The following is a 144179-nucleotide window of genomic DNA, read 5'->3' as shown; positions in this document are numbered from 1 at the left end:
GGCATGATTAAGGACAGGAGGGGTAAACATCAATACTGCATTAGGCAGCATTTCCCAGTCCTCCACCTAACCAGCCATTAACACTGAGAGATGGAGAAGAGAGAGACAGGGTCTGGGTTCAACATGGGTCACCAGCTCTCTCTTTTTCTCTTTCTCTTTCTCTCACACTCCCTCTTTCTCTCATTTATTACAACATCTGTCTCTCTCTCTCGATCACTGTATCACTATATCAGCAGCAAAAAAAAAAAATTGTGCACCTCCTCATGGGTCTCCCGGTCACGGCCGGGGCTGTGACACAGCCTGGGATCCAACCCGGGTCTGTAGTGACGCTAGTAGTGTTTTAACATGCTCGTTTTTCCTTTCATTGTTTTTCTATTGGCCTACCAGTATCATTGTTTTTCCATTGGCCTACCAGTATCATTGTTTTTCTATTGGCCTACCAGTATCATTGGCCTACCAGTATCATTGGCCTACCAGTATCATTGGCCTACCAGTATCATTGTTTTTCTTTTGGCCTACCAGTATCATTGTTTTTCTATTGGCCTACCAGTATCATTGTTTTTCTATTGGCCTACCAGTATCATTGTTTTTCCATTGGCCTACCAGTATCATTGGCCTACCAGTATCATTGTTTTTCTTTTGGCCTACCAGTATCATTGTTTTTCTATTGGCCTACCAGTATCATTGTTTTTCTATTGGCCTACCAGTATCATTGCTTTTCCATTGGCCTACCAGTATCATTGTTTTTCTATTGGCCTACCAGTATCATTGCTTTTCCATTGGCCTACCAGTATCATTGCTTTTCCATTGGCCTACCAGTATCATTGTTTTTCTTTTGGCCTACCAGTATCATTGTTTTTCTATTGGCCTACCAGTATCATTGTTTTTCCATTGGCCTACCAGTATCATTGGCCTACCAGTATCATTGTTTTTCTATTGGCCTACCAGTATCATTGTTTTTCTATTGGCCTACCAGTATCATTGTTTTTCTATTGGCCTACCAGTATCATTGCTTTTCCATTGGCCTACCAGTATCATTGTTTTTCTTTTGGCCTACCAGTATCATTGTTTTTCTATTGGCCTACCAGTATCATTGGCCTACCAGTATCATTGACCTACCAGTATCATTGTTTTTCCATTGGTCCTACCAGTATCATTGTTTTTCCATTGGTCCTACCAGTATCATTGTTTTTCCATTGGTCCTACCAGTATCATTGTTTTTCCATTGGCCTACCAGTATCATTGTTTTTCCATTGGTCCTACCAGTATCATTGTTTTTCCATTGGTCCTACCAGTATCATTGTTTTTCCATTGGTCCTACCAGTATCATTGTTTTTCCATTGGTCCTACCAGTATCATTGTTTTTCCATTGGTCCTACCAGTATCATTGTTTTTCCATTGGTCCTACCAGTATCATTGTTTTTCCATTGGTCCTACCAGTATCATTGTTTTTCCATTGGTCCTACCAGTATCATTGTTTTTCCATTGGTCCTACCAGTATCATTGTTTTTCCATTGGTCCTACCAGTATCATTGTTTTTCCATTGGCCTACCAGTATCATTGTTTTTCCATTGGCCTACCAGTATCATTGTTTTTCCATTGGCCTACCAGTATCATTGTTTTTCCATTGGTCTACCAGTATCATTGGCCTACCAGTATCATTGTTTTTCCATTGGCCTACCAGTATCATTGGTCTACCAGTATCATTGTTTTTCTATTGGCCTACCAGTATCTCTCTGTACCTCTACACCCCCCCCCCCCCCCTTTATTTTCCCCTACCATTCCCTTACCTTTCTACCCTTCCACAACTCCAACACCTATCTTCTCTCTCTCCATTGTTTTCCTCCTTTTCTCTTTAACTAACCTCCTCTCTTCTGTTCCAGGTTGGGTCTGGACCCGAAACTGCTGGCCCAGATCCTGAACATGTCATCAGGCAGGTGCTGGTCCAGTGACTCGTATAACCCAGTACCAGGTGTCATGGAGGGAGTCCCCTCTGGCAACAACTACCAGGGTGGCTTTGGAACCACGCTCATGGCCAAGGTCTGTTCTAGCTGGCTGTGTCTGACTGGATGTGTTTGTACATCTGTGTTTATTCCTCCCTTTTCATCTCTCCTTCTTCTTTCTCTATCAAGTTTGGTTTGCTTATTTCTCTTTATTTTATTTTATTCCTCTTCATCTCTCTCTTGATCTCATTCCTCCCTTCTGTGCTCTCTTGTCTACTCTGCTTCACATAAACTCACATCTAACATCCCCATCTCTCTCTCCTGTAAGGACCTGGGTCTGGCCCAGCACACAGCCACCAACACAAAGACTCCTGTCCCCCTGGGCTCGCTGGCCCATCAGATCTACCGTGTCATGTGTGCCCGCGGCTACGCCAACAAGGACTTCTCCTCTGTGTTCCAGTTTCTACGTGAACAGGAGGAGGAGCCAGAAAAGAAGGGGGACTAGAACCCCTTACCTTATCCCCCAGCACACCCCTACGTCCCACCCGTACACCACACCCCTGCCTTTACCTGAGGAGAGAATTGGTTTCAGAGAGGTATGAGAACTTGAGATGGAAGTTGTTCTTTACTGCTGAGCGAGGGTCAGGTATGATTTCATCCCCCTAATGGTTAAGGTTAGGACTGGGGGTTAGGTTAGGGCAGCCTCTACTTCCCCTGGGCAGGGGGGTACTCATGGTCTAACACAACGTGTCGAGGGGATGACGTACGTAGGTTTAAAAGAGGACGTTTGACAGATCAGATAATGTGCATAACGTTGTACTTCCTGTTCTTTGTTTTGGGTTGTTTTTGTTTGTTTTTCTTGCCGGGAGTTTCTGTTACATGTGTTACAACCCATGATCCTGCCTCTTTGTCAGAGAAGAGAAGAAAACCCTGAAACAAGCAGAAAATAGCAACGCAGCAGCTCCTCCTCCGGGGCTCTGAGGTTTAGACTGGGTGATCAGAGATGTAGACTGACCACGTCGCACCTGTTCAGCAGTAGCCTGAAATAATGAGAATAATAAGGATGATGATGCTATAGAGCTCAAGACAATTAGGGAAGGGCATACCACTGTCCCCTGTCTGAAGACTCACATACACACTTGAGCATTCTACACATGATAACCTATATTACATTACTTCATACCATATGGGATCCGACGTTTACTCATTTTGTTACCCGTCTTGTTTTGGGGGTGGGGAGGAGGTAGTTGGTGGGTGCGATTTGGGAGAAGGGGTGTGGTAGGTAGTAGTGGTTCACTGATGTAAACCTCTCATTATTTGTTCCTTCATTATCCATCCATTTATTCATTGTTTTATTCAGTCACGTGTTTTCAACTTGAGCACAGTAGTGTTTGTTCCGTTTTGGGGGGGGGGGGGGCACGTCCCACCATGCTCGCTTCTCTTTATACAGACCCACCACTGTCTGGTACTGTGAGACGCCATTGGCGGCAGCTCCCAGGTCACTATGCACTCTGACCAATCCGTGCGGAGTCGGGCCAGTGAATCCTTTGATATACTTCCTGATTTGATATACCTCTACTGGAATTACAGCTTCTGTTTAACATCTGGAATTTCATTATAACCTATACAACTATTCTATCTGTAGCTTTTTTTACTGTCGGACAGAATATCTATCTTCTGTTCAGTACCTCTTTGTCGTTTTCCTTCTTCTCTTTTCATGTCATTCTCTCTCCTCTTCACTTGCTCCCTCTTCTTTCTGTCTGTGGCTCAGAACAGGCAGCATGTCTGTTTAAAGCGCCACCGAGGGTAGACTCCATCCCAACCTGCGCTGTGTGCATGTACATAATGTATATTTCTTTTGTTGACTGTATTAAAGGAGAACCAGAGAATCCTCGCTGTCACGTTTTTCTTCTCGCTGTATACTAGTACATTAAGAGTGTCCGTCTCTGTCTCGCAATTTCAATGTAAGGGGCTTTATTGGCATGGGAAACATGAAATAGATAATAAAAGTGAAATAATGTGTGTCTGTCCTGTGAAGACATCCTCCATCACACTCCTGTCAGAAATAAGGAGGTGCTCTCTAATCTCACGTCTCTCTGTTTTGCTCTTTATAAAAATATAAAATGTTTAAAGTAAGGCTCATGTTGGCTACATGTCGTAATTGTACTGTAATTGTCTTTTTCATAAAAATAATTCCTGCTCTGTCTGACTGGCACAGATGACACCAGCTCAATAAAACACAACTGAAAAAAGGAATAACCAAGCCATGATTTTTTTTCCCTCCCATTTCATTGTAATGATGGAAATAAGGGCATCATTCTGAGATTAGTGCTTCTATTTCTCCCTGCGTGACACTGGGTGTTATATACTCCTCTGGTAGAAAGCTTGAGAGAACACTGGAACAACAGGGAGGCAGTCGACCACAGGGCTGAGGCCTGGCACAACAGAGCTGTCGTCTCAGGGCCATGGTGAACACAGACGAGGCAGAGACATGCACAGGTCTGACGCTAAACTGGAACTAGAACCATGAGTAACATAACATTTGCGTCATTTAGAAGACTCTCTTCTCCAGAGCAACTTACGGGAGCAATTAGGGTTAAGTGCCTTGCTCAAGGGCAAATCTGCAGATTTTTCACCTTGTCGGCTCGGGGATTCGAACCGGGATAATGTTGCGCACACACGACCCTAACCCCAATTAACCCAAACCCAAGTCTACGGCAACACCTAACAAACACACATCAGCATAACCGTCCGTAACTCCTGTGACTGAAGAGGATGCCCCTAATAACTCTGAGAACTTCAGTGTCAGCAATCACAGCTGTCGTCTCGTTGCCATGGGGAGCACCGACAGGGCAGGGACCTGAACTTGAACTAACATGAATCCAAGCCTACAACAAGGGTGTGGGTACAGAGAATGCCATTCATAACTCAGAAGGAAACACTTCAGTGTCCGGCTGTCAGCAGTCTCCCAGTGCAGTAGACTTGATCACTTCATTGTCCCGCTGTCAGCAGTCTCCCAGTGCAGTAGACTTGAGCACTTCATTGTCTCGCTGTCAGCAGTCTCCCAGTGTAGTAGACTTGATCACTTCATTGTCTCGCTGTCAGCAGTCTCCCAGTGTAGTAGACTTGATCACTTCATTGTCTCGCTGTCAGCAGTCTCCCAGTGTAGTAGACTTGATCACTTCAGTGTCTCGCTGTCAGCAGTCTCCCAGTGTAGTAGACTTGATCACTTCAGTGTCCGGCTGTCAGCAGTCTCCCAGTGTAGTAGACTTGATCACTTCATTGTCTCGCTGTCAGCAGTCTCCCAGTGTAGTAGACTTGAGCACTTCATTGTCTCGCTGTCAGCAGTCTCCCAGTGCAGTAGACTTGATCACTTCATTGTCTCGCTGTCAGCAGTCTCCCAGTGTAGTAGACTTGATCACTTCAGTGTCTCGCTGTCAGCAGTCTCCCAGTGCAGTAGACTTGATCACTTCATTGTCTCGCTGTCAGCAGTCTCCCAGTGCAGTAGACTTGATCACTTCATTGTCCGGCTGTCAGCAGTCTCCCAGTGCAGTAGACTTGATCACTTCAGTGTCTCGCTGTCAGCAGTCTCCCAGTGCAGTAGACTTGATCACTTCATTGTCCGGCTGTCAGCAGTCTCCCAGTGTTGTAGACTTGATCACTTCATTGTCTCGCTGTCAGCAGTCTCCCAGTGCAGTAGACTTGATCACTTCATTGTCTCTCTGTCAGCAGTCTCCCAGTGTAGTAGACTTGATCACTTCAGTGTCCGGCTGTCAGCAGTCTCCCAGTGCAGTAGACTTGATCACTTCATTGTCTCGCTGTCAGCAGTCTCCCAGTGTTGTAGACTTGATCACTTCAGTGTCCGGCTGTCAGCAGTCTCCCAGTGTAGTAGACTTGATCACTTCAGTGTCCGGCTGTCAGCAGTCTCCCAGTGTAGTAGACTTGATCACTTCAGTGTCCGGCTGTCAGCAGTCTCCCAGTGTAGTAGACTTGATCACTTCAGTGTCCGGCTGTCAGCAGTCTCCCAGTGTAGTAGACTTGATCACTTCAGTGTCCGGCTGTCAGCAGTCTCCCAGTGTAGTAGACTTGATCACTTCAGTGTCCGGCTGTCAGCAGTCTCCCAGTGTAGTAGACTTGATCACTTCAGTGTCCGGCTGTCAGCAGTCTCCCAGTGTAGTAGACTTGATCACTTCAGTGTCCGGCTGTCAGCAGTCTCCCAGTGTAGTAGACTTGATCACTTCATTGTCTCGCTGTCAGCAGTCTCCCAGTGCAGTAGACTTGATCACTTCAGTGTCTCGCTGTCAGCAGTCTCCCAGTGTAGTAGACTTGATCACTTCATTGTCCCGCTGTCAGCAGTCTCCCAGTGTAGTAGACTTGATCACTTCAGTGTTTAAAGGTGGATTTGGACACACCGGAGAGTCATGGCTAAATCCTACTAGGTCGAAGGAGTTGTACATACAAACATTGCACTCCAGTTCAGTAAAATATGACTGTCCTGGCCAGGGGCCAGTCTGTCTGAGTTCTGTCTACACACCAGTCTAGTCCAGTAGCATATGAGTGTCCTGGCCAGGGGCCAGTCTATCTGTGGTCAGTCTATACCAGTCCAGTCTACATCCTGGTCTAGCAGCACTACTAACCCCCACCTATCTGATTCATATTTGGGTGTTTTAATTCGTCTGTGTTTATGAGCAGGCAGCTGAGTCGGCGGTTTCCTCATTAAGAGAACATGAAAGGGCTCTATAAAGGAGCCGTGGTGAGACCGGCCCGCATTCTGACGTCTGTAGGCTCGGGGACGACGTGACAACGGGACCGGCCTACCACAGTCCCAGATGGCACCCTATTCCCCTATGGGCCCTGGTCAAACGTGCACCATGTAGGGAATAGGGTGCTGTTTGGGACGCCGACTTGTCTGCTCAGCCTGACAGGCACACACACTGTAGTGGGATATTCACCAAGCAGCCAGGCACCACTCCTTTTCAAGGTTTGGATATGTATTTGTCTCTCTAGTTATCATTGAGCTGTCTGAGCAGTGGCCTGTATTTGTTTGTTTGGTCTAAAAACAAGCCCTTGGTTCCATCCCACCACTTAGCTCTGGCCATTCAATAATAGATATGCCAAGGTATGATAATGTTTCCACCTGGCCCTCCACTGAGTGATTCACAAACTATTGTTTTGTAAGGAAAGCTGTAAAAACGCAACCCTGTAGCTCAAGAATGGTTTTCCTTTTGGCTCATAGCCTTTCCTGAAAACCTGAATACCCGGTGTGACTCAAATGATCCCTACTAAGTTGCCTCATTGCATGCCCACCATGTCAGGGGTATCCAGGGCTTGTTGCCCACCATGTCAGGGGTATCCAGGGCTTGTTGCCCACCATGTCAAGGGTATCCAGGGCTTGTTGCCCACCATGTCAGGGGTATCCAGGGCTTGTTGCCCACCATGTCAGGGGTATCCAGGGCTTGTTGCCCACCATGTCAGGGGTATCCAGGGCTTGTTGCCCACCATGTCAGGGGTATCCAGGGCTTGTTGCCCACCATGTCAGGGGTATCCAGGGCTTGTTGCCCTCCATGTCAGGGGTATCCAGGGCTTGTTGCCCACCATGTCAGGGGTATCCAGGGCTTGTTGCCCACCATGTCAGGGGTATCCAGGGCTTGTTGCCCACCATGTCAGGGGTATCCAGGGCTTGTTGCCCACCATGTCAGGGGTATCCAGGGCTTGTTGCCCACCATGTCAGGGGTATCCAGGGCTTGTTGCCCACCATGTCAGGGGTATCCAGGGCTTGTTGCCCACCATGTCAGGGGTATCCAGGGCTTGTTGCCCACCATGTCAGGGGTATCCAGGGCTTGTTGCCCACCATGTCAGGAATAATGGTGTGTATTAGCAGGAATGATGTCTCACTGCGTATTAGCAGGAATAATGTCTCACTGCGTATTAGCAGGAATAATGTCTCACTGCGTATTAGCAGGAATGATAGCTCACTGTGTATTAGCAGGAATGATGTCTCACTGCGTATTAGCAGGAATGATGTCTCACTGCGTATTAGCAGGAATAATGTCTCACTGCGTATTAGCAGGAATGATAGCTCACTGTGTATTAGCAGGAATGATGGCTCACTGTGTATTAGCAGGAATGATAGCTCACTGTATTAGCAGGAATGATAGCTCACTGTATTAGCAGGAATAATGTCTCACTGCGTATTAGCAGGAATGATGGCTCACTGTATTAGCAGGAATGATAGCTCACTGTATTAGCAGGAATGATAGCTCACTGTATTAGCAGGAATGATAGCTCACTGTATTAGCAGGAATGATAGCTCACTGTATTAGCAGGAATAATGTCTCACTGCGTATTAGCAGGAATGATGGCTCACTGTGTATTAGCAGGAATGATAGCTCACTGTATTAGCAGGAATGATAGCTCACTGTATTAGCAGGAATAATGTCTCACTGCGTATTAGCAGGAATGATGGCTCACTGTGTATTAGCAGGAATGATGGCTCACTGTGTATTAGCAGGAATGATAGCTCACTGTATTAGCAGGAATGATAGCTCACTGTATTAGCAGGAATGATAGCTCACTGCGTATTAGCAGGAATGATGGCTCACTGTGTATTAGCAGGAATGATAGCTCACTGTATTAGCAGGAATGATGGCTCACTGCGTATTAGCAGGAATGATAGCTCACTGCATATTAGCAGGAATGATAGCTCACTGTATTAGCAGGAATGATAGCTCACTGTATTAGCAGGAATAATGTCTCACTGCGTATTAGCAGGAATGATGGCTCACTGTGTATTAGCAGGAATGATGGCTCACTGTGTATTAGCAGGAATGATAGCTCACTGTATTAGCAGGAATGATAGCTCACTGTATTAGCAGGAATGATAGCTCACTGCGTATTAGCAGGAATGATGGCTCACTGTGTATTAGCAGGAATGATAGCTCACTGTATTAGCAGGAATGATGGCTCACTGCGTATTAGCAGGAATGATGGCTCACTGCATATTAGCAGGAATGATGGCTCACTGTATTAGCAGGAATGATGGCTCACTGTGTATTAGCAGGAATGATGGCTCACTGTGTATTAGCAGGAATGATGGCTCACTGCGTATTTGCAGGAATGATGGCTCACTGCATATTAGCAGGAATGATAGCTCACTGTATTAGCAGGAATGATGGCTCACTGCGTATTAGCAGGAATGATGGCTCACTGTGTATTAGCAGGAATAATGGTTCACTGTATTAGCAAGAATGATGGCTCACTGCGTATTAGCAGGAATGATGGCTCACTGTGTATTAGCAGGAATGATGGCTCACTGTATTAGCAGGAATGATGGCTCACTGTGTATTAGCAGGAATAATGGTTCACTGTATTAGCAGGAATGATGGCTCACTGTGTATTAGCAGGAATGATGGCTCACTCGGTGATGTGTAGCGAGAGTCTGTCTCTCACACAAACACAAGAGAAACCTAGAAGTATAATGGCTGTGTGACTGGAATGGAGTGACTGTACCCAATGTGTGACTGGAATGGAGTGACTGCACCCAATGTGTGACTGGAATGGAGTGGCTCCACCCTTTCCTGTCTGTCCTTCTCTTTCACTAATCAGTGGTTTTGATGGACCTAATTTGGAGAGTATGGAGCGATTTCACCATGGCAGGTAAAACAAAAGACCACAAATGAACACACCGCCAATCATTCCCTTTCTATCCTGACACACAAACAAGCAGCACACATACACCATGCACAGCCAAGTGGAACACATCAAATCTGCTACTTTGCATATGGGCCACTTATACAGATAGCCTACTACCACCACACTCAGTCATTGACACCGCTTAGGTTGGTTAGTAAAGAGTACTTCACCACTAACAGGGAAGCACACTGCATTTCACTGGTGACAGGAAGGCACACAACTCTGCTGAATTCTATTCCTATGGAAACGTCATTATGACACACTATGCCATCGGGAAGTCCTCAGAACCTTGACTTCTCCCACATGTTGTTACATTACAGCCTTACTCTAAAATGGATTAAATAACAAAATCCTTATCAATCTACACACAATACCCCATAAAGGTAAAGTGACGACAGGCTTGTAGAAATTTTAGCAAATGTATTTTTAAAAACAAATACCTTATTTAGGTTTCAGACCCTTTGCTATGAGACTCGAAATTGAGCTCAGGTGCATCCTGTTTCCATTGATCATCCTTGAAATGTTTCTACAACTTGATTGGAGTCCACCTGTGGTAAATTCAATTGATTGAACATGATTTGGAAAGGCACACACCTGTCTATATAAGGTCCCACAGCTCACAGGGCATGTCAGAGCAAAAACCAAGCCATGAGGTCGAAGGAATTGGCTGTAGAGCGCCGAGACAGGATTCTGTCGAGCCACAGATCTGGGGAAGGGTACCAAAAACTTTCTGCGGCATTGAAGGTCCCCAAGAATACAGTGGCCCCCATCATTATTAAATGGAAGAAGTTTGGAACCACCAAGACTCTTCCCTGAGCTGGCTGCCCGGCCAAACTAAGCAATCCGAGGAGAAGGGTTTTGGTCAGGGAGGTAACCAAGAACCCAATGGTCACTCTGACAGAGCTCCAGAGTTCATTTGTGAAGATGGATGAATCTTCAAGAAGGACAACCATCTCTGCAGAACTCCACCAATCAGGCCTTTATGGTAGGGTGGCCAGACAGAAGCCACTCTTCAGTAAAAGGCACATGACAGCCCGCTTGGAGTTTGCCAAAAGGCACCTAAAGACTTTTAGACCATGAGAAACCAGATTCTCTGATCTGATGAAACCAAGTTTCAACTCTTTGGCCTGAATGCCAAGCATCACATCTGGAGGGAACCTGGCACCATCCCTACGGTGAAGCATGGTGGTGGCAGCACCATGTTGTGGGGATGTTTTTCAGTGGCATGGACTGGTAGACGAGACAGGATTGAGGCAAAGGTAAACAGAGCAAAGTACAGAGAGATCCTTGATGAAAACCTACTCCAGTGCGCACAGGATCTCAGCCTGGGGTGAAGGTTCTCCTTCCAACAGGAGAACGACCTGAAGCACACAGCCAAGACAAGCAGGAGTAGCTTTGGGACAAGTCTCTGAATGTCCTTGAGTAGCCCAGCCAGAGCCCGGACTTGAACCCGATCGAACATCTCTGGAGAGACCTGAAAATAGCTGTGCAGCGACTCTCCCCATCCAACCTGAAAGAGCTTGATAGGATCTGCAGAGAAGAATGGGAGAAACTCCCCAAATACATGTGTGCCAAGAAGACTCATGGCTGTAATCACTGCCAAAGGTGCTTCAACAAAGTACTGAGTAATGCCAAGCGCTGCCATTGGACTCTGGACAGTGGAAATGTGTTCTCTGGAGTGATGAATCACACTTCACCAACTGGCTGTCCAACCCCGAATCTGGGTTCATATGTACCTGTCCCCTCCTCACCTCACATTATGCATTGTGGTACCGTCGCTCTCTCTCACCCTCTCTATTTCTCCTTCTCTCTTATCCTCTGTTAGTCTCTCAATCATTTCTCTCTGTGATGAGGATCTCTTTCCTCTCACCCTTTATTTCTCCTCCCTCTGTGTTGCTCTGTATTTCTCTCTCTCTCTCTCTGTATTTCTCTCTCTCTCTCTCTCTCTCTGTATTTCTCTCTCTCTCTCTCTCGCTCTCTCTGTATTTCTCTCTCTCTCTCGCTCTCTCTCTCTGTATTTCTCTCTCCCTCTCGCTCTCTCTCTCTGTATTTCTCTCTCTCTCGCTCTCTCTCTGTATTTCTCTCTCTCGCTCTCTCTCTCTCTCTCTCGCTCTTCTCTCTCTCTCTCTCTCTCTCTCTCTCTCTCTCTCGGCTTGTATGTTGTTATTGTACAGTCTTTCTCTCCCCATCTACTTCTCTATCCTGACCAGTAGATTGTTAGTAGTTTCTCTCGTCCTCACTTTCACCCTCATCTGTTGTTGCTTGTCTCCCTCTCCCCCTATCCTCCTCTGTGTCACCTGTGAGTAACGACGGACCGTGGACTCTATTCATCACCCTCTCCTGCACATGCTCAGTAGCTCTTCATTATATTAATTACTCTCATTGGAAGAGGGATCATCAGTACTGTCAGAATCCATCACGCCCAGGTTCCCACGACATTGAGGACCCTGCTGTGGTCCGCATGGTAAACAATCACCGGTGGGTGCCTGCCGGTAACGGGACTGATGACTGGCGGCCCCGCCGGAACCCGCGGGGGTTGGGCTCTAAATACCCAGGAGGCACCACTCCTGCAGAGCCCCCACCCTTCTCTTCCACACTGTCCTGAGCACTGTTACAATATCTTATGTTTTCATCCCCATCATAAATGAGGTGAGGATTGGCTTTCGGGTAAACGGATTCTGTATCTGTGATTAGAGGCGACAAAGAACTAACTGTTTCTTATGCTTTAAAATAGTGACGTGGTGGTTCCTTCTTAGTGTGGAGGAGCTTTGGGTGATTCACATCATGTGTAACCTTGCTTGAGACCTGAAGACTTGTGTTTGCTAGCATAGCTTAATGCCTAGGCTTCAAATCAAATCAAAGTTTATTGGTCACATAAACATGTTTAGCAGATGTTATTGTGGGTGTCGTAAAATGCTTGTATTTCTAGCTCCAACAGTGCAGTAATATCTCAGCTCAGTGGTATAATGCGATCTTAAGGATTCTGCTAATATAGAACCTGTCCAGCAGCAGAAATCTGCAGCTATTAAGAGCCAATCAGGCCCAGTGATATAACAGCTCTCTCTATGGCCTTTTCACTCCCTGTTTAAGACTGTCTTCATGGTCAATTGACCTAATGCCTCATCCCTGTCTCTGTTAATTGGAACAGTTAGAGAGAGAGCACATTTGGGGTGTTCTTTCCATCCCTCTGTTCCACATCCATCTTCCCATAATGCATCCTGACGGGGTGGAACTGCCCTTCCCCCCGTGTACCGTGTCACCCGCAGAACGGGCCGCCTGCTGAACATGGAATGATGGGATACGGCGTTCTCTGCTGTCATCACTAATCCTGCGCTCTCATCCACACAGCTGGATCTTCTTCTCACCCTAAAGTGTTTACACACACACACACGCAGGTGGCAGTCGCCCCAGGGCACTGGGCTGTAGTAAGCAGGTAAATATAGAGAGGACTCTGCTGCTGTCTGTCAGAGGTAAACGTGAGGGATTGGAGCTATGCTGCCTCTTCCAAAGCTCTTCCTGGTTATTCCCAATAATAGCCCCCCCCCTCTATGGGCCAAAGCTCTTCCTGGTTATTCCCAATAATAACCCCCCCTCACGGGGCCAAAGCACTTCCTGCTTATTCCCAATAATACCCCCCCCCCCCCCTTCACAAAAGGGTTTTCCAATGATCAATTTGCCTTTTAAAATGATAAACTTGGATTAGCTAACCCAACATGCCATTGGAACACAGGAGTGATGGTTGCTGATAATGGCCTCTTTACGCCTATGTAGATATTCCATTAAAAATCAGCCATTTCCAGCTACAATAGTAATTTACAACATTAACAATGTCTACACTGTATTTCTGATCAATTTGATGTTGTTTTAATGGACACATTTTGTCAATTTGATTTCAAAACAAGGACATTTCTAAGTGACCCCAAACTTATGAACGGAAAGTATTCAGACCCCTTGACATTCTCCACATTTTGTTAGGCTACAGCCTTATTCTAAAATTCAATCTACACACAATAACCCATAGCGACAAAGTAAAAACAGGTTTTTAGATATTTTTGCTAATTTCTTCAATATAAAACCAGAAATATCATATTTACATAATTATTCAGACCCTTTACTCAGTACTTTGTTGAAGCACCTTTGGCAGTGATTACAACCTTGAGTCTTCTTGGGTATGACACTACAAGTGGCAGGGTAGTCTAGTGGTTAGAGCGTTGGACTAGTAACCGGAAGGTTGCAAGTTGAGGACTGAGGAGTAGCATCTGTCTCGCCACTCTACTGTAAAGGCCTAATCAGTGGAATGCTGCAGAGATGGTTGTCCTTCTGGAAGATTCCTCCATCTCCACAAATGAACTATAGAGCTCTGTCAGAGTGACCATTGGGTTCTTGGTTACCTCCCTGACCAAGACCCTTCTCCTCGGATTGCTTAGTTTGGCCGGGCAGCCAGCTCAGGGAAGAGTCTTGGTGGTTCCAAACTTCTTCCATTTAAGAATGATGGGGGCCACTGTGTTCTGGGGACCTTCGGTGCTGCAGACATATTTGGTACACTTCCCCAGACCTTTATGTTAAAGCAATAAAACTGGCCTTCTTTTGACGAGTTGAGTATCAGGAGCATCAGCATTTGTGAGTTCGATTACAGGCTCAAAATGGCCAGAAACAAATACATTTCTTCTGAAACTCATCAGTCTATTCTTGTTTTGAGAAATTAAGGCTATTCCATGCGAGAAATTGCCAAGAAACTGAAGATCTCGTACAATGATGTGTACTACTCCTTTCACAGAACAGCGCAAACTGGCTCTAACCAGAATAGAATGAGTGGGAGGCCCCGGTGCACAACTGAGCAAGAGGACAAGTACATTATAGTGTCTAGTTTGAGAAACAGACAAAAAAGAGCTTTTCTTTCAAAAACAAGGACATTTCTAAGTGACCCCAAACCTTTGAACGGTAGTGTATATAGCGAGAGAGAGGCAGAAATAGAGACAGATGGGGGGAGAAAGAGAGAGGTGGAGAGTGTGTGGGCCATGGCTGTGTCACTCCTGGGGTGTAATCTCTTTAGCAGTGTCACTGACTAGGAAGCAGTCAGAGGCTCCATCCATCCTCTATCCTCTAAAGCTCATTGATCGTGTCAGAGACCAGACAGAGTGAGGGCCGGTCACTCCCTCCCTCGCACCCTTCTTCCTTATTCCCTCTTTCTTTCCTTCTCTCTTTCATTCTCTCTCTCTCTCTGGATCAATATTGATTATTATCTTTAAACTGCCTGTCTGTGGAGTGCCTGTGAAGGGGTCCTGCCTATAGGTGTGGGGAGGAGAGGAGGACCGATAGAGACAGGGAGAGAGAAAGAGAGTGTGAAGAGACATAAAAAGGATGAGAAGAGAAGATATTGATCTCTTTTTGGGGGGATTATCACCGTCTCCTTTGTATGAGGGAGATGTGCCTGGATGGAGAGCGAGGAAGGTGGAGAAAGAAACAGAATATGGGCTTGAATAACAGGAGGAGTAAGAGGAAGGAGAGAAAAATAATGAAAAGGAGAAGGGCAAGGTAAACCAGTGATGGTTTTCAGGAATAAAGTGTGTGGCTATTGATCTACCCCACAGTGAGATTTCTTCAGTCCTAAATGTCATGTCATTATCAACACGTTTGGACTGAAGTGATCCCAAATCTGTCAAACAATCAGCTTTCCACTCTTACTTAGGAATGACCAGTGTTCCATCCTTCCAACTAGCTTTCCACTCTTACTCGGGAATTAACAGTATTCCAGCCTTCCAACTAGCTTTCCAATCTTACTTAAGGTTTCTTTTCAATGGTCTGGTCATTTTGTGGTCACTGCAATGTGACCATCCTTAACTCCTTGTTTGTAGCGGTCAACTGCAGGTCGCCTTGTAGTCATAGGAGATGTGTATCTATGTGCCCCCCCCTCCCTCTCTCCTCCTTCAATCATTTTCTCTGCCCGGCCCATGATCGTCATTGACACTCAAATGATGGAAGTGAATAAAACTCATTATGGACAGTCAGTGTGAATCATGGGGAACATTAAAAGTTGCGTCTGGCCACCTCCTGCCTCTCATCCTTTAGCCTGTTTTATGATTCTACTGTCCGGTCCCAGACCCGCTTACCCATGCCAAAGTCCATCAATCCACACCTACAATACGCCCCCCTCCTCCAGCCTAGCCCTCCCCCTCCAGACTCCCCCTCTGGCTAAAAGACATGGACAAAGGAGGAGTGAGGGAGATGGGGGGGGGGGGGAGTGAGGAAGCGAGAAAGCTGAGGTGGAGGACTGGACAGGAGAGAGGAGAGGGGGGGAGGAGTGAGGGAGATGGGGGGGTAGGAGGGCTGGACAGGAGAGGAGAGGGGAGGGGAGGAGTGAGGAAGCTGAGGTGGAGGACTGGACAGGAGAGGGGAGAGGGGAGGGGAGGGGAGGGAGATGTTGGGGGTAGGAGGGCTGGACAGGAGAGAGGAGAGGGGGAGGGGAGGGGAGGAGTGAGGGAGATGGGGGGGGAGTAGGAGGGCTGGACAGGAGAGGGGAGGGGGGGGAGGAGTGAGGAAGCTGAGGTGGAGGATAGAAGGGCTGGACAGGAGAGGGGAGAGATGATGGTCAATTCTCTGACTGCTCTTCTGCATAGGTCATGGCACTGTTAGCTGACCAATCCTATGTCTCTAACATCACTCTATGCTGATGAGATCTAGTTTGCAGATGATCTGGTGATTCTGTCCCCAACCAAGTAGGGCCTACAGCAGCACCATGATCTTCTGCAAAAACATCCTCCCTGTACAACGTAAAACACCCAATAATGCTTGCAGAGCAGAATTAAGATGATTCCCCCTAATTATCAAAATCAATGTAGACCAGTTAAATTCTACAACCACCTAAAAAAAAATGATTCTCAAACCTTCCATAACAAATTCCTCACCAGCTGATACAGGGTCTCTGTTGTTCACAAACAAAAAAGACCCCACAGAGCCCCAGGACAGAAACACAATTAGACCCAACATTGTAAAGAATCAAAGAAACTGAGCAAACTGGAATCTCATTTGGCTCTAAACAGAGAGTACACAGTGGCAGAATACCTGACCACTGCGACTGACCCAAATTGAAGGAAAGCTTTGACTATGTACAGACTCAGTGAGCATATCTTTGCTATTGAGAGAGGCCGCCATAGGCAGACTATGCCCACTGCCCACAAAATGAGATGGAAACCGATCTGCACTTCCTAACCAAATGTATGACCATATTAAAGACATATTTCCCTCAGATTACACAGACCCACAAAGAATTTGAAAACACATTCAATCTTAATAAACTCCCATTTCTACTAGGTGAAATACAAGTGTGCCATCACAACAGCAACACAACAGCAGCATGACCAGGTGTCACAAGGAGAGGACAACCAGTGAAGAACAAACACCATTATAAATACAACCAATAGTTCTGTTTATTTGTACTTAGCCAATAATGTAACATTTTAAACGTCTATAGTATTTTAAAACTTTGAGTAATATTTACTGTTAATTTCATTTTTTTCCTGTTTATTTACATTGTTTATTTCCCTTTTTGTTTGTCTATTTCACTTGCTTTGGCAATGTGAACACGTTTCCCATGCCAATAAAGCCCTTTGAATTGAAATTACTTCCATTTAATTGAGAGAGAGATCCCTTTGAATTTAATTGAAATTGAGAGCGAGAGAGAGGGAGAGAGAAGGGGGAGAGAGGTAGAGAGAAGAGGGAAAGAGAAGGGAGAGAGGAAGAGAGGGAGAGAGAAGGGGAGAGAGAAGGGGGAGAGAGGGAGATAGAAGGGGAAAGATGCCAGGGGTCACATGATTGTACGAAAAACCCATAAAAGTTCCATTAACCCCCCTTACCCCACCTTCGTCCCAACCCCACCACCCTCATCTCTCCCTGGCCCCCACCACCCTCGTCTCTCCCTGGCCCCCACCACCCTCGTCTCTCCCTGACTCTGAGTTCCTGGTCTATGAGTCAGGTCCTGGAGACGCCACAGGTCTGTGTCACAATGTCTATCCTCTAAAGCCCAGGGCCTTGATTCCCTTGGTTTGCATCCCAAAGGGCACCGTATTCCCCATAGGGCTCTGGTCAAAAGTAGTGCACTGTGCAGGCTATTTGGTGCCATTTGGGACGCAACTTAGTTTCTGTCATGGTCAACACCCTTGTTCATATCTGCCTACCTATATACACTCTCAATCTGTACACTTATATTCACTCCGGTGTACATACAAACCAAATACACTCCCTACCTCCCAAAACACACGTAAAGACACAAACACCCTCCTGAACAACTAGCCTGTCTATCACGTTCGTTATAAGGATTGGACCAAGGCGCAGCGTGGTATGTGTACATTCTTATTTATTAAAAGAATGAACACTGAACAAACTAACAAAATTACAAAACAAACCGTGAAGCTATACAAACGAGTGCTGACAGGCAACTACACATAGACAAGATCCCACAAACACCAAAGGGAATTGGCTACCTAAATATGATCCCCAATCAGAAACAACGATAAACAGCTGTCTCTGATTGGGAACCATATCAGGCCAACATAGAATTACAAAAAACCCTAGACCTACAAAATTGTAGACATACAAAGTCCCTAGACAATACAAAAACCCTAGACAATACAAAACTAGCATACCCACCCAAGTCACACCCTGACCTAACGAAAATATAAAGAAAACAGAGATATCTCAGGTCAGGGTGTGACCCTGTCATCATACTAACATCAACACACAAACACCCTCCTGAACAACTAACCTGTCATCATACTAACATCAACACACACATCATCACTTACATAGCACAGACCCTCCTGGAGCGACTCACAAACCATTACACACACATACACACACCCCTCCCTTTCAGTCCTTCCCTCCCTCTTTCTCTCTATAAGTTTATATGTTTGGGGATGTCTGCTCAAAGACTGACAGTGTGAGTGGCCTTTCAAAGCATTTCCTTTAAAGACACTAAGTACTGGCTCTTAGAAAGGGCATCAGTGAACAGCTATCTCGCTACTATCTCCCCTGGTCTCTTTCCCACGGTTTAACCTTACCTTGCTCACTTACAGAGCCTTCAGAAAGTATTCAAACCCCTTGACGTATTCCACATTTTGTTGGGTTACAGGCTGAGTTCAAAATGGATTAAATATACAGTACCAGTCAAAGGTTTGCACACACCTATTTTTTTTATTATTTTTTTTATTTCACCTTTATTTAACCAGGTAGGCTAGTTGAGAACAAGTTCTCATTTGCAACTGCGACCTGGCCAAGATAAATCATAGCAGTGTGAACAGACAACACAGAGTTACACATGGAGTAAAGAATTAACAAGTCAATAACACAGTAGAAAAAAAGGGGAGTCTATATACATTGTGTGCAAAAGGCATGAGGAGGTAGGCGAATAATTACAATTTTGCAGATTAACACTGGAGTGATAAATGATCAGATGGTCATGTACAGGTAGAGATACTGGTGTGCAATAGAGCAGAAGAGTAAATAAATAAAAACAGTATGGGGATGAGGTAGGTGAAAATGGGTGGGCTATTTACCGATAAGACTATGTACAGCTGCAGCGATCGGTTAGCTGCTCAGATAGCACATGTTTGAAGTTGGTGAGGGAGATAAAAGTCTCCAACTTCAGGGATTTTTGCAATTCGTTCCAGTCACAGGCAGCAGAGTACTGGAACGAAAGGCGGCCAAATGAGGTGTTGGCTTTAGGGATGATCAGTGAGATACACCTGCTGGAGCGCGTGCTACGGATGGGTGTTGCCATCGTGACCAGTGAACTGAGATAAGGCGGAGCTTTACCTAGCATGGACTTGTAGATGACCTGGAGCCAGTGGGTCTGGCGACGAATATGTAGCGAGCCGACTAGAGCATACAAGTCGCAGTGGTGGGTGGTATAAGGTGCTTTAGTGACAAAACGGATGGCACTGTGATAAACTGCATCCAGTTTGCTGAGTAGAGTGTTGGAAGCAATTTTGTAGTTGACATCGCCAAAGTCGAGGATCGGTAGGATAGTCAGTTTTACTAGGGTAAGTTTGGCGGCGTGAGTGAAGGAGGCTTTGTTGCGGAATAGAAAGCCAACTCTTGATTTGATTTTCGATTGGAGATGTTTGATATGAGTCTGGAAGGAGAGTTTACAGTCTAGCCAGACACCTAGGTACTTATAGATGTCCACATATTCAAGGTCGGAACCATCCAGGGTGGTGATGCTCGTCGTGCATGCGGGTGCAGGCAGCGATCGGTTGAAAAGCATGCATTTGGTTTTACTAGCGTTTAAGAGCAGTTGGAGGCCACGGAAGGAGTGTTGTATGGCATTGAAGCTCGTTTGGAGGTTAGATAGCACAGTGTCCAAGGACGGGCCGGAAGTATATAGAATGGTGTCGTCTGTGTAGAGGTGGATCAGGGAATCGCCCGCAGCAAGATTAACATCATTGATATATACAGAGAAAAGAGTCGGCCCGAGAATTGAACCCTGTGGCACCCCCATAGAGACTGCCAGAGGACCGGACAGCATGCCCTCCGATTTGACACACTGAACTCTGTCTGCAAAGTAATTGGTGAACCAGGCAAGGCAGTCATCCGAAAAACCGAGGCTACTGAGTCTGCCGATAAGAATATGGTGATTGACAGAGTCGAAAGCCTTGGCAAGGTCGATGAAGACGGCTGCACAGAACTGTTTTTTATCGATGGCGGTTATGATATCGTTTAGTACCTTGAGTGTGGCTGAGGTGCACCCGTGACCGGCTCGGAAACCAGATTGCACAGCGGAGAAGGTACGGTGGGATTCGAGATGGTCAGTGACCTGTTTGACTTGGCTTTCGAAGACCTTAGATAGGCAGGGCAGGATGGATATAGGTCTGTAACAGTTTGGGTCCAGGGTGTCTCCCCCTTTGAAGAGGGGGATGACTGCGGCAGCTTTCCAATCCTTGGGGATCTCAGACGATATGAAAGAGAGGTTGAACAGGCTGGTAATAGGGGTTGCGACAATGGCGGCGGATAGTTTCAGAAATAGAGGGTCCAGATTGTCAAGCCCAGCTGATTTGTACGGGTCCAGGTTTTGCAGCTCTTTCAAAACATCTGCTATCTGGATTTGGGTAAAGGAGAACCTGGAAGGGCTTGGGCGAGGAGCTGCGGGGGGGGCGGAGCTGTTGGCCGAGGTTGGAGTAGCCAGGCGGAAGGCATGGCCAGCCGTTGAGAAATGCTTGTTGAAGTTTTCGATAATCATGGATTTATCGGTGGTGACCGTGTTACCTAGCCTCAGTGCAGTGGGCAGCTGGGAGGAGGTGCTCTTGTTCTCCATGGACTTCACAGTATCCCAGAACTTTTTGGAGTTGGAGCTACAGGATGCAAACTTCTGCCTGAAGAAGCTGGCCTTAGCTTTCCTGACTGACTGCGATTATTGGTTCCTGACTTCCCTGAACAGTTGCATATCGCGGGGACTATTCGATGCTATTGCAGTCCGCCACAGGATGTTTTTATGCTGGTCGAGGGCAGTCAGGTCTGGAGTGAACCAAGGGCTGTATCTGCTCTTAGTTCTGCATTTTTTGAACGGAGCATGCTTATCTAAAATGGTGAGGAAGTTACTTTTAAAGAATGACCAGGCATCCTCAACTGACGGGATGAGGTCAATGTCCTTCCAGGATACCCGGGCCAGGTTGATTAGAATGGCCTGCTCACAGAAGTGTTTTAGGGAGCGTTTGACAGTGATGAGGGGTGGTCGTTTGACTGCGGCTCCGTAGCGGATACAGGCAATGAGGCAGTGATCGCTGAGATCCTGGTTGAAGACAGCGAAGGTGTATTTGGAGGGCCAGTTGGTCAGGATGACTTCTATGAGGGTGCCCTTGTTTACAGAGTTAGGGTTGTACCTGGTGGGTTCCTTGATGATTTGTGTGAGATTGAGGGCATCTAGCTTAGATTGTAGGACTGCCGGGGTGTTAAGCATATCCCAGTTTAGGTCACCTAAAAGAACAAACTCTGAAGCTAGATGGGGGGCGATCAATTCAAAAATGGTGTCCAGGGCACAGCTGGGAGCTGAGGGGGGTCGGTAGCAGGCGGCAACAGTGAGAGACTTATTTCTGGAGAGAGTAATTTTCAAAATTAGTAGTTCGAACTGTTTGGGTATGGACCTGGAAAGTATGACATTACTTTGCAGGCTATCTCTGCAGTAGACTGCAACTCCTCCCCCTTTGGCAGTTCTATCTTGACGGAAGATGTTATAGTTGGGTATGGAAATCTCAGAATTTTTGGAGGCCTTCCTGAGCCCGGACTCAGACACGGCAAGGACATCAGGGTTAGCAGAGTGTGCTAAAGCAGTGAGTAAAACAAACTTAGGGAGGAGGCTTCTGATGTTGACATGCATGAAACCAAGGCTTTTTCGATCACATAAGTCAACAAATGAGGGTGCCTGGGGACATGCAGGGCCTGGGTTTACCTCCACATCACCCGCGGAACAGAGAAGGAGTAGTATGAGGGTGCGGCTAAAGGCTATCAAAACTGGTCGCCTAGAGCATTGGGGACAGAGAATAAGAGGAGCAGGTTTCTGGGCATGGTAGAATATATTCAGGGCATAATGCGCAGACAGGGGTATGGCGGGGTGCGGGTACAGCGGAGGTAAGCCCAGGCACTGGGTGATGATGAGAGAGGTTGTATCTCTGGACATGCTGGTTGTAATGGGTGAGGTCACCACATGTGTGGGAGGTGGGACAAAGGAGGTATCAGGGGTATGAAGAGTGGAACTAGGGGCTCCATTGTGAACTAAAACAATGATAACTAACCTGAACAACAGTATACAAGGCATATTGACATTTGAGAGAGACATACAGCGAGGCATACAGTAATCACAGGTGTTGAATTGGGAAAGCTAGCTAAAACAGTAGGTGAGACAACAACAGCTAATCAGCTAGCACAACAACAGATAAAAACATAAACAAGCAGAATGGAGTACCGTGATTAATGGACAGTCCAGCGTGCATCAGCTATGTAGCCAAGTGATCAGTGTCCAGGGGGCAGGGAAGCTGGATTAGTGAGTGTTAGTGAGACTAAATAGCTTGTAGCTAGTTAGCTGGTTAGCTTCTGGAGGTTCTTGAGTGTGTTCTAAAAATTAAAAAATAATAGCGATTCCGTATCACATTGGGTGAGGCAGGTTACCGGAAGGTATAAACAAATTAAAAATCGAAAAGAGATAAGAGAGTAAATATGGGTCCAGTGAGTGTTTGGGACGCGGCGATTCAGACGGTTAGCAGGCCTGTGCTAACAGGCTAACAGTTAGTAGGCCGGGGCTAAACAAGGTAGCAGTTAGCGGACCGGGGCTAAACAAGCTGGCAGTTAGCAGGCCGAAATCGCAAGCAAGGAGATAGCAAGGGCTAGAGAGTTAGCCTTTGGGGGACGACGCGATGGGGTGAGTCTGTTTATTCCTCTTCATGCGGTGACATCGATAGACCGGTCGTGGGTCCGGGTAATTGTAGCCCAGGAGTATGCTACGGTGGTAGGTATTGTAGCCCAGGAGTATGCTACGGTGGTAGCACAGGGGCTCTGGCCGGGATAGCTTCAAGCTAAGTGGGTGGAAACGCTAGCCAGGAGTAATCATCCGGGGTTGCGGTTTAGCTAGATAGCTAGTTGTGAAGATCCAGCTGAAAGATGTTCCGTTTGCGGTGGGAATCCGGGGATAAAAAATAAATAGGTCCGTTATGCACTGGTTAGAGTCGCGTTGTTCGAACTGGCAAGAGCTCTCCGAGCTAAAGGTTAGCTGATGACCGGTTAGCTGAAGACCGCTAGCATAGCTGGTAGTTAGCTGGCTAGCTTCAGTTGAGGGGTACCGGTTCCGAAGTAAATATATATACTTTAGGAAAAAAAAGCTACATTGGGTGGGGCGGGTTGCAGGAGAGTATTTGGAAGCTGAGGTTTAGCAAAATGTTTTAAAAGATATGCGAAGAAAAAATATGTAAAAACGAAAAAATACGATATATACAAGGGACACAAGGGACACGACAGGTCTTACTGCTACGCCATCTTGGAAGGGGTCATTCAAGGGGTTTTATTAATTTTCTTCACTATTTTCTACATTGTAGAATAATATTGAAGACATGAAAACTATGAAATAACACATGGAATTATGTAATAACCAAAAAATAGTTAAACAAATCAAAATATATTTTATAATTGAGATTCTTCAAAGTAGCCAACCTTTGCCTCATGAGGTAGTTACCTGGAATGCATTTCAATTAACAGGTGTGTCTTGTTAAAAGTTCATTTGTGGAATTTATTTAGTTCTTAATGCATTTTAGTCAATAAGTTGTGTTGTGACAAGGTAGGGGAGGTATACAGAAGATAGCCCTATTTGGTAAAAGACAAAGTCCAAATTATGGCAACAACAGCTCAAATAAGCAAAGAGAAACGACAGTCCATCATTACTTTAAGACATAAAAATCAGTCAATCCGGAAAATTTCAAGAACTTTGAACGTTTTTTTCAAGTGCAATCACAAAAACCCTCATGTGCTATGATGAAACTGGCTCTCATGAGGACCGCCACAGACTTACCAGCCTCAGAAATTGCAACCCAAATAAATGCTTCACAGAGTTCAAGTAACAGACACATCTCAACATCAACTGTTCAGAGGAGACTGCGTGAATCAGGCCTTCATGGTCCAATTGCTGCTAAGAAACCACTACTAAAGGGCACCAATAAGAAGAAGAGTCTTGCTTGTCCAAGAAACAGGAGCATTGGACATTAGACCGGTGGAAATCTGTCCTTTGGTCTGATGACTCCATATTTGAGACCGCTGTGTCTTTGTGAGACGCAGAGTAGGTGAACGGATGATCTCTGCATGTGTGGTTCCCACCTTGAAGCATGGAGGAGGAGGTGTGATGGTGTGGGGGTGCTTTGCTGTTTACACTGTCTGTAAGTTATTTGGAATTCAAGGCACGCTTAACCAGCATGGCTACCACAGCATTCCGTAGTGATACTCCATCCCATCTGGTTTGCGCTTGGTGGGACTATCATTTGTTTTCCAACAAGACAATGACACAACACACCTCCAGGCTGTGTAAGGGCTATTTGACCAAGAAGGAGAGTGATGGAGTGCTGCATCAGATGACCTGGCCTCCACAATCGCCCGACCTCAAACCAATTGAGATGGTTTGGGATGAGTTGGACCGCAGAGTGAAGGAAAAGCAGCCAACAAGTGCTCAGCATATGTGTGAACTCCTTCAAGACTGTTGGAAAAGCATTCCAGGTGAAGCTGGTTGAGAGAATGCCAAGAGTGTGCAAAGCTGTCATCAAGGCAAAGGGTGGCTACTACATGATTTCATATGCGTTATTTCATAGTTCTGATGTCTTCTCTATTATTCTACAATGTAGAAAATAGTCAAAAATAAAGTTAATATCCCTTGAATGAGTAGGTGTGTCCAAACTTTTGACTGGTACTGTATGTATTTTTCTCATCCGTCTACACACAGTACTCCATCATGACAAAGTGAAAACAAGTTTTTAGACATTTTTGCAAATTTATTGAAAATGAAACACAGAAATATCTCATTAACATAAGTGTTCACACCCGTGAGCCAATACTTTCTTTAAGCGTCTTTGGTAGCGATTACAGCTGTTAGTCTTTCTGGGTAAATCTATAAGGCCGGGTCTAGACTTGACAGTACATGCAGCTTTAGAGTTCTGATCATGGAATTCTGTCATGTACTGTATCTACATTTAAATGTGTCCACAATGTGTCCGGATTCCCTATTCCCATACTATATTCAAATGCCAGAAGGCATTCTACAAATGGTGGAATAGACAAAATATTATAACACAACAAATAATGGCAGTAGCTAACTACTGTAGCTAACAAGCCAGCTAACCTCTGTAGGTTAGCATAACTCTAGCTAAACAAAAAATATATTTTATAAATATTAGCTAGCTGGCTAGCATTTCATGAGACCAGCAAACACATTCCTCACACTCTAGGAATGTATTTCTTACAACATCATAATGAAGTGGTGCCTCTCGGTCCAAAACACAAGTTTTCTGAAGACTTGTGGGAGGAGTTCTGATGACGTCACCAACTGTATGCACTTTCTGTAGCCTGATTGCATTCAGACTGAGGAGAAATCCACACATAATGCATCCCTGACCACCTCGTGAAGTGGTCAGACAGATCTGAACACAATCACACCACAAAGACACTTTTGTGCGTCTAGACCCGTCTTTTCAATGCAATCTTCGTATTCTGATAGCAGAAGTCGCATGTAGGTGTCAGGTGTAGACACGACCTAAGAGCTTTCCACACCTGGATTGTGCAACATTTGCCCATTATTCTTTTCAAAATTCTTCAAACTCTGTCAAAATGGTTGTTGATTATTGCTAGATGACCATTTTCAGGTCTTGCCTTTAGATTTTCAGGTAGATTTGAGTCAAAAAATTTACTCTGCCACTCAGCAACATTCACTGTCTTCTAAGTAAACAACTCCCGTGTAGATTTGGACTTGAGTTTTAGGTTATTGTCCTGCTGAAAGGTGAATTCATCTTCCAGGGTCTGGTGGAAAGCAGACTAAACCAGGTTTTCCTCTAGTATTTTGCTTGTGCTTAGCTCTATTCTGTTTCTTTTTTATCCTGAAAAACTCCCCAAGCATACGCATAACATGATGCAGCCACCACTATGCTTGAAAATATGGAGAGTGGTATTCAGTAATGTGTTGTATTGGATTTGCCCCAAACATAATACTTTGTATTCATGACAAAAAGTTAATTGCTTTGCCACATGTTTTGCAGGATAACTTTAGTGCCTTGTTGTAAACAGGCATTGGAAAACCTCCCTGGTCTTTGTGGTTGAATTTGTGTTTGAAATTCACTGCTCAACTGAGGGACCTTACAGATATCTGTATGTGTGGGGTACAGAGATGAGGTAGTCATTCAAAAATAATGTTAAACACTGTTATTCCACATCGAATGAGTCCATGCAACTTACTATGTGACTTGTTAATCACGTTTTTATTCCTGAACTTATTTAGTCTTGCCATAACAAAGGGGTTGAATACTTATTGACTCAAGACGTTAAATTTTTTATGAATTTGTAAACATTTCGAAGAACATAATTCCACTTTGACATTAGGGGCTATTGTGTGTTGGCCAGTGACAAAACAAAATCCCTATTTAATCCATTTTAAATTTAGGCTGTAACTTAACAAAATGGTGAAAAAGTGAAGGGGTGTGAACACACTTGTAACCCCCTGAACACACACCACACACACACACACTAGAATGTCTTAACTGTTAATTTTCTTTTACTTTGAAAATGTGGAGCAGAATGCAAAGATTTGGGAGGGTGGACTTTCACTAGTGTCTTTAAGGGTGAAAATAAAATATCTGACCCTGTTCTACTGGTGGGCAGGGTCAACTCCTTTCTTCATTCTGTTGAAATTCTCTTACAGGATGGTCAATTAGGACCATTGATGTCACAAAACTCTGCTCATTGGTCAGCAGTCAGTGGTCAGAGCGACTCAGCAGTTTGGGCTGACCGTGGGTCGAAGGGACGAGCAGGTAGAGGGGGAAGCCCAGACATCCCAATACTTCTGGAGGGGAGCAGCAGGCCGAGTGTGACGCTCACAGGACGGAAAATAATGACAATACATTACGCACCCATACACACACACACACACACACACACACACAAAGAAACACACACACACACAAAGCAGTACACAAACACACACACATAGAAACACACACACACACACACATACACAAAGCGGTACACACACAAACACACACACACATACACAAAGCGGTACACACACAAACACACACACACACATACACAAAGCGGTACACACACAAACACACACACACATACACAAAGCGGTACACACACAAACACACACACACACATACACAAAGCGGTACTCCCACACACACACAGGTAGCAAAGAGCAAAAGGTTGTCTATACCACCTGCCACAGAAGAGCACATTGTCAGTGTATTTTTTCATCCATTTACAATATTGACCAAATACCCACCAGACAATACTGATCGATACTCAAACACAGAAAACCACCCAAACACATTCACTGTAAACTCTTTCTACTCAAAAACAACATGACGTGGTCTCCATAAGATTTGATTGACATATTTAATGGTTGATATTCACTGTCATATGGCACATTCTCACTGAGGATATCAATGTAACCCAAAGCTGTTGAGGCTTACAGAAACCAGAGTGTCAAAGACCTAGGACTCCTTCTATGGTCCACAACAACATTACTGCTCGACTGTGTGGCTGTGCACAATATAACTGTGTGGCTGTGCACAATATAACTGTGTAGCTGTGCACAATATAACTGTGTGGCTGTGCACAATATAACTGTGTGGCTGTGCACAATATAACTGTGTAGCTGTGCACAATATAACTGTGTAGCTGTGCACAATATAACTGTGTGGCTGTGCACAATATAACTGTGTGGCTGTGCACAATATAACTGTGTGGCTGTGCACAATATAACTGTGTGGCTGTGCACAATATAACTGTGTGGCTGTGCACAATATAACTGTGTGAATATATTACTGCTTTTGAACGTTTTCCCTCTGTGTGTGTGTTTACGTTCTCTCTCCTTATGATGATTCTCTGGGAACGAGCGGGAAAACTTTCCCTGTCGCCATCAGTGAAGCCGTTGCCGAGCAGTAAAGCGGCCAACATGCAGTAAAATAAAATGATGTGTGGAGAGCTGGACCGATCTGCAAAGCCATTGGCTGCCCAGAGGGTCGTAAAACAATAACACTCCCCCATAAAACAAAGTGCTTATTAAATGATTTTAAACAATGTTGCATGACATGGGTGAGTTCCATAAGCTGTGTTGAAAAAACAGAATATGTGATGTATGAATTCCACAGGCTGTGTTCCACAAACAGACGATGTGATGTATGAATTCCACAGGCTGTGTTCCACAAACAGACGATGTGATGTATGAATTCCACAGGCTGTGTTCCACAAACAAACGATGTGATGTATGAATTCCACAGGCTGTGTTCCACAAACAGACGATGTGATGTATGAATTCCACAGGCTGTGTTCCACAAACAAACGATGTGATGTATGAATTCCACAGGCTGTGTTCCACAAACAGATGTTGTGATGGAGCAAGCTGGGGAACAACAAGATAAGGATAACTATAACAACTCTATCACATCACTATCAGCATGCTGAATAGGAAATGTTCAGACCCTGATGGAGCCAGCAGAAGGATCGGTATGGTCACTCCTACCTACACTACTACCTACACTACTACCTGTACTACAACCTATACCCCTACCTATACTACTACCTGTACTACAACCTATACCCCTACCTATACTACTACTTATACTCCTACCTACACTACTACCTGTACTACTACCTACACTACTAACTGTACTACTACTTATACTCCTACCTGTACTACTGCCTGTACTACAACCTATACCCCTACCTATACTACTACTTATACTCCTACCTACACTACTACCTGTACTACTGCCTGTACTACAACCTATACCCCTACCTATACTACTACTTATACTCCTACCTACACTACTACCTGTACTACAACCTATACCCCTACCTATACTACTACTTATACTCCTACCTACACTACTACCTGTACTACTACCTACACTACTACCTGTACTACTACCTACACTACTAACTGTACTACTACTTATACTCCTACCTACACTACTACCTGTACTACTGCCTGTACTACAACCTATTCCCCTACCTATACTACTACTTATACTCCTACCTACACTACTGCCTGTACTACAACCTATACCCCTACCTATACTACTACTTATACTCCTACCTACACTACTACCTGTACTACAACCTATACCCCTACCTATACTACTACTTATACTCCTACCTACACTACTACCTGTACTACTACCTACACTACTACCTACACTACTACCTGTACTACTACTTATACTCCTACCTACACTACTACCTGTACTACTGCCTGTACTACAACCTATTCCCCTACCTATACTACTACTTATACTCCTACCTACACTACTGCCTGTACTACAACCTATACCCCTACCTATACTACTACTTATACTCCTACCTACACTACTACCTGTACTACAACCTATACCCCTACCTATACTACTACTTATACTCCTACCTACACTACTACCTGTACTACTACCTACACTACTACCTACACTACTACCTGTACTACTACTTATACTCCTACCTACACTACTACCTGTACTACTACCTGTACTACAACCTATACCCCTACCTATACTACTACTTATACTCCTACCTACACTACTACCTGTACTACAACCTATACCCCTACCTATACTACTACTTATACTCCTACCTACACTACTACCTGTACTACAACCTATACCCCTACCTATACTACTACTTATACTCCTACCTACACTACTACCTGTACTACTACCTACATTACTACCTACACTACTACCTGTACTACTACTTATACTCCTACCTACACTACTACCTGTACTACTGCCTGTACTACAACCTATACCCCTACCTATACTACTACTTATACTCCTACCTACACTACTACCTGTACTACTACCTACACTACTACCTACACTACTACCTGTACTACTGCCTGTACTACAACCTATTCCCCTACCTATACTACTACTTATACTCCTACCTACACTACTACCTGTACTACAACCTATTCCCCTACCTATACTACTACTTATACTCCTACCTACACTACTACCTGTACTACAACCTATACCCCTACCTATACTACTACTTATACTCCTACCTACACTACTACCTGTACTACAACCTATACCCCTACCTACACTACTACCTGTACTACAACCTATACCCCTACCTACACTACTACCTATACTACTACCTATACTCCTAAATATACTCCTATCTGTACTCCTACCTATAATCCTACCTATACTACCTATTCTACTACCTATACTCCTTCCTATACTCCTACCTATACTCCTGGATCCCCAAATGGTGGTGGGGGGGAGTAACAGGAGAGGATGGATGGTCAGGGTAGTGAGGGGTAACAGTCAGGACCAGACACAGGGAGTGGAGGGGGAAGGGTAATGCACAGGGGAGAATTGTTCAAATGTAGACCAATGTCGAGGCCATAGGCCCATAAACATACAGGGAAAACCATAGTTCTATAGCACGTTTGGGGATGGAGCAGAGAGGTAGCCCATCTACATGTAGTAAAGGCAATCTGCCAGAAAGAATGTATTTATACAGCAGTGTAAGCTACATCATGTGAAATACCAAAGCCAAAAGCTTTTGCTGTTTCACTCACGCCATTCTGGAAGAATCCTGGTAAGTATCGTGATGATGATCATTGTAAAGGTGGTCATGTGATGTCAGCGGAACAATCAGCAACGTGTGGAACTTCCACATCAGGTTTTGCAACCGTTTTTTTGTCGAGATTTCCACTTCGATACAGCTACAAATGGAAGGGATTTTTCCTACTCTCACACACAGTGCTTTTAACGTGTGTTTTAGGCCTATTTGACACATATTGTGCATTTTAATTTATACAGAAATTACTATTCAACAGTCCTCACCTGGAATTTGAACTTGGTATGTTGAGTTTCCTGCTATGCCATTTTGGCCTTGACGACTACTGGTTAATCTGACTATTGTCGTCATGTACTTATTTCAGCTAGTGCTTTCACTATAGTTGTTTAATGTTGGTGGGGCATGTTAACCTGTTTTAGTAATACTCCTGAATCACTGTGATCAATAAAAGTCTTTATTGAGTGTAATTGTAACAGAGCTAAGATTTATTTTGGGGGAATGTTGATGGAATAGTCTCCTAACCCTCAGAAAACTGGACACAGGAGAGATCTTGCAACGTTCTCATGAAACATGTCTAGAACGTTAGTATCTTCCATTCTGAGAACAACCAAACTTAACCACATTCTGGGTAAGTTTTATTTGACACAAAGGGATCTCTTGGAAACATTCCTTTCACATCACGGGAACATTTCTATGAAAATGTTTATTAATGACCTAAATGAGAATCCTAAGGGAACATTATCTACAGATGTGGGAACGTTTGTTGTTAGCTGGCGTGGGCCTAGGTACCGACCTTGTCATGCCAAATTGGTGGTGCATCCCTGAAGTGCTTGTGAAGAACAGTTTGAGTGAGTAAAGGCCTATTTGTTAAGGAACCATTAAGTCAGCGAATTACTCAATCATCCAATGGCGTGTCTCTGGGGCTACATTGTGCATACACATATGGTGTAAACATGCATAAATAAAATATTGGTCCGTTAAACTCTAGCTTAATATCCATATAGCTCTATTAGGTGAGGGAAATCGTTATGTGCCAGTCTGAGTTGACTCACATCAACAAACGCTATAGCTAGGCTACAACCTGTTTAGATCCACCTGAATAAAATAACCGGTGACAATTGAAGAGACTCCCCCATGTCACCAGCTCTGAGCAGCCGGGCCCTTCTCCCTCCTCCCCCCTCCCTCTCCCGTAGGCCCGGTATAAAAGCCCTCTCCCGTGCACCGTAAATAATGTTGATAAAGACGCCACCGAAAACGACTTTCACACATCGCCCGATTGATTTAACGTGACCTCCGTTTCCAAATGATATTGGAAGCCTATTTAAACAGATGAAGGCTTAAATTGTCTTGCTTGTATGGAGTTTAATTCCCCATTCATCATCATTACTCAGTGATTGGTCCATCCACGCCTCCCCAAGCCAGCCCCGCGCGCTATGACAAGGGCCTGTAAATTAGAATGTAATACAATTTAAACAGCAGCCGCAGCAGCCTCCGATAGAATGACTGTTTTTTTTCTCTCCAGTGGACAGCTGCTCCGCACCTCCCCTATCAAGAAGCTTTGTGCTAGTCAGGGATCCGACGAGCCCGGAGCCAATTCTCACTAATAACATCTTATAAGACCGATGTAATTGCTGTTATGTCCGCAATATAGCAGCCGTTCGGTCGTAGTCTATACTGTCTTCCAGCGATTAAATTGCGTGTTGATGGTGGATTAGTCCATTGAGTATTCAACTGTAGTGAGGGAGAGATGGGGATCCATATGAGTTGTTGGTTAAATGTGGTTGTAATTTGTATCACTTGTATGTGTCTTTCCGGTAATGTGACGCGCGTTTGAAAATATGATCATATGGTGGGGGTGGCTGCTACTGTATGGGATAACCAAAATAAGATCCTGGCTGCTGCCCATAACTCACACTGTCACTGTCCAATGGGACACCATTTTGAAATGGCCGATGCATTTGAATATGTATTTCGTTTACATTTTATTTTACATTATTATTTTATTATGCAAACCAAAACTATTTTCCTTTCCGTCCTGCAACCTTCATATCAGGCTAAAATAGGGCGTGATAGCTTACATAAATCTGCCTTGTGGTTTCGCCCGACCCGGGCTGTTTAAACGGTGTATTATTCCAAACATATGCATTTTAATCAGCTCGGTCACACTTACAAGAACTCCACTTAATAAGGCGATCAATCACACCTTCGCGCGTGGGGTGGAGGGTATATCAGGGGGGAGGGGGCTCGCGGGCGCCGTCTGATTAGGACGAACCTTTTACCTCGTGACACACGGATATGACCGCGGAATGGGAGAATCTAACGAATAATTAGCCTACACATAATTTTTCTACAGATACAAATATAGATATGTGCTAATATATTTTAGAAGAGTGTGGTTATTGGAAAGGGAAAGGTAGTGTTTGGGCCGCAGGTATCCGAGCTGTTAAGCGCGGTTGGCCAGTAACCGAAAGGTCGCTGGTTCGAATCCCCATGCAGACTAGGTAGAACATCTGTCAATGTGCCCTTGAGCAGGGCGCTTAATCCTAATTGTTCTGGATAAGAGCATCTGCTAAATGACCTAAACTGTATCTCTCTAACAAGGCCACAGACTATTTCTTCCTAAAATGGTAGGCTAAGTAAAACCAACCGTAGTGTAATCTTGTCTGGTTTATTCGTTAGATAACGATTGGAAATGAGTTAATTGGAGAATGATCATGACTTAATTAGTCTTATTTTAGCCTCATTGCATAGTTATCGGGAACATGTATTGTTCCTGCGTTTTACACACGGCATAATCTATTGGAATGCTTTATCCCCCTTCCACTTAACTGTCACATTTTCAATTTTAATTTGCTGAAATAATTTATAATCTACCCTTTCGACGATGTAAACGCCTATTAGAACCCTATTTGAGCTTGTGGTACTAGTCTTTTCCAAATGTGTCCCATTATATCCAGGAAGCTCTCATACATTGAGCGCGCGCCCCAATTTACAAGTCAAATGCAGCCAATTAAGCTCGGGCTGATTGGTGGGGCCGGTTAGATCATCGATCTTTTGCATTCCAATATCTTTTCGAGACAACTAATTCTGCTGTTGTCTATTAACCGGTGGAGAAAATATGACGGGCGTTAACGGAGCCCGGGGACCACTTAGCTGCCACACAATCTCGCGCGCACATCACAAGACGAGTCCCAGCATCTCTGTTTTGACACCGGCCACTTCAGTTAGTTATATTACTTTAGGCCTTACAATGAGCTATGAATTCGTTCCATATCAATAGATTAGGAATAACCTTTTGGGAGAATATTTTCATTTGATTTAGAGTAGGATTCTACATGCAGGTCTTCCTTTGATTCAAAATAGTAGGCCTATAATGAGTCATAAAATAAAACATTCGATAGGTGCTGTTGTTTGAAATGCTGTTTATTGCAAATTTGAAGTCCAGAACAATCCAACAATTTATTCAGCAAAAATTACCAGAGTTCAGCACCTATATGAATTCGCTCTCTTGAGCCTTTTTACAGTACTACCCATAAAACATGACAGGGTTATTTCGATGAAATACTATGTCAGTAACAGTGCAAAGCGAGAAATTGACATAAAGAAATAATAGGAATTTCCCCAAAATATTTTAGAATGAGTAGGCTAATAAATATAAGGCTTATCTTTCAGAATCAGTCGTTTATAAATGCATTAATCCAAGCATTCGGTATTATGAACATTGGCTGAGGGTGAAGTAGGATGCAGAAGAATTGGGGAGGCAGGGGGAGAGAGGTGGCAAGTGTTCAGTCGAGGCTATATGGGTGAGATCAGCGGCTCGAGCAAACGAACTCGGCCTAATTTGCCTGGAGTGATTGTCCAATGGCTTCTCTCTTCCCTTTCCCTTCTATATCCTCCTCTCCGTTTCTCCCTCGTCCTCTTCTCAGACTCCCGTCACCTCTCCTCCTCTTCCCCGTCAAGCCAGCGCGAGCTAATCCGTTCCCCTGACGCCTTGTTACGGTTTGGCAGCAACGAACCCTCCACGGCCTCCGCGCGCGCCGGTATTATCATTTATTCAACACTCAAAACCCATCCACCACGTACGTATAGGCCTACATCACTTACTAATTTTACCAGCATCTGCACATTTCGGCCCCAACACGTCAAAAAGGGAGACTCGGGTAGGGAGATAGAGAGCCATAATGAGACGGCGCAGTCTGTTAACACATTCCCTTGTTAGAAAGGAAGTTGGAATAGCCCATTCTAGTGAAATGTACAAAACAGGTCAATTTGGAAATCTGAAGAGACTATAGATAGGCCTAAAGATAAATCGTTAACGCCATCCATCACGGAGATAAACGGTTGTCTGTAATTCCCAGTCCACCCGGGCTCTCTCTTTCCTCGCACCAAATTCATCTTCAATAAATCAAATGTGTTTTTTGTCGGATCTCATAATGTTTCATAGTCTGCATGGGGTCTTACAATTTAAATTATTATTTTTCAGTGGATAGACTGTCATGATGTGTGAGATCGTCGCGTTGGTGCTAGAAAACATATAGCTTAAAAACGCGCCTGAGCGCGTTCATCTCTCCTTTTTGTAGTAGCAGGTGTATGTAACAGCGCGCACTGCGGTATCTGTCGTTTATGCTGCTGCTTGTATGGAGTATGCTCCACGTGATCGTTGTATTCATGCTGTTTGGGTCATGTTCACGTTTTTTTCTCTAAGTTTGATAAAATATTATGGCCCTCTTCTGCGCTTGTTTGACCCAGTCCAATGAACACATGTGGATGTGCTCTCTTCGTTTTATCTGTTCAATGGCACCTCCTCTCTCTGGTCCAAAGTCCCCGGCGAGGACTTGCTCAGCACCGACGGAGTAAACGTCAAAAACGCGTCAGTCCTGCTCGTTGGGGAGCACGGGAAATCTGACCCGGTAGGCCTCTGTTGAAGGCCGTTTGATTGAGCGGAGTGACAGGCGAGGCAGGAGCAGGGGCTCCCCCCGGGACCGAGGCCGTGGGCCGGGCTTTGGTACATGGGCGGGTGCCTGAACGAACACAGAAGCTCCGGCCTCTGGTAGGGGTGAGACAACATCCGGAAACTGTCAAGGGACCTGAGGGGGTTGGAGAATGGGGTGGCGGAGGAGGCCGAGCCGGCTCCGACCCCAAGGTGGGAGTAATACGGTAATGGTAGGTGGGACGGGAAGGGGTAACCCAGGTTCCCGGTGGCGGCCGCGTGACTCATCATGTAGGTGTAGAATGCGGGGTCGGCGGGGTGAGGCCACGTCATGGCCAGACGCTGCCGCTTGTCCTTCATCCGGCGGTTCTGGAACCACACCTATGGAACACAGACATACAGACAGACAGGAGTGGTAAAATATTAACCTACATCAGTCTGTGACGAGACAGACAAGGGATTTACAGTTGTTTTTGCACTTTACGCAGGGTTCCAAATGGCCTTACAGTTGGCGAGTAGTGGCCAGACCAATAGGCATATGCAAATTCCAATTAATGAGTCAATACTTAAGCTCGACCCTTAAATGTTTTCGGTTTAATCATTAACAAAATGAATCACCGTTTCATTTGGGTAAATGTTGCCTGCACCTACCTGCATTTACTGCATTGTTTTGAGAACACACATAAATAAAGTCTGAGTAGCCTAGGCCTCGATTTGTCTGATATGATTTCAAGCGAACTTACAAAGTTTAATTGCGAATCTAAAAAGAAAACAATGTCCTTTATATGGCCATGTGTTCTATGGACAATAATATAGGTTTAGATGTAGTCGATAAATTGTATTATGTTGTTGTAATATTGTTGTTGTTATTATAGACCCTAATCTCACCTTGATAGTGGTTTCTGGTAAATTTAGTGAAGCCGCCAGTTCGCATCTCCTCGGCCTGGACACGTAATTCTCCCGGTAGAATTCCTTCTCCAACCGGCCGATTTGCTCCCGAGTAAAGGCTGTCCGGTACCTTCGCATCGCGTCAGCCCCGTAGGACAGCGAAACCTGGCCCAAACCCATCTTACCAGGATCCATACCGCTGTCACTCGGGTGGATGGGGGAATCACCGTTTCGACCTGGAATGGGTTCAAAACATGAATCTGATTCTTTGTTATCGAAAAGCCTAAAGTACATTTAATTATACAATAGTATCCTACAATTGTACAGCGGTTTATTTTGTTCGTTTTGTTTTTGTATAATTGACACTGCAGCCTGTATTTTTCGTTTGATTGGGGTTGACAAAAATCGAAAGCAGAGCAACATAACGAGCCAAAATGCATCTGATGCCAAATTAGGCCTATATACAGTAAACTAAACCATCCATATCGATGAATATCATACCTGCAGAAGGGACACTTTTATTAATTCATAATTGTGATAATTGTTTACTTGATATCAGTACAATGTTTTCATGAAATACATGTGAAGAGAACAGCATAGGCCTATGATTGACTTGCCTAATTAAATGCAGGTTAAATAAATACAAATACATGTATAATAATCCGTCCAACATGTACTCTACTTTTTCCCATTAATTTGAAAACACATCCTCAAAATACATATGTTAATAAGCATTAGACAATTATTTTGGGGCCTATTTTTCATAAAGACATGACCAGTTTGATGTCAGTTCTCCAGGGGTTTGGTCCCCAGACAAATCCAATCAGTCTACCAACCAATTCATATAAACGTTTTTTTTTGGTCTACCATTTTTATTTGTGGTTTGTTTAGTACTTAAAATCTCTACTAGTAGCCTAGTTCGTGCAAATTGGTTAATTTGTCTGGCGCCGGGTGTACTCGTTTTAAAAAAGTGACACTGTGATTAAACCCCTAGCTAAGGGGGTGTAACACTAAGAGAGATCTCTCATGGGTGTGGATGTAACAATCCATGAGTTCAGCTATAGTGAAATTCATTCATGTGACATTCATTCCAAATGAACGTTGTTATAAAAACATAACAATTACGTTCCGTAAGTCGTTGTCACTCCCTTTCCATAATACAATCATATAGAATTTATTGCATATGTTACCCGATAATTTACTTATTCGTTCTGGATGCTGCATGCACATAAATGGGCTACTGGCGATGTTTACAGCGTGACATCTATTGCATTCATTCATTTACGTTGTCCAAAATCCCATCCATGCAATGTGTTGAAGAAAACGAAAAGAAGAGTTCCACGCCGTTCCATGCATTACCTTTCCCGTTGGGGTAGTCCATGCTTTCTGGCGTGCAGCTCACATCAATTTCTTCATAGAAGTCAGACTCTGTGTCCGAGCTGCTAGCTTCTTTGTTGGTGTGATCTAATCGATGTCTCTCGGTTGAAGAGGACATGCCAACCGACCTTATATCGGCGCACACGCGTCCGCGTGCGCTCTTCACCTCCTCGTCCGCTCTGTCTCGCGAGTAGGGCGCAGAACCGGGGCTGGTGTAGTTCCTGTGGACCGTTTTGCCTTGTGATTCTCGCGCGGGGCTTCCAACTGCTTCCGACAAATTAGAGCCAGTCTTGCCAACTGCCGTGCCAAGTTGACCTCCTTCCGGGAGCATCACCATCTCTTTTCTGTTTTCCATTACCGACGAACGAACAAACGAAAGCGCGTGGAATAAACCAGCGCCAAATCGCTACTATGGAAATAGCACAATCTGGCTTGGACACTACGGGTGGCGAAGGGATTCAGTCGTGAGAGTGGAGAAAAGAGAAGAGGAATGGATTGAAATGAGAGAAGAGAAGAGAGGGAGATGTACGTTCTGACCCTGCGAGGCGAGCGCTCCAGAGTGCAGCACGAGCTCTGGGAGGGATCACCATTGCCCTCGCTTTCCCTCGAGCTGTCATTCTTAATAGGGCAGTCGTCATGATGGCACCCCTGATGACGCCCCGCATCGATTGGATGTGGATAAACAGAGAACGTGCCATAGAATTAGGAATTAGAAATAGGATTTCTCTATGGAACGAGCAATCACGACAGTAGGTTGGGGGGGGGGGGGGGTCGAGGGCTAATAGGGAAGACAAGCAGCTTTGGAACCGGAGTGTAGAAGCACATCACCACACGGCATGAGCTAACGAGCAAAATGATTTTGTGCCGGAATCATGAGTATATAGCAGGCCCACTGAACATCTATGTTCTCAAATCCTCAATTTCCACAAGGAAACAAAATCATTATGATGCATTCTGGCAAATCTGCATGCATGCTTTCAAAAAATTGATTTGAAAGGTTCTACATGTAATTCTTAGGTGGTACACAATTATTAAGATGATGAACAAGATTGATATGTAAATTATGAAGATCAATAATTGACTAATAACTTGGACACCAGGTTATGTAGCCTAATCTGTAATGTAGTAATCCATATTATTAAACCAACTATTTCCATTTTTAACAAGGGACAAATTATCTGTGTTGTTAGTTGTGACGTAGTCAGCAAATAGCCTACAGATATATATATATATATATATATATATATATATATATATATATATATATATATATATATATATATATATATATATATATATATATATATATATATATATATATATGTTTTGTTTTAGACAAAACATACATCATATTTCCTCAAGAATATTGATATTTCCCCCCCCCCAAAAAAATATATATATATATATATATATATTTTTTTTTTTTTTTTTTTTTGTTTGTTGGAAAAATCAATATTTTTGAGGAAATATGATGTATGTTTTGTCTAAAACAAAACACAGTTATTTAAAAAGGTCTAATGTGAAGAAGAATGCATGATAATATTACATTATTCAATGCAAGCGTATCAATCAAAAGCATCATGGCCTCCAATGCATATCTGACATCAAAATAATAATGTTGTTATAGTACAACGACCATGAGACCGCAATTCTAAACGGAAGTGAAAGCAGGTTCCATTACCAGTGGGGAGTAATAGAGCCGTTTAAAACATGTTCCATTTGGAACAACATGCTTCATGAGCGCCACGAAGCGCCTAATGAAATGAAATTGAGATGTTCGCTCAATAGTGCCCTGTCCAAGTGTCAATAGAACGCTGCGTAATTGGAACAGAACACGCAATCTTCGTCACATTTCAATGCCCCTATCCCTCTCCCTCCCCCTTCCCAATCCCCCCCCCCCCCCCCTCTCTAAAGCGGTGTCAAGTAAAGTGCTCAGAGGTCAAGTCCTGGTGGCCAGAGAGAGTTACGATTACTGACCATTTTACTTGTGATTACATTTAGGCTATATTAGTTTAGAAAACCAAGAACATGGGCTACAGGACAATGTGACAAGGTTTTTATCACAACTAAGGCCTATAATTTATAAAGCATTGTTTTACTGTAATTGTTTCTTCATTAAGGCTATGGCATATTTGAACAGGGAAAAACTTAAGCATAATATGTTTGTCACAAAAATGTATATTAGAAGGCTACACATTACTGGAAAACTCAACCATTTGATTATTGTGAAATTTAAACATAACTATTTCTGACATTCTCTGTGCACAGGCGCCTGTGTTCTATGGGTGATTACGCACGCGCAGATAAAGGCGAGCCGTGCATGTGTGGTGAATGTTTTCAGGGTGGGGGCCGTCTGTCTCCTAAACTCCCTTTGATGTATGTACTCTAGCGCAGTAAAAAGTCACTAAACACAGCGATAAAGGGCAAGGCTTTTAAGGCTATGGCCTTTGGGGGAGGTTGAACTTGATATTACCACTTTAAAGATTTCACGGTGTTTTAAGTTGAGCCCTGGAATCGTATTGGGGTCTGTTACAACTCTCTTTCTGTTTGTTTTCTGCTTACCCATTACGCATAGCATCCTCAGTAGAATATTCTGTCTATGAAGGATAGGCTATATAAGCATCCAGACCAAGCCGTTATTAGCTAATTGATGGAGATTAAGTACACAAGGTTGTGTGTGTCCCGATTTTCCACCCTTCTCCCAATGTGTACTTGCACAAAGGTTCTATCGGTTGCTTCATAAATGGAACCTTTAAAAGTTCTATATAAAACCCTCTGATCAGAACCCTGGGGGTTCTTCACTGAATCGAAATTGGCTCCATACAGAGCCCTGCATTTATTAATTATGGCTACTAATAAATATGTATATCTAAGAATGTAATGTACTGAACAAAAATATAAACGCAACATGCAACAATTTCATTGATTTACTGAGTTACAGTTCATATGAGGAAATCAGTCAAATGTAAATAAATTCATTCTGAAATCTATGGATTTCACATGACTGGGAATACAGATATGCATCTGTTGGTCACAGATACCTTGAAAAAAATGGGCCTCACAATGTGCCTCAGGATCTCACCAAGGTATTTTTGTGCATTAAAATTGCCATTGATAAAATGCAATTGTGTTCGATGTCCGTAGCTAATGCCTGCCAATACCATAACCCCCCCCCGCCATTATGGTGCACTCTGTCAACAGCGTTGACATCAGCTCACCCACACGTGGCCTGCGGCTGTGAGGCCGGTGGGACACATTGCCAAATTCACTAAAATACTTTGGAGGCAGCTTCTGGTAGAGAAATTAACATTACATTCTCTGGCAGCAGCTCTGGCGGATATTCCTGCAGTCAGCATGCCGATTGCATGCTCCCTCAAAATTTGAGACATCTATGGCATTGTGTTGTGTGACAAAACTGCACATTTTAGAGTGGCCTTTCATTGTACCCAGCACAAGGTGCACCTGTGTAATGATCCTGCTGTTTAATCAGCTTCTTGATATGCCACACCTGTCAGGCGAATGGATTATCTTGGCAAAGGAGAAATGCTCACTAACATGAATGTAAACAAATATTTGCACAAAATGTGAGAGAAATAAGCTTTTTGCACGTATGGAAAATTCCTGGGATCTTTTATTTCAGCCCACGAAACATACGACCAACATTTTTCATGTTGTGTTTATTTTTGTTCAGTATAGGAGCATGCAGACAGCTGAATAGGTAGCCTACGCTTAGATAAGCAGAAAAATAATATATATATATATTTTACATAGAATTAAGCAAAATGATTATGGCTCTAGATTGCAGGAAAAAGCTATTTCAGGTGTTTGAAAAACATATAGTCAGGGGCCCTAGCCCCCCTCCAGACCACTCCTCAGCCATCCTCAGGTTTTTGGGGTGCATACCACCCCTAACCAGGAGTACTTGCTACTGTGATTCCTGAAATGCAGGTTACTGGCCCAAAGCTCTAACCGCTATGCTACCTAATAAATAGTTTATAATAAGTCTTGGTGATTCAATAGCCTAGTTAATCATTAAATGACTTTTAAAACACTATCTACATTTTGCTCAGAGTCTGGCAGTAACTCAGCTATCAGAGGCAGAGGATCTCTCTTTCGGCTGCTGCTGACAACAACTTCATGTCAGTTGTTATTCTACATCATAATAATTATGTGTGCATAGCATTTTGTCTTCATTTTGGCAGATGAACTCATATTGATTTTGAATGATTAACTCATGTTTTTGCTCATTTTTTCTTGTCCTCAGGAACCAGCCAGGCAATATCAACACAACATGTAAAGTGTTGGTCCCATGTTTCATGGACTGAAATAAAAGATCCCAGAAATGTTCCATATGCACAAAAGCTTATTTCTATAAATTCTGTACACACATTTGTTTACATCCCTGTTAGTGAGCATTTTTACTTTACCAAGATAATCCATCTGTCTGACAGGTGTGACATGTCAAGAAGCAGATTAAACAGCATGATCATTACACAGGTGCACCTTGTGCTGGAGACAATACAAGGCCACTCTAAAATGTGCAGTTTGAATGTTCATTTCTCTATTGTAAGCTCGTTGGAGGCCAACGTCATTTAGGGAATTTGGCAGTACATCCATCTAGCCTTACACCTGCAGACCACATGTAACTACGTCAGCCCAGGACCTGTACATCCGCTTCCTCACCTGCAGGATCGTCTAAGGAGGGGAGGGGGGGGCTGAGGAGTGTTTCTGTCTGTAATGAAGCCCTTTTGTGGGGAAAAAAATCATCCTGATTGGCTGTTGGCTGGACCTGGCTAACCAGTGAGTGGACCTATGCCCTACCAGGCCCACCCATAGCTTCACCCCTGCCAAGTCATGTGAAATCCATAGATGAAGGCCTTGTTTATTTATTTGTAACTGTAACTCAGTAAAATCTTTGAAAATGTTGCATATTGCGTTTATATTTTTGTTCAGTATATACATGCTTCTCATCTTTAAGATAACAGTGCTCACTGTTTCCCATAGTGGCCTTTTCCACGTCATCTCCTATAGTCCTCAGACATTGATGGACATCAAATGCTGACTTGTATCACGGGTGACCTGCCTGGGCATGTCAGCTAAAGTAGTTAGACCCTCTAGCTACTCTAACTGATTGGTAGCCTGAAATGACTTATTGGTAGTTAGTTATGAGGTTGGCAGATTGGGAACCTATCTGGGCTAGCTAAAGGGAACTTCATAAAATTGCTCGGTGGCTAGTCTATTACAGAAAAACAACAACAAAAAATATAAATATTTGTTTTAATTTTTAACAGGGCTAATCTGAGGGGGCATGTATGTGGCCCTGTGGGCATTACTCCACTACTCCTGGTGCACTCTTCAATTATTTAACTGTTGAAGCATTTCCTTCTTAAAGAAAACTCTCAGTTTTTGTCATAACCCTCGGTAGCTTTCATGCAATCGAAACATGAGATTGTCCAAGGTGACTTGAAGACAGTTGCTATCCATTGGAGCACTGCGATTGGTTGCCCAAAATTCTAGGTCTTAGCTGGGCTAAGATGACTGTCAAATTGATGGCTGGTGGCACCTTCAAAAAATGTATCTAAGAGTGTTAGCTATGATTTTATTAAACACACCATTTCTTCTTGCTTCTAGCTAGCATTTAGTTTGCAACAGCAGAGGTGTGTATGAATCTTGCTGCTTGCCACTGACATCGGCAACAATGTTGCGAAATATGAATTTGATCTCCCTCTTCTCGTGTCGGGAGAGACAGCTAGACATTTTTCTGAGCAGGGAAAATCATGCAGCAGCACCATTAATATGAATATAAATGTCATTGCAAAGTTTGACATGACTGTGTTATCTTTTATTAGCTGTCGTCTAAAATCCGCATTATGCTCTGGGGTAGGGATAGAACCCTTTTGGTTATTTGCCTTCAGTAGGTAGTATTATAGTATAATATAACCTTTTTATATCTTCTAAATAACCAAAAGGCTCTATATAGAACGCCAAATAACCATTGTTTTTAAGAGTGTACCCATCATGGATTAAACAATGTAAACACCAATTAAATGCGTTTGAATCCATGATGGGGGTGTGCAAGTGCACACTTTAGGAGAAGGTTGGAGAATCGGGATGCAGCCATTGTGACAGTCTTCTTTTCCCACTCTTTATTGGGCTATCCAGTTGTTGGGTCCTCTGATTTCCACTGCTAGATTGAGCAGGTTTGGGATGTCGCATCGCATCAGACATGTCCACAGTTCAGATACATTACTGGGGACTAAGATGACATCAGGGGTCGTCGTGAGAAGGTGTGACGCCGGGGATGCCGCCAAGCAATCTCGCGCAGCCATCGCTGTCCTCGTGCGCCCTCGCCTGTTGAAAAAGAGGACGACACACACGAGCCCTCCCGGATCGTCACAGCGACTCTGACTGAGTGAAATTCCTGCGCACACACTCTCTTGCAGTGCACACAGGTCCACCTTCCCCTTATCCTTCCGTTTCTTTTTATTCTCTAGCTTTCCCTCGCTCTACTCTCCCCTTACAATGACAGTTCACAGTAAATGTGATGTTTCGGCCTGTTCTCTAAGGATATTAGATGCCGTTTTCAAGGTCTGCATCTTGTATCCCCTGATTCTCTGTATCGCTCTGAAACACACTACAGTATACTGTTAAAACTATACACGTTTTGGATGGATTGTGCTTTGATTCTATAGTATAAATAGACTACCTATATTACTCAATAGGCCCTATTTGTATTAGAGTTGGTTAGAAATGGTTGTATTCTTTATCTCCCATCTGACGATACTCTGTCCGTCACAAGAGGTAGGCTTAACTTTTTGCACAATAGTTTCGACTCTTTTACTACCAGCCTAGTGTACAAAACGCGATTATATATTTTAGATTTCTTATTCTGTCTGTCTTTTAAGTTTTTAAGAAATGTAGGCATACATCACTTAATCACTTTCAAGCCCTATTAGGCTACCGTACAATTCTTCCACTTGTGTTATAAAATTGAACCCTAACCCTCCATGGGAACGTTGATGCTGTTAATTGATATAGTCCAGGTCAAGACAAGCTCGGGAGACATTTATGATGTGTCCAAACCACCGAGTCACAATCGGAACCATAGTAATAGAATGTATCATTAGAACCTAACTAATATTTCACAGCAGACACAATTCCAAAGAGAGGGAAATGATTTCGGTAAGACATGACCATTTCATTAAGCCTATGTCCAGAAGACCTGCAACACAACAAGCTCTCTGGATCAGCCAACACTCCTGACAGAGTACGTTCCTCGATATTTTTAAGTTTGAGTTACCAACAAGACCTAGCATACTATATTTTCAAACTATCATGGGTGGTTTGACAAACTTTTTGCAATTCTGGATTTTTGGTAACACTTTACAGTGTTGCGGTTTACTGTGTAACGTTCTACGTAACATGTAAGCCAATGAAATGACTTCACTGACAACATCCATGTTTGAGTGAACAATAGTTGGAGTCGATGGGAAGAAAAAAATCAATAATAGGTTCAAAATCAAATCAAATGTATTAATTTAACCCTTCTTACATCAGCTGATGTCACAAAGTGCTGTACAGAAACCCAGCCTAAAACCCCAAACAGCAAGCAATGCAGATGTAGAAGCACGATTGCGAGTGTAGGCATACTGTAAACCCTACAATGTTTCCCAATATGATGTTATTGATAATCGATAGCCTATATTATTGCGTGTTACTGTTTTCTGTTGTCCTAATGTTGCATTATTGACAGCAAAATGGCCTTGGTATTTATTCATACTATCTTGTGTGGTTTGAGAAACTTTGCATATTGTGGATTTAGGTACCACTTTGCAACGATGCCAGTTCTTATTTGTGTTCTTCTTAACATGTTGGGTCATCACAATACTTGTTACGCATGACTTAAACCATCCATGTTGGGTCAGCACAATACTTGTTACGCATGACTTAAACCATCCATGTTGGGTCATCACAATACTTGTTACGCATGACTTAAACCATCCATGTTGAGTCAGCACAATACTTGTTTACGCATGACTTAAACCATCCATGTTGGGTCATCACAATACTTGTACGCATGACTTAAACCATCCATGTTAGGTCATCACAATACTTGTTACGCATGACTTAAACCATCCATGTTAGGTCATCACAATACTTGTTACGCATGACTTAAACCATCCATGTTAGGTCATCACAATACTTGTTACGCATGACTTAAACCATCCATGTTGGGTCATCACAATACTTGTACGCATGACTTAAACCATCCATGTTAGGTCATCACAATACTTGTTACGCATGACTTAAACCATCCATCTTAGGTCTTCACAATACTTGTTACGCATGACTTAAACCATCCATGTTGGGATGAAGGTTAGGATTCGTCTGCCGTAAGTATGCAGTGTAACAATGAGTAATTAATTACAATACTACGGCTGTCATCTAAACTACGGGAGGATTTGTCTAATTTAAAGGCCGTAGGCCTACCATGTTTTTCCCAAAATATTATTGAGTATGTATTCATTGGGTGTTTATAACTAGTGATTAACTGTTGTGTTCATAATATTGGACGAATTGATCTTTTGAAACGAATTGCATTTGATACTGTGTAAACCGAGCGTTCCATATTTCCCTTCCAAAAACCTCTCCTACTATGTTCCATTCTCTCTCAACTGTTTTTCTTCCATTCATATGGGTTCATGGAAATATATCGACTGGTCTGAGGACTCTGAAACTGATTTATAGCCCAAGGCTAAATATTTGTACAGTAGTATAATACCCACAATCACAGCCAAATGTACACACTCTGTTTTGGCAGAAAATGGAAGGATACTTTCCTCCATAGGCCTAGCTATATACAGCATGTCTTAGTTATCAATTGCGCTATTCTGTCTCTCTGATCGGCTGAAACTTTGTGGTATAAGCAGTACTTTGTACACAATAGCTGGCTCTTTACCAACTAAGTTTGAAAACAGCTATTATATCTTTTACATGTCTATTTCTGCCCGTCTACACTGTACAAATAACTATGGATCAGTAGAATACATATTTTGTCAATCCTTTGTGATGGATGAAATAAATAGAAAATAAGGAAACTGTAACGCCTATTTGAAGGCAATTTACAATTTCCTTGGTCTATAATAGTTTCTTAATTAACGCTATACCAAGTAAACAGACATTTCGTGATATTCATGTTTGTTTGCAATATTTCGTGTACATCACACCCTTCCATTTCGTGTACATTTGGCTGCAAATGTTTAAGTTAATTTTCTCCAATTTGTAAGTCGCTCTGGATAAGAGCGTCTGCTAAATGACTTAAATGTAAATGTTAAATGTCCATAGAATCGGGTATAAAAAAATTCGAAGGTAGGGAATCCTTGAAAATAATATTTAAGTTGATGTCACACGCGCTTAAATGAATAGTTGTATGTTTTTTGTTCAATCAGTCCCTATAGGCTATGCTATTTTTCATATAGGCCCAATCTCATGACCTCTTGAGAGGTTTCACTCTATCCTTGTGCTACAGGATACACATAAGGATGGACTATAGAAGCTCTGGTGTGTCACTTGTGAGGAGTTATGCAGCGTATCAGTCATGACACATAGGCCTACTATCTTGTGATCTGTCAGCAGATAAGCCAACACTTACAATGCTCTTTTGCGCAATTCAAGGATGACGGTGTTCGTTTACAGTAGTGGCACTTTATTGTGTGTGTTTTAGATATGGTACTCGGAGGACACCAGATGGGGTAGGGTGGCTCGCTCATTGTTGATAGTACTTTCACTCAAAGTAGATTTCTAGTTGTGTTTTAACGGTTTGACCCACAAACGTCTGTTCTCCGTAGGCTATGTGTGGGCATAAGTGCAAGAACCGAAAGGCAGACGGACCGCAGTGTGTTATGATTTTTGCTCTAGTCTTTGCAAGTGTCTAGCACACCGGTCGAACAAAGAGGGAAGCGGCCTCCTCAGCAGACCTTGCAGATTGTGCCGTTTTGGGTTTTACTAGTGGGCACAACTTGAACTTGACCATGGAGTCTGCGCAGGGCTCGATGCAACCCCCAACTATAGGCTAGGCTATATGTCTCAGTATTTTAGTTTTGAACAAGAGTGGGCTAATCCATTAATGCCCACCATGGCAAACAAATTAAACCACGTTCAATTTCACATGGAATGGTTTTGCTTATAGAATTGTCAGTAAGAAGGATACGCCAATGGAATAATATATTTTATGCTATACTAGTCCCTCCCCTCTTCCCTGCCACAACTTGGCCTCGAAACTGGATGACGCAGTCACCAGAGCTTTAATTGCGTTGACCTTGGAACGCGCCCGTAAATATGTCTAGAGAATGCGAGGTGACTTGGGCTGCCTGCAGATATCTTCTGTTGTTAAGTTCCCCTTTATCGCTCCTTGCGTCTCTCTATATGTTACTGCTAACCGCTCTTCTCACTAACGGAGGTCTTACCTAGGCACTGGCACCTACATCACCCCATTAAACCAAAAACACCATTTGGTAGCCGTATCGGTTTTACCACAATGTCAACAATAGCGTAGCACAAACCAAGACACCCAGCACTCATTTGGCGCGAACCTTTGAAACGCTGTTTAAATTTGGAGCATTATAACTTGGCTGGCATTTTAATTTTAAAAGGACAGTATAAACGCAATCTCCATTGGAAGATGGACAGTTCGTTTCGAGTGTATCTTTCACTTTCTACCGCTATTCCTGTGTATAGTACATATCATGGTTTAACAGTACATTCGTTCAAGGCCATATTTCTAAATCTTGGCAAATCTGGTATTTCATGTTTTTTTATTTTTCCTTTGTTTAACTAAGTAAGTTAAGAACAAAGTCTTACTTGACGGCCTGGGTGGGTTAACGGCCTTATTCAGGGGCAGAACGACAGATATCCTCCCTTGTCAGCTCCGGGCTTGGATCTTGCAACCTTTCGGTTACTAGTCCAACGCTATAACCACGAGGCCACCTGCCGCACCTCATATGGAGGTGTACATGTGATATTGAGAGTGATGTTGTGTCGACAACATGTTTTTTGTCATTAAGCGGACGCTCTTTTCCAGAGCAACTTACAGGAGCAATTAAGGTCATCAGTGATTCGAACCAGCGACTTTTCCGTGAATGGCTCGATGCTCTTAACTGCTAGGCTACCTGCCGCCCCATTGTAACCTCTTGACAGGATAAAATCTCTTGAACGTTTTGAATGACCAACTGAATGTGACATTGTGCAACGCTTGTTTTTTTTTAAGTAAAAATTATTTGGTTTATGTGAAATCGAAGCTTGTTGTATAGGCTAATGTGACTTCTATGAAAATGCAGAATTTTCGTAAGCATATTAAACAAATGTGTTTGGTAATTTCAGAGTAAAATGTTATATTATATTATATCTAGGATACATGCAAATCGAGCATTGCGTGTAACCAGTGCATCATTGATGGCAGGAATTTCCTTTATATAAAAACATATATTTTCCTTTCGAATGATGAAATATGTAACTAAATCACGAAGGGTTATTTCATAACCGAGGACAACACAGGCTATAAGTCCCTAATAAAATGGAATTTCAAGTTCACTGGAAACAAATGTCTATGTAGTATAATCATGTTTTATATTAACATTAATAACGTCAATATAATATGGATTTTAAGTGGTTTTGCGCAAATTATGTTTATCGTTTTAAACCATGAGTTGTAAAGTCTAAAAATGTTGGCTCTATGTTTAGGCGAATTGGCGTTATTGTTGAACTCTTATAGGTTATAGGCTATTTTGTTGGTGTTTAGCCTAATTGTAAACACTTTGACGTTCATTTCTGTATGTTGCTATACAGAGCTTTTTAGGAACCTTATTTTATGTTAATGCTAGTTTGAAATTATGCTTTTACTCTCGAGATGTTTTGTTTATTGTTAATGACAAATCGTTTTGGCCTTACAAAAACGCAAGTGGCTATAGTGAAACATTTGTCCATAAGTGATAGTCATCAGGAAGTCGGTGGGCGAACATGTTGCCGAGTTTCCTGATGATTCGATCTGAGTCAACTTGATGGTTAGTGAGTGACTGGATATTCCCTATATAGCCTACTGCCGACGTCTTGATAACATTTGTGTTATCCTACGGGAGCTGGCTGGCTAGCCTAATCCGTCCACTCATTGAAGACTGGTAACATTCGAACATACAACAGATGTGGACATGGATCGTGGCTGAAGTTGAACTGCAATTATCTGTAGGCCCATATATTTACTGAGATTCCATTGTGCCAATAAATGATTTAACATGTAGCTTACATAGCTATAGTTTTATCAGCCCGTTAACAAAATGTTTAAGACTTCTACTTTGTGACACTTAGACTCAAAGCGAGTGTATAAGAGAGCTGTCAGTCAGGGGCGATTCAAGAGACACCCTGTTGACTCATTTTCCAATTTCCTTTTTATTTTATTCTTTAGTGCCACATCACGTTGCAGTCCGGAGAACATGGAAAAGTCATGTGCCAGGCCGCCCTTGTGGTTCACTGGCTCGACCGCATAAACATATTTGTATTCCTCTGGCTATAGTTTTTCTGCTACAGTTTAGTTTCACATCACACCATAACAAATGGATAAGGCACATATTGGTTTCACGTTAGGGCTTGAATAAAATATACGGATTGGAAATTGTCCCCCATCTTTGCAACGTATTGTAATAGTCATTGTTATTTGAAAATAGTAATATGATGATAGTTCATAGCTTAACAAATGGTTTTGATTTTTCTTTAATGGGTTTAGACTTCTTTTTGTAGACCCATTGTTACGTCGTATACAATTAAAATTGTATTATTTGCCGCGCAATGACAATGCCAGTCGAAGGAAGCTAAGCATTTCCATGCTCTTGGTAATGACCTCACAGACGGGTCTCCCTAGCCAGTAGAATGTCTGGGCCAGGTTAATACGGGGCATGGCGGTGGTCTGTTCCTCGCTAGGATGTCGTCTGGTCTGGTCAGACCACTGGCTCAAAGCAGACCGCATATGCGCGCGCCGCTGTCTCGGTGACAGCTCCTCATTTGTTTTGATTACAGGCCCGGCGCTGGAAAACCAGGGTTTGAGAATGAACCTCGCTTTAGATGGCAATTTATTTGACTAGTTCATGTACATATTGAATCTACTATACTACAATTTCGAAAAGTTTGATTTTGGAACATCTTGGTGGGTCTTTAACCCATACCAATGTGAGCAAAAAAAGAGAAAGTAATAGCGTTGGAGCGTGATGACTCACACCTGATTCACAAAGCCGTTATATTTGTATCATAGCTTCTTTGTTATCGGTTAATTAGTCCTCGTACACATGATGGCTATTGAACGTATTAAAACAATCTCTTATGTAAAATATATTTGATAACACTGAGTCGTGTCGTTTCACGATATGAATCGAGTAGCACTTTCAAATCTGGTTATGGCTTATATAAAGATAAGTTAAACACCCAATGTGGGAATCAAATGGTGAAATACCAACTTATTTGATCACATAGATTCTCGGAATATGAATTTGATCAAACATATAGAATAATCTTAAAATACCTCGCCAAATGGGAGGATAATTAATAGTTCCTTATCGTTTTAGAACAAAGCCTGTGGGATAGCTTTATGCTGTCGCAAATATAAGCCTCACATATAATTGTTAGTCAACGGGTTGATTAAAAAAAAACACACTCATTTCAATATCGCAATAATAGATTGACGTTTCACAACAAACCGGTAGGCTACAACGCCATCAATCTGTATCTATGTCTGACGAATTAAGGCTGGGGATGTCTTTTTAGTTTAATCAGGAAGATATAAGTGGCCTACTTTTTAAAGTAGGGACCGTTAGACAAACCTAACATTTTGATTATTTTGGAACTGTTAAACTGCTGAGACAGACTATCCGAACTGCCTGAGGGAGCCTATTAATGCGTTTCAAGATTAATTTTGAGTCCCGTTACCGCATCGCAAAGTAAACACAATCTGAGTGGGCGACCAATTGCGTAACATAAAGCTACAAATAATATCTGATGTCTCTCGTTTTAGCTGACGTCTGATAGTGTACGACAGTTTATTTAACTATTCTCAAAGTCCCTCATCAATCCAGAATATTCAAATAATAGGCATACAAAGAAAGAACTGGTCTGACTTGATAATTAATATGTCTACGTTTGTTATTAGGCCTACTGTTTAATGGATAATGTGGATTCTGCACGCGATCTCGCTTTAATATCGAATAGGCCTACTCAATGGTAGTATTTTAGCTGTGGCTGAGGGCTGAGGCATTGTTTGCTTTTATTAATATTATTATGACGTGATAATAGGTAAGAATACCTACAGAAAATGTTTTCCTGAATTCTATATGAGTGCATCACAATAACAGTATTATGACGCGATAATCGGCAAGAATGCCTATGGAAAAATTATTGAATTCTATATGAATTAATCATTGCGCACTTTATTTTTGGTCCATTTGTAGTCTGAAACTAACTTTGACATTTGACTACTTGCATAATTTAATTTAGGATTATCTGTGATACACCGCTGAAGTTCACAAACTACAACCAATTGACCATATTGTTTCTTGCGTTATACTGCAGCGGAGAAAATATGCTGTAGGCTTGTGTATTTTCTCCCGACGCAATATAATTGGAAAGAGAGCCCCTGGCCGTAAACACCACCAAGCAGACAAGCCAACGACACGTCTATCCTTCTTCTGAGAGATCACATCATTTTTCACAAGTCTTCGCTAAAACTCTCCAAAACACGAGATTGGCTTGCAAATGCCACATTCCGGTTACTTTTCCAAAGCGAGACACATGATGCCTAAAACGGTTTCCTTAGACACAAAGAGAATACAACGTTTGCGAAAACAAAATGATAGTAAAAGTTTATACCCTCCAAAGCTTTCATTCGGCCAGGAATTCTCACCCCTCTTCTGCCCTTTTCAAGAACAGACCGGTCCTTCAAAGACTGAATAACCCAACAGACTCGTCCGCTAGACATCAACTTTCAACTTGACCTTGGCCTCTAGCCGCGTCTACCCAGTAGGCCATGTAAAAACCAACTGCGCCAAACTTGATAGCTGTTTTCTGTCTTTGCATATTGTAAAGCGAGGGTTATGGTATTTGCAGTGCAAACTGACGTTATATCCGAATTCGAACCTGTATCCATCCCTCTCACTTGAGTGATAAATAAACGGGGCGTTTTGATTGAATCACCCATGGATTTGAGCCAATATATCTTTAGTTGCAAAATGAGATGGACGTTTTCCAAGTCTTTATTTTGTTGTTGTTCTAAATAAAGCCTTGTTCATTTTAATTCTCATCTGATTATTCTCTATCACATGCGTGTCTTTTGGATGAGTCATCAGTTTTCCCCACAGTGGTTCGGTCTGTTCAAACACTGTTAGCATTGGTAGTTCATCTCCATCGTCTTTTAAGGGATACTCGGAAACGTGTCCTTGGCGAACCATTCCTTATGCTATGTACTACTAGTCGAATTATGTGAGCTGTATTAGGGTTTGAATGGATTATACTTTGTGGAATTAATACAGGCCCACAATCTTCAAAATAATCAGCAATGACATTGTGTCATAGACATGATTACACGTACTTCCTTTATGTGCGTAAAAGCAACGTGTTTGGATGATTTTAAGTAGGTGAATCACCGCAGTCGTTTGAAGCAGTCTGGACAACTAAGTTCTTTTTATTTGGTTTTCCAATTATAAAAGAGGAACATTTTCAAACAAATGTGTCCGTCGCACAGTTAGGTTTGAAGTGTAACCTTTATATAGGAGTCATAGGAGAGGATATTTGTTGTTTGTTTTAGATTTACTCACGAAACCCTCTCGTTTTTGAGCGGCAAAAAGACAAGCCAAATCCCTTGATAGGTACGGTCATCTGACAACACCGCATTTTTCTACATTTAATTATCTGCACTGGGAGATGTTTATCGTGCTCTTTGCATATCACGTGGGCCCTTCTTGGCCAATGAAGGCGCGACCTTGGTTGCACCAGGGCACGTCAGAGTGGTTCACTCTCTCGGAATCAGTATCTCCTTTTTTCAGTCTCTGTGCTTTTTTAAAAAGAGCCAGAAGCCTCAATGTTGGATGTCGTGCTATGACAACGTCACTGCTCCTCCGTCCTCGCTGGGTCGACCCGTCGGTGATGTTCCTCTACGACAACGTTTCCGATGAAGTGAGCAAGAACATGGATGCTAGCGGTGGTGGTTTTGCGGGAGGCAACTTTGCGGCGAACCAATGCAGAAACCTGATGGCGCACCCCGCGTCCCTCGCTCCGAGCACCGCGTACTCGTCAAGTGAGGTCCCCATCTCCGGTATGGGTGAGCCAGCCAAGCAGTGCAGCCCTTGCTCGGCTGCGCAAAGCTCCTCCAGCGCGTCCCTGCCCTATGGATACTTCGGTAGCGGCTACTACCCGTGCAGAATGTCGCACCACAGTAGCATAAAGTCGTGCGGCACGCAGCCCCCCACTGCATACGGGGAGAAGTACATGGACACGTCCGCCTCGGGCGATGACTTCACCTCGCGGGCCAAGGAGTTCGCCTTCTATCCGAGCTATGCGTCGGGGCCATACCAGCCCGTTCCCAGTTACCTGGACGTCCCCGTGGTACCAACTATGAGCGGGCCAGCAGAACCCAGACACGAGCCCCTGCTGCCCATGGAGAGCTATCAGCCGTGGGCGCTGACTACAAACGGGTGGAACGGACAAGTCTACTGCACCAAGGAGCAGCCTCAGCCCGGACACATGTGGAAATCCTCCATACCAGGTACAACACAAGGAGTTGCCCTCAGGTTTTTACGCAATAAACCAGACAGTCTTTTCAGTGTGTTTTTATAGTTATATGTACGAAATATTTTGGCCTTTATGTAATGCCTAATGTAACAACATTTTCGAAACGATGCATTTTTTTTGTAAAGTTGTCTTGTATGATAGCATTATGGCTAGGCTACTATTGTAACCTTCTTATACCATATCTATTTTGTTTTCCTTTTTTCTCCACCAGACGCAATGTCTCACATAGGAGGGGACGTGAGCTCCTTCAGACGTGGAAGAAAGAAGCGCGTGCCATACACCAAGGTGCAACTGAAGGAACTTGAGCGCGAGTACGCGGCCAATAAATTCATAACGAAGGACAAACGAAGGAGGATATCGGCCCAGACGAATCTATCTGAGCGACAGGTCACTATCTGGTTTCAGAACAGACGCGTAAAGGAGAAGAAGGTGGTCGTCAAAGTGAAGAGCATCAGCTAGTTCTGAACGATGGGAATTGAGTACACACACACACACACGCACACACAAACACACACACACTCAAAATGCTCTTCACGGTTTTTGGTTGGAACAGTTGACTCATTATATCCCACCGATCATGATTCACAAATGTAGGCCTATTTTGCCAAATGCGTTCCGGGACCTTTTTGGAACGAATATGCATAAAAACTCTGGACCTTCCACCTTTACTCCATGATGTAAAATATTGTTCGCGGTGAATGGATCCCAAAGCAGAAAGGGGCGTGTAATATTTGCGACTGACATGCAGTACAGGAAAACAGACACCCTTCAGAGGTGTGTGTTTTAGTTTCTCATTTTATCTGCAACTTCACCGTGTGGAGGAAAAAACATTTGGAAATCCACAGGAAGTGACGGCATTTAGGATTATAGCTTCCACGGTTAAATATTAATCCGTTCCATTTCCCCTTCAACACACCACTTATCATGTGCATCTTAATTTAAAGTTAAGCTTTTTCAAATGGTTCTCATGCTCTCACTCATAACGAATCCATGGTGCATTCCCTCTAGTAATGCATAGATAATGGTTTGTGTGCCCATATGAACCATAGGTTTTATATTGTGTGTGTATTCATGTGGTTGTATAAGTATACTATGCAGACAAAACTATAAAATTTCAAGGCATCTGTGTGCGTCTGTAAAACATGTCGGTGTAGAAGGATTGACATGAAAATCCAGCCCAATAAAATATGGACATTGTTGAATCAATTATACATATCCACGACTTCTGTTTTGAACATCCATCCAGTATATTACAGAGAAATGGTTCAGTTTTTGGTGACATTTTGATGTCAATTGTGTCATTTTGTCATAGCTATTCAAATGTGAAAGGATCAGTCATAGGTTGGTTGAAGTTATGCTTAGATTCAGAGGCAGTGTGAGAGGCTCGAGTAGGTCTGTTTACGGTGTGTAAGGAACTTGTCTGACCGAGGTGATTTATGCGTCACTGCGGAAGGTCCTCGTTTAGCCATACTGGGTTACTCTGGGCTGTCGTTTTTTGTACGTTAATTCCATGTGTCGCTTGGTTGTGATGGTATTACGAAGAGTCTGAATCTATCTATTGAGTGCATCAAAAATGTCTATTTCTGGAGAAAGATCAAATAATGGAAGTTGGTTTTGAGTGTATGTGCAGGACTATAATGCCAACATCGCCATCTACTGATGAAATCGTCTCAAGCACTACAGTCGACTGTAGCCAGACTGGCATATGAATAGATTCTACCCTACTTAGCCACATCAACTAGGCTATAATAATAATAATAATATAGTTACATTTATATGAGATCAATATGGAAATATTTAGCAACAATACCTGGAAAAACAGCCTGTTCGAAGCGATACTTGCTCCAAATGTTCTCTATTTGTTTGTCCTGTTGTGTTTACTGTTACATGTGTAGATCTCAGTTGTGAATGTTCCGTTATTTCAATTATTCTCATTATTTAACATGCTTTCACAGGCATTTTTATCAATTTTCGAGTCATAACACTATTATTGTGATGCAATCATATAGAGAACGCAGGAAGCATTTCTTCGATAGGAATTCCTACTTATTAGTACGTCATAATAATATCAGTTAAAACGTCAATTCGATGCACTCGATGTCTCAGCCACAGTTAAAATATCAGAATTTCAAAGGTGTATATAACCGCTTCTGCGTCACAGATGTGAGCATTTTGGATTTTAAACATTAGTAGGCCCCCCCATGTGCCGCAGAAAACATCCACCCGCGGTTTAGGCTATTGTTGTTTTCGATTTCCTTGAGGCCTTGCACTAACCTGCAATAATATTTTCAATTATGTATTCAATGATCTCGTCATCCCAACGACAAAGTCTGTATGAAAATGTTTAGCATTTGACATGTCTTAATCCCCTATATGACTGATCATATTTTGTTGTAACAGGTGAGCGTCTCGCGTTCATGTCTGCTGATAATATCCATATCACACCAAATCACAAAATGAGAAGCGATTTCAAATGCGGGATATTATTGCTGCAGGTCTAGATTGTGATGCAGGCCTACATGTTTAATTCCAAGATAGTTTGGTTTGAAAAGGTGCCTGGGTGGCACATTATATTAACCGCAGTACTAGTCTAATCCGTGAAGTAACTTTATAATGAACTAGAAACCTATACAATACCATTTTAGCTCAAATGTTTTTAGATTTTCTTGGAAAATAGACTTATGCACATCTGTATGCAGGCTAATATGAAGTGCTAACCCGTGAATTTAACATCGAGAGAAAAGGCCGCAGCCTTTTGATTCGCTGATGCTGCATTATCACGCCACCAGCCGTAGCCTACAACTATTCTATTTTTCCCATTCAGAAGTGGTTCAAAATGTAGAATTTATAATAGAGCGCTTTCTTAAATAATATTCTGATTTGCACCATGTACTACTCTGGTGACTCAAGATAAAAACGTATGTTTCTTGTTGACAGGCCTACCACTTTGGTTCTATTACCGTATTAGTGGAATCATATCCGTTAAGTCTCAGTGTACTAGGCTTAGGACTGTATCATACATTTTTTACTGTGGCACAGGCCACTCTTCAAATAAGAGAAGAACGCGGACATGAAACTAGCAAAGCAAACAAACATGGTGATTATATAGGGGAAAGGTTTTGCACTTACAGAACCCGTAGCAATGACTTGTGTTTTTATTGTTGGAGGAAGTTCAAAAGCTCAGTGTCATTATCAACGTGAATGCCAGGCTATGAACATTTACCACAAGCATTCCACGATCAAATAGAAACTTATTATAATTGTCAAATAATTACCTAAATGTATCCTGCGGTAACCGAATTCTGCAAGAAAATAGAAATACATACTGCTCCGACGAATCAGAATGCAGAGGCCTTGGCATGTTTGGCTTCATATTTGTGTTTGTTTTCTGAATAAATATGCTGAGTGTAGGCTATGTTGCATTGCAAAATCAGTCTTCAACGCAGGAAGCAGCAAAGCAAACCCATATCTATACAGGTAAACATACCAGAACGTTCAATGTTTTCACCCTCTACTACTTTAAGTTATCCATATATCGTAAATATATTAATTCAGTTGCTGCAGGAAAATATATATAATTTAAGAAAAGCAAACGTCTGGCCTTCTCCGTGGCACAGGGAAATAACAAGACACATTATGCTTCTCGGCTGTGCCATTGCCTTTTGCTATTTTTAATCAGTCATCTCGCACACCTGTGGTGCATGGTATTTTTCTAGCAACAACCGGAATCACACATTAATACATTTGAAATAGAAACGGTCGCGTCCTAATGTTTTTGCTGTTTCAAAAAGTTGCTTCTATAATGCTAACGATTAAACACCGTTGTAGATGTTACGTTCATAGTCTATAGGCTGTCATGAAGGCAGTATAAATGTGCTATCACATCAAAATATAACATTATAACATATCTAACCTAAATAAGGCTAGAATGTCTCTTGATTATAAACAAGTTATCGAAATAAATTGTTTTACTATAGTACTTTTGTATTCATTTTATATTAGTAATACATGCATGGTTTATGATGTATAATAAATTTGCAGTTTAAAACAGTTTTTTAATTAGTAACAAAACATGTAGACCTAATCATGTAATAACTATTTAAGCAGCATAAAGAGCTGAATTTCAAATTAAGTGTTGTCAGTAATTCGTAAAGAATTATCATGTAAAATTATGCAAATTATATATAATTACTTTTAACTTCTTAGTTTCTCAAAACGATTATTTATTAGCCATTACACTAAATTCTCTGTCAGACAAATTGAATTCAGGGTCAAGTATGTATTAACCGAGAGCACCGTCTGCGTGCAAAGTCTCCGTCCTTGCGTACACGGTTCCGACGCAAACACACGCGAACGCGCACGCCACCCATGGAGAGAGATATTCAAACTGTGGCTGGCGAATAGAGCATGGCAGGCTGGACTGGATTCTAAATCTGGCACACGCCCAGCGCTCACTGCAGCATTGCTGGAGTCTTGCTGCCACCCAAAGGCAAAGCCAGACATGACAGCTCCTAAGTAATCCAGGCAGAAATTCAATTTGGCATTCCCTGTTGCATAAAATGAATGATATACATACAGGTTCAGAGAGCTCAACATAATTCACTGTCTTACTGATTCGCGCTTAATGGCAAACGGGCTAAGTGAAGTAAGAAGTACATGATCGTCTGTAAATCTTTTTTGCTGCGCTATCAAATAGTCCAGACGTTTTAAGGGCTATAGAATTTCACTATTCCATTTCCATTTCATATCTGCACTAAAATATCTGCTTTTATTGAAACGTCCACAAAAGGTCATATCTTGTTTTTTGCCTTTCTCTATGGAGAATACATTTTTGCATGAGTTTTAATGGCTGTTGGCGGTCAATCCTAACAGAAAAAAACACATACAAAAAAGCTTTCAAACTTAACAAAGAAAAAAAAGTAGGCCTATTGTATTAACCGTATTGTCGTTTGGCGGAGGAGCAGCCTATGCTATGGGACCTATATCTGAATAACACAATTAAAGAAATATTGCATGTGTATGATTTAGGCCTGTTTGTTGCACTGTGTTCTGCGTGATAGTTATTTAGGCTAGAATATTAACGGAAAATATAGCTCATATACAACTCAATGTGGACAACTAGGGATCTTAACATGAACCTGCGCCCCGTTCACACACCGCTCTCACAACTCTGTCATGCGGGGAGGAGATGAGTAAAGGCCGGGGCTAGTGTTGTGCTCTTTACTTTGACCTTCGCTGTCTACCCGGGTAATGGAGAGAGACTATGAAGAAGGCTGTAATCTTCAACTGGCTGGCCGAGATATACTGATGGTGTTTTCCAGAGGCCTACCCCGCTAGCCAGGATAGCGCATACCAATGTGTATTAAGCTCACGCAGTATAGCCTGCTAAAATACCTTAGCCCGGTAGACACGGTGGGATACGGTCGTTTTAACAGCGGTCAAGCAGAGGCACTTGACCGAGGATATGTGCGTCACACCTCCGTAGGCTGCGCTCTCGTGCCCTGGCCTATGCGTTTAGTAGTTCAAGTAAGTTGGTGGTATTTTTTCTTCGGCCCATACAATTCAGTAGGTCTATTCTCAATTTCTACGAGGAAGGTGTATTGACACCAATGATTTTTTAGCCCAATCCAAAATGAACCTTGTGTGCGGGCAAAGGAGTCCGGCTGCAGTGCAGTATGCTATCTTTTTCTTCTTCAGTAGGCCTAATTATGTCTTAGTCGCACACTTTGTTCGTTGTTTGTCTGTTTTTATACGATGCTATTGTGCTCTGATTTGCGTTTGCAGAAAAGGGATAGGCCTATAGACGGCGTGCCTTGTTATTTTGAACGGCGTGACATAGGTCCTTATAACGGAAAGATTCATGAGATTTCCATCTGAAAATAAATGGAAAAAGATTCAAATATTGTACAGTGTTATTTCGTTTTTATCGATTCACATTCTATTTGTTCTAATATAGACTATTGTCTCATCATACAAAACTTCAGTAAACCTACCATTATAAGGCCACGTGGTGCATTTTGGTTTCATAACGTTCCTTATATATTTCATTTGTACTCTGAAGTTCAAAACATTACAGTAAAACAAAGTATCACTTATGCATTTGAGATTCAGGATTTTAGTTTAGTCTAAAGCCTACTATATGTTAGGTTCATGTTTAGTTCCCTAGGCGTCCACATTGAGTTGTATATGAGCTATATTTTCCGTTAATATTCTAGCCTAAATAACTATCACACAGAGCACAGTGCAACAAACAGGCCTAAATCATACACATGCAATTTTCCTTTAATTGTGTTATTCAGATATAGGTCCCATACCTAGAACCGGAGAAAAATATCCTGTCATCGTCGACAAATCAAAATCCTCCCTCACCTGACTCATAAACAAACAAAAAATATGTTATAGCCTGTATTTAAATATTCTTCTTGGGGAAAATACTATGAGATTACTTTTTATTGAGTTATGAGTACATTTCTATGATGAGTCCTTTAGGGGACGTATTCATTTTACAAGGTAGAAATAATGTAACTTCTGACTGAGCTAAATGTAGAATTGATCCAAGTAACACAGTGTACTCGTAGTCTATACACTGTTATCACAGCTTTATATGGTTAACTCATTTTTGTATTTAAGCGAGCGACGTCCATAAGAAAATCAAGTTCAAAAGCACGAGATGCGTCAAGAAAAAGTAGGCCTGTTTTCGTTGCTGTGTTTCCGTCGTCCTACGGTATATAGGAAAATTATTTGGATAAGCATAGGGTGCTGATATTGGTGGGTCTACTTCACACTAAATTACATGCCCAACACTTCCGTGACTCCTATAGAAGGCTATAAAATGGAGAGAGAAAAACGCAGTTTTGTTACACAATTTATTAAGCTATAGCCATTGCAACATTATGTACACAAGTCAAAGGTCCTGGTGAAATTTTTGAAATGTGTCTTTTGCATTATGAAGTTATTTTCTCGCCAATGTTTAGCTATAATCCATATTCCACGCAACACACGGTTTGTTGTTATGTTGTTGCGGTTGTCCACTCCGTCGCTGAGGTCATTTTACTCGTTTTGTGTCACTCTGTCCTTGGGAGTTCAATGCGAGACTGATGTCAGTCGTTTCCCTTGAATTGATGCAATAGATAGTAAGGCTAAAGACACGTCCTCCCATTGACCAGGGAGTTGAATAGGGTTCCCACTATGGGCTCTGTTTTTCCTTGTGGTCCCTCCTCGTTTCCTCTGTCGTCCGCCGTCGCCCTCTCCTCACATTTCTGTCACCTGTGGATAAATAAACAGTTCTTCAGTAAAATAATCGCAAGATAAATGTTTTAGTTCTAGTCTACTTTTGACGAATCAAAATATGGAAATGAAGCACATGTTTTGTGTGGAAATGCAGAGCAGTCTCGTCAATCGTAAAAGCGATGCGTTTCGTGTTGGGTCTTTGCGTAATTGAGTATAAGTCTATGCAATTTAGCATCACTTTTCGTGGAATACTCACGCGTTAGCAAGATTACATTAATGTTTATTGAACATGAATCGAAATGTATTTATTTTGTATTTTTGAGGTTTTACAGCAGACCTAATGCTTTTTTTCTGGCTTGGGGTTAGAATGAATTGTAACGTGAGAATAGGTTGCTATGCAATAGGCCTATATAGCCCCATTGGTAACTTATTCGATGTTTATGTTGAACATGTATATACCAATTCAGTTGACATTGTTGAAGATGTGTAAGACATCACCCACGTTTTTTTTTTTTAAACAATAGACTTTATGCCAAAGTGCAAGGTTCATTTAAGTAGCCTAGGCCTACGCCATTTTGTTTCCCATTCATTGGCTTTAGGCTGAACAAATAAACGGTACACAAAACATGGTGCACACCAATAATAAATTGTACAGATCACTTTCTGAATGGTAAAATCGTACTGTAGTCAACAACAACAGTTTAATCGATTTTTGTATATCAATAATCCTTGCGCTTTAGTAGTAAGTCTAACGGTAATTGAAGAACAAAGAAATAATCAATGGAAAAATGAAGGACATTTTAAAGACATATCCTCAGACAGCAAAGTTGAATTGTTTCGTTTTGTAAAAATACTGCCATATGTGCCTATTTGTCACCGACCAATATTCCATAACAAGTTATTGACTTGGATAAGCCTAAAGAGTTCGTGTTAGACTTTTACCTTCCTTCGTCCTTACTGTGGCAGCCCTATCGCCCGTATTACCATCAGTGGGACTAAATCAATGCCTATTTGCGTCCCTTTGTTGAGATCTAATGAAGTGAACATTTTTCTGGGCGTAAAGTTAATTATTTTTTTATTCTGTTTTTTTATTTCACCTTTATTTAACCAGGTATGCTAGAAAAACATTACCGTTCTATTATGTAATATCAGTGTACGTTTACTGGTGTCTAGTTCTCAAATTAAAACTACACCAACAAATCTGCTATTCCAAAGTCTAGAAAGCAATACACGAAGGTGAAGTTCAGTTTTAGACGTCACTTCTTACCTGCAGAAATCGATCTGTCTTGTAACCTAAAGCCACCTTTTCTTTTCCTTAACTCGCAGTGTTGTTGCCAGAAGCTGAAAATGAATTCGTAATCAGGGAAACTTCATCCGGGGCATACTGTGCCCTTAAATGGCGTCTGCACTCCTTACTGTAAGGGCCTACCCCGCGGGCGGTGACCCTCTCCCTCCGCCGAACTTGAAGTCGACCGCACAGACAACGCTATGGCGTGGGGGGCTTTTACGCAGAGATGCCGTCTTATTTTCTGACCAGCGAAGAAAATTCACAAGACCTTAATTAAGAGAGATGTCGTAGGGTCGATATGAATCAAGTGTGTTATGAAGCGTCTTCCTCGAACATAACTGTTTACATGTTGAAACTTAAATGTCTCTCTTAGCTTGTTTCTAACTTTAGTGAATGATTTAAAACATTTGGATCAGTATAGACAAATAGTTTACGTAGAAAAAACGTTTTTGGAGCTAATGCATTTTTATAAGAGTAAGTATGAATCTTACCTGTCTTTGTTAAGTTTTAGAATGTCTGGTTTTCTTTTGTCGCTGGACTGCTTCGGCTCCTGACTTTGTCCGTGTAGGTGGCGACTTCCTATCACGCCTGGTCGGTTTGATGGTGTCTGGCCGAGAGAAAAAACCGCAGTATAATACTATGGGAGCTATAAAAACTCAGGTCTGTGCCTTTGGTATTCCTGGGCACCCTGTGCTCAATTACGGCTTAAAAGCTCTAGCTCAAGTCGTAGAATTTGTCTGGATTGACGAAGAGGCGGAGCGTGTGGTTTCGAAGGCACAGGGTTTGTTTGTGTCCCCACAATCATTTGAATAGGAGGCAATGCATGAACGGATGACCCGAGATATTCTAATGCTTCTATTTGTTTCTATTTTGGAACAGGGGTTTAAGCTCATAGCCTACTTACCGTTTCTTAAGACATGTTATGTTTTCGTCGGTCATGTTACAGTACGTGTCACGTTGGCGCATTCTGAAGCTCGGTGTGTGTGGAGTTTAGGCCGGGCAGATTCGGGTAAAGCGAGTCCCCGCGGTCCTAATCCGTTCTCAGGTCGCTCGTTTACAGAACAGTAGAGTTAGGTTCCACCAGCTCACAACACGCAAAACCCACCACTGTGGTCTATCTATACGCAAAGAGACGGATATTTTCATTGTCTTATTGATAGTAAAAATGATAATAGCCTACTATCCTACATAATCTAGTAGTTTATTCAAAATGTATCATCCAAAAACAAACTCGAAAACGATTAATCTAAATATGTTATTTTGTATTTAATTACAACAAGTAAATTGTATAACCTAATACTTTATTGTGCTGTTAATAATTTATAGGCCTATGTGTTTGTAATTCTATTCAATAGATGCGAAATGGGTACAATACTCGTGAGGAAAATGCAATCTATAGTATTTAGCCTAATTATGAGATATAACTATATATACTTTTAAAATGTTTAAATATGAACCTTTTTTGACTAGTGTTCCACCTTTGGTTAGATTGTCTATACATCATGTGCTAATAAGGAAATAAATGTTTACCCAACATAATTTTTAGAATGAATAATGGTTTCGAACATAATTATTGTCCATGGAGCCCATAAAAGTTGCTTAAACGTTTCTCGTGGAGTTGAGTTTAAACAAGGACAACGTCTGGAGAAATCTTTCAAAACAAATCGTCTATTGATTCAACATCAATGTATTCCACAACGCTGATAGTTGTAGTGTGTTGACGCTATTTCAAATATTGTCTGGGCCGCTCAGTCTGTTAAACGGAATTGGACTGTAAAACTGAATTGCATTGTAGTTCACAATGTCTTGCAGGTCATAGAAAAATATGTATATTTCCTCATTCCATCTAGAAATAGGCCTATCTGTGCTTAAAACGGCACTTTACGCATTGTACAATCTGGATAATATTGCTATTTACAGGCGGTGAGACCGATATTCGTATATTATTCATAGCTCACGGAGTTCAAGTTGAAAACAAAACTAATTTTGCAGTTGAGGCCTAATTATGCAACCTAACTAGCAACGAACTACAATTAGTTTAACATAGGCCTATTATGATTTAACAAACGTCCATTTTTAACTAGCCTATTGTTGGTCTAGCGCTGGATGTTTATAATATCCAGACAGACACCCACAATCAATTCATGGGCATTTATCTCTATCTCTACCTACTGCGCTCAAATATGAAGTATTGATCCGGGGCCTCCTCAGTTATCGCTGTCGTAAACAACATTGTGCAATATTGGCAACTTTTTTAAAACCGCTTACAAAACGTCCGTCCTTTTTTATGTGGCGATATGCAGGTGATGTACGGGTTTGGAGTATTTTAACAGCCAAGCGTCGATATGAGCTGTCTGTTGGTGTTGTCTAAGTGTTGCATGGCCTAAAATGTCTGTTTGGTCGTCGCGTCGCTGACACCTGACCGGAGGCAGGGCCAAACATCAAGGCTTACTTGAACATGACCCTGATTGACAAATGTTGCCGTGAAGCCAAACGGTCATGATATAATGTTGTAAATTATGAGCACACACCTCAGTCACAAACATCAAACATAGCATGGAAATATGTTATTTTTCTGTCTTTGTTTTTGCAAAAGCATAATCAATAGTCTTGGATTTTACTATTGAATAAAATGTACTTACACGTTTAGAGGTTACAGATATTGTTGGCAAGCCTCAAATGTGTAATATTTCCAAAGACATCTTCAAACCCTCAGGGATATCATAAAGCTTACAAGACGTATGAATTCAACCAGTACCCCCCCCCCCCAGATTAGATGTCGAAAGGCGCATAGCATATGTGAAATTGATATTGAATCAGGTTAGTTATTCGATAGAAATATGTCACTTCCCTACATTTTAACAACCAATGCAATTATAGTTTTCCCTCTGACTTGCTGCATGTAAGGGAATTCATTCTAGACCGACATGGCGATAAACCACCAATGTCAAGCTTCAGGACAACTAGCAGTATGTCTCTCTCACTCACTCACTAATTCAAGTCCTCACTCTCCATGATGCTCGCGCATGCGCGTGCGTGCACACACCCGCAGATACACCCTCTCTCATAGCACACACACCCTCGAACCTCTCTCCCTCACTCTCTCAATTCAATGTTTACATTGCCAAAGCAAGTGAAATAGACAATATACAAAAGCTAAATAAAAAATAAACCTCTATCTCTCTCTCTCTCTCTCTCTCTCTCTCTCTCTCTCTCTCTCTCTCTCTCTCAGGAAATCTGTCCATTTCTGCTGTTGGTCACGTGACCCACGCCTCCCCAGAATGGATGGAGTTGGCTCTCCACGTCAGCTTACGTCTCAAAATTTCTGCCTAGCGAACCAGCTTCAAAGAGGCACGAGCCAGGGCGCTCCAGAGCCATGTTAAGGGCGGCTATAGAGGCATGACCCAGATTGTGGTAGAGTGAAGGAATTATGGATTTTGACGAGCTGGTCCCTGTCGGTTCGAACATGTATTTGCCCAGTTGCACCTACTACGTCTCGGCGGGGGCAGACTTCTCCGGTCTACCCTCATTTCTGTCCCAGACCCCGTCTACTCGCCCCATAACATATTCGTACTCCTCTAACCTGCCGCAAGTCCAGCCTGTGAGAGAGGTGACGTTCAGGGACTATGCTGCCATTGACGCGTCTGGTAAATGGACACATCGGGGGAACCTGCCCCAGTGCTACCCCACTACGGAGGACATGGTTCACCGGGACTGTTTGTCGTCGCAGCCCACCATGGGGGAAATGTTTGCCAAAAACAACCCTGCCGCGTACCACCACCACTCCGGCGCGGGCTCTGCAGCGTCCAATTTCTACGGAAACGTTGGCAGGAATGGGGTGCTGCCCCAAGCCTTCGACCAGTTTTTCGAGACAGCATATGGCAACGCCTCGGAAACGCCGTCGTCTAACGACTATTCAGGGAACACAACGGCCACGAAACAAACAAACTCCGTGGCAGAGCACGCTCCACGGTGCCGGGATACTGAGGGGAAGGAGCCACGCGAGGAGACCAGCAGTCCAGAGTCCTCTTCCGGCAACAATGAGGAGAAATCGAGCAGCAGCAGCAGCAGTACGTATTAAGTCAGCACCCTGGTTATGAGAGAAAGTTTGCAATCTAGCGCGCTGCTGTTAAATTCTTTATATGGTGTTTTATAAGCTTATAAGGTTTATAGAGGGCCTGTAGATTTCCCCAACAAAACTTTGTTATAAACTTCAGGATCACGTGCTTGGAATTGAAATTGGCCGTGAAAGAAATCAGAACTGGTGATTTTTCTTAACACTCCCTAAAGTTTTTAAAAAGCACGTAGTTATCACTGTGAATTGTGACGTAGACCTAATATTCCCGGTCATACATTAATCATAAATGTAGCCTAGTTTCACGGTTTCTTAGCATTAAAAGAGCATTTACTTGCGTGTAATGAGGGGATGCCTCTGGTTTAGGGGTTAGCACATAGGAGATCGTGCGTTAACGCAGTCTGGCAGTGTATGTGTTGCACTAGTATGCTATTTGTCATGTTTCTGATGTGAGAAATCAAATGATGTGGTATTACTGTTGATATTATTTTATGATTAATTGCATTTCGTCTATTGTCTTACATGCACGCTGAAAACTGTCAGTTATCATGTATAGAATATGCAGTGTTCGTATCCAGAACACTGCATATGCTATTTAATGGCTTCAAATTGTAATAGAAATGACTGCATAAATAATATATAGAAATTAAGAGGCAATAACAATATTTTTCGTCGTATTGATTTGGACCACATGCGTAATTGTAGACTACCCAAAAGCCTATAACAATGCCTATAAATCCTAGACCATAGTCATGGATAATATGAGCTATTTGTATATTTTGGTGACCGCCATTCTCTTCTCTCCTCTCTAGGTGGACAGAGGACTCGTAAAAAAAGATGTCCTTATACAAAATATCAGATCCGAGAACTGGAGAGGGAGTTCTTTTTCAGTGTATATATCAACAAAGAGAAGAGACTGCAGCTCTCTCGTATGCTGAACCTCACCGACCGCCAAGTGAAAATCTGGTTTCAGAACCGAAGAATGAAGGAAAAGAAATTAAGCAGGGACAGGTTACATTATTACACCACGAACCCGCTGCTTTAGGAGTGACTTGCCATATGCGTTTACAGACTTATTGACTCGCAGTGGTTTCTTATCCCTGACGTTTGTGGCAGCAGTAGCAACAACACAACAACACAACAACAACAATGTCTGCAGCTGCAACACGATGCTCAACTGTTAATTTCAAGTTCGAGGACAGGTAGCAGAATCTCTCCTGATTTCCAACAGTTTGAGAACCAGCATGATTTAAGTTGACACACTGACGGCATTTTGGCCATCAGACTTTGTTTTAAATATATTTCTGCGGATTTTGTCCTCACCAAGACTGTGTTTCTTGTGTATCCTAATAATATTGTGCCACAATAGGTATATTGCCTTCATTTTCGCCTCACAGCGCGGAAAGCCTTACCAGTCAAACAATGACTGAGTCGGGTTAATTTTGTAATCGAAAAGCCTCTGGTAAATGAAGTTTTCTGTTAGTATAATCGTACGGGTGGTGACGTGGTATAGGTTTTTTGTTGGCAGACAATATGTGCTGTTGTGCTTTTCATAAATGAGGCTATGACTTTAATTCATTAATTGGTGTGACCAAATAATGAGACTTGGAAGAGCGCGATTGTACATTGTCTCTGTTCGTAAGGTTGTTTATTTTGCAGCCACTGATTTTCTATCACTTTTAAATACCAGCTGCGAAGCTCTATCAACAAAATAATAAGGACCCGGTGTTAAATGGTGTTGACCCCAAACCGTGACTAGGCCATTGTAATAGTTACAACACAACACATGTAGTAACATCTGTTTATATTTTGTATACTTGATTACCACACCTAATTTGGCTTTGAATTTGATGTTAATGCACGGACAAACCCAATGAGGAGAATATTAACCCTATACAGACAGAACCTGATATAAGCTTGTTCAGCCTCATTGTAGACTACGAATTGTTGCATTACGACACGCCTGTTGTTAATATAGGTAGTGTACGCAACAAGGCCGCAGTCTTTCGATACCCAGATTCAGCCAATATGCATCCAGGTTTTGTTCAAATAGGACGAAATATTTGTTTCTATTATTCACATGTCTTCTTGTTTTCTGTTGCAGTAACATGAACGTGAAAAGCGTTTTGAAATATATTGTCAGGGACATAATCTTGGATCAACTGCTTGGTATGCCCCAAATATTCTGTATTATCCTATATTTCGAAATTAAAAATGAAAAGATTTTTGAAGGAATGTACAAATGTGACTGGTTATTTTACTGAGACTGGAAACTATTTTGAAAGCTGTTTTACCTTCACACAGGCCTTTTACGCACAACTCTTAACATTTTAAGCACAAAGAAATAACTAAATACTATTTAAATATTTCAAACTGAGAGTTACTTACTCGAATGTGAAACCTTATTCGTGGAAACGATATTTGTGTGAGCGATTGATTGATTAACACCAATATTTCATCAAGCTACCAATCGTAAATATTGATATGCACCTAAACATTAGGCTACTATTTCTTATGTGTGTCCGGTTGTATTTTCTAATGACCTTTGCTCATTGCAATTGTGTAGGGTGACATGCACATCTAGGCACTAATCGTTTTGAACTCACTGACGTATAGGCTACCATCATTCAGGCTTATCATTCAATGGAGTTCATTTATTGGCTTTGAACTTTGAATATGTTTGTCTCAATTACTCACAACACTGTGGTAAACAATCCGAATGCAGTCACCTTGTGCATCTCCTTTTCATTCACCTACATGTGTCTCTCATGGATTGGATTTAAATCATCCCTTCTTCCACAACATCCTCCTAAGCGAGCATCGCGATATTTGCTGTTAATATCACTCTGTTTATGAGCGCCAGCCGCAGCGCAATGGCGTTCATATATGACAGTCAAAAGGGCCATAAACGCAGGGAGAGAGAGGCTGAAGTTTATGGTTGCCTCTCTCCGGCCTTACCTCGCCTGGCGCATCCTTTACTGCGCGCTGGAATTCCGTCCCTAATTACTGGACATCCTCCCCGTTGCCGCAGCAACGCGGCCATAAAATCTGTCTCAGAGTCTGGAGCATTTGTACAGTTGGAGTGCAGTGCAATAAACCGTCTGAGACCCAAGGTTATCAACTCTTTTACAAAGGAGGCGAGAGCGAAGACAGGGGAGAGGACGGATAGGAAAAGCCTCTGCTCACTGGCCGTTTCGACTTCATTTGAGAAGGTTTTTCCCCCTTCGCAGGTTGTCCTCCTTGGATCAAAGTAGCGGCCATGGGGCTTGTGTTCATTTGGAGACGCTTCTTCCTGCCACAGTGCGGCGCTGTTGAGATCAATGTCATTGTCGTAGATATTTTTGTTTGCAAGAACTCGAACCCAGCACAAGAAACCTTCAAGATTCTCGAGGGATACAATACCTTACAATGCAGGTACATTTTCTCGAACAAAGCCTCATACTATGTGAGAGAGCTGGCTGTTCCTGTTTTCAGAAGTAGATTATTTTAACAGTTTATTTAAGTACAACTGTATTGTAACGTTTCTTTCCTTTAGCTGTTTTGATCATTAGGTTGCACATTCAATATGGTGGTCAGCAGTAGAGCATGATTGGCAGTATAATTGTAGAGGTAAGATATTACATGTAGTAGCCTAGCAACACGTGCTCTGCTACATTTGTTAGGCTTGTATATTTTACATGTATAAGCATGGCCCAATAGAACAGGCCTACTTGAAGATATCAAGGTTATTACAGGCTGAAAGTATTTGTTCACAATCATGGAAAGAGGGGAGTGAATGTCTTATCTAAAGTAGTTCATCATTATCTACTCATTTCAGTGTTTTATATAAAACATTTTTTTTAATGATCTGGATTAGTTGGCCCTTCTAAATCACAACAATCACTTGTGAAATCACCACTCTCACTGGGCTTTTTGGAACCAATCTGCATTTGGTGTCCTTCCAGAAGGCATTACTCTCTGGGTCGTGCCAAAAGTATAAATGATGTGATTGAAAAAGTAGGTTTGATTGTGATACGCCAGAAACGTGTGTTCCTTTCCTTCCTGTTCTAGACGCTAGAGAGGGGGATATTCGGTATCATTCCAAGGCGCAGATGCGGTTCGCCACGGCTCTTGAATGCGCGTGGACACCCCTCTACTACTCCTTTGTCTCTCGTGAAAAATAAATGCTTCCGCTGGATGTAATAAAACTCTGCATTATTGTTCATAACTGCACTCGCGACGAACATGATCCGTCCGAAACGGCCTCCACGGCCACCATCATATGAGGTTGATCAAAGCGTTGTTCAGAGTAAACTGTTTTGGGGGAAATGATAGCTGGACAGCTGTGAAATGAAGATTTAATAGCAGCAATTAGGCTAATAACTGTAACACGGAGATATAACTGAGAGGTCTAGGTTACACGTCGATGCAGCAGCATGGGGTGTGTGTGCTGACGACAACTGTTTCAAAGCTGCATGTGCACAGAATTAATTAACGGCAACATTATTAAGTATTGAATTTCGAATGGCTGATATTTTATAAGATCATATATATATATATATATATATATATATATATATATATATATATATATATATATTTGCTGATGGTGTTTTTGCTGATTTGTCTGGTAGTTAAGTTCACTCGTAATGGAATGCACAATTCACTGTTCAGTTTATAGAACAGGAAAATAATGTTAGCTGCACGGATCCCCCCTCCTCATATGTACAGTATATATAGTCAACCCCAGTTATGCACCATATAAACCTTTTCGTTCCTTATACTTTAGAATTGATAGAACTATTACCAGTCTCACTTCTATGTTTAATTGGGAGACATAATGAATAAGATGTCATTTTTCGTGACAGTGCAATGTCGTTGTTTTTTACCATCGAACTATTATCCCACGAGACCTAAACCACAACTATAAGCCTATAGTAACGATGCAGAAATTGCTTTTAAGTCTACACTTAAGGCCACGTTTGTGTTTTGGGGGGTTAAATCACCATGTTTACTTACTTGCTCAGGTTATTCCCATTGTCTCGTTGGGGTATTATAGGGCCTCAACTGGTCTCCCTCCATTTGGATGCGTCCATTCCTCTTTCTCTCTCCAGGTTGAAGTTAATCTGGGCCGGTTTTGACCATTACCCGTGCCAGGTGGCTTGTAGACCTCCTGCTCTGTTTTCACTCTGCGGTGTCCATCTCAATGCAAAATTGAGAAAAATGTATTGTTATTGTTGAAACAGCATGTCAATTAGATGTCCACAAAGGTATGTTATACGTGTGGTGAATTGTGTGAATAAAAAAAGCGTAGGTTTATATATAGGACATGGCACACCTTTATATTTGATGAACGCATAATGATTATCTGCATCCATAGTTTGCTTTTACAATGCCTTTGTAACACGCTATTAGGCATCGAGGCTACACTTAGGCCTATTTGTAACCAAAAACATCAGTTGGCGTTACTGCATCATCCTTCGACGCTAAATTGACAATGATTTAGCTTTAACCAGACTCCCCAAAATCATCTAGTGCTGCTATTTGGTCGGATATGCAGTCTGTTTTGATGTCCCTATATGTATATCTTATATAATAAATAGATCTAGAAGAAACGAATCATTTGAACACGGAGAAAATAGCTGTTTGTAAAACGTATAATGTTCCTGCCAATTAGGCCTAATGCCTTCATCGGTGTTTTATCTCTCTACAATCCATTTACTTGTCAATTAATTAGACCTACGCAGTGATCTATTTTATAGTAAATTACTGTAAAAAATGTGTAGCCGTCTTGTTACGCCCTGTTTACGGTACCTGTTTAAACCTGAAGGGAACCTTAATGTTGGCTTACAGTTGTCACTTACAGTTCGGGAGGATTGTCGACACTGTGTGCGCATGAAAAGGTGTAGGCTATAGGCGCGAATGACTTGCGAAGTGGTTGTTTATTTGATTTGGTTTAATATGAACTAATGTGCTGGTTTTATTTTCCAACGTTCATTTTCAATTAGCTATATAAGGGGTACATGTAACCTAGTTGTATCTAGTCTAGTATCGACTAAACAGCATCTGAGGGCTGTTAAACCTTGTAAACCTCTCATTTTAGTACAGGAAGAACGCATAGCCTTATCTGCAGTTGATGGATGTAACACTTGAAGTCTCTAAACTTTTGCAAAGTCATCTTTAAAGGTCACTAACCTACAGTGTAAAATAGGGTTTCAAGTACTTTTTGTCATTTTTATTTCATATTAATTGTGTTATAATGATGAGGTGAACACGTCATTATTTAGTAGCTTATATAGTCTTTCCTTTATTGGTCCTGTTGTTGCGTCTGTTTTTAAAACGAATATGGTTTCCATTTAGTCTTCTTGTGTGATATATACGCATATAAAGTATCAACTGCAGGGAGCCATAGGGCTTAAGACAAATTAATAATTTGATTAAATAAACCTTATGCTTATTTTATTTTACGCACAGTTCAAAATAATAAGGGATAAGACGTACTTCTCTTAATGCTGAAAACAGAATTGGTAGTTGATATGGAACATATGCTGCCGAACTCCCCTTTGCGCATGCATGGGTGCGCATAGACTACTTTTTATTTTCGAATGTTTGCATTCTGCACATATGGCCTCGCCCCGTCGGCGCTATGGTGGTGCATTAAAGCGAGATGAGAGAAACGCACTGATTGCTGTGCTTTCTCCTTTCTATTCCTCAGACCTTCGATGGCCCCGGCTGCTACGTGGTCGTGGATGGGGAGGGGCCCTGCGTATCCGAGCATTCCTATTGGCTCCAGAGTCTGCACAGCGGAGAGGGGGGTACATCTAATCATATCCAGCATGTTTTGCACAAGAAATGTCAGCCAGAAAGGGCTATCTTCTCCCCTCGCCAAAATACACTACAATAATGTCATGCTCGGACAGCCCCGCAGGAAACGCGTTTTTTGTGGATTCTCTGATCAGCGGTCGGACCGAGGGTGCAGGGGGACACTACTACCCGGGCAGCGGTGTGTGTCTGCCCCATAACACCACCTCAGAGGTTCCTTACGGACTACAGAACTGTGGATACTTCCCTGGCATAGGCAAGCGGAGCAACGCAGGTCCCCAAAACATGATGTCTACCGCGTCAGGCGCGTATATGTCAGGCATGGAGATGTGGATGGACGCGCAGAGGTCGTGCAGAATGGACCGAATGGACCAGCAACAAACTGTGGGTCCCCAGGTCGCGCCCTGCTCGTTCCCGCAGAGCATTAAGGAGGAGAGCGCGTACTGTCTCTATGAACCGCAGAAGTGCCCTAAAGCCTCCACAGCTGAAGACCTGACATACTCGAGGCTAACCACAACAGGCTCCGGTTCAGGCTCCTGTACAGTCACCGATGGCGGCGGTGGTACTGTACCCGTGCCTGGCTACTTCCGCTTGTCTCAGACGCACGCACGCTCTCATAAAGTTTACCACGGTGCCCAATCGAACCCCTCTCATTCTCACTTTGGCCTACACCCCCCTGCACCAACTCGTTTCCACACCTCGACACCCCAGCTGTCCTCAGCTTTAGCCTGCTCAGCCACGGCGGAGCACAGAAGGAGAGACACCGAGGAGGCTCTGTCCTCCGGTAACGCGCCCAAGCCCCAGCAGACGAACGCCCTACTGGGGGACGAGGAGACGCGAGCGTCCTCCGACGGGGAACCTTCCTCTCCCGAGGAAGCTGTGGTGGAGCTCGAGAAGGAAAAGTCAGTGAAAACGACTAAAGGTGAGCTGAGATCATTAAAAGGTGTTGTCACTCACTCTGCCACGGTTGGTTTTATTTCATACTGTATAGTGAAGCAGGTATGGCGACAAATAAAAAGATTATAACACTTGCCGAGAGACGGATTTCTGCTTTAGCATTCAGAGGTCATTTAGGAGTTTGTTTTTATTCAGGGATAATATATGGTCTATATGAGGCGACACCATGCTTTAGTTGAGAATATTTGAATGCCTTAATATCAAGCGGACCTGACAGGTTTGGAAAAATAATAGAAGCAATTTAGTAAAAATGCTGTGGGGGAAAAAGCAATGTTATTATAAAAAAATACATGTAATTATTTGTTTCGGTTTAGGCTATAGGTTTATCATAGAGTTTCCATTATAGACCCTTGTTTCTTTGGACAAAAAATTACTTCACTGTCGCTCAAAATAGGACTAACATTCGTAGGCTATGTCTATTCACTATCTACTAAAAGCCTGTTTTTATTTTTGTCTGTTGAAATTTGTTATAGTAGGTCTAAAATGATAGAAAATGTTACATCTCATAAAATATCTTTGAATTATTACCTGCACGTTTTAAGTTCAAGCAAAGTACACAAGGCCGTTGAACCTTCCTTATGGAGAGGCCTATATCAACCCATTGACCTGCACAACACACACACACACACAGAGAGAGAGAGAAGCTTGCGCGCGGCCTATCTTACATCCCAAGCTGTCAGCCTAAAAGCATGTATCTACCATTTCCTTTAGGAGACTCAAAAAGTGAGAACACCGCCAACTGGCTAACAGCAAAAAGCGGCCGGAAGAAACGTTGCCCATACACCAAGCACCAGACACTGGAGCTCGAGAAGGAGTTCCTCTTCAACATGTACCTGACTCGCGAGCGTCGCCTAGAGATCAGTAGGAGCGTGCACCTGACCGACAGGCAGGTCAAAATATGGTTCCAGAATCGCAGAATGAAACTGAAGAAAATGACCCGGGAAAACAGGATTCGGGAGCTCACGTCAAATTTCGGTTTTTCGTGATAACACTGAATGTTTTTAATAAGCTTTGTATTAAACGAGCTTTAGTTATAATGCAAGTTGAAAAGGGCACATATTTCTTAGGCCTACAGGCAAGCCTTTGCATCGTCCTGTATAGCTACTGGTAAAACGTGAATGTTATCGGTTGTTTCTTATTTCTTCATATTCTGTCACATCTTAGAATAGGTGTCTTGGGTAAAATAATGGTTGACATTTTATCTAAATTGGAGCTACACATATAAATCACAATTGAGTTTTACAAATATATTGCATATATTGTGCAGTTTCTTTAAAATGTAGATTGCATGAAACAACATGATTCAGACCCCGCTTTTCCTGCATTTTGCAATGTGGATCACACAAGGCCTATCTATCAACAGTGAGGGAATAAGATGAGTCGACCTATAAATGTATTGTTCCGATATATTATGATGATTTGAGGATCATTTTGTTGTGTAGACTCGAACTAAGGGAAATGTACATGAGCAGTCTACATTGTGAAATTTTTTTTATTGTGTATAACATTATGTACATATGAGATTGTGTTTTGTGTATTGCGTAATAAATTATAAATTCACATATACTGGATTAGTCTGTTTTTTGAAGTCAATGTTTATACCTCTGTATTTTTCGCCATTTTCTTCTGTAAAATAGTATAAGCATTTTGGACAGGTTATTGAATCCCATTTGAAGTTGTATATTGCTTGGCTTTTGCCTGTCCGTTCAGAAATGTTTTTAGGATCCGTGGAATAGCTCTCGGAAACTATTTACATATGACACCAGTCATAATATGTCTAGGCGGTATAGGCATAGGCCTATAACACTGCAAGGCGGCATTTGTAGAGTTTTATGACTTGCTCGTATATGACGATTCTCGCTCTCCCCAAAGACTGATTTCAGTCGAGAGAGAGACGTTTAGCCGGAGAGGAAGCAACAGACAGTGGTAGAAAGTAATATTGCGTTTTGGCATTTTTGGACAAAGTCTTCCATTCATTTTGTGATTGGAATAGTGGAATAACTTCGATGAATGGGTAAGTCAATGTGTTGTTTGCAATTTGTGTTTTCTGGACTCAACATGTAAAAAGAAGTACAGTTTCCAGTGCAAGGATTTGATAATGAACATTAAAGGACATGGTACTTTCAATACAGGCTCGTTATGAACAGCATTGGTGTTTGAAATCGATATGAAAACCGAAGAAGACGTGGCGTTATGCATTGGCTGCTGTGCGTCTTGAGGCCTGGAGCGGACTGTGGAGTGGTTTAGGTAGTTTCATGTTGTTGGGATCTATTTTCTACCTCTACAACACGAAACTGTCTGAATTGGCCCAGTTTAATACATCGAAACGTAGTCTGGGACACGTGCAATCTGATTGAATTGTATGTAATAGGATGGAGTGTTATTTGTTTTTACATAAATATATGAATAAACAATAGGACATTTCTTATTTCCTTTAGCTGTTGAGAAATACTTACTGTCGTGTATTTATCTTAACATATCGTCAGTAATATTTATACAAACTCCACTTGTTATTTTCGTCGTCAAATTAAGCCCCTGAATTGCCTGCGTCCTATATTTATCTTGGTAAAAGCTCAGCCATAGGCGAGTTGGACTTGGATTTAGCGTATAGATAAGTATGTTTTCTCTCACTCGTGACGCAATGACGCCAGACAAGGCCTCGGTGACGACCACTGCATTGGAGTGGAAGGGGAAGATGAGTGGGCAACAGCGACCTCAGCGGCGCGCCGGTGGGCAGTTGAACCGGATGCTTCCGCTACGCAATACAGCCCGGACACAAAAGAGGGGAAGGGCTTTATGGCGATATTTAGATCCGCCAGACAAGCTGTTATCTGCGGGAAAAATAAGTGAATAACCCCTGCGGTATACTGGGTCCGTGTTAAACACACCCTGATTTAGTTTACAGCCTTAAAGTGCCATTTCATTCACTTGTGTGTCCTTTTTTTCTTTTGAAGGTTGCTGTCTGTGCTGTGTTTAAGTGCGCATAGCCTTTATTTATCCACTAGCCTCTTTATTTTGTTCTAATGTCTCTAATATATTTTCACCAAGCATTATCTGATTATACACAGTGGTAGGCCCAATGCTTTCCAGGTAGATGAACGCCTATCTTTTCAGTTATTGGTGTGAGTTATACCGTTTTTTTTTCTTCAGTATGGGAAAACAGGCTGGAGTGGATTATTTAGCAGTAGTCAATCGCCTGTGGCCTGTAAGGTGTTGGCCTAGCTTTCAGTTTTATTCCACGGTAATAAATAGAACACGTCATTCTGTGGGCTATCCTATCACGCTTCTCTAAAGCTATGGTAGGGCAAGGTTAGAGAACATGTCTGTGAAGTGTTACAACGTGTTACGCCGACATTTCCTCTCTTCATACTAGTTCAGACTTTATCATCTTGTATCCAGACTTAGGTTTGCTGTTGGTTTTGTATTGTATTTGTTTGTCCATTGTTGTTCGGTTTTTGAAAATGAGTTTTATTTCTGCTTTCAAATTTGATTAGAACGTGATCTATGTGTCTGAATGATGAAATAAACAACCCCATGTTTAAACTATCTATTAAATGATCTATTAATTGGATGTTTTTCTCTCGAGGTATCTCACACTTTTATGAGGAAACTCAACGGCTTCTGTACATTATGCTGTATTTGTTAGCGTATTATTTTCTACTTAATTGTGTATAATTTTTTCATTAGCCATAGTGGCTTCCATAATTGGCACTGCTGTGCTGGTAGCCTATTTGTAATAGTGCTAATGGTAATTATGGTTAGGGGCCTGTGTTTTGGTTGATTATGTCATATGGCCTGGATTTTAACAGAAGTGAGAAATGAGAAATGAGAATTAGAACAAAAATAAAAACAATTGTCTGAGGATGATGCTGGACCATCTGACATAAAAATAAAAGGGTCAAATTTGATAATATATTTTAAATAAAGGTTAAAATCCAGGTAAACCAAAACACAGGGTCTTAATTATGATAGTGGCCTCATAATAGGCTTATAGAACTCCTAGTAATATTCGGATGCAAACAATATGTGTAGGCTAATTCTTTTTAATAGTGGTAAAGTATTTGTATTTGAAAAAGAAGCCAGCTCGACGTGCACTACTATGTGCATACTATTTTCTATGACGAATATCCATAATTGTCGCTTATTTTGTTGAATCTTAATTGTTTAAATATGCCACAATTAGGCCTATTTCCATGTAGGTTATTGATTGAATTAATATATTTTCTGTAATAGAACATTGCTGTTTAATTCCTCGGTTTTGTTTAATAACCAGAATGTAGGCTATCCTGGATATTCATGGACATAGAATACAATATTAGACTAGAACAGTAAAATTATTCTTTAATTTTTGTTTTGTTTTTTTTTGTTTTAAGGCAGCAGTAAATACATTAACTTAACCGGGTAGACCTACTACTATGCCAACACACATTTCTATTCTATTTAGACATTTGTTTTCTATAAAAAAGAACTATACGAACTAAAACTTTTCAATATTTTGCTGTTGAAAATAATATTACTTTTACTGAGAAATCGTATATATTTTTTTTCCAAATAGGCAATATAATAACAACGTCATAGGATGTTGATGAAATAACACATTAGTCAGATATTATTCTCAGCAGGCTTGTGGTTCTATTAATCTTATATTATATTAGGTTATTATTGTATAATACCAAACTAAGGCTTCACAAAATAGCATGATATAGCACACCTTTGAAAGCTTATGTTTAATGGGGCGTGAACGTAAAAGCTTTTCATTTTGGAACGTTTCCTGACAATGAAAATATGAAAGGTTTGAACATTTTGACAGAAGATGAAAGAGGTTACATGCTACGATGGAAAGCTACCCAGAGCATTAGTTGTAAGAAAGAATATCTGAATAATTGACGTTCCTTGGCGCCGTAGAAAGAATGCATTTTATGACATTTGGTAATCGTTAATAAGCCCCAATATGGCGGCGTTATCCTGGTTATGTTCAGCTCCTGTATGTTTTGTGTTTTGTTGTGAGTATCATTGGTAATGCTTCTTACCCTATAACATATGTGTAAATATACTCGTTAAATGTGTGTTTTGGGAGAATTATTTATTGGATTTGCTGAACAATACTAAGTGGACAGATACTTCCAATGGTATTTCAGTTTAGTCTACTCTCCCTTTCCACAGCCCTACATTTATATCAGCAGTAGTTGTATAAAATAATAATAATTTGCTTTTAAAACTAGACATTGTTACGTTTTAAGACAGAGACCCGCGAGCATTTAATAGCCAAAGGGATTGATTTATCCTTTATTGTTCAGCCTTTATGATCACGTGCGCTCGTCACCCAATCGAATGGCAGTCCTGCTTCCCAACTATTAGTCGACTGTAGATCTTTGTGGTGCCAAGTTGCTATACTTGATTTCTTCAGATTGTTATTTTGTAAAAGTCGGGTTTAGTGCGTGTGTATGTGTGTGTGGTGTGTGTGGCACGCGTGTTTTTGTATGTATCTGTGTATGTGTGGGTACATGTGAAAGTATCTTTTGTCATGTCGACATCTGGAACGTTGACTAGCTACTACGTCGACTCCCTCATCTTGCCGGAGAGCGAGGAGCTGTCCGCGCCCAGATACACCTCCGGTCCGGGGGGGCTCCAGCATGCGAGGCAGCTCACCTCGCTCACCGATCACACCGAGCTTGGGCCCTGCACCTTCCCGACGAAAGCTCCGGTCTTCAGCCCGTCCTGGGGCCATGTATCGACCCAGTTTCCAGGTGCCGTGTCATCCGTGTACCACCACCCGTACGGGCATCACCAAGGCCCGGCTCCAGGCGACTTGGAGGGTCGCTACATGCAGTCCTGGCTGCTTGAGCCCATGTCAGGGTCCTTGCCCTTGACCGGATTACCAACGAGTCATCATTACGGGATCAAACCGGAGAGCCTGGGTGCACGAGTGGACAGCGCGCTGCCTGGATCCCATACCGCACTGCTCCTGTCCGACTTCACCAACGGGACAGTTGCGACGGCGTCCCCGGTGGACAAGAACACACTACCTGGCCAGACCGCAAACCTGAACGGGGAGATAGAGGAGAAACCGGCCCTCGATCCAAGTAAGTGCTGCTTCATCCTTTGACATTTGGTAATGCTATGTTCTGTAAAGCTGCGGGGATGCAGGTAGAAATGTGTGAGTAGCAGAGGGGGCGCGTGGTTGAAAATATGCCATTCGAGGCGTGCCATTTATCGGGACTTGATAATAGGCTATCTTTCTCTCACCCGTTTCTATGTTTTGATACTATGTGTTTCAGATTTTAAACAGCAGCAACAGTCAGGTATAGGAGTGCATTGCTACTTTGGATTGCATTTAGATTTTTATATCCATAATTGATTTCCAGGGCTTTTGTTATCAGCCTCGTCCCTTGTGGGTCATGTGTTTTTATTACATCTGGGCCAGCAGCACCGGGCTCACACCAGTCTCGTTTCGCACCCCCTCTCTCCAGATAACCCGGTATCTAACTGGCTCCACGCAAGCGCCACGAGAAAAAAGCGCTGTCCATACTCCAAGCACCAGATCCTTGAGCTGGAGAAAGAGTTCCTCTTTAACACGTACCTCACGCGGGACCGTAGGTTCGAGGTCGCGAGGCAGCTCAACCTTACCGAGAGACAGGTCAAAATCTGGTTTCAGAACCGCAGAATGAAGATGAAGAAATGTAATAAAGATTGTGGACCAAAAAATGATTTATAGGCACCTATGACTCATTGAACGTGAACGTAAAAAATATCACAAAAAAGGGATATCTGTGAAAATACTGTCATTTTTAGAAGTCGTTGTCTCATTGTTTTATTCCAAACAGAAGCTGTTATGTGTCTTGTAAAAAAGCATGTCCGGCTCTACTCGTCGGTTTGATGCAACTACCTTTATATTGCACAATTTAACAGTGCGCATAATTTGTTGTTATTGTTATTATGATGTTAATTAATTAAGGCCTCGGCTGCAAGTGTCATTGTGTAACACGAGTATTAGTAGGCCTGTTCTCTGTGCTCATTTGTGTATGGATGTTTGTAGCTATGTGTGTGTTCTCTGGTTTGTAGATATTTGTATTTCCGGTTCAACTGAATTTAGTTTTAAATGTGATTAAGTTTTTGTTGTTGTTGTCATTATTTCAGTTACTGGTAACGTTGATTCATGATCAAACGTTGGAGTGATAGGCTAACGTCTGGCTGCTAACGTCTGGCTGCTAAGCTGCTAACGTCTGGCTGCTAACGTGATGGTAGCATTTTGAAGGGGGTGCATGAGTATCAAAAGCCTTTTAAAAATGCATATAGGCCTATTGATACTATTCATAGAAGGTACATAACAATCATTTTGTGTTGACTACCTAGACGTCTCTCAACTACCTATAATTGCAAGACCTATAATTGCAAGAGCCTATTTGATTTTTACCTGACTCCGTTGTGAAGAAACATAACGCTTGTATAGGAAACTATGTCTGAATTTCAGGGAGTAACATTTAGAGGACATATTGGTTAGGAAGAGAGAGAGAGGACATTTTAAAAACACTGTAGGCTACGTAATGAATACCTCATGGTCTGGAGACGTTCGGATGTTCGGTTCTCAAATGTAATTTGTACTTTATTTATTGAATAAAACAAATTATATCTGCGAATGCAGCCACATTGAATTATTATCATTTGTTGTGCTTTTACATTTCACTGTAATCTAAGAATTAATTAAATAAATTATAAAATTCTTAAATATATTGACAGTCAAATGTATTGCATCCTACCAAATGTATTGTGTAGCCTATATGCCAACACAGATTCATTTGCACTTATATTTTCTCTCCAACAAAATATTGGAATAATACTCTAATACAAAACTATTCATGGAGTAATGTAAACCAGGTAGTAAGTGACAGTCGACCATTTATTTCATTTTCCGTGAGGAAATTCGAGCCTTTGACTTTGAAATGTCAACGGTTTATCAAGTAATGTGAGCGCGCACTCAGCATTCTTTCTTCAACACCACGCGCGTGTGTGTGTGTGGAGTTAATGGGGGGGGGGCTCTGCCTGAGGTCTCTGTATCAGGGTAAACAGGCAAGCCCCGAGCGTCGCTCGGTGCATGCAGCTCTGCTCTGTTCCGCGCGCCTTGGCAGAGGACATTGTTAGTTGTATACAGCCATAAAATACAATTACCACTATAACCGTTTATGGGGTGCAAAGCGCTGCAAGGCGAGAGGACACAACACAAGAAAGATGTCGAAATCTTCGACAGCTGGGGCCTGTAGGATATCTGTTCTTCAGCTTTGATATGACACCACCGCTCAGTTAAGACCCTGTGCTTCTGGACACATCATGGCCGCCATGTTTTAAAACCTGCAATATGTGCAGGGAGAGAGGTCAAAGGTATTGAGCGTTCAACGAGGGGACTGTACTATATGGAATTTAGCTGTGGTAATCAAATTACAAGGGTAGCCTAGTGGTTAGAGCGTTGGACTAGTAACCGAAAGGTTGCAAGTTCAAATCCTTGAGCTGACAAGGTACAAATCTGTCGTTCTGCCCCTGAACAGGCAGTTAACCCACTGTTCCTAGGCCGTCATTGAAAATAAGAATTTGTTCTTAACTGACTTGCCTAGTAAAATAAAGGTAAAATAAATAAAAAACAATCTATTTCATATGAACTTCTAGTTAGAATGAGTGGTTGAGGTGGACCTGCTTCCACAAGCCTTTGGCCTATAGGCCGAGACGAGTTCTCTTAAATCTGCGGTGTACCAAATAATAACAACAGTTGAAATTATAGAGACATGTGGAATAGGCTACAACTGGACCTTGGCAAAACTAAATAATTACAGAAACACCCTTCGTTTTTCAGACAACATCATTCACATAATGCATGCACATATATTTGAATATACACAGGCCTGTAGTAATTGTATGGAGCCATATAGCGGTGTTGTGACGCGCTCGGCCTCGAGGACGCAGATGGACCCCAAACATCAAAGGCTGGGTCAGAGAAAGAGCAATAAAACGCCTGGCCTGCTATACTGTCTGGCATTCCACATTTAATGGCTTTATGGCCGTCCAGACACAATTAGGCCGTTTTCAGAAATCGGCACCCATTTGTTTTCTCTCTTTCTGTAGGACTGCAGCATGGACAAAAGGCCTAACGGAAATGATCAGCTTTATTGGCGTTTCCCCGAATGTTGCTCGCCGGATTCATGGTCATCTCGAGCGCCCCTTTGTTTCTACCTGGCCTGGGAAACGTTCTCGCTCGGTTTCTCTGGTGGTAGCTAGTGTTCTGTTGACGTGCTGGAGGAACAGGAAGGGCAATAAAGCAACAGCATTATATGAGGCAAGACCTAGTCTCAGTGTATATGAGGCCAACATGGGCATTTTAGATATGCTATTCTCGATGCTAATCACTGGACCTCTAAATCTGCATTCCGTCTGGAAATAGTACCGCACGCAATGAATGCCACAGTTCCTACATTAATCACATTCCTTTATGTGATTTTTTTCTCTCTATTTGGCCACTAAGCGGGTGGCTGTGATTGCAGTTCTGTGCGCATTGCACCTTTTCCACCCTGCAAGTTTGTGTAGTGACCAGAGGATGGCGCTGATGTTCCATAACAAGCCTCAGAATTGCCTCTTTTGAAATCTTTCCCTTTGTGATTACTCTCGCAGAAACATAACAGTTTAAGAGTGCAACAAAGTGATTTCACACCCTGCCTACGGTTTTACAATGCAAGTCTAATACCACGTTCAGGAATGTTTACGAATAAAGTGCGCTAATTAGGAATACAACATTTAGACATGTTTAGGCCTAATATGTTGATGCATCCTTTTCCTGCATAACTTGCGTTCTATAGCAGTGTACGTCTAATTGTTATTATGCAGATTATTTTACCTTTATTTAACTTGGCACGTCAGTTAAGAACAAATTCTTATTTTCAATGACGGCCTAGGAACAGTGGGTTAACTGCCTTGTTCAGGGGCAGAACGACCGATTTTTACGTTTTCAGTTCGGGGATTCAATCTTATCCTTTAGGCTACCTGCCGCCCCAATATTATTAGCTATTGTGGTCGTAAGCACATACAGGGCAGTATTTAATAATATAAAGATTTATAAAAATAGACGAAATAGTAGGCCTTAGTCTAGTTATACGCAGCATGTTGTACATCGGTATCTTTACATTTTCTACACAAAGAAACCTAAAACTTCGATTTTCTACATGTCAAATTAATTGACAATCTAGATAATTAAGTACATTTTACTGGGCAAAGTGTTTGATTGTCTTCAAAGAAAACAGGCTTTTAGTAGGCCTAATTATTATAGTTAGAATGCGTTTATTTTTTATTTTTAGGTTAGGCCTATAGGAAAACATAACATAGGTAGTGTTTAATAAACATAATTATCATGCAATATCAACATATGATTCAGAGTACAAGATGCAATTACATTTTGTATTTTTTTCTGAAGTATTATTCATATTCAACATTTGCAATATGGTCCAACACAAGTAGCTTTTGGTCTGATTTGCGTTCAATTTGCTTTGTTGAATCCTTTTAGGAGTACTATAATATGGCATATTGTAAAATGTGATCGGCTTTGCGTTTAGAGTATGTTTGGTGATATTTAAATTTAGCCTAAGTGTCTATATGATCACTAACTCCACACACAGAATTGCATTTTTTAGTTTTGATCCCTTCTGTGTTTATTTCCAGATAACATTAGAATATAAGAAAGAATATACATAAACTTGACCAAATTAGGCCATAGCATATTGCAGATAAAACATAATAAATTCAGAGTTAAAGAAAGAAAGCTAGATAACACAAACGTAGTAGATGTCTAAATGTAGGCCTACAAATAAATGCGGCTCGCTTTGAGTATTCAAATTGACATACTTAATTTGCTTACCTAACTTTTATGTTTTTAATTAATTACTTGCTTCATCTAGCATTGGGTTAGCACTCAAAATCATTTCATCTAATATTTCAATAACACTTGCTTCTTGTACTCATTACAACAAGTCATTTTATATATAAGCAATAAGGCCCGAGGGGGTGTGGTATATGGCCAACATACCACGGCTCAGGGCTGTTCTTCACCACGACGCAACACAGAGTGCCTGGACACAGCCCTTAGCCTTGGTATATTGGCGATATTCCACAAACCCCCGAGGTGCCTTATTGCTATTAAAAACTGTCTACCAACTTAATTAGAGCAGTACAAAGAAATTGTATTTCAGCCAATCAGCATTAAGGGCTCGAACCAACCAGTTTATAATAGATTTTTGGAAACACGAGTTACACAACAACAGTAACTCAAATAGGAAACAATGTATAATGGTTACAATTGTAAATGGTAATATTTTAATCACAGTAATATACAATAAATTGTTGTAAAGTTGATTATGACAAGCAATCAAATGTAGCCCACCTATATTCTGACTATATGTTAAATGTATAAAAACAATTAACTATGTATATGCAGTGCTCTTCCCTTTGTGTACTATAATAAGAATGTTTTGATGTTTGTTGTAGACTCTCACATATAGTTCCGTTTTAGCACCTAGACATGCAGCTATTTGATGGAATTGAAGAAAAACTTTTAAAGAAATACACAATGCAGTTTTATATTCTTAGTTGTGTATAAATTACAGATGTTATGAGGGGGTGGGAGCGATGGTATTATGCTGTATTATGAAAAGTAAGGTATAACTGCAACAGGACAGCGGTTTTCTTTTGAACCGATGACATTGTATTTTGTGTCATTTCATATACGGGCGGCAGGGTAGCCTAGTGGTTAGAGCGTTGGACTAGTAACGAAGGTTGCGAGTTCAAACCCCCGAGCTGACAAGGTACAAATCTGTCGTTCTGCCCCTGAACAGGCAGTTAACCCACTGTTCCCAGGCCGTCATTGAAAATAAGAATGTGTTCTTAACTGACTTGCCTGGTTAAGTAAAGGTCAAATTTAAAAAAATTAAATATGTTCCCACAGTCTGTGTGTTAATTCTACTCTGTAGTCTGTGTTAATACTACTCTGTAGTCTGTGTGTGTTAATCCTACTCTGCAGTCTGTGTGTGTGTTAATTCTACTCTGTAGTCTGTGTGTGTTAATCCTACTCTGTAGTCTGTGTGTGATAATACTACTCTGTAGTCTGTGTGTGTTAATCCTACTCTGTAGTCTGTGTGTGTTAATCCTACTCTGCAGTCTGTGTGTGTTAATTCTACTCTGTAGTCTGTGTGTGTTAATCCTACTCTGTAGTCTGTGTGTGTGTTAATCCTACTCTGCAGTCTGTGTGTGTTAATTCTACTCTGTAGTCTGTGTGTGTTAATTCTACTCTGTAGTCTGTGTGTGTTAATCCTACTCTGCAGTCTGTGTGTGTTAATTATACTCTGCAGTCTGTGCACCATAATGATATTTCTGGCCCTGCTGGAGATTGGCTACAGCGGTCACAGGGCTGGATCACGTGGTTTGGTGTAAATCTAGGGTGTATTGCTGTCATTTATCACACTACCTCGTAAAAACGACACTGAAGATTCTGACCCAACAAATCACAAGGAAAAACTATGAGCTCTTATTATGTGGATGGTCTTTTTAGCAAATATACGGCGACCGGTTCTTTCTTCCCAAATGCCGACCGGGGTTCATGCGCTCTTCGACCCAGTGGAGAAGGACCCGCATCTGTTCACAGTGCCGCAGCCCCTGCCTTCCCAACGTCCTTGTCCGGACTTTACAACGTCAACAATGCTATTTACCAGAGCCCCCCGATGTTTACTCCTGCTTATGACCAGGGGCCGGACGTGCACAGTCTGCACTGCAGCTCTTTCGACCAGAGCCGTCTGTTCGGGGACAGCTGCATCCAGCCGGTGCCGGGTCCACTCACCTCGCCAGAGGACAAACACTACCGGATGTACCCCTGGATGAGAACATCAGGTATGATCTTACATGGGACAACTTACTGTTGTCTTAATTAATGGTGCAATTAATTCCGTGAAGCCATTGTTATTGCATGGAAATAATCAGATTTTTTTTTTAATTAATTAGTTGTGTGACCACAAATGCATTATCCCTCCGCTTCTGTGGTGTTCATCGCGCAGGGACATTGCCGCTGTTTGTGTTGTTGTTGCTCTTCTACGGTATGTGGCAGTAAAATACCAGGCTATAAGTTGTAGTGTAAATCATTGCTCGTGCGCTCTGCAGTTCGCTCTTTTGATTGGCCTCCGAATGGCAGTTGTGATGAACATAATCAGTTTCAGGAGCCTATTTGTACACAAGAATATAACTAAACTATAGTGGTGGCTGCAAACAATATCAGTAGACCAGTCGGAGCAGTGGTATTGATACTAGTGTCTGATTAGTACGGAATTGGTAGGCAGGACAGTGTCTAATAAAGACCATTGAAATAGCAGTAGTAATTGCTTATGGGCTGTGGGTATGACCTAGTAACGGTGGACGAACACATGCTTCTAATTGGAGAGGCATGCAGTGCATTAGCAATAGGCTACAGGCTAGAATCCCAGCTGGAATATTTGTAACGGACGGAAGTCTGAGCCAAAACAGCACTGACAGTCCGAAAACATTTTGAGAAGAAATCTTAGCAAAAATGGCACTGAATGACAAACTGTGGCACGTTTTTTTAAATTATTTTATTTTCTATAGAAAAAAAAACAAGAATCCAAGATCACATAATTGTTATGTGTGTCATTATCAGTATCAAGTTATTATCGGAGTTATTACATATGGCATGCTTGTGTAGAACATGGTTTTAGAACAATTTGCAGAATTTTTTATTTGTGGGCCTAGTGGGAAAATGCTATGTACAAATGTAGGATCTTAATTTGAGCCAGTTTCCAACAACATGAAAATAATCCTGCAGCAACAGGAAATGTGAATTATTATGTGGATTATAGTAAATGAACATTTCTTGGTGGGCTTTATGCATTTTTCGTTAGGGCAAATCAAGCCTGGCATTTTAAAGTGGAAATGACCAACTTTAGAAGCCTTTTAAAATCTCAAATACTCTAGGAGTTTCAATTTCCTGCTGCGTGATCAAATTTAGATCCTCTATCTGTACATCGATTAAAACCATTATTTCTTTCAGATCCAAACAGAAAGCGTGGACGTCAGACGTACTCCCGGTACCAGACACTGGAGCTGGAGAAAGAATTCCACTTTAACCGGTACCTGAACCGCCGGAGGCGCGTGGAGATAGCACACGCGCTCTGCCTGACTGAGCGCCAGATCAAAATCTGGTTCCAGAACCGGAGGATGAAGTGGAAGAAAGATCACAAGGACGAGTCTTCTAGCTCAAACCTCAGTACCAACTCAGAGAACGTAAACAAGGATGGTGATGGTAATCCGGTAAACAACGGACAGTCCAAGACCCAGGAGGCAGAGCAAGGAGACTCCCCGTCTGCGGGTGTGGCATCAGAAACCCCTACAAGAGAAGGAGATGGCGACGTAGAGGCTATTAATGAAAGAAACACTCCATAAATGTTTGTATTTGTCAAATGTTAAAGATGTATACTCTCATATAATCGACACACTCTGTTCATCATGTTTGTTTATCAATTTAGAGATTAGTAAGGATTGGTGAAACGACTTGCAGGCTGAAGTTGAGAAGCACTTATTTATTGTACTGTATACAAGCTAGTGAAACACTGTCTCTAGCAACAAAAGGCATACGTCTATGTGCACATGAAAAGGAACGGATACTACCTATTTACACTATAGTATTATTATGAAAACTCAATTTGATCTTTGAATGTAGAAAAGGCATACTGTAAATGTTATTCAATAATACAAATTATTGGTTGGGAACTATTAGATATTTTACTACTGAAATAACATTCCTGAACAGAGAACTACCTAATGCGACAGTTAAATCCAAGCAATTTCCGAATTTAGCCTACCTCCAATTTGAATTGACTTAGACAAAGGGGCCTTTTTCGCATTCTATTTGTTTCTATTTCAAATGGAAATAAATGCAAATGTTGCGTAAAAGTGCCTTTGTTGAATCAACTAGCGAATATGGCTTTAACTTTTTACTGTCCCTTACTCTCGTTGTATTGCACTGCTGTAGCTGTTACGGTTTGGCGTATTCCTATAGCTTATATTTGTGATAACTTATCTTTTGGGTCCATGTAGAGATTGTAATACATATTCGCATGATTCCAATACCCTACCTCAGAGGCTACAGACCTATTCGGCTACTACTGTATCACTGAATTTCAATACTGTATAACTTCTTGTATATGTGTGAAATTGAAGTCTTTGTAAATACTGTGACGTCGTGTTGTTAGTGTATTTTGGCATCCTCTTATACGTCAATCACATTTTTGGTGGACGTGAGTGTGTCTGCTTGCATGTGTTTGTAGGCTATTTGTAAATTAGGGAAATAGTGTGTTTGTTTTATCTGATCAAATGAATACAAGAGAACTGCTCCAATGTTCAGAAATAACCTCTATGCTCCCTCCACATCTCTGCTTTGACTCGGAGGTGTTCGTATTTTGACATTATGCAAGACACAATATGAATCCAATAAAAACAAAAGCCTTCAGTTTTGAAAATAGCTTCGTAACGAATTTCCTGTAAAACAACCATACATTTATACGAACTTTAGACAAAATGTTAAGAAAGCACATATAGTCAACATGCCAAAATAGATGGTGTTAGCTTAAATGATGCATGGATGAAAATACTTGTCTTAATTTTTCACGTTCATTTAGTTCTACATGTCTTTTTATATGACAATACATATTGACAACACTAAGCCTACAAATTATACTATTACATAACACACTATCTGGCTCATTCAGCAGGAAAAGTGAAAAGAGCTGATGAAACCCATGACACGTGTTTAAATGAGTAGTCCATTATTTTACAACTTAATTTCACGCTGAATGTAGAAACTGCAATCCATGGTTCAGTTTCCTGTAAACAGCTTGCTACACACACCACAAGTTAACAATCATTGTAACTGATGGGGGCATGTGAGCATGTTTTTAAATAGCCAAAGCACCTTTAAGTAACATCAAACTAAATATGTAACTGATTAGAATTGATTTCAGGTGAGTTTTACCTTATTTTTTTAAACATGCTCACATGCTCCTTTAACTGCCATAGACTTTTAGCTTGTGGTGGCTTAGGTTACCTGAATTTTGTAGTTGCTGTTCAAAGAAAACTGAAACATGGATTACAGTTTATCTTTGCCCATAGACTACTTTCAGGGTGAGGAACCATCTAACACCAAGTTGTAAAATAGTGAACTACTCCCTTAATAAAGAGGCTAATGCAGTGTTTCCAAAACCCGGTCCTGAGGACCCCAAGATGTGCATGTTTTGTTTGTTGCTCCAGCACTACACAGTTGATTCAAAGCTTAATAATGACTTGATTATTTGAATCAGCTGTATAGCGCTGCTTGGGGTCATCTGGACTGAGATTGGGAAACAATGGGCAAAAGTATGCTAACTATGAGGACATGAGACTGGACAGGCTGTGTATGTGTAGCCTACTGTGTAGGGGAAATGAATGTTGAATGTTTAACTGTGCATTCCCCCTCTTTCTGGTAAGATGGCGCCTAGCTCTGAACTGCGCCTTCTCCTCTCTCTCCATCTCCCCACCCGCTTTCCCCCTCTCTCCTCTTGCTCTCCCTCTCTCACTAGATAATAAATCTGTTGTTGTTTATGAAAATGTACAAAATAGCAATACAGCTTTAAGAGGCTCCTCCTTTCCCATTGGTCCACACTGGTCACATGGCATGGAGCCGTGAACATGAACTTTTTTATATATAATTTTCCAGAAGAGAACGTCACTCATTTAACAGCCTGTGTCTGCCACACAACCCTTTCTCTACTGTAAAAGCTTTTGCTCCTCAATGTCATTGTTTGTGTATTTTCGTCATGGGTAATGCTGTTTCGCTTTTGAGTTGAGTTTTGTATTATGCAGTGGCAAGGAGCAGTGTCCCTTTCTTGGAACCGGACGGTTTGGATTCATTACCGTCGTTCTCGGTTTGGCACAATGGACGGATTGAGTGGGAGCGCGTCGTCGCCTGACCCCGGGGGCTCGTGGATTCGTCCAGGGACCCAACTGGCACAACAGGGGATCTTCCCCGGTCTACCTCGCGCCAACTGCACCTGTCCGTACTCTTCTCGTAACATCCCCACGCACCATGAGACCTGAACACGGTAAGAATACTTGCTTATCATGATTATGATTTTATATGATTTGGGAATCATTCATTAAATAAAGTGAGCATAAAAAATTAGAACAAATACCATCACTATGCTTGTCTAGTATTAAAGTGTTGACTATCAGACGATTGGTTGTAGTGTTCTAGGCTTTGTTAAAATGGGGTTTCTCCGATAATTAGATAATTTGTTAGGATATGGTCATAATTTGCATGATTATTTATGATCATTGTTATGGTAGTTGATGTGGTCTCTGGGCTTGACCTATATAATTATGTCATTCAATATTTGTGTAGCCCTATGCATTTTCATTATGAGAACTTCAATAACTTATTAGCATGCATGTATGCTATTTGTGTTTTCTTTATTTGTTGCAATTTGATTTGGGTGGTCTGTCGGCAGCTGGGTATTGGGACTGGAGCCAATAGGCTATCTCTGTCGCCCTCTTGTGGGAGAAGTGTGGTCTTCGTTTGGTTATGACTTTGTTCCCATTTCGCCATTTTCAGTCTACATGGTTGTGCCAGCACAGTTCAACCACAACACAGTGCTGTTGTCTAGCACAAATCACAATCAATGTGTATCTTGTGTTGCAGTTGTGTTAATCTATATACTGTATGCTGTATAGGACCCCGTGCAATGCCAGGGTTGTGGGTTCGATTCCCACAGGGGACCAGTAAGAAAAAGTCAGCCTCGTTTTATAGACGAGAAGAAACATAGCAATCGAAAATCCGGGACACTCACATTAGTATGCTATGTTTAGTTTGGTATGGTTACATAACACAGAAGTTTACCTGAAGCAATAAATGAAAGGAGGATGGATGGGTGGGGTAAAAGGCAAATGTCTAACAAACCGAAGGTTGCGTGTTCGTGTCTCATCACAGGCAACTACTTACTACTTTGCAAATACATAACATATTAGTTAACCTAGCTAATCTTAGCCACCTAGTTAACTTTAGCAACTTTTGCAATTCGTAACATATCATACGAATTTGAGTTTGTAACATATCATACGAAATGAATGACTAATTAATACATACCATACAAATGTAACATATCATACTAATTTGAGTGCCCCGGATTTTTGGTAGGAGTGTCTGCTAAATGACTAAAACGTTTATAATGTATACTATCTTATATTAGCTTAATCTAGAGTGTTCTTGTCTTCCTCTCCTGTTTTCTACCCCAATGAGGTAACATCAAGCACCACATCACAGAAATAAAACCCTCATCAATGACCCCTTCATCTCGATATTGTGCATACCTATAATAATTATAAACTTTATAGCAACACAAATAAGAGTGATGTGATATTGTGCTGTTCAGTAATGGCATTGGCACTGTCATGTAGGGCCTGATAGCTGGAATTGATTGTTGTGAATTACTGTATATGCTTGACATTTTTGTAGTGGACGTTTACGAAATTTAAGTTAATCCTTCCTATTTTGCCCGGCTCAAAAGCCTACAGAATAGAATATAACATTTTAAGGTGTAGTCTACAAAAATGTCCCAAAGAGTGATAAGACACCAAGACTTGTTGACAAATGAGTATACCAAGAAACAAATACAATCATTATGAGCCATAGACTAGAAAGGAAATACACTATCGCTTAAAATGGGGTTCTGATTAGGACAACAGATAGTCAGTGTTCTTTACATAATATCTCTGTATGTTACAGTTACGGTTCACCTACCCGTTGAATTTGTGTTTTTAGTGTTCCATTTAACCTTAGCGTCTCCAATTGAATACCATCGTCGAGATGTGCAGTGGTAATGCAACCACTCGAGTGGACATTAGAAAATGGCCTTGCTTCGGCTCCACTGCACTATACAAAATCTAGGGTATCTGAAATGCATGCAGATTGAACAGTTTAGGCTATTGCGCGTGTAACACAGCCCATGTAGCTAATTACATTTATGAGCAAATAAAACTGAAGCGTCGTGAAATTTTACTCACTCATCGATCAAGGTTCGAATCTGAATTTCAAATAGTTGGCCTTTTACGGTCTGTCTGGGAAGCATGCGCTCCCCTCGCTTATGTACGCCACTAGCACGCACACAGATTGCCGAATCCTGACGCTTCTACCAGATGCGGACATTAGTCTTGTTCGTTTTTTCTAGACTTTTACCTTTTCCCTCACTTTACTCTCCCACTTCCTGGTTTGCCCATTGTCCCCTGGGAGCGATAATTTCTTGGGGACTTTGTTTCTATTGGCCATTGATACATCAGATGTTAGCTCTTAGGCTCTCTCTCGCTAACAACCTATTTAAAACCTCAATCACAAACACTCCTGGCCATTATAAAGCACATAACCTATCCTCGCTCCTTCCAACATCCGGAGCATTACATTTACATTTAAGTCATTTAGCAGACGCTCTTATCCAGAGCGACTTACAAATTAGCATGTTTGAACGCGTTCTCTCAAACTATCCCTGAAAGTCAAGACCCGGGCTCGGATAGAGGGCTCTTCATACACCGCTGTACACATCTGGTCCTGAGTGCAGATTGTTCCTCGGATCCTGCGGTGCCTGAAGGGGCCATATTACCTCTGTGAGTCTGCATCCTTCGGACAGACACACAGACGTATCCATCACGCTGTTAGTGCCAGCGTGGGGCGTTGTGTAGCCTAAAAATGGGTTATCGACTTTTGGGGACTAAAGGACCAAGAGGTCCAATGGATTATGGATAACCATAGCCTACTCCTGTCAAACTGGTTGCAACTGGCCGTCGCGAGCGTGCCCGAGTGTCCAGTAGTCCATATGAAGTGCACTATTTTCTGCTAAGTAGACGGAATGAGCAGTATCTTTTGTAAGGCTAAATGTTTTTAAAATGCTGTTGCTCTGCCTGCACCTGCAACAGTTACTTATATTTTAGGTACAGGTGACCTCTAAGTTACACCAACTAATCAGCAACTCCACACCGATTAACATGATTTCAAACCAAATTCTGCTAAAATAATGTAGTAATATGTTTGTTATTGCCATTGCTTGTTTTGAGCCTACAGTTGTATTACTTCTGCTGTTATACTGATTTCTTCGTTTCATATTTCGAACCTAATTTTAGATTGTCATTATGCGGTGTCTTATCTTTCTATTTTGAAAACTTGACAATACTTATCTGAGTTGAAATAGAGTCCTATAGCCTACTACATTCGCGTCCTCACTCCGAGGACATTATCTATGGGTGTGGGGAAGATGCCGAGAGAGGCCAAGGGAAATCATTTCATTTCACCGAGGCATGCAGATGTCCATGGAAAATACACTAAAAGTCCTAAACCAAGAAGTCCTGTTTATTCCCTCTATTGTCAGACATTATTTACAAATATGTATATTCTAAATTCCCTTCTTCTCTTACTTTTCATTCATTCTTTCTTCATCGAATGCGAGAAACTTCGTGTGTTTAGATTCCTTTCGAACGATATTCTGCTCCTCGTTTTCCTGTTCTTAAATTTAGTTAAGTTATCCATATTGGCAAAAAATATAATGACAATAAAATGGATATTATTGTTTCGCTGTAATGTCTGCTCGAGCTTAGGCTATTCATTTGGAACCGCAGCAAAATTTTACGCACGTACATTGAACCAATTTAAACATCACATTTACTTAAATCAGGCAATTTTTGTTGATCAAAACGTGCTTTATTCACGTTAAGTATTTATGGAATTTCAATTGAGGGGTAAATAATTGTCTAATAACACTATTGTACGGTAGCTTACTTTCTGTCATCTTAAAAAAACGAAACAGTAATTCATTTGAAGTGCCTAATTTTAGGAATAACGGTTGATCTGCAGGTTGACCAAGCTGTTCACACCATTAGCCTGAACTAAGGAGGATATTCATGCAAATATAGATTTTTCAAGGGTTGATTACTAAAATTCCAAGATTTGTAACATGCTTTAACGAAATATTCAACTAAATGTAAGGTGCTAGACAATTGTTTTTGATATTTTAGGCTAGTTGTGTTGTTTTGTAGGCCTACTGTACGTGTTTTATTCCCAACTATAAGGATAATGTTTAATGTTGAATTTCTTTCTGTACTCTGTGTCAGTGGAGAGGTTGCATATTCACTATTCAGTGCGTTTCTTGTTGTATTGTTTGGGAAGGCGATGCGTTTGCCGCAATGGTCGTTAACCTCTGAACGACCCTGTTCAGAGGCCACGCCTCAAACACCGTCGCAGGCAGTGCGAGATTGTGGCCGGAGGATGGCGCGCAAGGACAATCCAAGAGATGCAACCCGGGCCCCGCGAGCGCCCTGCCCAGGCGCACTCCCAGGCGCGCGCCCATAACATCCCACCCAGATTTCCTACTTGTGCACGAGTTTACCTCTGGAGGTCATCAAGCAGGATTTACGACTGGTCAACAAAAGCACGTGATTCTCAGCCGTAACCCATATTTGGGTGCCTACGTAAGAGAGAATCAAGTACACGTTCTACTCATTTCCCTAATTCATCATAAATTGTGCAAGGGTGCTATAGAAGAAGCAAAAGCATCAAGAGCCACAAATCAAGCACACACGTTACTATTTTCTCCAAAAATAAAAACAACAAATACCTGCGAAACAACAGTATTTGAATAGTCAATCAATGAGCTCCTATTTTGTAAACTCATTCTGCGGTCGCTATCCCAATGGCGCCGACTTCCAGTTACATAATTATGGAGACCACAGCTCAGCAAACGACCAATACAGGGACTCAACGACCATGCATTCCAGCAGGCAAGGTTATGGTTACAACGGGATGGACCTCACTGTCGGTCGCGGTAATGGGCACTTTGTGGCCAACGAGCGGGCACAGGGCTACTCCCCGAACCAGTCGGCGGCGGCAACAACGTCCTCTGTCGAGCCATCCAGGTACACCCAGCCCGCGAGCGCCACTGGGACGGCGCCCCTCTCGCCTGCACCTGACCCGCTCCGGTGCTCCTCCTCTGTCACAAGCTCGTCTCCGGTCAGCGAGTCTCAACCGCAACACAGAGCCATAAAGAACTCCATAACTATCCCCTGCGCGACCCCGAGCTCGAGTTCGAACGGAGGCACGCTGTTGAACCAGGAGTGTGTGTCGAAAGCCTCCCCCCTCCTCGAGGAAGATAAGCCCGCTGGAAGAGAGCAGACAACTTCCCAACATTTCACCGACGGTGCCCAGCCTCAGATCTACCCCTGGATGAGGAAACTGCACATAAATCATGGTAAAATAGCTGTACATGTTGATTAGGTAGACGTTTATGTTTATGTTTTGTACTTGTCGTGGACATTACGTCCTAAAGTCAATTAAGCTGTGATTGTTGCCATTTTCGGTGGTAAAAAGTATTTAACCGAATCATCCTATAAGAGAGAAATAATCTGTATTTGATAGTAGTAATGGTTAAGCGGTGTAATGGCGAGATTTACGCCACCTGTTCACCTGTATATTTGTACCCAAAGCGTTGGAAAATAATTCAACGTGGCATGAAAACAGAACATTTTCATGTTACCAAAATGCAGGAGGTGAACATTTTGTTTAAATATAGGATTTTCTTTTGCCATAATTTTGTATTATTCTACATTTTTATGGTATTTTTATAAGAAAAACTTTTGGGAATTAATTGGCACTTCCACTACATTTTATGGTGTGGGAAAGGTGAATAGTGTGTTTATGTGGACTGAGCTGCATCGAAGTGTGATCAAGAATAAAGTACATTTTCTAGTATATAATAATCATTGCATAAAGCGTTAGTAAACATTATTGATCAATAAAAAAATAAATGTCCTTGCATTGTTGCCAGGTAAACCTGCATAAAGAATTAGTAAACATTGTTGTGTAGGTTGCTATTTTGATTATGGGTTTATTGTTGCGTCCTGTGTGTTACCACCAGACAGTCTCACTGGACCAGAGGGGAAGAGGGCGAGGACAGCATACACGCGCTACCAGACCCTGGAGCTCGAGAAAGAGTTCCATTTCAACCGGTATCTGACCCGCAGACGGAGGATCGAGATAGCGCACGCGCTCTGCCTATCAGAACGGCAGATCAAAATCTGGTTCCAGAACAGAAGGATGAAGTGGAAAAAGGACAACAAACTGAAAAGCATGAGCATGGCAGCGGCAGGGGGTGTAGGGTACCACCGTCCCTGATATTTGGTTCCCCTATGAGCTCTAATAAAATAATTAATGCTTGGGAGAACTTCCATTCATTTTTACATTGCAAAAGACTTTCTGATGGCTGTTGGGACAGTGAACATGCAGTTGTCCAAACTCCGGCCTTTTCAAAAATACTTTCCTCTATAGTTATATTTATTTTGACCGTGATAATCCTTGTGTGAGTAAAAAAATAAACATTCTGTACATTGTTTGTCTTAGAGAACAAACCAAATACATGTTTGTTAACTTATTTCTTGTTCAAAATAGAATCAACTCGAAGTTACCGCAAAAAAAGTCAATTAACTATCCAATAAAAGTTGTGTAGCCTATTGCACTTGTAAAACAGTATAGAAACTCGAATAATTAATGAGTTGATAAAAAAATGGTGTTGCTTTTGTGTATAGCCTTTGTTTTATATGTAAGTATGTATTTATTTGTTCAATGTATTGTACCAAACTTAGATAACTTGTTCCTTGTTCCTTGTAGACAGGCGTATTAGCCTTACGCGATTGTTGTGCGTTGTGAACACGTGACGGGACCGCAGTTCTGACCCATTGCGTATAGCTGTGCCTTTGTATCCTTCTTTTACACGAGCTACTGTAAATCTGTTCACCTGGCGCAGCTTCTTAGAATGTGTGTTTCTTGTACGTTCCCCTCTATGTTGGATGTGAAGGGTTCCATAGTGGATCCCATTGCCTACTTGTATAGCTTCATCGTGCTATACGCTTTTTGTAAATGTTTTTAAAGAATGACTGGAAATTGAAAATAATATTATAGCGATGATGCTGATTATAATAAACTTTCTACTGGAACGACAGAGACTGTAAATTATTTGTTATTTCGATTCTTTAACTTACTTCTTCATGTGCCTCACGGTAAAACGAACGTGTGTATGTTTTTGTAAGGTTTTGTTGTTGAATGTAAAGTTTTTAGGCCTGCAGTAACTCTTTTTTTTCTAGGTCAAGACTATAGGCCTTTCACTCCATTGATTGCAATTAAAACTTTAAAAGTTAAACTTTTCTAGCTTAGTTTCAATGTCGAGAAAATCAACAGGTAGCAAAATCTATATCTGCACACTTTACTCACCTTTGTGCGTAGGGATAAAGCGGGTCCTTGCCAGTGACCGGCTCGAGGGGCTCTGCGTCCCATCTGCTCGAGCTTACTACTATCAGAGAATCAGTTCACTTTTCGGAACGAAAACTTTATTAGGCCGGTTCCGGCTCCCTGACATTTGGGTGCCAAATGAATGGGGGTTTTGTCTATGAATTAGATCGTAAAAATCATCCGGAGCGCGGCCAGATAGGCTCACTGGCCATAAACTGTCACGTGGTGGCCATTAAAGTAAGTTTTATGGTTTTGGGGAGTTGACAGTATATTGCACATAACATATAATCGCACTGACGCGAGGCTTCGTCTGACTCTCTCCTTGCAGGCTGTAAGTGCTCCTTGACCGTTACACCCACTCCTTGAACACCAGAACGCCTCGCGATGGACCCTGCATGCCGGACGCACACGAGAAGACAGCTTCGGTCTCGAGGTAAGTTTCTGCCTCTATTGCCCTTGAGTAGCCTGTAGCCTTCCATTCCCTTGGCTCTGAACAGCCACCCTGTTTGAAACAGAATTATGATTGTATTCGGACGCGCTATCTGTCCATATTAGCCCATTACGCTAATTTGTCAGTGGTGCTGAGCTGAATCCTGGTTTCTCTCGGCAGATGTTGGCCAGGGTTGGTTCAGGCTCATGGATATTTAATTGCTTCCTTCCTAGTGTAACTAGTTTCCCTCCATCTGTGGTGTAACTCATAATACGTTTTTGCATGTGGGATAATTATGCTTCTGTCCATTCCTTTTCCTTTTTAATTCGTGCTTTTTCACTTCCTGTATTACACACGGGGCTTCTTTGGACTCTTCATAGCCATTAATGTGCTGGACAAGCCATACAGCTATTTGAGCAGTTTTATGGTGTTTCCAATGCCATTGCTAAACTAGAATATGTTTATGTACGGTACTCAACTATCATACAACCATTTTTGGGGTAAATTTAGCTTTTCAATCGGTGTAATTGTCAAGTTAGGCACAGGTTATACACTTTGTTTGAAGCTCTAGGTGTGTCTTTGGTCAGGTTTCCTCATGTGTTCCAAACTTGTTCATATGGTTTAAGACAGCCAAAAACACTGTAGAGTAAACACAATAGAGGACAAAACACAGCAGGGCCACACTTGGAAAGGAATTCCGTTTTGCGTCAGCCATGTCATTTTGTGTTTTTTGGGTTGTAAAGTTCAGTTGGAGAGTGTCACTCTTGCTTCATGGTGACCTCATGGCCCAGCTTGGGCGCGTGCGTCCGGGCCGACATGAACACTCAGATACCAATAAAGCTTTGTCTTCTATCTGAAAATGTGTCACAAGTGTTGGTCTGACTTTGTAACGCATTTGCCCAATCACAATAGTTTCCTTTAGATTGAGTTTTCGTTTTCTAGAAAAATGTCTCTGCATCATAATTTCTTATTAAGTAGGTTATAGCCTAATTAATTTTTCGTTTTTCTTATAGTGTAGGTTTTGTTTATGCCTACTTGTGGCGACAGTCTTGCGATAAGGTGTGTGCTGATGAGTGACTAGTATGGGCTTGGTCTATTTGTTGTGTATAACAGTGCTTTGGTGTGTTCGAAATTCTGGATTTCTGACTCAATTTCCATTGTTGTGTGTTGCTCTTACGTATTTGCACAGATTGCAATTACGCCCAATTAGAACGAAACTGGTGCTTACAGGCACCTCATAACTTTCCCCGTCAGAGGTGTGAATTCAATTTTAACCTATTTCACATCAGAAAACGAATTGCAATGAAAAGGGTTTATATAGAAACTAAACCCTCAATGTATAATATGTCAGTACGTAGATGGAATTGAAACCCTGAATCATCTGATGATTTGAGGTGGGTTGATCCCCGCTCCCCCTTCCCCTAACAGTCGACATAGAAGATTCCGTCGTGTAAACAAATAGCCAATGCAATGAATTTTGACTTCATTTCCATTACAGTTATATTGTGTAGAACATGAAAGAGAAACCGTTATTCTATGCCAATATCATTGTGACGTCTGGGGCGAAAATTACACCGTTGTTACACATAAAAAAAATCCAAATCGGGGTCCTAGGCAGACAATGCCAGGCAGAAAAAAATGAACCATCCCCCGTGCGCGGTTCACCGCGAGGTCAGCCATAGCAGCAAGATAAATCTGCATCCTCCAGCCACCAGCAGAGCTCGCTTTCGGCCAAGTTCAGTGTCACCTGCAGCCAGCTGCGGAGAGGGGGGGAAACACACACACAAATACAATAGTATGATAGGACGCACACAATACTTGACCGGTTTGCTTGCCTTATTACACATTGCAGTGAAGTAATATAATTTGCATATTGCATTAGTTTATTTGGAGAGCCTTTGGGGCATTTTAGCAAAAACACTAGGCCTATGTGAGGCAAGGAGAGATAAAGACTCACACAAAAGTATGAAGGACATTCATCCCTGAGCGGTTTGCTTGTATTAGTGATGTTGTATAGCGATGTTGTACATTAGTGATGTTGTACAGGGTGCATTGTAACCAACACCCACAGTGAGACAATACAGAGATACAACTACAGTTATTATATTATAGACCTGCCTGTTATATCACTAATTATGATTGTTGTTAGACTAATTACAGTAATGATAACAGAAATGGATATATTGCAAATCCGGTTTTCTTCCCAAGCAGCCAGACACCTCGCCTGGGCAGCACAGCCTCGCAGGGGTGGGACTGATGATCTCGATATAGCGGGGGAAGAGGAGGAACATTTGGGGTCAAAAGTTTACCCGCTGAACAAGTCTCCCGTCATCTGTTCAGCAGGGGCCTGATGCCAGCGTTATAATAGCGATCTTGACTCTCCACACAAAAGATAGAATAGCTTTGAATTACATATGTTTGACGGTGCACTCCAGGTGAACCCTGAAAGCAGGGCGACCCCGAGTTTGGGACCGAGGGGAGTGGACCCCCGTCCGTCCCCAGACCCAAGATTGAGTGGCGGCATTTTATTAGGGCGGTTGATTGGTGAACTTCCTTTGAATAAATTGCATTGGGTATGAGGGAAACATTTGCATTTTGAGGATTGATATTCTTACCCCGGTCACAGGATGATGGGTAGACTATGCCCACAGCCCCCCAAATGGAGCCCCCGGACCCCTTTAAAACGTGTAGTCTTTCTCTCCTTCTGCTGAGGAAAAAGTCCTGTTTTTAGCCTTTACAAAAAATTATCCAGAAGGTGATTTTGGTTACAAACAAAGAATATGTTTATTTTATAATGAGAACAGCCAATTGTTATTATTAATAACAAAATATCATTCGTACTTAATTGGGTTTTGAAAACGCATTAGGATATAGGCTGTAGCCTCTAATGGCGGATGGATCTGCATAACAGCATCGAATCGCCGTTATCCTTTCCCGGAAAGTTGTGAAAATGTGAGATCAAGCCTTATCTTATTCTACATTAAAGTGTGTAACCCAACGTGTTTCATGGAGATCATTTAAAAAATATATGCACCTCTATTGTAATAGATACAATTTGGTTTAAACACACTGCTAAATGTAACATAGGCCTTTTCTCTTAAAGCTCACATAAAAACGGTGCACTCGAAATTGTGAGATCCACCGTAGCTGTGTTAGCAACAGTTTATTCTCGAACTTGTCATTCATATTTCGTTTAGGCCACAAAAAAGTGGCCTATTATACAATAGCCTAACTATTGGTAATTCAGTGTCTTCGTTTATTGCAAAAGAGTCAAGAGCCAAAGGACTAATATGATAATTGGAGGTGTCTTTATCATAAAGAAATAAAGAAATAGCCATTAGCCACTCAATGTTTGTGGCTCCCACAAGTGATCTTTATGTTATAGGAGATAACGCATTGGGTTATGGCACCGTTCTAACAACTGTCTATGGAAGAAGATATAGTATATGTTAGTATATGGTATATGGTTAGTATATATATGGTTAGTATATATATATATATAGTATATGTTTTGTCGTAAGCTTAGAAGAAACGGGTTGGGCAGAATAGTACGCTATGATAACAGACCTATTAAGGCCATGTTGTTCAACACTTGTGTGTATCTACAATCTACATAAAACACTCACTTGATGCAGTTACATTTGCTTTGATTTATGTCCCATTTTTAAGAAGACAACTTCAACAAAATGTTGAATGCAATCATACTATTTCACTCACCCATCTTCCTCTGAACGTGTGTTAAATGTGCGAGGAGCTCTGTGGGTGGCATTCATGTTTAGGACAAAATATACATCTATAGCTTCCTTCTTACACACCACTCTCAATATATTCTTGATTTCAATATGTTGCATTATCAAAACCTTACCTTAACCGCCTCGTGAATACTGAGGGAACATTGTCATCTGCAGCCTGGTCCTCCTCACAGACAAGGGATCTAGCAACCGTATGTGATCCGTCACTATCGTCAGAGCACTTTCTTATTATCTGAATTTACAGTACAGTGTCAGTATGATATATGTTCGTTATATATGGGAAGGACCGAAAGAGTGGCAATCTACTTCTTTCACTCACGGTACCTTTCTAAGTCAATAAATAATAGGCCTAATTATTTCTTATTCACAACTAGACTTTTTTTTGCTCTTTTGCTAATTAACATGGATGTCTTTGTGGATTTTGATTTGGAATAATTGTTACAGAAACATTTCAATAGCCAAAATCACGTTGTAACCTAAGATTGATACCATGCAGGCCCACATTTCTTATTCGCTTCTCATTTTTTAAAATCGTAAACATCCATTCGTGAACGTCAGTATTTCCACCCTAAAAGGTAAAACACTGAATGTGGTTGTTTGAATATAATATTTCAGTCGTTTCAATCGTTTATCAGATCATAACGTTTGCCACTCACACACAGTTGTGTTTATATTTCGCCTGTTTCAAAACTCCAAAAATAAAACAGCATCTCGAAAGAACTAGTTTCTCAACTGAAGGGAATGAAGGGAATGAAGGGAATGAAGGGAATGAAGGGAATGAAGGGAATGAAGGGAATACCTTAATGAATGAAGGGAATGAAGGGAATACCTTAATGAATGAAGGGAATGAAGGGAATACCTTAATGAATGAAGGGAATTGAACATCATAAATCAGGATTTTTACAGTACATGAGTTTTTATCATGAAAAAAGACTTTATAACGCATTCCAAATGTAACGTTTCCAATCCTGTGTATAACACACACACACGCACACGCACACGCACACACACACACACACACACACACACACGCACACACACGCACACACACACACACACACACACACACACACACACACACACACACACACACACACACACACACACACGCACACGCACACGCACACACTATAGTATAGCAACAAGTATATTGTAAAAGTCTGTAAAGGATTACGGACCCTTTAAACTGTCGCTCAATCAAGGGTACAACGGCTAGCGAGTGGATAATAGCCAATCCTGCCCATATTTATATAACACTTATATAACACACTAGAGTGGACATTTAGATATCAAGTCAAGTATTCTTACCGTGGACAATATGCTGATAGATAGGTCCTCAGGTGGTCTTGGTTACAGGCGTTCTGGAGGCCAGATCCTCAACAACAAAAAAGATTCCCCTTGTCATTCACGATGAGTTACAGGTGTAAAATACACTCAATTGTAATATAACACCTAACAACTTTGGCTATTTAGATGCTTAAAAGGCCATATAGGCCTATATCTGACTAAAATGAAAATCCCATAGCGATCGTTTACACATACAAAGCTCCGAGGAGGACCCTGTTTGAACAGGAAAAACATGAGCCTAGGTGAGAAACATTAACAGAAGCCTAACAGTGTGAAACAAATTCAACACATATACATATTTACACTATTCTAAAGAAAACCTTGACCAGGAGACACCGAAACTTCAGTTTAGTTGGCTAACATTACCTACAGAAGTGGCACAGTCGACGCAAGGCTTTTTCAGATGGACCTACGCTTTATCGTGGGTTTTGTACTGGTTTTAAAACATATATTTTTGGGGCGCTGTTAGGTGCTGACCGGTGCTAAGTGCTCCGTAATCTACCCAGAGTCGAGTAGACCCTGAAAACCGAAGTCCAAGTCCGGGGTGAGCTTCAGGTCACTGCGTCTAACAAATATGAAAATGTCGCCTCGTTGGGGAAGGGCACGCCTTGTTGTTTAACAAAGACTGTCAATGGGCAAGATTAATCAGAAACAACATAGAAACGGTGTCACTTTGGGGTCAGAGAAAAGTTATCGCTGTTTAGGGGGCGAACAGAAAGGGGGAGAGAAAAAAATAAAAAAAATAAAGCCTTCAATATTTCTGAAGTTTTGCATCCCCTTGCCACCGCACACCGGGCCTTCTTCACGTAGACGGTCGCAGACACCTTCCGTAGTGTTGCTCGTGCGGTTGAGCTGGCTTCCTCAAGATTTTCACCTCTGATTTGTAATAGAGCTGGAGGGCGAACAGGTCTTGGAGATGGCAATTGACGAGATACTGATGGCACAGAAGAGATACGGTCAGGGATGCTTCTATTATAAACTGTATATAATTGCACTTTTGTCATAGTGACATTTTGTCATAGTGAAATGAATCGAGAAGTGTGTTTGGTTCATTTTAGCCCACAAGGTCATGATATTTTCAGGTGATGTCTTAAATATAGTTATTTTAGTTGTCGTTGTTTTTTCAGTTGTTGTAGTGGTTTAACGTATTAATAGTAGGCATACACTAAATGTATTATTATTATTGTTATTATTATTATTATGCCCTTGGTTTTGTTGCTGTTGTAATCATGATCTGGTGTCCAGTTCAATAGTTTAAAACGCTGCACAAATGATGGGTGTTTTATGTTGAATCTTGGAGGAAAGTGAACAGCGTAATGTATGTATAGTAAATATACTATATCATACCACAGGTTAGTTACAGTCAATCACAGTCATTTGCTTCACAAAATGACTCGTATTAGACCTATCTTCGTGGTTACTAAAATGTGCTTTAGTGGTAGAATATGAGTCTGTGGAGGTGCATGTTGCACCATCACCTTTGTTTTGAGTTGCTACAAATTTCAACACAAATGTTAATTTCTCATCAACTAACACTACTCATGTATAGATTAAGTTACTCTAGATAAGAGCATATTCTAAATTACTCAAATGAAATTAAATGAAAATGAGAACCTTTGGCCATGTCAAAATCACTTGTCTTATTTGGGCCTGCTATTCAGTTGCCATCTTGTATCATCATATGAGAAGCCAAATGTAAACTATTTGATGTTATCCTTCACAAACATTTCTTAAATTAAAATGCTGAGTTTTCCTTAGTTTTAATGACTGAATATGATCATGAGAGGTGCGTAACGGCGCACATGCAATGTTTTCAACCTTGCTTTGTTTTATTGTCGTTCAAATCAAGTGAGATACAGATTTACATTTTATTCACGGAATTGCCAACTCAGAATTGACTAGAAATGAAAGCATTTTGGACAGCAATGGACTGGAAATGAGCTCCAATGTCATCTTTGACAGAAAAGAGAGCAGTTACAGTTTGCTTATTTAGCCCATCCTTTTCCTGTGCAACAGTAAGATATACCCAACATCATCATCATCATCTCCTCAAGGCCGTGGTTTAATGTGGGTTTATTTATTCTAGTTTAGTTTAGGCTATGTGATAAACAAGTGAGTTGATCGTTTTTTTCTTGATATATTTTGATTTAATAAGGAAAACACAACGTAGGCTCGTCGGAGCAATTTTCGTTGTGCCAATGCCAGGCTTTCCATTGGTTCCTGTTTACATGATGCCCACAGGAGACGTGGTGATTGGTGGCGGTTTACACGTGACCAGACAACTTTGTACATTTGACAGAGAGTAGGAGGGTTTGGTGGAGATCAGAAAAACGACAGCACGATAAAAATTAGTATTGTTGCACTTCACAAATTAATGATCATGAGTTCGTATTTGATAAACTCGAACTATATCGAACCTTCCTTTCCTCCATGCGAAGAATATCAACAGAACGGATACATCCCCGCCCCTACTGAGTACTACGAACGGCCAAAAGATTCGGGCTTTCCCCATCATGACGAGGCGTCGTATCCGAGGTCAAACTACACCGAACCGAGCTACGACTACGGTAATGTCCCCAGTAATGGACTCGACGATTTCACCGACAGGCATCAGGCACAACCTCAGTCCATTGCCCAGAACCATGGCCCTCGCCTCAACCCAGTCCCAGACAGCGGTGTGGTGGAGGACGTCAGCAAAGACTGCAGCCTCGCTGCTGAGTCTTATCCCGGTGCACAGAAGGGCAAGGAACCGCCGGTGGTCTACCCCTGGATGAAGAAGGTCCATGTTGGTGAGTTATCGCCACGTTTAAATACCGGAACCACTGAGCAAGCCACCACTGGAACGTATGCACGCCCATTGAGGCAGCACTAGTAGCACCCCTTACAATGGCAATTTACGACCATCGAGCAGCGGGGTCGGTAATTAAGAACCCCTCGTAAATTTTATTGCCTGCCGGTGCCATGAGGTCTTTGTTGCTTTTTAAACCAAACTACCTCCATGGCTGGACCCCAGCCAAAATGTAATATCCAGCCCCGCTGATTTTGTTAATCATTTTCCAAGGCTTGATTTGTCCCTGGATGCGAGCGCTTGTACACATGGGGTCTCCAAATTAAGGTACTTCTACGCAACAGAAATCAAGGGGAAACCCCCACAAAACATCGTAGGCTTTATTTCCCCATTAGACTACCAACAAACCTTTATGGAGATTAACATTTGTAATGTGTCTAGTGGAGATAACACCTGCTTGATTGTGTGTGCTTGCTTTCTCCAGTCAATGCTAGTTACAGTGGAGGAGTGCCCAAGAGGTCCCGCACTGCCTATACCCGCCAGCAGGCTCTCGAGCTGGAGAAAGAATTCCACTTCAACCGCTACCTGACCCGACGCAGGCGCGTGGAGATCGCGCACACGATGTGCCTTTCCGAACGTCAGGTGAAGATATGGTTCCAGAACAGAAGGATGAAGTGGAAGAAAGATCATAAGCTTCCGAATACCAAGATCCGCTCTGCGAGCTCATCCTCAGGAGCCCAGCAGCAAATCAAAACTGGCACGCACCAGCAGCTCGTTCCCACGCCTTGCGCCGCGACCCTATAGTGATGGAACCCTCGCGCCAAACCAACAGACTGAGAATGACAAACAGAACACAGAAACGGAATTTTGTGGACCGATTCTCGAGTATGTCCCCTATGGTATTACCCCCTTCTTGGCTTTTGGGCCTGTCACCTCCTTTCAATACCCTTTCCCCTCTCAACCTCAACCTCCTCTCTCCGTTTTTTCGCTCTCTCCTAATTTTTTAGCTCGAAATCCGCCACTTGCTGCCCATGATGGCAACTGAAATGTATTTGTTTATTAAGACAGAAGGATAATTCACACTCGAATGTATCACAGGACTTTGGATTATATGTATCATTGCATAGAATGAAAATAAAAGAGAATGAGACGAGAGATAAGTGACGCATCAATTTTATTTTTATTCTATGCAATAATTTTGTTTATTCTCATGGAAATATATACTTGAAAGGAAAACGATGTTTTAGGAAAGCTCGGGGTGCCCGTCTGAGACCTCTCAGCAGGTTTAGAATGAGACAGTGTCAGAGTTAGGGTTTAGCTCGTGATGTGTGAGTGAGTTGGTTTACTGTTGAATGTATTATTACGTCGTGTAATGTCCAGGTGACTTTCACCCCTAATGAGTATAGACAAATCATAGCAAAGGCACAATACTGAATCCATTTTGTAGGCTAAAAAAAGGCAACCTCGTTTGTTTGTTTATTCGTGTAGCCGTGTAGACTAGTTTGTCCATATTTTGTGGTGTGCTCTAAACTGTGAATATGTGTATATGTTGTCTGATTAATGGACGTTGTAATAATGTATTGTAATTTAGGCCCATGCAAGAAACTGTTTCCCGTGAAATAAATATGTACTTAAATTATATGGCTGGTTTGGATATGATATTGTAGGATATTTCTGAGTAATATGCATTGAAATAGATTAAATGAATGAATGCTATGGTAACAATACCATAGCCTCTATGTCAAATGCGGCACAAAGGGCGTGGATATATCATTTAACAAGGCTTGCAAACCCAATGCGCATCATGCTTGTTTTTGTATGACATAACAATACTTTCCATTATGTCTTTAATGACATAACACTATTCCCAAACAAGGAGTAAACCTTTGCATTAGATATCCAGTCCTTCGAATGTGCGTACCTCATGGATGTTATGCACATAAGAAATTCACTTAATTATGGATATCTATGCACGAAGAAAAATGATCTTTATACATTCAAAAATATTATCTTATAAAGTTTGTTTCTTAACTTATTTTGACAGAATAACTTTCAACTCGTTCGTATGTTGTTATCAGGCTTGGTCCAAAAAAGCAACTGGACAGAGAGCTGGGCCTTGAATGTTGCTTTGTTTTTCCACTTTCTATTTTCTTCTGGACCAAACAACTCAAACAAGTGATATTCTTATACGCAACTCCCAAAACGTCTGTAAATACATATAAAAGGCCACTAGGTGCATTCATACAGACCCAAGGTAATCAGTAAATATAGGTTCGCAGCCGAAGATGCAACATCATCCAGAAACATCCTTGTGGGTAAAGTTCAAAGTTATTCTGATACATCTTTCTCGGTGGACTTTCCAGAGTGCAAAATATCTGCTATTAAACTAAGCAGTTTAATTTACGAGCCATGTATATCTGTTACATACACAGTTTTAAAGTATTTTATTTAATTAGACATGCAGTGAACAAATTCATATGTATAATGACCGCCTACCGGGGAACAGTGGGTTAACTCCCTTGTTCAGGGGTAGAACGACAGATTTTTACCATGACTGCTCGGTTATTCGATCCAGCAACCTTTCGGGTATTGGTAAAACGCTCTAACCACTAGGCTACCTGCCTCCCCCAGTTAACAGTTAATAAACGGGATACTGTGTGCATATTTGTTGATCATCTGTAAATTAGCTGTACATGACAGCCTTACAACAGAGTGTTGCGAATAGGATACTACCATAGTAATACATTGTCCCACAACGTATTATGTAGCTCCATAGAGGCCTGTTCTATCAAAGTATTTGTCCACCCACGTATCTGGCTGCTACTGTTTTCATTTGTAATTATAAGGATGAAGTGCATCTACCGCTCAAACCGTAGTGTACCAGCGTGTTAGTGTTGGTCACTACCTGATACAGTCAAACAATCGGAGGGTTTAACTGGAGGACACGGCCGTCTCTGGCCAATCATCGACTCGGAGCACTCCGCGTGACCCCTGACCTTACGACACACACAATGTCCAGACCTCCGTGGCTTTTTCTTTTGTTTTGCGGAAACAAAATGACGTGTAGGTGTGCAACCGTGCTGCTAATTTACTCAAAATAGTCTAAGCTGCTATTCGTCACACAAACACGTCTGTCAGATCATATGTGCGAAAGGAAGGATTGAGATAGACCACGCTTAGACCTATTAGAGAAAACAACATATTCAGTTTACTGTAGCCATAATATCAAGGACCTAGTTGACCCTTCCAAATGATCTACATTATTCTAGTAAATGAAAGGTAGTCTGTTATAATTATGGAACCTCTAACAGTGATTTGCGAGTGGGATATGTGAACAAAATGAATAACCAGTTATTCAAGGCCATAATATTGTTTTCCATCAGAAGACCGTTTAATATGGGCGGCAGGGTAGCCTAGTGGTTAGAGCGTTGGGCTAGTAACCGGAAGGTTGCGAGTTCAAACCCCCGAGCTGACAAGGTACAAATCTGTCGTTCTGCCCCTGAATAGGCAGTTAACCCACTGTTCCCAGGCCGTCATTGAAAGTAAGAATTTGTTCTTAACTATTTTTTTAAATAAAGGTAAAATTTAAAAAAAATCTAGGGATTCGACTTTACAAGCATCCATGGTCCATCCTTGATACACAGAAGCCATGACTATGTGGCATTATATAATGTAGGCTTGAGTGGAATGTTATAGCATGTACAATGAGTGTTCTTATCAAGTGGCTTTGTGCACAGCCGGAATGCATGATAGGGCTCCATCTTCAGACATCTACATCTCCATCTGAGCTTTAAGTGGATACAAGTGCAATTAAATGTAATGTATTAAGGAAACAAATTAAATTACAAAAGTATCTTGCCAACTTAGTCTAGGCCTTTTCTGTGCCCGCACATGGCGCAGAGGTGGAGTTGAGAAATTGCCATTTTGGATGATTGGCACATGTTTTACAGTCTCTCACGATTTCGAGATGGTTAAATTAGACATTTGAGCTCATTTAAAACCCGAATAGAGGTCACTCCCAATGTAGTAAAATGTTAATATGCTTGCTCACGTGACTTATTCAATAATGAATGCCCTCGGGTCAGAAATAGATATGAAAATCGGCAGTATTCTCATTTGAAGTGATCCACCGCGGAGCACGAATCAAATATTTCCTTCTGCTAAATTTTCGCTCCTTACCATCTTTTCCCTGCTGGATAGAGGCCGTCATGTCTGATTGTGAGTAGACTTTGACATTTTCTTTCCTGAATAATTTGTGCTTTCCATTGCTGTTTCCAAGTTTGAGAGCAATGTAACTGTCCAGGTCATTGATATTTGGTTGGGATTGATTTATAATTGTGTATATTCAGCTGTTCTTTTGTTATAAGGCTTTCTTGCTCACCAATACCAACACCAACCTCATGTTAATCCGCAGCTCTGTGGGTTAGACTCCTCTGCTCGGCGACTGGTTCCTTGTGGCCAAAATGCGTAACCGTAACCGCCATGTAGTCATTGGCTAACTTTAAAACTATCAATTTCTAAATGGTTAGCTGGAATCTGAATATGAAGATGTAGGTGTTCAATGAAAGTAGACTAGAGGTAGTTGTTATTGTCGAATAATGCATTCAGCTCGTGTTTAAGGCGCACACCTAGGCGGTAGAGTTGGACTAGAGGTTATGCACTCGGCGCTTCAGCATGTGGAAAAGTACAAACTTCTGTATAGTATCTGTGCTTTTCCATAACATCGTATTTATGCGCAGATGTACCCTAAAAATACTCAAAAAACACCGAGGAGGCGGATAAGGAATTGCAACGTGGCATAGACGTTGAGAGAACTCATATAATATTGTAAAATAAACGGATAAAAGATGTAACGATATCCCGTTGTTATAATGCTGCTGAGACTGACAAAGAGATGCAGTGTGACTACTTGTGCGCTCATGACCTGTGGCTTACATTCAAGGCTGTAGAGCACAGAAATGCCACTTCGCTAATTGAGCATAAATAAGGTAATTGTAAAGAAACAATTACAATTAACTCGACCCAAGTGTATATTGGCGTGGACATACGTGATCACAATATACCTTTCCTTACAGCGACCCAATGACCCTGCGTGAGGAAGAGTTACATTGTTTATTCACACACAGCATGCTCTGTCACTTATAATTGTATTATCTTCTTCGTATGAATAAAACTGCGTTTTATTGAATTGTAAGGATTGTTAGATTTTGGTAAAAACTGTTGTTTGAAAAGCTGTATTCAGTCTTCATTGGGTAAAGATGACTGTTTACTAAACATTTTGTAAAAAATATATACTTTTAAAATGAATAATTTATGTGCATTTTAACGTTTGTTTCGTCGTGTAGCTAAGCCATATGCACAATTTTAGAAAATATCAGTAGGCTATTGGGCATGAATGTGTTGTCCACATTGTTGAAAGGGCGCCTTAAACAGAGAAGACACAAAGAACAGTCAAGAACTCAGTTAAACATTAACAGATCTTCATCCTCTCCACGAAAGACTGACTAGGCTATAGGCTGTTATGGAATATTCATGTAGCAATATACGTTTTAAGAATGATAGGCATATAAATAAATTAAAAATGGCTTTGAGCGTTATGTGTTAGTTTGAGTTAAAGCTTCCCAGAACTAATTCAATGAAATGTGCCATTCATAATGTGTATTATTATTATTATGATTATTTTCCAGTATTATTATTGCTCTGAGGTCAAAGTAAGACGTTTTGTGTTTTGTTCTTAGCTTTATTTAATTAGCTCTTCACTAAACTAAATATATATAACGATAAACTATCAAACGTTACAATGGAAATGCATGAAAAAATATGACAACCAAAATTCAACATTATTACCACTACAATTTTATTTCTACAGCACATACTGAAACAAACCACCACCACAACAGAAGTACGTCCGTTATGGAGAGTATAGCGAGATCGACCGAGGGTTCTCTGTTTTAGCATGCACGCCAAACCAGTTTAGGGCGTTGAATTTCGCATTAGCCTTGATGTTGGCCGATGTAAACCCCTGAGAAAGAGTTATCTTCTGCTGAGTGTATCGGTAACCCAAGGCTCGCTGTTAAGAGCTTCAAATATCAACATTGTGGAGATGCACCGCAGTCTGGCGAACATCCAATGACGGAGCGGTGTGGAGAGGACTGTGTACGGCTCAAGCCTACGGCTCAAGGCCGGTAAATGTTGGAAGTTGGATTTAGGTTACAAGCTTTATGTTACTAACTTTAATATATGTATACATGCAAACCAAGAAATAGGTTAATCAACTGCTGAAACCAACAAGAGCCCGTTAAAAACAAGGATCCAAAACGTTCCCAGCTAAAAAGGAAGGTACAGCTCTTATTGGTTATATAGTCTCCATCCTCTCCTTGTTTTTGAACCAAAATAACTTCACACTCGACTCTCCGCGCCTCGGTTTGGGTCAGGGAAAAGTTCAGGTGCGGTGGCGAAAGTTGGCGTGGGAGAAAGGGTCTGTTTTCCGTCCACAGTCAGCTCAGCCCCAGACGCTCTCCGGTGTTGCAATGCACGTGCTCTCCGTGCTGGTGGAGTGGTATGCAAATCTGGCCGAACTAGAAAAACAGAGAAAGATATTAATCACATTTCTGTATCACTAAAATGTATCCCAAAGTACAGGCCAAACTAGAACATGAATTAATGCGAATCAAATCTGATTCCCCCTTAATTCTAATCCAACATAAATAATAAATGCATAACCTCCTCACTCCCATTCATCCATAAAGTGGTCTGAAATGTAAACTGATAAGAGATTGTTCCCTCCTGTTCAGGTTTTAAAAGTTTAAACGGTTCAAGTTGTAGTTTGAGAAGACAAAGGGAGCTGTGATGTGGGAGGGGGATGCGCTCCATGTCCGTCTGGCGTGATTAATAGTTATGGTGGAGGAACATTTCCACGCCCGCTGCTCGGTGTTGACGGAAATCAAGCGCCAAACGGTGCGGAGAGAAGGGCTGCTCTTCCGGTCAAGGTTTAGGCAATGCCCGGGAAGGCTAAACGATATCATGTAGTGCGCCACAATACATTCATAATTTAAATTGTGGACCTATTATGGATTGCAAGAGAATATGCATTTATTTCAAAGATTACTATTGTCGTTGGCCCTCATCTCATAAAGGTAGGCTAGTTGCCATATTACCACCTGATCCTTTCCTCTCCCCATACTGGGAATTGAGTATGACCTCTGTGCGAACCTATAATTTCCAGCATTACTCAACTGGCCGTAGGGAATGCATAAGAGCTGTAGGATGAATGGAGGGTCCCTGCACTGACCAGGGGGGTAAATATTCAGTTCAATGAGCTCCCGCATGCACTATGCCCTCTCAGCTCAGCACTGACTGACTGACACACACACACACCTCCCGGCTACCGGGGTGCACACCTTTAACTCTGCATTCGGACAGGTAACTAACTATAAGACATTTGATTTCCATTGGTCCGCCAGCATGTAGGCTGAATGTGTGAGTGAGTGGTTGTAGACTATAGCTCGGGATGTGGGGTGATGATGAAGGCCTCTGCACACAATAGCACCAGCCTTATCTCTCAATAAAATAGTAAGGGGTGACTCAGGTGTTGAGTGATCCATCCGCCACCCGTAAAGACCTCTCTGTATCTCGCAGTCACACCGCAGCGGTAAACGCTTCTCTTGCTCTGCTAGTGGCTCAAGGCTAGCTGGCCAATGATCACAGTATATTGCATCGGGATTAGCACTCTCTGTTTACTTAAATGGGCACTAAAGATATTTAACCTTTATTTACCTATGCAAGTCAGTTAAGAACAAATTATTTTACAATGATGGCCTATTCCGGCCAAACCCTCCCTAACCCGGACGACGCTGAGCCAATTGTGAGACAGCCCGGGATCGAACCAAAGTCTGTAGTGCAACTTCTAGCATTGAGTTGCAGTGCCTTAGACCGCTGCGCAACTCGAAAGCCTCCAAAACCGACCGAACACACACGCTTTGGAATCGGGTGACGTGTGAATGTGAAGTGGCATTGCGAGAGATATGTCCCTTTGCCAGATACATTGCAGTGTCATCCACCCTCTTTATCCTCCCTCCAAAGTGATCCGTTTCTCCTCAGGGGCAATGACTGCCTCCATTAATGATTCACAGGCTCAAATAAAAGGGATTTAAGTTGACGTTGTGTCACGTGAGCAGGGCGCATAATACAGTGTTATGGCACGAAGAAAAAACCGGAGCCCCGGTCTGGCCATACAACGATTGCGCGCGTCACCCCACTTTCCGTGAGTGGAGTCGGGGCTTTCTAGACATTTGCCAACGAGAGGAAGCAAGAGGGAAAGATGTTCTTGGTTTTTGTGGACGGTATTATAGTGCTGTCACGGACGGATATGTTTTTCCTCGCGGACAGAGTCAGAGCTCGTGCTTCGGGAGGATGGATTTTATTTTGAGGTATTTCCGCCGATTGTTCGTTACTGTCGTGAGTTATTGCCGCGAGAAGCAGAGGTCAGTAAGAAAAAGACTCCATGGTTTTGCCTGGCTGGAAAACTAAGACTGGAACATCTTTAAAGAGTATCGATATTCACGTTTTTGGCTACTAAAATAAATTACATTAAACATAACTTCACTGATATTTCCTTCACTATACCGTGGGAACATTTGAGCTTAGTTTCCAAGCCTATATAACAATTTCCCATCCCATGGTGAAGCCTAACTACACTGGTGTTTTAAATATCCCCCCTCCCCCCCAAAAATAAATATATATAATTACAATTTTCCCCAGTTTCATTTTCATCAGAATCCTCAGATTCCTCTGCTATGCTACAGAGACTCGCTATTTGTTCAGCTAGAGAACCGTATGCAGGTTAGGCAGCCATAGCCAGATACATCAGATTTGCAGTTGGCCTACATATCCGTTTGCAAATAAACCCAGCCATTTGAACGTCTGTTGGCGAGAAGAAGAAAAAAAACAGAGGAGGTGAAAGCAGTCATGACGTCCTGCTCGGAGTTGTAATTCCTTTCCCTATAAAATATATTAATTTGTGGTGTTATACATTGGTTTTCTCGGGAAAGGATAAATCAAATTGAGGTCCATAAAAAGTTAAGAAAAGCTGTAGGGTTGTGCCGCTCCGCCAGGGAAACGAGGATATAATGGAAGACGGAGTGCCATCCAGGACCGCGCGGCCGCGCTGAGGTCATGGCGCTCGAGTGTGATTTATGGGCGCGGGGACATGGGGCAGCCGTTGCGCGAGAGCTAATGACTATTCGATCCAATTCCAATGGTGGAGAAAAATACACCCCAAAATAGAGAAGCTGTACAAAAGTGCAAGCTACTTTATTGTTTTCAGGATAATTTTGTAATTTGTAAAAAATCATTTGAAAATTGAACGATACATCTGATTGTTGGTTTTAAGGTGTGTTATTTTTATTTATGATAATGTGGATGACATGTCTTATTTAAAGAACATTAACTAACTTTGTTGCAAACGAACAAATATGACTACAAAATGACACAATATTTGGGCTTTTTGAATAGCGGCTACATTTGCAGGACATTACAATTCAACTACATTTGATACATTTGCGTAACTTATTTTGTCGGTTAATGTTGTAGGAATTTATTGTTCAAAATTAAATTGATGGATTGTTACTTCATTTAGTTATCTACTATCTTGTAAAATATGGTAGGAAGCTACTATAGCATACATATTGTTCTTATCGATAATGATATGCATTTAAATGTTAAGTGTAATCCTGGACTTATAGGGAAAAAAAACAGTATTGCTCTAGTAACGTTAATTTAACATTTTCTTTCAGAATTTTGCCTAAATAAATCCCATCCATCCTACAGTCTTCACGAGATCCTGCCCTGCCATCGGTAAGTCCATATTATGTCCTTATCGATTTATGTTACAAATGCTTGATGGTCATATCCTTATTCAATTCTAATAAGTAGCACATAGACGCCTATTCCATTGCCCTCACACACATGCGTGTAGCATACACACACATCCGTAGCCTGTAACTTACATTTCCTACAGCTTGTTGTGGTGATATGAAACGCCTGAGAGCAATAATTCGTTCTCTTCCACATGTCTTTTGTAGTCTAATTTGTCACTATAAAAACGATGTAGGGAATCGCACCTCTTGGAGAGGTGCCTTGCTCCTTTAAAATTAAATCATATCTCTGAAAACCATCAGCCTAGGCGTAGACTATAGACAACGCGTAACTTGCTGTAAACTTAGCAAAACGCTACTGCCAAAAAGCCCAACAATGTTTGATGGGTTGTATTCGTCCTTTTTGTATTAATATCAATCTGCCTTCTGTTCCCACTATCTCCATGACATCTCAGCTCGTAGTTAGGGCCCACATTAATGGAAATCACGACTCGGCATTTCGGCAAAACACAAAGGAGAAAATAATTATACCAAGTCATTATTCTGCCTTGAAAAAGAAAGGCAATGTTTGCTAAAAAATATCCTCACACGTGAACATTTGTCCCACTCACCCTCCCACGCTAGTCTATATCTTTTTACTGTGTGGCTGACTCGGCCCTTCCTTCCTTCCATCCATCGTGCGGCCTCAGAAGAGAAGCAGTGCTCAAGACGTGTTTACTGCCTAGAGATACAAGAGGACATAAATAGTTTTGCCTTGGCCGCAAACGTCAGCATTCACATGCAGAGGGATTCCCCATACTCTCTCGGTTTCTTTCTCCCCCTGTTTCTCTAGTCTCCCTCCTCTGTTTTCCCTTCTGGATGTGTACCTCCTTTCCATTTGTCTCACCAAGAGCCTGATGGGGGGTCTTTCCCTTGGTTCATCCCAACCAAGGCTTTGATCTGCGGCGTACCCTGTTCATTAACGCATCTTTTATTTATTTTTTATACCATTCAGGAAACATACCTATTCCATCCTAGGAACTTTGAAATTGGTGAAATATTGCATCGAAAATAACCAGAACTCCCAGCACCATTCGTAAACAAAAGGCTTTATAGGCTACATAAAATGCTAAAATGTTGGTAATGGTAATGTGCTGTTGTCATCTGCTGTGCTGCGTAAATCTGTGTACTTATGTTATTCGATTCTGTGTGGAATAAATAACAACAACAATTAGGGGATGGGTGTTCGTGGTTTTTGTAATGCTATATTTTCCCCATACTACTTCATCACGTGGGGGAGGAGAACCACACGATTTGAAGTGGCTTTCTGTGTTCAAGGCGCTAGTTCATTTGCATAATTGTTCTTGTCTATGGTGACGCTATGTTTCGGGGGAGTTCACTGGTCTGGTGATGTCTGCATGGTACTTGTGCACGTACTTGTACACATAGTCCAGCATAGCCTAGGTTTAATATTGGTATGAGGCATGGGCACTGCTCGAGCATGTGATAAATTCAACCGTGAGGGCAGATAGCGCTTATCTGGGCGACCCAAGTGCTCGCGCCTGCTTTCGTAATCTCGGTTTACCCATCGACGTCGAATAGAAAAAAAGGGAATTCGTTTCTTCTACACACAGAGCCAGTCGCCTCTTCCCTTTTCTGTTGTGGCCGATGAGTCCTGTATGAGCTAGGTGCAGGCGGGTCCTGCTGATTCTACCCCAGCTAAACTTTCTCTCTGGACTACTGTTCTGATCCATTTTGTCGTTGAATGAGAAATATTGCGTTGTGCTCTGCATTCGTCGTCAGAGGAAAAGGTAAGCAGGCCAGAAGTCTCTCTCGGTTGTAAAATGGCAGAGTTTGTGTCGCGCGGTGATTTATCACTGTATGACTTACATCTCGGTTCAGGAAGAGTTCACACACAACACAGGCAGACAGATTTCTCTCTCGCGCGGAGCGGGGGGTTGAGCATTAGAAGGCTCGAGTCTGTCTTCTCTCTGTCTTCTCTTTTCTGCCCTGTCTTTCTTGTTTGTACCGGACTATTTCTTTTGGAAATGCATCAAAAAGCGTTCTGATAGGTTTTCCAGATCATTGTTTTAAGAGCAGATGTTGTGATGGGATGTATAATTCATTTTCGTTCTAGGGTGTGTTGAGGGCAAGAGGGTCTGGTTTTCAGACAGTTTATTTTGTCGTGGTGCATTGTCTGTAACGAGCGGTAGTTAACTAATGATCTATCGATTTTCTATTGTTTTAAAATATCTTATAGGTCATAGTATATTAATTAAGATAATGGTAATGTTTATGATTGATACGATTGATTTATTAATATCACTATTATTACAATTGCCCACAGTTAGTACTACATTGTAACAGCCTAATATAGTAGTAATATATTTATTTTGAATAGAAATATAATTAATATCACACGTCACAAACCTTCTCCACTTTCACCGTTTTATCATGAATAAATTCAGTAATTTGTTTGAATTAACTGTCTTTGGACTGCGATAACTATGCTATACAATGTGTTCCTATTTTAATTTAAGTTTCCACAATAGGCCACATTAATCTGCCTATTAACTTATCCCAGTCGCCAGTAGCTATGAAATTAGCTTCAGACTTGAAATAGTTTGTTACTTGATACTGCTGCATCAAATGACTCGTTTATGTTTAATCTCTTCTTTGTTTGTTTGTTTATAAGCATAGTGTCCATTAGGGTACCTTTAGAGCGGCTGTGGCAAACGCGTTTGCCTATTGTTGCTTTAATAAGACTGCAAGGCTTCACAAATTAAGCCTGATATCACTAACGAAAACCCAACTGTTTTATTTTACAAACTTGTGTATTGTACCCATTTGCCCACATCGAATAACTAAAATAAATGCATATCAATTTAATTGGATAGTATTTCAATAACTTCTCGTTGGATATGACCCTAGTTTGCCAACCTCAGCCAGTAGACTGCTGGCAGTGACTGGGCAGTCCTACTCATTGTAGCCATAATAGCTAGTCTTCTTCCTTGAGTAGCCATGTAGAAGGCTAGTAAAACCATATAGTTCTAGGCTACATCCCGGATCTCTGTGTGCCTGATCGAGCCATAGCTTAGCTGTTCGTCGGCCCGCTTTCTACATCCCGCCAGCTACTGACCCCCATACATCACCGGGACGGGCGCCCGCGTCGACAGCAGCGACAGGAGCCATTATTATAGGCCTGCGAGGTAAAGTTCACGTCGTGGACATGGAGATGCGCGGATGCCCGCCCGGTTTTTCAGGTTTCCTCCTGGCCCTGTCATCCATCTTGGTTCTACAAAAATATGCAGCAAAACTGGGGAATGTGGTTGTTTATGCTTTTAGCCCAGACAGAGATTTCAGCCAGGTGGTTGGGCTGGGGTAGACTACAGCACACCGCGTTGAGGGCTGGCCCGCGTATTCGGTCCAACGATTTGGCCTATGGGAGATTTGAGGTGTATTTTTTAGGTGCAATTAAGCTATCAAATAATAATATTACATGTAATATAATAAAGCCTAACGACAACATTTATCCTTCTGACCTTGTACACAACATAGGCCAATCGTTTTGTGTTCTATAACTAACCTGTTAAACTGTCTTTTCTCATTTCATTTTGGCACCATTATTAATATGGCACAATTGGCTATATGCTTTTATAAAAGTATTTATTTTGATACAGTTGGTATGCCGTAAGTGCAGGTGGTGATATGAGGTTTGTGCATGCTTTTGTGCCCTGTATTGTTAACAGAAAGTAAATGATAATAGCAAGAGAACTGTTGTCCCTATCTTGCCTCCATAGTCGCTGGTGTCAGCCCTGTATTGAAAAGTAAGATGGATCGCCACCATTTCTTCTCCTCACCGTGCTTCTTGTAACCCTAGGTTCACCCGAGGAGGCCATTGGCGGAGAGGCGTCACGTGACCAAGGGGTGCCAATGTTATTCTACAAGGGTGTCAAGACCCTGTCAGTTTCTGAAATAAATATTGGGAAACGGCGAGATGCAAAAGGCAACCTACCTCGACAGCTCCGCAATTTACAGTGGCTACCCGTATCAAAGCGCAAATGGCTTCAGTTATGACGCCAATCAGGTTCAATATCCCCGGGCCTCTCATGTGGAAAGTGAGTACCATCGACCCGCCTGCTCCCTGCAGTCCCCAGACGGCTCGGTCGCACTGAAGAAGCCGGGGGAGATAGCAGAGAGCTGTGATAGGAGTACGGCCATCCAGGCGGCGCAGCCACCCGTCCTCACCGACAGCAATCAACCACAGGTGTCGGTGTCTGTCCCGCCACCCCCTCTCCAGTCACAGTCCCCTGGTTCTCTCAACCAGAACAAGAGCAACGGCTCCAGTCAAGCCGACTCAAATGGTTCCGTACACGGCTCGCCGACATCCACCACCCGGAAACATATCTTCCCATGGATGAAAGAGTCCCGTCAGAACCAGAAGCCTAAAACCAGTAGCTCCAGCTCAGGTATATGACCTAGACCCCCACTGCTGATGAAACACGTGATAAAATACACCTCATTATTCATGCGTAAACAGATGAACCAACCAAGGTTACAATAAAAGGTTTGCTGCATACATTGATATTCTCAAACGTTTGCCTCACAAGTGAACAAAGTATTTTTCTACCATTGTGATGTATTCCTTATTATCTATCCCAATCTTGTCCCATCATTATGCATTCCAGAGGCCTATTACGCATACACTCCTGTGATGTCATATGGTTCTTCCATCATTATGCGTTCCAGAGGCCTATTACACATACACTCCTGTGATGTCATATGGTTCTTCCATCATTATGCGTTCCAGAGGCCTATTACACATACACTCCTGTGATGTCATATGGTTCTTCCATCATTATTCATTCCAGAGGCCTATTACGCATACTCCAATGTCATCTTAATATGTTGATATATAACGCATCCTTTATTACATATTATGATGTAGTCCTGTTCATTAGAAATACACCATTGTGATGCATTCCTCATAGTTTTAGGCCTTACTTCATGCACCATTTGTTGTCCGTATGCTCTAGCGTTGACTTGATGCTCGAATAAACATCACATATTGGCCCGGATCACACAGCGTTGTGTGCAGGACAACAAACAAACACGCAAAAACAGCTGTTCCAATTTGTTCCATTGTTTTGATTACAGGAAGAGCCAGGGGATGGGGAGGAAGTTGTTTACCAACATGTAACCCAAAGTTCAAAGGCGCTTAAATTCCCATGGCCTTACCAAATCATATTGTCTCCATAGGCTATAGTAGGCCTATTTATGGCCACCTTTTGGGAATATATTTGGTGAGAAGTTAAATAAGTGGGGCATTCAGGCATCTAGAAGATCTAGTGAATCACATTTATCAGGAGTTTGTCAGAAAGTCTGCCAAATTAATGTCGAAGGGACCTTTTCAAACCCGAGGCCGGTTTTAGAAGACACCCGCATAGCGGATGGATGTTTTGGCGGTGTCAGAGGTGGAACTGCATTGGAGTAGTCAAATCGGTGAGCAGCTGCTCTTGCGATCATCGTCACGAAGCCACACCCGCCCCACTCGAGTTAGAAGTTCAGACACAGAAAGTGTAGGCTGTATAGAAATAATGACGCTCAAATAGACAAATCATTAAACAAAATAATGAGTATTTCTATCATCATAATGGAGGTGTAGATTACGTCTCACATTCCTGTGGTGGAACGTGTAAACAAGGCTGCATGGAATTTCTGTTCATGAGAACTCCAGTGCAGCGAATGGCAATGTCTGTTTTAGGTATAATGTCAGGAGCGCTAATGTAGTTCCAGCTCTGACACGTCAAAACAGACGCTGTGCAGAAATCAGCTAAATCTGATTGAATAGAAAAGTTTTCTAAAGCTTGCTTTTTACGCACAGGTATGAATATAATTCACAGAACCCTCAACCATATGCCAATAATTCACAGAACCCTCAACCATATGCCAATAATTCACAGAACCCTCAACCATATGTCAATAATTCACAGAACCCTCAACCATATGCCAATAATTCACAGAACCCTCAACCATATGCCAATAATTCACAGAACCCTCAACCATATGTCAATAATTCACAGAACCCTCAACCATATGCCAATAATTCACAGAACCCTCAACCATATGTCAATAATTCACAGAACCCTCAACCATATGCCAATAATTCACAGAACCCTCAACCATATGCCAATAATTCACAGAACCCTCAACCATATGTCAATAATTCACAGAACCCTCAACCATATGCCAATAATTCACAGAACCCTCAACCATATGCCAATAATTCACAGAACCCTCAACCATATGCCAATAATTCCAATTACAGCAGTAGCTCTTGTTTGAAACAGTATAATTACTAAATGTTTTATTTGGATAATTATATATAATGATTATAGAATGTTTCCTACCTTTTAAAGGTGTGTTTTATTAGGATTCCCATACTGCTCAAGCTAAAGCAGTATGGGGCGGCAGGTAGCCCAGTGGTTAGAGCGTTGGACCGAAAGTTTGAAAAATCGAATCCCGGAGCTGATAAATTTCTAATCTGTCGTTCTGCCCCTGAACAAGGCATCCCCTAGGCCGTCATGGAAAATAAGAACTTGTTCTTAACTGACTTGCCTAGTTAAATAAAGGAACAATACAAAAGAAGCCGCTTCTCTTCCAGGGGTCTAGGAAGCAGCAGTATAGTAGCCTCGTTTCTGAAACTGAGATGATGAAAATATTTCTCTCCTCAAGTCTAAAAAATAAATAATCTAACTGGGAAAAAACTGGTTGAATCAATGTTGTTTCCAGATCGTTTCAACCAACAATTTAAATGTGATTCTCATTGAATCAATGTGGAAAACTCTTTAGATTTTCAAAAAGTTATCTACATAAGATAGTTTGGTATTTTTTTCACCCAACTTTTTTGGTTGATTTCATGTCGAATTCAAGTTAGTTGACAACTCAACCAAATGTAAATCTAAACTTAACTTGCAACTGATGTCAGTGCCCAGTAGGAACATGGTGGCATGCTGCATTCGGGGCGGCAGGGTGGCCTAGTGTTTAGAGTGTTGGACAAGTAACCGGAAGGTTGCAAGTTCAAACCCCCGAGCTGACAAGGTACAAATCTGTCGTTCTGCCCCCGAACAGGCAGTTAACCCACTGTTCCTAGGCCGTCATTGAAAAAAATAATTTGTTCATAACTGACTTGCCTGGTTAAATAAAGGTTGGCAACACAGCAACATGCCACAAACGGTAACGAGACCTTGCTGTGCAGCGGCCGAGCCCCAGCCATTCAGCATGGTGAGACTCAATGGAGAAGGCATGGCGAGGTTTAGCTCATGCGCCTTGAGGAATACAGATGTTTGAATAAAGCTCCAGTGAGATATAGGAGGTATTATAATGCACAGCACGGGTGTGTATGGATGTGGTCCAACAACCCTATCTAATCTTTCGTTTTCTCTCTCTCACACACACAATTATAACCACTTTAATTAAAGCATAGCTATATATATATGTCATAGTTAATGATATGTCTGATATAATTAAACTAGTAACATCCATAGTCTACTGGGACATCTCTGTTTTATCTGCATTTGTAGAACTCTTAATGATATGTGTATTTGAGTCGGTCCATGTGGTGAGACGTGTGTTATCAGCTATGTGTATCTTGTCACTCTGTGGGTCTTGTTCTTGTGCTTGCTGCTGGGGTTGGTTACTGATTGACTGTCTTCCTTTTCCTCTTCCGCGCAGTTGAGAGTTGCCAAGGAGACAAGAGCCCTCCGGGCGGGTCAGCCGCCTCGAAAAGAGCCCGTACGGCTTATACCAGCGCACAACTGGTGGAACTGGAGAAGGAGTTCCACTTCAACCGTTACCTCTGCAGACCCCGCAGGGTCGAGATGGCTAACCTGCTCAACCTCACGGAGCGGCAGATTAAGATCTGGTTCCAGAACCGCAGGATGAAGTACAAAAAGGATCAGAAAGGGTGCGGCATGATGCCCTCTCCCGGGGGACAGTCCCCTCGGAGCCCCCTCGGTCCATCTCCCAGTAGTGGGGGTGGAGGATACCTAACCTCTATGCATTCTCTGGTTAACAGTGTCCCCTATGAGTCCCAGTCGCCAACGTCTTACAATAAGCCCCCTCATAATGCATACGGTATGTCCACGTCATATCCTCCTCCCTTGAACAGCTCCCTAAACAACTGCCCGCCCTCTCAGAAGAGGTATTCCGGGACTGGCGGCTCGCCCACGCCCGAGTATGACGCGCATCCTCTCCAAGGCAATGGGGGCTATGGGGCGCAGTTGCAGCAGGGCAGCCCTGTGTATGTTAGCGGAGGCTACATCGATTCGATGCCCAACAACGGGTCCTCCATTTTCGGCCTGACCCATCTCTCGCAGCCGCCGTCCACACACATGGACTACAATGGAGCAATCACTATGGGCAATAGTCACCATCACGGACTGTGTGATCCGAACCCGACGTACACAGACCTTACGCCGCACTACTCTCAGGGAAGAATTCAGGAAGCGCCCAAACTTACGCATCTGTAGCCGGGATGCACCCCGGATCACTCCGCCCCATTGTCCTATACTACCATCGCTTTGTTCCTTCTCTTCTTCAGTAGCTTCTTCCACCTTTTCTTTGTTTTACGTTTTGTTTTTTAAATAGTTGAATGTGTGAAGTAGGATAGGAAAGTCATCACTTTGCTTAAAATATGATGTCTATTTGCTATGGTGTCATTGTTCCACGCAGACATATTATCTGATATGACAAGCGCGGGGGCACAAATGCATAGACCTATTTAATCTGTAAATTGTTTCTAAAAACAAAAATCAAACAGGGTATATGAACAAATATTATGGTATTCTTTTTGATGTGAATTTTTGTTATTTATCCACAGTTGAATATATGTTTTTGTGTTATTGTTTTGCATTTTGTTGCACTTGTGGAAGGATCTTTATAGGAATCATGTGCAGGGTTTTTTGAGACAAACACACACACACAAATGAAGGTCTGGAAGCTCCAGCCTATGACCTACCCAAATTGTGTTCTGTTGGACTTTCAACATGTTATTTATTTTTGTTCTGACGTAATATGGAGTTTTTTAGTATTATTTAACCACCCTGTGCTCTTTGTATGTGGGGAGAAGGTTATTGGAAACAGACCTCTAGTTCTACCCCTTACCTGACGGCAGACAGACGACGGACAGACCACAGACAGACAACTCTCAGCAGCACATAATATGTTGGTGTTATTTTTCTTCGAGGACGTATTTGATTTCTCTACGAATGTAAATCACGCAATCATGCAATAAGGTTGGAAGGAAGGACAGAATTTTTTTTTTATTGCAAAAAAAAAATATTTAAGATATTACCAAGTTTCTGTTTCAATGTTATACATTCCATCCTGCTGCAGTTCGGATAAATAAAGAAATGATTTTCAATATAAATGTATCTTTCAACCTTCATTTCAAGGGGATTTGAACGTAGAACACAATGGCACAAACTACAATAAGGAAGGAATAATAATAATAGTAATAATAAACACATTAAAATATCCCATAAATAGCCTAATTTGTGAGGTAGAAAAAAACTGGTAGGACTTTAGAGGGTAGGCTATTTCATAAAAACAACAGTATCCCCATTATCTCATAATCTGTAATACCATTAATAAACTATAACATCATATTTAATTTGTAGTTATAATAAATCACGAAAACATTGTAGGCCTCTTGTTTTGTCTCCTCTAGCGCGTGGGCAACTCAGAAGCTCTTGTGGTGGCCTTGTTCCGCTCTTCCTCCGCATGGGCGCATCCATAATAACTAAAGTTTCACGAGGATCTTCTGCAGTATCTGTTAGGATAAAATAGGTTAAATGAGAACCGTTAGTGGGAAAGTTTGCTGATTGGCCTATATTCAATCACCACATTTTAAGTGGAACTGTTTCAAATGTATTATGGCGCTATAGGATGCATAAAATGGCCTGTTAAACTCATAATTATAGTTATTTACAAATGTAAATGATGTAGATGAGACTTAATGAAGGGGGTGTAGTACAGGACATATGAATATTTGATTTATATGCTATCTGATGCAGCTAAATAGGCCTATGTGGGCCGCGGGATTCGCTGCTCACAATAATAATTATACAGGTTTAGAAGAAGCAAAAAGTATTCAACATAATCTCAGCTGTTAATATTGTGCAATCACGTAAAATAAGTATGAGAATTATAGCTTGTGTATGTCTCTCTGAAGACTAGCTTTAGGGAGTGTGTACTTCAGGTTCCTTTGTTGTGGCACGCCCAAATTGAATTCACACATGTCTGAAAAAGAAAGCTGTCGTACATATAGAATAACACGTATTTTCTATTGAATTCATTTGACTACATTCAAGTTTAGATTTTCAAACATAATTCAATGAGCATATTGATTAATTATATAAAGCAGGTCAATACAGACCAATAATGCAGAACACGATGCAACATTCAGTACCATGCACGGTGCACTATTTCCCTAACAAAAATCGAAGACACGTACTTTACTAGTAAATTGATAGTTTCCCCTCAAATGCATTTCAGGATTATTGAAAAGTTTTACAAAAGCTGTACTCGAATTTATTTCCTTTAGAACGATGACAAAATGACTGATATTATAGGGCAAGAGCTCCTGACATATGGTTAGCAGGGGAACCTAGAACAATTGGTCTGTCAGCATAGACTGAGCAGCTCTGGATCCCAAACACACACACACACACACACACACACACACACACACACACACACACACACACACACACACACACACACACACACACACACACACACACACACACACACACACACACACACACACACACACACACACAGCATTGATTTGACTCATATGTAGGAGATTTTAACGCACCATAAATAACTTTTTGTTTTGAAAAAAATGAATTGTTGTTCATTGTATTTCCATCCGTGGGAAAGGGGTCCTAAATCATTCCCTCAGAATAACCCTGTAAAAAATGTGTGTAGGTCGGAGTAGGGTTCACAGAAAGCCGCCACCCACTCCTTGCCTTGCAGACAAAGCCTATGCGTAATTCCCAAAAGCCATCCTTCTCCTCCTCAGCAGCCCCGTCCTTTGCGTACTCTTCTCACCTCCAACAAACCCAAATGTTTGCTCCAACGAAAATATGGACTTTTGTAAACAAGCACAAATAAATTCCAGAAAGAAAAATGCAATGGGGATGTTGGTTTAGCCTACTCACCGTTACGCGCATTATCGCCCATCTGCTACATTTTCCTTGTATTTTTAATGTCTTAAAACACCCTTTAAGCGACAGAAAAGCTGTGATTGCAAACAGAAACGTGTTCTAATCTGAGTGGCCAGTGTTTCTCCCCGCTTCCTGGCTGCATTTGATCCAGGGGAGAGTTAGAAGCCTTAAATGTGTTCTGAGGGCACGGAGCTGTCAGACCTTTTAGCAAGTAAGATTGATCGCGCGCAGGCTTCCAGGATTCTTTGTTTGGTATATAAGCAATAAACTGAGCGAGGCCTACCACTTATTTTTCTCCTCTCTCCAACTCACTATTCCAGTTTCTTTCTAAAGAAAACACATAGCTACTTGCTGGCTGTATGACAAAAAACATCCCAAATGTGTCTTTCACAGATTGTACTGGACGTGCAAATGACCAAACACTGTGGGAGCTGCTCAGTCAATACACATGTCCTTCTACAGAATCTCCCTGCAATGTATTCGTTAAAATGACATATTCCCATGGCAGGTTTGGTTTATACTGTGCAATAAAACAAAGGGGTATTAAAAATGTGTGAGAAAAAAGGATCCAATTTAAAGAGGATCCTTTTCTCCATTCTTGCACTTGTCCACCCAACACCCACCACCCACCCCCCACCCCCCACCCCCACCCCTCACCACCCACCACCCACCACACCTGGCCTCAGACGCCTTCTAAACCTCCCATATCCGGCGAAAACCCGCAAGAGAAGCAGCATAAAGACCAGACCAGATTATTTTTTATAATATCGGTCAACCTTACTTTAGTGAACCCTGGAGTAATATGCAGAGTGGTGTAAATGCTGTCTTTTATAGAGGTAGAGAACGAGTAACGGTTCCCAAAGCATTGTGGACTAAAGTGAAGCAGAACATGATTGGTATGCAGATGCACAATTTGCTGAATTTGACATTTGAAATATATATTTTGCATTAGGTTCGTATCATTGTATAAAATCCGATTGCTAATACATACACCACTTGTATAGCGTGTGTGTGCGCCCGCGCGCGTGTGCGTATAGGCTATTTGGGTATTTGGGTGTGTGCGCGCGCGTGCGTATAGGCTATTTGGGTATTTGGGTGTTATGCACAATATTTCAGTTCTTCATGTGTAATGAATGTATTGCACACAAGTGGGTGACAGTAACATGTCATCGTAGTGAGCATTAGCCACAATAAGTATGACTCTAAGTTCCCAGTTGTGTGTATCAATGTATGAGCCTTGCCTATAGCCCATAGATGCTTGTATTGAACAGAACGTCTATGAACACAGTCTATATGGTTAGCTCTACCGCTTTGTATTGAACAGAACGTCTATGAACACAGTCTATATGGTTAGCTCTACCGCTTTGTATTGAACAGAACGTCTATGAACACAGTCTATATGGTTAGCTCTACCGCTTTGTATTGAACAGAACGTCTATGAACACAGTCTATATGGTTAGCTCTACCGCTTTGTATTGAACAGAACGTCTATGAACACAGTCTATATGGTTAGCTCTACCGCTTTGTATTGAACAGAACGTCTATGAACACAGTCTATATGGTTAGCTCTACCGCTTTGTATTGAACAGAACGTCTATGAACACAGTCTATATGGTTAGCTCTACCGCTTTGTATTGAACAGAACGTCTATGAACACAGTCTATATGGTTAGCTCTACCGCTTTGTATTGAACAGAACGTCTATGAACACAGTCTATATGGTTAGCTCTACCGCTTTGTATTGAACAGAACGTCTATGAACACAGTCTATATGGTTAGCTCTACCGCTTTGTATTGAACAGAACGTCTATGAACACAGTCTATATGGTTAGCTCTACCACTTTGTATTGAACAGAACGTCTATGAACACAGTCTATATGGTTAGCTCTACCGCTTTGTATTGAACAGAACGTCTATGAACACAGTCTATATGGTTAGCTCTACCGCTTTGTATTGAACAGAACGTCTATGAACACAGTCTATATGGTTTGCTCTACCGCTTTGTATTGAACAGAACGTCTATGAACACAGTCTATATGGTTTGCTCTACCGCTTTGTATTGAACAGAACGTCTATGAACACAGTCTATATGGTTAGCTCTACCGCTTTGTATTGAACAGAACGTCTATGAACACAGTCTATATGGTTAGCTCTACCGCTTTGTATTGAACAGAACGTCCAGCTCTACCGCTTTGGAACACATTGGATTGTTGGGTCTTGTTTCTGTCAGGAGCCCTCAGTATTAGTTTTTGCGGTGTGTTTTCCCTGACGGAACTCTACATGAATGGCTAAATTTGCTCATGACCGCAGGCATAGCATGTAGCTAGCTATTGGCGTGATTTGCGTGGCGCGGGGCGTTCTCTATTGACATACTCAACACCAGAAAAGAAGAGTGCACGAGCAAGTGTAGCTACTTCCATGTCACAGCGCGCAGGCGGCCATTCTAAAAACACATTTATAGCTTAGTGGAGTTGACTGGGGGGGTTAAGGGACGAGACAAAGGTGTAAATAAAAACAGCCTTCCCCGCATAGACGAGGCGTTCTTTACCAGAGTTTTTAGATCAATCAAGCAGACAGTGGCTTCTTTTGATTAAACCCCAAATTGTCATTGGGCAGAAGTAATCATGTGACAGGCAGTTCGTTCCAATTTCCACCTTGTCTCCATGAATTCAATAGTTTAATAGCAGCTCGTTCACCATACGGCCGTAATCAGTGAATTTGAAAAAAGTATATCTTTCTCATTGAGCCGCGACAAATAAAAATACACGCAGCAAACTTTCCCCGGCTCGCAGTGACCGGAGATGAATTACGAATTCGAGCGAGAGAGCGGTTTTATCAATAGTCAGCCGTCGCTTGCTGAGTGCCTGACATCTTTCCCCCCTGTCGGTGATTCATTTCAAAGTTCATCAATCAAGAGTTCGACGCTTTCACGCTCGACACTGATTCCTCCTCCTTTTGAGCAGACCATTCCCAGCCTCAACCCGGGAAGCCACCCGAGGCACAGCCGGCCCAGACTCAGTCCGGATGGATGCTGCCCGCTGCCCACCGCCTCCCTACCCCCGGAATACCCCTGGATGCGGGAGAAGAAAGCCTCCAAGAAGAATCACCTGCCGACTTCCACGGCGACAGCCATAACGACTGGACCTGTATGCTTCTCCCCGAAAGGTGGGTGGTTTTTATGGGGCAATTTAAAGTGTCGAGATTTTTATGCAGAATGCACGTTCTAAGCACCTGAAGGAGTGGTAATAGGCTAGTCATTACCAAGTTGCATATTCGACATTAATTTCCTGTTCACAATTACGCATTGGGATCAACATATTTTTTACTCTACTTCTCTTAAAAGTTTGGGAAAATGTAAGTAATTTAAAATCATGTATTTGATTTCCACGCTGTCCTTCCTCGCCGAGCAGTGCCAGAGTTCTGATGTGTGACAGTAATGAAGAGTGATGGACTAGTGTTGCGGTGCGGGGCAGCTGGGGCATTCATTAGTATATCAGTTAGCCTACACCGGCCTGGACTACACTACCGCTTTCTCTCTCTGCTGTATTTTGAGGGGAAAATAGGTACATATGGTGCACTATAGGACTTAGTGTAATAGTGTGCATTTATTTATCAATATCCATATTGCAATAATATTTGTGGGTAAAGGGATGCATTGGGTGCTGCTCTGAATGAGCGGCCATTTTGCTGAAGTGGCCACTGTGTGGAATAGGCTACTTACTCTCTGGTGGTTTGTGTCTATTCGGGCGTAATATGTGCATTATCAAGTAATTGTTGCTCATGTTGAAATGCTTCTTAATCTTATGGTTTATGTGCTGATGTTTCAGGCTCCCCTGAGATTCTAGAAAGTGGAGGAGGAGGGGGAGGGGGCTCCCGGCGGTTGAGGACTGCATACACCAACACACAGCTCCTGGAACTGGAGAAGGAGTTCCACTTCAACAAGTATCTGTGCCGACCGAGAAGGGTGGAGATAGCCGCCCTGCTGGACCTCACCGAGCGGCAGGTCAAAGTGTGGTTCCAGAACCGCCGGATGAAGCACAAGAGGCAGACCCAATGCAAGGAGAACCACAATGGCGAAGGGAACGGACTGAGCGCCGGGGAAGGAATCCAGAGCAACGACGAGGAGGATGATGGCTCGCTGTTTGAGCAGAGCCTCAATACAGTGACCGGGGCCCTAATGGAAAGAGAGGCCTGCTCCTTTCAGCATAACTCGCTGAGCTCTTCCCAGCAGCTCCAGAATGTTGGTCCGCACAATGGCGAGGCCCAAAGTTATACAGTTTCGCCACTGAGCAGCAATGACAAAAATCTGAAACATTTTCTCAACCCGTCACCCACTGTTCCAGGCTGCGTGCCAACAATAGGCTCTGCAACTGGCCCGGACAATGGCGGTAGTCCCGCGGCCCTGGACGTCTCAATACACGACTTCCAAGTATTCTCCTCGGATTCTTGCCTTCACCTCTCCGATGCCGCTTCGCCCAGTTTGTCAGAATCCCTGGACAGCCCCGTGGACAATCTGGACATATCTACGGACAGCTTCTACTTTTTCTCGGAGTCACTAACTACAATCGACTTGCAACATCTGAGCTATTGAAATCAATCAAAAATAGAACAAGACTTTCAAACCGGAACATTTAAAGAATTCAAACTCTGGTTTAACTATGAATGTAATTTTGGTGGTTGTTTTAGGCCTATATGATCGGCACATTTTATTTTTATTGATTCATTGATTAGTCGATTAATTCAAGGTAAGAGTCTGGACAAATATACAGTGGTGGCTTGTAATTACAATAACAAATTGATTTCTCAAGATGCAATTTGTGTAAAGGTGCACAATAATATGAATTCTGGTAATTTTATTTTTGTATAGCTTACAATTCCAAGACTATTTTTGTTAGAAATAAATCTGACTTACCATGAGGAAATTGCAAGATTGTGTACAGTTATTATTATCCAACCCGTTTTATGAAGTGTAAAGTGTAATTTGGATCAAATATATATTTGTCCAAAAAATAGAAAGGAGGAATAACCAATCGATTAAATGTTAATTAGTTCATCCTGAATACAAATTTACTATCCTTAATTTGCAAGTCAAAATAGTCTGATGAAAGCAGGCCAATATAGCCTGATCTCTGAATATGAACTCTATAGTAATTCTAATAAATGCCTGGTTTATATTATATTGTAAGCATAACATTTCCTGGGATAAAAAATAACAAACACAAATCAACATCGATGAGGCACCAGTTTAGAGCCATTGAGATTGTATTCTGTTTATGTTCATTTCAAATTAGCACATTTAAAATTATTTTCACAGATTTAAATAGCGGTGGAATTCGAGAATTAAGTTTATATTAGTTAAATTTTTTTTTGAATAAAAACATAATCTTACAATTTTGAATCAGAAACTATTTAGAAAACTTTTCTGGTCCAATTTCATGTAACTCAGAGGCGATTATACAACAAACTCCATAAGCTTACCTACTACAGTATATTTTGAATAAATGTAATACTTTACTTGCTCTGGTTGTAAAGTTAGTAGAATTGTAAACATGGTAGGCTAGCAATAGCATGGCTCCCTGTAGTGCGAGCTCCCAGTGCTGGGTGCATGGGGAGGCAAATGCTCGAGCCATGTTTTCCGAGCTCATAAATCAAACCCCGTCATTAATAAGAATGGCATCAAAGAGACCAATTGTGATGTATAACGCACAAATAAAATGTTTTTGGATGGGATTCGCAATTCGAAGCCAAAAACGCGGAAGCTTTGTAGGCTTTTGGTAATAATTCATTTTTATAGCTGTTCAAATACAGCGAGCGGGCTCTCCAAGCGTGCAGGGAAGCGGGCAGCAGAAGCATGTCACCCCTCGTGCTATAAGTAGCCTATTTCAAAACAGGCTGCTGCAGGCCTATACATTAGTATTCATTTTAAACTTTTTATATTTTCTGAAAATAGCTCTAATGCATTTAATGATTGGGGAACAGTGTAGGCCTATGCCAAGAAATTCATTTGGTTAAATTTAGATTTTCATAAGAATAATCTATTAGGGTAAAATGGCTTTCGGCTATAAATGTGTTATGTTCTTGCAGAAATATATTTATCCACAGTCCTGGAGAAATGTGTGTATTGACCATTTCACTGTGGAAGTTGTATGAAATTTGAGTAGAATGATTACATTCCTACATCACTCAACATGCTTATGCTTGCGGGCATACTAACCACCGGTTGCTACATAGCATGGATCGATCATAAAACGTATCATTGCAAAGTTAAGTGCATAGCCTTATTACATTTAACTGGAGTGACGTTTAGCCAATATTTAACTTCCTAAAAACAAACTGGCAGTGGGCGTGTGTTAGGCTATGCACATATGCGAAGAGGAAAGCTGCTATATAAGCCTAGGCTATACAACTCTGGTCCAACGTGGGCTTTCCTTTCCAAAGGCTGGTAACGAAATCATTCCGAAACAATGCGCCTTTCTCTCCCCATTCCATGTTCGCACAAAGCGTATTCTGGAACGTCCATGGCCTGGGGAAGAGATTCAATGCTGCGCCCACGCACTGTGTGCACCTTTGTAGAGAGAGAGAGATGATGAAGGGAGAAAATGGAAGAGTAAGGAAGGAGTGTGATACTTTTTTGCATTTCTTAGAATTAAGAGTCTTGTAGTGTCAGTCCGTTTTTATGCTAAATGTAAGATAGGCCCTATCAGCGTTCATACGGGTTGTGCTCTAGAAGCTCAATGTGAGCTAATCTACTACCGCGGGGGAGAAATACTGCTGAGAAGGAAAAGAGGCTGTTGTATGACCGACACTAGGCCATACAGTCCTCTCATCATCCAGTAGGGGCGCAAACCCCTCTCCCCCTCTTCTCACTCTACCTTCGTCCTCTCTCTGTCCTTGTTAAAGTGTGAGTGTGATATATGCCCTTCTGATATGTGTCTATCTGTGTGCGATAACAATGATCATACAGTTCAGCTTGCAACTGATTTTGAAACATCATGTCACATGTCTTTGTGACGTTATATAAAAACATACTTTGTGATTATGATGAAGCCTATATGACTTGGGCTTTGTGTGTGTGTGTGTGTGTGTGTGTGTGTGTGTGTGTGTGTGTGTGTGTGTGTGTGTGTGTGTGTGTGTGTGTGTGTGTGTGTGTGTGTGTGTGTGTGAGTGAGAGAGAGAGAGAGATATGCTATGTGCCCACTGCCCACAAAATTAGGTGGAAACTGAGCTGCACATCCTAACCTCGTGTCAAATGTATGACCATAATTCCCTCAGATTACACAGACCCACAAAGAATTTGAAAACAAATCTAATTTGGATAAACTCCCATATATACTAGGTAAAATGTGTGTATGTGCCATCAAAGTGTGCCATCACAGCAGAAATATGTGTGACCTGTTGCCACAAGCAAAGAGCAACCATTGAAGAACAAACCCCTACTTGAATAACTATTTGTACATTGTTACAACACTGTCCATAGCCAGTAATATAACCTTTGACATGTCTCTATTCTTTTGAATCTTTGGTGAGTGTAATGTTTACTATTCATTTCTGATGGTTTGTTTCACTTCTGTTTGTCATCTATTCCACTTGCTTTGGCTATGTAAACATGTTTCCCATGCCAATAAATCTGTTTGTATTCAATTGAGAGAGCTTAGCACCAGGACTGGGAGTACCTGTACCCCTATATTTGACCCTTTCTCTGCAACAGTATATTTCATCACCATTCATTTCTCAAACGGTCTCATAACAGGATAATCAAGCAGCAGTTTCTCCTCAGGCTGTAGGAGCCTTACAACACAGACCTCACAATATTAAATCAGCTGATCACTTGATCATGAGAGGAACCTACAAGGTAGACGGGCCTTTGGAGCAACACTATTAAAACTGTGTCACTATGATTCTTGGTGATGGGTCAACTCTGTGGTCTTCAAATATCATCGTGGGGCTCAGCTAGCCTGCCTCAAAGAAATCTAAACCCTACAATGCCTCTGTCCCTCTATCAACACAGAGATGAGGTCAAACGACGGAGAAGTCCTTGATACATAAGTGATATATACAGACCCCAATCTAGTGAAATAACATAATGCACGTTGAATCCTGTTGAATAGGCCCACGGGTATGTTAAGTTGCAGTTGAGAGGGACTCATGTCTCCATGCCAATCAGCTGATGATATTAACACATAGTCTCTTATCTCTCTCTCTCTCTCTCTCTCTCTCTCTCTCTCTCTCTCTCTCTCTCTCTCTCTCTCTCTCTCTCTCTCTCTCTCTCTCTCTCTCTCTCAAAATACATTCAGTTATGTTTCCATATCCCCCTGTTCATCTTGAAATGCCACCTTACCTCGTGCATACTGAAGAAACAGAGTAGGTCATTTTCCTGGAGGGTCTGGGATAGCCTATAACTATTCTCCAGACAGTCATCCGAGATGGGCAGGCTATAGAGTGGATGCCGTATTTGCTGTTCCCCGCTCTACATGCGACCTGAGCGCTGTCTGCCGTGTCTGCCTCCGGGCTCATTGTTTGCTCGGCCAATACATTAGTGCCGAAGCACGTCACCTTGATCGACGAGCGCTTGGAATTTAAATACCCACTCAGACACCAATCTGTCACAGCTAAGGGGACAGGGCCAAGCAGCTCACTGGCTGACCCGGTCCACGTGACCACCCACCGTTTCATTGATATCGCCCTGTGTTGCCCCCTCCCTTATCTGATAAGGCAGGGAACCGGTAAGGTGGCACGGTCACCCAGGGTGAGACAAGGAGAGATTCATCAGAAGACCGGGCCTTTTGTGGACGGTCTCAGTCCCGCTGAGACAATGCTACAATGAGCAGCTTCTTAGATTACTCTGTGATGAGCGGCGACGGCGGGTCCTGCTCAGTCAGGGCTTTCCACTCAGACCACGGAATTACTACATTCCAGTCCTGCGCAGTCACCGTGAACAACTGTGGGGCGGATGAGCGCTTCATGCCCAATAGGTCTTCCCCGGATGGCATCCCTCACCAAACGGGGTCCTACCAGACTCCTACTGGCTCTCTGGGTTTAGCCTATGGGGCCCATCCTGCCTGCGGCTCTGGCTATGGACCCCAGGGCTTCTGTGCCACCTACAACCATTACGCACTGAACCAGGAAGTGGAGTCGGCCACGGGTTTCCCCCAGTGCGCCCCATTAATGTACTCCGGCAACATTTCCTCGTCCATGGTACCGCAGCATCGCCAAGGTTACGGGGGAGCGCCCCTGGGTCAGCTCCAGTACGCTCACGCCACCTATGGTGGCGGGCACGAGCAGGCGAACCTGCCTCCTTTCTCTGGGTGCTCAAACCCGCTGTCACCCCTGCACGCGGCCCACCTTGACTCGTGCTGCTCGCCCCTGTCCTCCGAGAGCGCCTCCAACGCACAGACCTTCGATTGGATGAAAGTGAAGAGGAACCCGCCCAAGACAGGTGGGTGCCGTACCATGCATAAGTTGACAGATGAATGCACCTCTCATAAACCCAAATGTAGAGTGTGAGTAATAGATCGATTGGCCGCCTGTTATTATTGGAACAGGTGTAGTAAAGACAGATTTTGGAGTAAGTAACCCAAGTGCAGAGTGGAGGATGAAGGTTTGGCCATTGCAGTTTCAAATAGATATGATTTCACAATGACACGCTGACACAACACCACAATGTCATGGCAGCCATTCTGACGCCACATAGATTGTATCCAAATTACGGATGGTGAGTGACATTATGGAACGCTTCTTAGATGCAACAACATGGCATTCAGCTCTATGGTATTCAGCTCTCAAGTTGGCCAAACTCTCCTTTAGGACCTGTTTTGAAGTGTTGGGCCATATATAATTACCAGTTGTAAGCCAGAGTTGTAGGCCTGGTAAGCTATTGGTATGGTGTCTGGTTTGTCTTGGGTGTGATATGTGGAATGCATGGAACATTTTGGGGTGTTGGAGAAAGTGGACATCTAAGCAGGAATCTAATACCCACGCATGCATGACGCGTGAAAAAGGTGATGAACTGTTTGCCTTTCGTAAAATATTGAATACAAAGTAACGAAGCATTCCACTGATGTCATCATAAGTGATTTGAGCATGCATGAAAGGTTGAATGCGTGAAAATTAACATGTCACAAAGTAATTGTGGCAATGTTTACATTGTTGTGCATTTGAACATATACATTTGAACTACTTTTAGTTATGTTAACTTCTGGCGATCAAAAAGGTGGACTTAAACCATTGTGCGTAAAAATGACAGTACCTTTCCAAACATGTGTGCATGGCACACGATTTCTAAGGATCATAGGTTGGGAGAAATGTGTCAGTTCTCCAACTTCCTTGGCCTTTATTTAGTCCTGACCTCCAGGTAGCCCTCATGTTCTCCCTTCATTCCTCTACAGGCAGATCAGGGGAGTATGGCTATGGGGGGCAGTCCAACACCGTCCGGACCAACTTCACCACCAAACAACTCACCGAGCTTGAGAAGGAGTTCCACTTCAACAAGTATTTGACCCGCGCGCGGCGCGTGGAGATCGCGGCAGCGCTTCAGCTGAACGAGACTCAGGTCAAAATCTGGTTCCAGAACCGCCGGATGAAACAAAAGAAGCGCGAGAAGGAATGCCTGCTGCCCACCAATGCCGCAGTGTCAGACCCGAGGGATAGCTGCCCTGAAAAAGCAGCCGGATCTGAGAAGTCCCTCTCCGCCCCTTCCACCCCATCTCCAGCCTCTTCAACAGTGTCCTCTGGGGTTGACCCATACTCCTCCAGCTAAAGAATCCTTGCCGCGTGGCAACGGTCTACATATAGTAAATATAATATACAAGTCCTAATTCGGATAGGTTAAATTAATTTGAACAAGATAAATATAAAAATGTATGCACTACTTGGTGGATTTTGAGACAATGAGATTGGGCTATTGTCCTGGCTACGTGGTTCATCTATGGTGTGTTGTAATTTGTGGTTTAAACAGGGTAACACATCTGACAAGTTCATGGAGTTGTGAGTTCAAATCTGTCAGATTTCTATTCCAATTGTTCGTTCAATTGTTCGTTCATGTGTAGAGTAATCATAGTGCACATTTGACTTTCCCAAGTCAAATGCTGCAGAGTGTACCATTGCTCCACAACGAGCTGGATTTATAACCTACACAAGCTGCACAACGAAACAAATACCTCATGTGTGCCAGATTGATTCATTAGACAGTGCAGCACTACTTTCGCAGACTGTTTGCACTAGGAGTTGTGTTTTACGCACAATCAGCCAGGAGAACTCTTTATGTGTGGAATCACTGCTGGCACATTCTTAGAATACCTCCCGAATCATTTTCAAACCTGTGTTTCCGGCCTGTGTTTGTACTATCCTAGTGTCGCGAGTGTCAATCTGAATGTATTGTGTGAGGTTTGCATGATACGCCAAGCTTTCATGTAGCCTATACTTGATTGGACACTGAGTTTTATCAGTTTGGAGACCGATGATGACGTATGTCTTATAAGGCTTGTCTGTTACTATTTATTCGAGCAGAGCACATGTAAAGGGTTTTTCAGCGCGATGTTTACGGGTCAAAATATGTGTATTAAAGTGCTTTTGCCTCTACGACATTTTCTGGATGTATGTTTATTGTGGCTAAAAGGATGATCATAGGGCTTTTCTCTCGCCATGCATGACCAAGCAGTCAAATTTGGATCTCTTGTCAAAATGGAACAGAGCACATTTCTGTCAAAGGAGACCCGTGGAAAGTGGAAGACATGACCCATATGCCCCTAGATGCTACTACAATAGTGTTATTCTTATATGATAGCATTGCAAGTGTACCTGTATACAGGCCTCTGAGAATGACCCGACTATAGTAATCTACTACAATACAATAGCTTAAGGTTTCTCATGTCCGAAGTCCAACGTCATTATCTCTCCAGCATAGGGCTTTATGTGTTCCAGTTTAAACGTTGTCAGTGCATGCAGCCGTGCGCACTCCCGTCCCATGGGTTAAAGCATTATTGGCATAATAAAGGCATGTTTTTCCACGGAGGGGATGAGAGCGCAGACGTCAGTGGCATTCGCGATGACAACCTTATCGAGCTGCTGGCTTATTGAAGGGACAAGAAAAGGTAATAGATTAAAACATCGAGAGGAGGATATTGACAAGAATGAGCCCCTCTGCTCCTGTCATTTTCGGTGTGTCTGTCCGGCTCCTCAAGGTACCAGAGATGTGTGGCATCTCCCCCTGACGGCATAAGGCTGGGAAAGGACACGTCAGAACGGATGCTCTAGATCCACGGTTGAATATGGGCAGTGACTTGGCTTCGGCAGTACAGAAGGTGCAGGTACAAATATTGCAATGTGCTAGATGACGTGTCAAGTACCAACGGTGTGCGATGGGAGTCATGCGCTTTCGGATCCCCTGTCCACATTGAGAAGGACAAATAGAGGACCGATGTAGATCTATGTCCATTGATCTATTAGATAGATGTAGGCCTATGTCCATTGATCTATTAGATAGGTGTAGGCCTATGTGCATTAATCTATTAGATAGATGTAGGCCTATGTCCATTGATCTATTAGATAGATGTAGGACTATGTCCATTGATCTATTAGATAGATGTCGGCCTATGTCCATTGATCTATTTGATAGATGTAGGCCTATGTCCATTGATCTATTAGATAGATGTAGGCCTATGTCCATTGATCTATTAGATAGATGTAGGCCTATGTCCATTGATCTATTAGATAGATGTAGGCCTATGTCCAATAAATAGAGAGAAATGTCAATATGTTCATGCATTACTTATAAGTGGTCATACGGGAAGATGCGTGTCTGTCATAATGACTGGAGAGTATAAAGTCAGCAATGAAGTCAGGAGCTCCCTCTCTCTCTCTCACACACACACACACACACACACACACACACACACACACACACACACACACACACACACACACACACACACACACACACACACACACACACACACACACACACACACACACACACACACACACACACACACACACACACACACACACACTGTTTCAACAACAAAGGACTACGATAGGACTACTTGTGCTTCATCTCCCATTGGGGATGTTGAATCAAACAATCATACAAACACAGCGGACCTATATATTTTCAAATGTTGACTGGGTTTAGTGTGTATTATTTGGACACACGTGGGCTAGAGCTTACACCTTTATTGTTCCTCATTTCAATAGCTTCCATTGAGGAAAATAAATATATGGATATGATATGAAAATAAACCAAAATAGTAAACCAATTCACCGTCCTCACCACTCTCACACCGAACACACCCACAGTTCCATAAACCTGCCTTTTTCTTTTATATTTTGAATTTGGATTGCAACCATGAATATTTGGTTAGTTGCTGTTGGAAAGTGTCAAAGGCAAATATTGGTATGAATTGGATGAGTTTCAAGCTGCCACAAAACAGTAAGTTTACACACTGGTCTAAAACGACAGATTTTTCTTTAAAGAACTCTTACTTATTCTGAACACTTCACGTTACGTTTTTCAGGGAAAACATTTCTGCTAGCAGAACTCGAGGCTGAAATCCACCTGAGAGAGCTGCTATTGTGCGCTAGGCCTCGCCAGCTAGCTCGGGCTCTCAGGAGAAAGACGGAACCGATTGGACTAGCAACGTAAGTGATAATGACGTTTCTTTTTCAGTGGAGAGTTTGGGAAACGTTTAGTTATTTCTAATGATAGACATTCTCCTTATTGGTTTGAAATTGGGCCACCATCTGATCAGTTTTGGACAAAAAAAAGGATTGTTTGATTAGACATTGACATCTTGTTGTCCCATTTTACTTTTTTTGTGAGGGTAAAATCCCGAAAGACTCCACCATTCCTGAATACTAGCGGTGTTTCTGTATAAACATATACAGTCATACATATAAACAACGGTGTTCATCAGGGGTTTGGTATTTGTGTTGGTTGATAGATCAGGCCAGTCATGTTTTGTCGGTCGTCTAGCCACTTTCAAACATTGGCCTGCCTACCAGTTGGTTGATGCCCTAGGCTGTATACACAGTTTAAATATATATGTTATTTAGATATAAATATATGCTATTTTCGTGAACACAATTCTTCTTAAATGTTTACATACAATGGTCCATATGTGATCAAAAGTTCCCAATAGTCAATTAATGAACTTGTCGTTTTCTCTGCTCAAAATCTGACCTGCTAATATGACACGTGTTTTCACTGAATGTTACATAGTGAATAGCCTATTTGCATGTTAATATTACGATAACATGTTACACCAATGTTGAGCCTGTAGCATATCCAAAATGAGCTCATTGTTTCACATGATTTAAAAAACAATTATTTCCTTGCTTCAAATATTTTATTTGAAATAATAGAAATTTGCAAGATAATTTTCAGTAAAGCCAATTGATCACAATGTATTAATTTTAAGAGATCATTTTATATGACATTTAATTCCCCAAATTTGTCCAATATTCTTTTAAAATAAACCTAGACCCTTGTTTTGGTTTCGAATCTTTCGAAATGTAATCAATATCTACAAAATGACCGTTGGTATTATATTTTCTGTTTGCCATGAGGATAGAGAGCTGGCGTCTGTCTCTATATCGTTTGCGTCACCGTGCAGGGTCGTGCTTATGAAATCATTAATGCGATTACTTGTGTAGACTTGTTTAAAACGCCAATAACGCAGGAAGCACAAGGAAATAAGGACATGTATTAACACAGGCCTATTGGAAAATACATGTATGTCATTGGAAAACATGTCCACCTAATTGTGCCAGAGTATTAGTCCACAACCAGGGTTTTATTTATTGATTTGTAGTTTGACAATTTGAATCTCAAAATAAATTACATTTATACTATAATGTTCGAGTTTTATCCAAAATAAATGGCCAAAGCAGAAAATATAATTTCCAATACTATTTCAAATAAAACGTTGTTCTTGCAATATTCATTCGATAATCTTCATGCTTCATAGTTGGTCCATGGTTAAATTGTAAATGTATTTTCATGCAATAATATTACAATATTAGGACAACCTATCAGATATTACTATGGTTAGAGTTACTATACTCAACGTTACTATACTCA

General features: G+C 42.0%; 12 protein-coding genes and 1 long non-coding RNA gene across 19 annotated transcripts in view; 11 read left to right on the top strand and 2 right to left on the bottom strand.

Annotated features, from left to right (window-relative positions):
* LOC135549591 (3-hydroxyisobutyrate dehydrogenase, mitochondrial-like) overlaps positions 1–3832 on the top strand; it is a 38849-nt gene extending 35017 nt beyond the window's left edge. Inside the window, exons 7-8 of the mRNA XM_064979688.1 lie at positions 1884–2040; positions 2272–3832. Coding sequence (XP_064835760.1) covers positions 1884–2040; positions 2272–2448 — 334 coding nt within the window. The 3' untranslated portion in view covers positions 2449–3832. The remainder of the gene's footprint in view (positions 1–1883; positions 2041–2271) is intronic.
* Positions 3833–34435: 30603 nt separating this feature from the next.
* Positions 34436–38702, bottom strand: LOC135549038 (homeobox protein XHOX-3-like). Its single transcript, XM_064979107.1, has 3 exons — positions 38131–38702; positions 36772–37007; positions 34436–36264 (listed from the first exon to the last, which is right to left on the bottom strand). Exons 1-3 carry the CDS (start codon positions 38501–38503, stop codon positions 35737–35739), a joined length of 1137 nt encoding a protein of 378 aa, XP_064835179.1. The 5' UTR covers positions 38504–38702; the 3' UTR covers positions 34436–35736.
* Positions 38703–54229: 15527 nt separating this feature from the next.
* Positions 54230–56175, top strand: LOC135549590 (homeobox protein Hox-A13a-like). Its single transcript, XM_064979687.1, has 2 exons — positions 54230–54943; positions 55181–56175. Exons 1-2 carry the CDS (start codon positions 54277–54279, stop codon positions 55426–55428), a joined length of 915 nt encoding a protein of 304 aa, XP_064835759.1. The 5' UTR covers positions 54230–54276; the 3' UTR covers positions 55429–56175.
* Positions 56176–63581: 7406 nt separating this feature from the next.
* LOC135549601 (homeobox protein Hox-A11a-like) lies at positions 63582–69783 on the top strand. Its single transcript, XM_064979717.1, has 3 exons — positions 63582–63961; positions 66720–67557; positions 68375–69783. Exons 2-3 carry the CDS (start codon positions 66918–66920, stop codon positions 68605–68607), a joined length of 873 nt encoding a protein of 290 aa, XP_064835789.1. The 5' UTR covers positions 63582–63961; positions 66720–66917; the 3' UTR covers positions 68608–69783.
* Positions 69784–70886: 1103 nt separating this feature from the next.
* LOC135549599 (homeobox protein Hox-A10-like) lies at positions 70887–76836 on the top strand. The gene is made up of 3 exons (XM_064979715.1): positions 70887–70976; positions 74257–75285; positions 76032–76836. The coding sequence occupies exons 2-3, from the start codon at positions 74394–74396 to the stop codon at positions 76304–76306; spliced, it is 1167 nt and encodes a 388-aa protein (XP_064835787.1). The 5' UTR covers positions 70887–70976; positions 74257–74393; the 3' UTR covers positions 76307–76836.
* A 3767-nt stretch (positions 76837–80603) lies between these two features.
* LOC135549604 (homeobox protein Hox-A9-like) lies at positions 80604–82896 on the top strand. Its single transcript, XM_064979719.1, has 2 exons — positions 80604–81403; positions 81791–82896. The coding sequence occupies exons 1-2, from the start codon at positions 80845–80847 to the stop codon at positions 82033–82035; spliced, it is 804 nt and encodes a 267-aa protein (XP_064835791.1). The 5' UTR covers positions 80604–80844; the 3' UTR covers positions 82036–82896.
* Positions 82897–87747: 4851 nt separating this feature from the next.
* LOC135549605 (homeobox protein Hox-A7-like) lies at positions 87748–91315 on the top strand. The gene is made up of 2 exons (XM_064979720.1): positions 87748–88232; positions 89401–91315. The coding sequence occupies exons 1-2, from the start codon at positions 87866–87868 to the stop codon at positions 89790–89792; spliced, it is 759 nt and encodes a 252-aa protein (XP_064835792.1). The 5' UTR covers positions 87748–87865; the 3' UTR covers positions 89793–91315.
* Positions 91316–92000: 685 nt separating this feature from the next.
* hoxa3a (homeobox A3a) lies at positions 92001–127300 on the top strand. Of its 7 annotated transcripts, XM_064979709.1 has the most exons (5): positions 92001–92485; positions 100028–100132; positions 117811–117871; positions 121751–122339; positions 125605–127300. In XM_064979709.1, exons 4-5 carry the CDS (start codon positions 121868–121870, stop codon positions 126399–126401), a joined length of 1269 nt encoding a protein of 422 aa, XP_064835781.1. In that variant the 5' UTR covers positions 92001–92485; positions 100028–100132; positions 117811–117871; positions 121751–121867; the 3' UTR covers positions 126402–127300. The 7 variants fall into 7 exon arrangements, with proteins under 7 accessions (XP_064835781.1, XP_064835784.1, XP_064835782.1 ...); XM_064979712.1 differs by lacking the exons at positions 92001–92485; positions 100028–100132 and adding an exon at positions 112150–112234; XM_064979710.1 differs by lacking the exons at positions 92001–92485; positions 100028–100132 and adding an exon at positions 116132–116445.
* On the top strand, positions 96799–99405 carry hoxa5a (homeobox A5a). Its single transcript, XM_064979718.1, has 2 exons — positions 96799–97666; positions 98333–99405. Exons 1-2 carry the CDS (start codon positions 97069–97071, stop codon positions 98587–98589), a joined length of 855 nt encoding a protein of 284 aa, XP_064835790.1. The 5' UTR covers positions 96799–97068; the 3' UTR covers positions 98590–99405.
* Positions 107506–109655, top strand: hoxa4a (homeobox A4a). The gene is made up of 2 exons (XM_064979722.1): positions 107506–108017; positions 108501–109655. The coding sequence occupies exons 1-2, from the start codon at positions 107603–107605 to the stop codon at positions 108818–108820; spliced, it is 735 nt and encodes a 244-aa protein (XP_064835794.1). The 5' UTR covers positions 107506–107602; the 3' UTR covers positions 108821–109655.
* LOC135549610 (uncharacterized) lies at positions 127122–129465 on the bottom strand. The gene is made up of 2 exons (XR_010456989.1): positions 129099–129465; positions 127122–127702 (listed from the first exon to the last, which is right to left on the bottom strand). It is a non-coding gene; the product is annotated as an uncharacterized LOC135549610 (long non-coding RNA).
* A 1898-nt stretch (positions 129466–131363) lies between these two features.
* On the top strand, positions 131364–134025 carry LOC135549600 (homeobox protein Hox-A2a-like). Its single transcript, XM_064979716.1, has 2 exons — positions 131364–132268; positions 132931–134025. The coding sequence occupies exons 1-2, from the start codon at positions 131905–131907 to the stop codon at positions 133692–133694; spliced, it is 1128 nt and encodes a 375-aa protein (XP_064835788.1). The 5' UTR covers positions 131364–131904; the 3' UTR covers positions 133695–134025.
* A 3892-nt stretch (positions 134026–137917) lies between these two features.
* Positions 137918–139859, top strand: hoxa1a (homeobox A1a). The gene is made up of 2 exons (XM_064979724.1): positions 137918–138539; positions 139489–139859. The coding sequence occupies exons 1-2, from the start codon at positions 137924–137926 to the stop codon at positions 139857–139859; spliced, it is 987 nt and encodes a 328-aa protein (XP_064835796.1). The 5' UTR covers positions 137918–137923.
* The last annotated feature ends 4320 nt before the right edge of the window (positions 139860–144179 follow it).

The sequence above is a fragment of the Oncorhynchus masou genome, chromosome 12, assembly GCF_036934945.1.
Source record: "Oncorhynchus masou masou isolate Uvic2021 chromosome 12, UVic_Omas_1.1, whole genome shotgun sequence".
NCBI classification, from domain to species: domain Eukaryota; kingdom Metazoa; phylum Chordata; class Actinopteri; order Salmoniformes; family Salmonidae; genus Oncorhynchus; species Oncorhynchus masou.
This window is presented reverse-complemented; position numbering and strand designations above follow the sequence as displayed.

Bases quoted from the DNA above. Each gene is read 5' to 3' on its own strand.
- LOC135549600 (XM_064979716.1), top strand. From the start codon at position 131,905: ATGAATTACGAATTCGAGCGAGAGAGCGGTTTTATCAATAGTCAGCCG. The intron at 132,269-132,930 runs GTGGGTGGTTTT...CTGATGTTTCAG, and splicing joins TGTATGCTTCTCCCCGAAAG to GCTCCCCTGAGATTCTAGAA.
- LOC135549590 (XM_064979687.1), top strand. From the start codon at position 54,277: ATGACAACGTCACTGCTCCTCCGTCCTCGCTGGGTCGACCCGTCGGTG. The intron at 54,944-55,180 runs GTACAACACAAG...TTTCTCCACCAG, and splicing joins GTGGAAATCCTCCATACCAG to ACGCAATGTCTCACATAGGA.
- LOC135549601 (XM_064979717.1), top strand. From the start codon at position 66,918: ATGGATTTTGACGAGCTGGTCCCTGTCGGTTCGAACATGTATTTGCCC. The intron at 67,558-68,374 runs GTACGTATTAAG...TCTCCTCTCTAG, and splicing joins ATCGAGCAGCAGCAGCAGCA to GTGGACAGAGGACTCGTAAA.
- LOC135549605 (XM_064979720.1), top strand. From the start codon at position 87,866: ATGAGCTCTTATTATGTGGATGGTCTTTTTAGCAAATATACGGCGACC. The intron at 88,233-89,400 runs GTATGATCTTAC...TATTTCTTTCAG, and splicing joins CCCCTGGATGAGAACATCAG to ATCCAAACAGAAAGCGTGGA.
- LOC135549599 (XM_064979715.1), top strand. From the start codon at position 74,394: ATGTCAGCCAGAAAGGGCTATCTTCTCCCCTCGCCAAAATACACTACA. The intron at 75,286-76,031 runs GTGAGCTGAGAT...CATTTCCTTTAG, and splicing joins GTCAGTGAAAACGACTAAAG to GAGACTCAAAAAGTGAGAAC.
- LOC135549038 (XM_064979107.1), bottom strand. From the start codon at position 38,503: ATGGAAAACAGAAAAGAGATGGTGATGCTCCCGGAAGGAGGTCAACTT. The intron at 37,008-38,130 runs GTAATGCATGGA...AACCCATTCCAG, and splicing joins GGACTACCCCAACGGGAAAG to GTCGAAACGGTGATTCCCCC. The intron at 36,265-36,771 runs GTGAGATTAGGG...TGTGTTCCATAG, and splicing joins TACCAGAAACCACTATCAAG to GTGTGGTTCCAGAACCGCCG.
- hoxa1a (XM_064979724.1), top strand. From the start codon at position 137,924: ATGAGCAGCTTCTTAGATTACTCTGTGATGAGCGGCGACGGCGGGTCC. The intron at 138,540-139,488 runs GTGGGTGCCGTA...ATTCCTCTACAG, and splicing joins GAGGAACCCGCCCAAGACAG to GCAGATCAGGGGAGTATGGC.
- hoxa5a (XM_064979718.1), top strand. From the start codon at position 97,069: ATGAGCTCCTATTTTGTAAACTCATTCTGCGGTCGCTATCCCAATGGC. The intron at 97,667-98,332 runs GTAAAATAGCTG...TGTTACCACCAG, and splicing joins GAAACTGCACATAAATCATG to ACAGTCTCACTGGACCAGAG.
- LOC135549604 (XM_064979719.1), top strand. From the start codon at position 80,845: ATGTCGACATCTGGAACGTTGACTAGCTACTACGTCGACTCCCTCATC. The intron at 81,404-81,790 runs GTAAGTGCTGCT...CCCTCTCTCCAG, and splicing joins GAAACCGGCCCTCGATCCAA to ATAACCCGGTATCTAACTGG.
- hoxa3a (XM_064979709.1), top strand. From the start codon at position 121,868: ATGCAAAAGGCAACCTACCTCGACAGCTCCGCAATTTACAGTGGCTAC. The intron at 122,340-125,604 runs GTATATGACCTA...TCTTCCGCGCAG, and splicing joins AACCAGTAGCTCCAGCTCAG to TTGAGAGTTGCCAAGGAGAC.
- hoxa4a (XM_064979722.1), top strand. From the start codon at position 107,603: ATGATCATGAGTTCGTATTTGATAAACTCGAACTATATCGAACCTTCC. The intron at 108,018-108,500 runs GTGAGTTATCGC...TGCTTTCTCCAG, and splicing joins GATGAAGAAGGTCCATGTTG to TCAATGCTAGTTACAGTGGA.